The sequence below is a fragment of the Nycticebus coucang genome, chromosome 16 (assembly GCF_027406575.1).
Source record: "Nycticebus coucang isolate mNycCou1 chromosome 16, mNycCou1.pri, whole genome shotgun sequence".
NCBI lineage: Eukaryota > Metazoa > Chordata > Mammalia > Primates > Lorisidae > Nycticebus > Nycticebus coucang.
The window spans coordinates 64,805,759-64,949,937 of NC_069795.1; the positions used below are offsets into that span (position 1 = coordinate 64,805,759).

Below are 144,179 nucleotides of genomic sequence, written 5' to 3' on the forward strand. Positions count from 1 at the left end.
TTTTTGGAATAATTTCTGCAGTACAGGAATAAGCTCTTCCTTGAAGGTTTGATAGAATTCTGGAGTGAAGCCATCTGGACCAGGGCATTTTTTGGTTGGAAGATTTTTTATTATTTCTTTGATCTCAGTGCTTGAAATTGGTCTGTTCAGGAGCTCTATTTCTTCCTGGCTGAGTCTAGGGAGAGGGTGTGATTCCAAATATTTATCCATTTCCTTCACATTGTCAAATTTCTGGGCATAGAGTTTCTGGTAGTATTCAGAGATGATCTCTTGTATCTCTGTGGGATCAGTTGTTATTTCCCCTTTATCATTTCTGATTGAGGTTACTAGAGATTTTACTTTTCTATTCCTCGTTAGTCTGGCCCATGGTTTATCTATTGTATTTATTTTTTCAAAAAACCAACTTCTTGTTTCATTAATTTTCTGAATGATTCTTTTGTTTTCAAACCAAGAAATGAAACTAACATTTTACAACCACCTAATCTTCGATAAACCAAACAAGAACATACCTTGGGGGAAAGACTCCGTATTCAATAAATGGTGTTGGGAGAACTGGATGTCTACATGTAAAAGACTGAAACTGGACCCACATCTTTCTCCACTCACAAAAATGGATTCAAGATGGATAAAGGACTTAAATATAAGGCATGAAACAATAAAAATCCTCAAAGAAAGCATAGGAAAAACACTGGAAGACATTGGCCTGGGGAAAGACTTCATGAAGAAGACTGCCATGGCAATTGCAATAACAACAAAAATAAACAAACGGGACTTCATTAAACTGAAAAGCTTCTGTACAGCTAAGGAGACAATAACCAAAGCAAAGAGACAACCTACACAATGGGAAAGGATATTTGCAAATTTTCAATCAGACAAAAGCTTGATAACTAGGATCTATAGAGAACTCAAATTATTCCACATGAAAAAAGCCAACAATCCCTTATATCAATGGGCAAGAGACATGAATAGAACTTTCTCCAAAGATGACAGACGAATGGCTAACAAACACATGAAAAAATGTTCATCATCTCTATATATTAGAGAAATGCAAATCAAAACAACCCTGAGATATCATCTAACCCCAGTGAGAATGGCCCACATCACAAAATCTCAAAACTGCAGATGCTGGCATGGATGTGGAGAGAAGGGAACACTTTTACACTGCTGGTGGGACTGCAAACTAGTACAACCTTTCTGGAAGGAAGTATGGAGAAACCTCAAAGCACTCAAGCTAGACCTCCCATTTGATCCTGCAATCCCATTACTGGGCATCTACCCAGAAGGAAAGAAATCCTTTTATCATAAGGACACTTGTACTAGACTGTTTATTGCAGCTCAATTTACAATCGCCAAAATGTGGAAACAGCCTAAATGCCCACCAACCCAGGAATGGATTAACAAGCTGTGGTATATGTATACCATGGAATACTATTCAGCCATTAAAAAAAATGGAGACTTTACATCCTTCGTATTAACCTGGATGGACGTGGAAGACATTATTCTTAGTAAAGCATCACAAGAATGGAGAAGCATGAATCCTATGTACTCAATTTTGATATGAGGACAATTAATGACAATTAAGGTTATGGGGGGGGAAGCAGAAAGAGGGACGGAGGGAGGGGGGTGGGGCCTTGGTGTGTGTCACACTTTATGGGGGCAAGACATGATTGCAAGAGGGACTTTACCTAACAATTGCAATCAGTGTAACCTGGCTTATTTTACCCTCAATGAATCCCCAACAATAAAAAAAAAAAAGAAAAAAAAAATAATAAAATGTAAAAAAAAAAAAAAACCAAGCCTAGTGGGGTCATTTTGTCTACACCCTTTTTCACAGGTCTTCTTTTTCTACTAAATCACTGCATGTATACCTTTTCTGCTACACTCCCCAGGCCGTCTCCCAAATGAAACCTGGAATTGCATTATGTACAATGATGTGGTGTGCTGTAACAACACTGGTGACCCCACAGGCCACACCTCTGATATTTAGTCCTTCAACAGTCCCTACTCATACTGAGGGTGAGCTCACTAATGGTTTGGCCAATGAGATACTGGCTCAAGCAGCATTTTGATGTTGCACATTGGGCTTGTCTTTGGAATATTCACTTTTGAAAGCCAGCTGCCACATTATAACGAAGTTTGATTTTGACAACTAAATGATGAGAAGACAAGTAGAGTGAGGCCCTGAAGGACCATTGTGGACATTCCAGCACCAGTTGAGCTCCCAGCTGGGTGCAGCCTCAATTTTAACCCATGGAGTAGAAGACTGCTCAGCTGAGCCAGTCAACTCACAGAATCACAAGAAATAACAAATCATTGATGTTTTAAGCCATTGAGGTTTAGAGTAACTCTTATGTAGCAACAAATAATTAATACAATAATTGGTACGTAGAAGGTGCTACTATAACAAAAACCTCACATATGTAGGGTGCTGCCTGTGGCTCAAAGGAGTAGGGTGCCAGCCCCATATGCTAGAGGTGGCGGGTTCAAACCCAGCCCCGGCCAAAAGTGCAAAAAAAAAAAAAAAACCTCACGTAGGGTATTGAATTATTTTAAAATATACCTAGGATTTTGTTTTTATTTAAGTATGGATAAAAACACATAGATCAGGAGATGATTGCAGCTGAAAAAATATAATAATCTGTTACTTACAGTTCTCAAGGGCAGGTGGCATGCTATGCTCTGCAGGGCCACGTGAGGAAGCACTAGGGCCTGTCAAAAAGTGAAAGGGGGGGGAGGCATGGGAAAAGCCTTCATTGTGGTTTTTATGGGAGGAAATGAGAGAGGAAGGCTAACCAGGATAAGCAGGTTTATGATTGGCTAATTTGAATAATTTCAGGGACTGAACTGAGTTGGCGGGATACCAGTCCCTGGGATGATTAGGGCTATGGCTGACGGGCGAGAGCTCCCTAAGGGAGGTAGTTGGCAGGTGGGTTCTCGATTGATTGTGTTGAAGTCCACACCCACAATGTGATGGTATTTGGAGTTTGGGCCTTTGGGAGGTGATCCAACTTAGATGAGGTGAGCTCATGGGGGGGGCCCTTCACTGACATTAGTTTCCTTATAATAATAAAAGGAGACTAGAGCTCTCCCTAACTCCACCATATCAGGACATATGAGAAGAAGCCATCTGCAAGCCAGGAAGAGCACTCTCACCAAGAACCTGACCGTTCTGGTACCTTGATCTTAGACTTCCTAGTTCCCAGAAGTTTGACAAGTAATGTTTATTGTTTAAAGTCACCCAGTCTATGGTATCTTGTAGCAGACTAAGAAAGTTGGTTCACCCATGAAAACTTTGCTCCTAAGAAAATTTCTTTCTCTCTTTAGGAATTGGCTAGCTCTGGAAGGGGCAGTCTCTCCTGGGTCAGTAAGGCCTTCAAGATGACAAAGCAGCATATATACAGAATATTAAATCATTATTAATACAGGATTTGGTAATGTAGATGGTAAAAGCCTGGAAAGCAAGGAGACTATGAGCAATGTTGGAAAAACAGTAAAATTTTTATTGAAGCCTGGATAAAAAAAGACTTGTGTTATATATTAGTAGGAGAGTGAAGGCGATTTTATCCTTGGTGACTTATAAGAGGAAACATAACTGAGAAACTTCGAATTTAGCTAGAGAATTGTTCAGGCAGAATAATGAATGTTCCAACTGGTGTTTTTTGTCACCTGTGATAAGATGGTATAAGAGAAATAGAGGGAAGAGAAAAAGAGTATTGTGCCATTTTCAAGCAGAATTTAGAGAACATTTTTCCAACTCAGGTCTTTCTGGGTCAGATAATATAACTTCAGATTCTCAGTATCTGTAGCTGACACAACATATTAAAATAAGAAATATCCTCAGGAATAAAGACAACTCTAGGATGCTGTCAGTAAAATAAGGCCTAAGGGTAAATATCAAATCAAAATTTGGGCTGTTTGACTCCTTTTATAGGCCTCTGAAAGATTTATGCAAAGATTTATTGCTTCTCAGCTGGCCAAAGGTTCTTATGAGAATCTTAAGAACATTTCATTGCAACACACTGATTCTCAGCCCAAAGTAGGGAGAGAACTCTGTCAAGAGATGTGTGTGTGTGTGTGTGTGTGTGTGTGCATGTGGCGGTGGGGGTTGTCTAATGGAATGGATTTTAAATTTGATATCTAGAAATCCCATAGCATTTTTTAAGGGAATTGTATTAGCTTGGCTATAAAGGCTATAAAGTGACAAGAGGTCTCTGAGCCACCAGCTTATTATCAGCAAGAAACAGTCTGACAGTACTACTCAGCTACAAGCATGAGCTAATCTTTATGGCAAGGAAACTCATCTCACAAAGTGGACCAAAAAACAGAGAGAATCAAAGCTTTGAGGAGAAAGGATTCAGGAATCACTTTCAGGGAGCAGAGCCAACATCACTTCCCCAAGTGACATGTGCTTCATGGATTACAGAATTGCTGTGAGGCATAACTATGTATTCTCTGCTCCTCCTCCCCACTTACATTTTTGAAAAGCAAATGTCTATTGGTGCTAGCCTTTCTCTTTTTCACCATTAAAAATGGATGCAGGAGGGAAGATAACTTGTTTTAGTTCACAGCTCTTGGCACTTGAGGAACCACATCCAAGGGCCTTCCTCTATACCTAAAATTAACTAATGTGCCAAACCCGATGCTGAATAAGATAATATTTTGTGCATCCTGGACAGAAGATGCATGTATTTTGAGGGTAGAAAAGATGTGAGTCAGTAAAGGCCTGGGGGCATACTATTTTGGTCTGTTAGATTGGTGGCCCCAATGATCCATGCATCCCAGATTCACACTCCTGTGTGACCCCTCCCACATTGTCTCTGAGATTGGCCAAGGGGATTTTAGCAAAATGATGTAAGAAGAGGCTTGATAAGCACTTGTACCCTGGGGCTTGACCTCTAGCACACTCCCTCTTGGAAGTCATATCCCACAAGGTAGAAGAGCTCCGATTAGCCTATTGAATTTGTGGAAGAGGCCCTGAAGCTAACTGGGAGTCTTGCTATCTAGGAGAGATAACTGAAAGTCTGAGACTTTGAGAATGAAAGGCCTCTCAGGATCGTGAAGTTTCTTATAGGTACTTCTAGGAAGATTTCCACAGAGAGATTCTGTCCTAAGTGTTTTCTTAGATCTCCAAAGCCACTCACCCATCTGACTGCCTTGTCTAGAACTTTGTCTCTCTGACTTTGAGTATCCTTAGTAACAGCTGCCTACCCTGACCCCATCACACCTTCACCTGTGCACCATTAATCCTTATAATCAGTTCCCTGATCCAATTGGTTGGCCATGACCTCATATGACCTCAACTACCATCAATTCCTTTAGCATAACATGAGGCAATTGCACACACTATCTGTGCTCCAATTATTACAATGTGTCCCCTACTAATACCATCTCAACTATGATAATGCCCCAGAAAAAAACAGCACACACCCACATGCATGTACACACACATACTTACACACTCAAATGGTGCAATGCTCAAAAATGATCAGGTTATTGGGAAGATGCTTAATAGAAAATAGAGGTAATTCTGATACTTTTTTACTTTTTTAAAAAAGAAAGCTATATTTTAACAAAACATTGTCTTCAGTCAAGTCTTATATAGTCAATTCTGATCATTTTATTACAGAAATCAGTAAAAAAAGAAAGAAGTCTTTTTTTCCACAAATGCATGCAAAAAAACAATTATTTTTTACCAAATATTTAACTTCTGCCTGATGAAATTTATGTAGACCCACTCTAGAGAAGCTAAGGAGTACAAGGCATTGATCAAATAGTGAAATCTGACCACTGTGAAAAGATACAAAATATTGGGGCAGTGCCTGTGGCTCAAAGAGTATGGTGCTGGCCCCATAGACTGGGGGTGGCGGGTTCAAGCCTGGCCCTGGCCAAAACAAAAAACAAACAAAAACAAAAACCCGTCAATCTATTTGCAAGATATGAGTATGACACATCTAGACTAGATGGTCTAAGTCTTTGGATATGGATTACAGTTAATCCAAAAATACACAGACAGGCATGTATCTAAGCTAAGCACATTTAGGTAAATGTAGAAAAGCCAGATGCATTTATTATATCTTTGCTTAAATGTAAAATGTAATTTATACCAGTTTCTTGCTTGAGTTGATGCTTTTAAAGAGAAGGAAGGCAGATTGAAGACTCATATAAATGTAGCAGAAAAAAAAGCTGAAATACGAAGGAAAATATATTTTCTTTTCTTTTTTTTTTTTCCTAAGACAGCTCATCACCTCTGAAAATATATTTTCTAATAAGGCATAAGTAGGGAGATAAAATGAAGTATGACTAATAAAAAAGGAGCGATTGCTTTAAAAATCTGTCCTAATAAGATAAATTTTAAAGAAGTAAACAGAAGCTAATAGCAGTAAGCAAGCTTGGAGATAAAAATTTGGGGAGTTAAGTATTTCTAAGTAATTGGAAGGTGGAAATGCATCTGAACTACAAAAGGCAATGAAACTAGGAGCCAGCATATGCTTGGCAATCTTGTCTGTTTAACTTTACTGAACTGACCAAAACACTGCCAATTTGTTTTGTTTCATTTTCTGCCATCATAGTGGATAGTTACTGAGCAATTGATTGTATCATTGTGCAGCTGGTTGGATTTGGTCATTAAGATGGATGACATGATTGGACCAAGTCTTTCATGGTCTGGCGATCTTGGTCACCTTAATGACCCAATTGTACTGACTGTGGAGAAGCCTGATCGCCATGCATTCTCTCCATCTTCAATGGATATGTTCTTATAAGCCATATCTTGTCCTTATAGCTGTTTTCACACTGTCTCCATTTTTTAAGTCTCAAAGAAATGTTGCTGCTAAAGAAGGACTAAAATTAACATAAACTAACAACTAACTATATTCAGACATACAAATCTGTAAACACTTGTAGATAATGAATTCATGAACACCACTTACAACTGAGATGCTTTTTTTTTAAAAAAAAAAAAAAGGCTGCAAGATAAACTTTTCCTATGGAATTATTGAATAAAGGTTTGTAAATTCTGACATAACTTTTCCCATTCTCCACCCCAAATATAATGTTAAGTTGAACCGTAAGTGTAAAAACTGAATTCTAGCAGCTGCAGGGTTGGTGCTCTGGTCTTTTAACTGCCTTCAACAGCACTGCAAGCCGACAGGCTTAGACCTGTCTCCCATTCCAAGGCAGTGCTCACTGAGGCTGGGAGGTCTTGTAAATTTAGATCCCTAGATGTGAGGCCTGAAATTTTAGCTATGGCTTCTGGGTTTCCTTTATGCTTTACAACTATCCTTTGCTGCCATTTAGACTGAAGCACTGAAATTCTAGGGTGAGCCCTGGGTCACTTGGCCCTGGCCATGTTATCTTACTTCTGCTAACTTCTGCCTTCTCGGTATATGACTACTCACTCTAAAACAGGCATCCTCTTCCTGTGCCCAGAGCCCATCTCTGAACAGATCTGGCTAGAGCCTGGACCCCACCTGGCACCTGTCAGCTTTCCACCCCAGGAACTGGAACCTTGCCTGAACTCAGCCTTATGGAGGGGATTCTGCAACATATGGGTACATGTCCCAGAACCATGACTGCCACCTGCCTGGCTCCCAAGGGCTCAGCCACTGCTGTGCCCTGTCTGTCCACATTGGACCCAGTGTCCAAGATTGCCTGAACCATCCCTGGGCTTGCTCCATATCTTTCATCTGGGCTTTTTCCTTGCCCTTTCTGGGACTAACTCTACAGTTCTACCTCCTTGGTTTCTGCTCCCCTAGTCCAGTGTTTCTAGTATCTAACATATTCCTCATACAAAACCCACTCACACCTCAACCCAGTGGGAAAAACATTAAATTGGCTGCCAGTAAACAAGACTTTCTAGCATTGCTTTCAACACTAACTTTTGAGTTTCTTGGTCTCAGTTCTCTGAAAAATAAAATGAAAGGTGTTGGAACATGATTCCAGAAGCTCCTTTTAGTTTTGATATTATTTAAAGACCTTCTTTGAGGTTCAAGATTTGGTTTAGAGATATGAAGAAATTGTAAAATGAGCATGCATATGGTTGGTGAGAAATGTTCCCTTTAGTATGACCCAAAGGTCAATATTATACATTTTGTTATGGTTCTATTTAGTTTTAAATGCATTATCTAGATGGAAGTGACAGCACAATAGTAAAATTTTCAAATCATATTACATTTTGAGTTATTTAAGAAAAATAATGTAATTGGACTTAAAAAGATTAGAAAGAGAGTGGAAAAGTTTAGAGTTTTGGCTACCACAATGCCAAAGGATATATCAGAAGGAAAAATTATTCAGAATAGATGTTATGGAGGTGGAAAAGAGAGAAGAAGCCATGCCCAAGCTATCCAGGGATAAGTTCAGTAAAATGTTTGAATTAAGAAAGCAATGGAGTAATATAAGATAAAAACCAATACTAATTGGTAAACAGCTGTGATCAGACAGTGACACCTGGTTGATCCCCACAGACAGACAGGAGATGTTTTCCAACTTTGGTCTCCCTCAGTTTCCTTCTAAAGAAGGAAAAGCAGAGTCAAAAGCAAAAAGCTAAATATTTACTTTTCTTTGCTGTCTAGATATAATCACTCAACTCAACTCTGACCAGTGTGACACAGAACGAAAACTGCTGGGGGCATTCTGGGAAAGTCATTAAAGGGCTAGATATCAGGACTGTCCCTTCTCCTCTTACCTGTTTGTAAAGCACCTGTTAAATGGCTGCAGCCATTTACCACCAGAGACAACACCTGTGAGATGGCAGTGGGGAGATGAATAAAAAAGAAACAGTTGAAGATGGCAGAGTAGACAAGAGGAAAAAGCCTGGGTCCCTGATGATGTCATCCATGAGAAGATTGAATGAAAACAATTACCTATCACTGCACTTCTTATTATAGAATCTAGTTCAATTCTTCCCTTTTAAGTCATTGTTAATTGGGTTTAGTTACTGATACCTTGAAAGCCTTCCTAAGGCAACCTTTCTGTGCTTGGTTTTACACACACGTACATATGCTCCAAAAATTTTACCCAAGCGATGTCTTTTTTAAATGGCAGTGAACCTATAGTAGCATTTGGGAGACAGGATATTGGATTTGGGCAAATTTTATTTCTATTTTTAAAAATTAAAATGAGGAAAAAAGGTTTAGCCAAGAAATGAATGAGATTAACGTTGGTTCATTAAATCTAGAGCTGAATATTGAAATTCTGTTTTGAGAATAGATGAGAAAGTACTAATCTCAAAGAGCCAGCATTTATTTACCAAGAACAAATCATTCTTCTTTCTATATTTCTTTCTTTGATTGAGGTATAAAATATTAAATAAGGGCAAGTCATTCATTCAGTGAAGATTTACTGACCAGGGGTCCTCAAACTGTGGCCCGCGGGCCACATGAGGCAGTATGATTGTATTTGTTCCCGTTTTGTTTTTTTACTTCAAAATAAGATATGTGCAGTGTGCATAGGAATTTGTTCATAGTTTTTTTAAAACGATAGTCTAGCCCTCCAACAGTCTGAGGGACAGTGAACTGGCCCCCTGTTTAAACAGTTTGAGGATGCCTGACTAGGCTATGTGCTAAGAGCTGGAGATACAAAGTAAATAAAATTCAATTGGTTCCTTTAAGAAATGTGTTAGTTTCTTAGTTTCCATCTAGCCACAGAAGTAGGCAGATATATAGATACCGTCAATGTCATGTGATAAGTACTTGACATTGGGGTCTGTACAAGAAAGAACAGTACCAGATAAGAAATGGTGGCATGAGCAGTGGTCACGTTTCACAGAAGAGAGTCTATTTTAGCTGATCCTTGGAAAAGTGAGAATGAAATCACTAAAGAAGGGAGAAAATTAATCTGTGACTTGAGGTCAGTGTATATAAACATATGAAGGTAAGGAAGGCATAGATGTCTTTGGAAACTGCATCAAATTAGATGTTTAGCAACAGCATTGACAAGATAGGCTAGTGCAATCTGATGAAGCATTTGAAAATTTTCCTGCAGTGAACTGGGAGTCAGTGTTGGGCGTAAGTAGGAAAGGATCTGGTAGGTTGGTTTTAGAAAGATGATTCTAATTATAAGTAGAGGAAAGATTATAGAGTAAGAGACTGCATTTAAAAAAATTGACAAGAATGCTCACAAATCCTAGCACTTTGGGAGGTTGACACGAGAGAATCACTTGAGGCCAGGATTTTAACACCAGCCTGAGCAACCGTGAGACCTTCATTTCTACAAAAATAAAAATATTAGCCAGGCAGGAGTCAGTAGTCCAGCTACTTGGAAGGCTGAGGCAGGAGAATCACTTGAACAAAGGAGTTTGAGGTTGCTGGGCCTATGATAACACCACCACACTCGAGCCTGGGAGATAGAGCAAGACCTTGTCTAAAAAAGAAAAAAGAAAGCTGACAAAAACCCCACAAATTTTACGTATTCACATCTAGAGAATTTCGTGACTTATTGAGTGTGGGTGAAGAGGAAGAGGGAGGTTTCCAGGATACTTCTGAAGTGGGCAAGTGGGTGAGTGGTGGCCCTATAAACCAGAATAGGGATTGCAGAGAGAAGCACATATTTTGGTGAGAGAGTACAGGAAGAGGATTAAGATGTTCATTTTGGGAAAATGAATCATGCATATGGAGATCTGCATTTGAAGTAGAAATCCAGCAAGGTTTGGGCTGGAAATAGAGAATTCAGAGTCATACACAAAGATGTGGTGGTGGAAGCTGTGGGCATTGCTGAGAAGGCCCAGGCCAGTGGAGACTGAGAAAGAGAAACCTGACAGGGGAAAAGAGAAGGCGAGCAGAGATGAAGAAGGAAAATGAGGAGAATAAGGTGTTACTGAAACAAAGATAAAGAGAAAGTACTGAAAGAAAAAGCAAAACAAAGCCGTAGTTAGTCTGAAAGCCTCAGAGAAGCCTTATAAGGTAAGAAATGAATGTGTGTGTGTGTGTGTGTGTGTGTGCGTGCGTGCGCGCGTGCGGATTGGCAACTATGAAGTTCCTGTGACTTAAGACTAGTGAACTGAAAAGGCAATTTTCTGAGAACTGAGAGTTGAATAAGAAGTGAAGAAGGGCCAATGGTCAGCAGAGGGGTATAGTAAGAGAACTAGAAGTCAAGGGAAAGATTTTATTTATAAAGAGAAGGAAGAGGCTATACTCTTTTAAAGCCTGAAGCTATAGATTCAGTTGAGCAGAAGGTGATGATATAGGAGATAAAGCAGGACAACTGAGGTCTGTGAGGAGTTACTATGAGAAAACGGCATTCCAAATACGGAGGGGAAACTTCCACCTCCACTTGGCCAGGTTCAGTGCTGACAAGTCTGAAGGTGGCAAAGTGGCAAACGGGTGGAGTCTCTGCCTGAATGCATCTACTTTGTAACTGGGAGCAGTGTCAGTCATCTGCTGAGAAGACAGGGGAAGATGGAATAGTGAGCCCAGGGAAAGTGGAAACATTGAAATAGGTAATATTGCCAATAGGATAAAAAGCAGAGTGGAGAAACAAAGACTTCCAAGCACTCCTTTATGTTATGTTTATATACCGGAGGGTTGAGGTATAAGAGGCAAATTGAAAGGAGAGAACAAGAGAGGAATCCAGGAGAAAGTGATCAGCTCTGCCTAGGGGCGATGTAACCTTTTTCTCTGAAATGAGAAGGAAGGAAGTGAGGGTTTCTGAATTTAGTCATGTGCTTCATAAATAACCTATCCAGTTTTATGAACAAGGTAGAGAAATTTGGACTGTATACAAAGTCAATTCAGTAGACAAATACCTTGATGAATCAATGCTGATTAATGATTTAGTGTTTGTTGGAGGGAAAATTCTATTTGCATAGCCAAGGATTCTGTCCTTGGCTCTCTGTCCTGTCAGGCGTGATTTTTTTTTTAAATACAGTGCCTAAGCTAGAAAAGTATAAGTCTTGCTCATCAAATGGGTGAAAGCCAGAAGGGACGAAGATGATGGAGATCTGGGAAGACAGAATTAGGGTCTAAAGAATTATTGACAGGGTGAAATGATTGGTTGTATCCAATAAGATAAAAATAAACAAGAATGCATGTACAATATTTCACCCATATGAGAAAACCCAAAACTTAATAATAGAATTAGACAATTTCAGGGTAAATTGAAATAAATTTGTGTTATTATAGATATGGTTGTATGGGCTTTGGTGAATCAACTGTTAAGTTTTTAGGAATTTTATAAGCTTGTTGTTAAACACAGCCATTATTAAAAATTAAATTACAGAAACTCAAAATTAAGTGACCATAGTAATGACAAACATAATACATACCTGAAACACTTCACTTCCTAATTATTTCATCGTAATTTGATATTATTTACGGTCTTGAGATTATCGTCCCTTGCATCTATTTGATGGAAAAATTACATAATGTTGTTATGCTATGCTTCCAGCTCCATATTTGGTGATGCCACATTTGTGGCTTGAAATATACCATGGTGGGAGTATTTACATCATGGAAATTGGAAAATGATATAAATCATGTCTTTCCTCTTCCCCCGAGAGCCAGTTGTTAAACATTTGCCAGCACACCATTGAACAATTTCACAAGTTAATGGTATGATGATGAGAAACACATAGAACAGAGTTTTGTGGTTCTGCGTTGTATTAATTGATATTTAAAAACTAAAACTATAGCTGTGATGTATTTATTATTCCCACCTAATTCTTTCACATCTCAAATATTAATTATCAGTCATGCATACTACATTTTTAGGGATATAAATAAATGCTTGTGTGTGGAAAGGAGATAGGAGAGCAACCAGAATGAAGAGACTGAAAATCTTAATTCACGAAGCATAGTTCCAGAGGTACACAGAATACAGAAGACTCAGGAGGATGTATGATTTCTACTAAACCATTTGCTGAAGTACTATGTGAAAGAGATATTATCATTGGTGGTCCCAAGACACTGGACTAACAGGGAGAACTTAAAAGGAGACAAATATCAGTTTCTGTAGGAAAAAATATCCCAACAGTTGTCAAAAGTTTAAAATGAAAAGCTGTGGAAGGAACATGCTTTCCTTCAAGCACAAGATGTTTTAACATTTGGTAGCATCAAAAGAAGAGCTATGCCAATGATCCTATAGGTCAGTGGTTTTCAACCTTCCTAATGCTGCGAGCCTTTAATGCAGTTCCTGTGGGTCTCGACCCACTGGTTGACAACCGCTGCTATAGGTGTTGTCTCACCTGGAATCTTTGCTGTTCGGCAGCATGCAATGTAAATGACTGAAGGCCTGCAGAGACCAATTTCTGTGCAACTAATTATTTCAAGCTTATTAAGAGGGAGCCCAATATCTTCATTTTCGTTCAGACCATTAAACGCATCCATGCTGATGGAGGTCTAGAAGATGACAATTTGTTAACTTGAAGGAAAGAGATCATTAATGTATCAGATGTTAGTAAAGGGAATGACAAAATACTAATTTAATGAGAGACTCTCTCAATTTAAAAAAAAAGTAAAACTTTAGAGTGACTAGTTAGTGGCAGAAGATGGATATTTTGAGCTTTAATTTAAAAAACTATAACCTTCTAATGCTGTGTAAAGAAAGGAGTTAAAAACGGGTGGCACCTGTGGCTCAAAGGAGTAGGGCACCAGCCCCATATACTGGAGGTGGTGGGTTCAAACCCAGCCCTGGCCAAAGAAAAAAAAAAGAAAAACTGCAAAAAAAAAAACAACTAATGAAAACATATTACCTACTGGTACTCAACATTTAACGTGGATTAGGGAGACAATGGTATGAATGGAAGTACAGTTGATCTCGAATAACTTGGAGGCTGGGCTGCTAACCCCCTGTGCAATCAAAAATCTGCATATTCATTTTGACTCCTCAAAAACTTTTTTTTTGATTCCCCAATAACTTAATTACCAATAGCTTACTGTTGACCAGAAGCCTCACTAATAACACAAACAGTTGATTAGCACATATTTTGTATATTATATATATATATAGAGAGAGTGTGTGTGTATAGTGTATTCTTATGATAAAGCAAGCTAGAGAAAAGAAAATGTTCTTAAGGAAATCACACGGAAGAGAAAATATATTTCCTATTCATTAAGTGGAAGCAGCTCATCCTAAGGGTCCTCATCCTTGTCTTCTTCACATTGAGTAGACTAAGGAAGAGAAGGAGAAGATCCAATGGGAACTATTGGAAATATATATCCTAGAGCTTTGAGGACAGAGAATGGAGAAGTTTGGTCAAGTAAATTCTGTAGACAATACATTAATCAACGTAGATGTGTTTTAGAAGCCTTCATTATGAAGAATGTTTGTTTAAATGGGAATTTCAGACATAAAAAGACCAAATTTGTAAGGTCAAAGAAGCTCAGTTTCAGACTTGACAGAATCATAGTAGGGTGGGGAAAGGGAATAATGGGAAAAATAATCTAAAGGATTAAATTACAGGATGAAATTCCCTCTTGGAATGAGAGTCAAAATCAGTGCAATCCATAAGTACTTCAAGCCAAGGTAAGCAAATTAAGTAACATGAAGCTATATATTTAAAATTTCCTATGTTATATAACTGTATATTATGCAGTATATGAAACCTCCCAGAACTGCTTTAGTCTGTAATAAGTAGTGCATTTTAGAAGGAGCTATCATAAGGCATTATAGTAAAGGAGATATCATATGACCTGAGAAAAGATAAAAGCTCATGGGTTTAGGGATATAGTCTTTGAAGAACACCTCCCTGATTGCCCATGTGATGGTGGTTAGCATTTAATAGAACCCACATGGAGATTTTTCACATCTGCAGCCCACCAGAAAAGCTGCATTTTGTCATTTCTCCAAGCCATGTGCATTCCAGAAGGGAGTTTAGAGTGGGAAAAATTCAAAATATGAGTGGAAGTGGTGAGACATAAAGTCATGTCTGTTTAGAACAAAATAACAATTGCAGATTGAAACAATTGAGTATCCTGAAAATCAGTGTTTGAACTTCAGTTCAAACAACTTTTCTCCCTTCCTGTTTCCCTTATTCTCTACTTACCTTAAATGTTTCTCCATTTCTTCCTCCTGTTTTTAAATAATTGTTTATTCAATGGCTCTGTCCTTGATCCCAGAAACCAGAAGAATATTAACCAAGAAACTAAGGCAGCTTCAGAGCTCCTTACGTGGACCATGTGGCACATGATTGTGGATTTGTATAGAATTTGAAATAGAAAAATATTTTAATTGCAACCCATCAAGACTGATGTCTAGTTCTGCTCAAACTTGACCTTTGTAACACTTCCTCCCATGTCAGGTTGTGTTCACTGCTCTGAAATGTCAGGGAGGCAACTAAGATGAAGGGTCTGTATTCCTATTATAGATTGGGTTGAATGGGTTATAGTATTTTTTTCAGTCTCACTCTGTTGCCCCAGGCTAGAGTGCCATAGTGTCATAGCTCACAGCAACCTCAAACTCCTGGGCTCAAGAGATCCTCTTGCCTCAGCCTCCCAATTAGCTGGGACTACAGGTGCCTGTCACAATGCCCAGCTTGTTTTTCTATTTTTAGTAGAGACAGGGTTTTCCTATTCCTTAGGCTGGTATCAAACTCTGGAGTTCTAGTAATCCACTTGCCTTGGCCTCCTGGAGTGCTGGAATTACAGGGCTGAGTCACCATGCCTGGCCCATGGGATACAGTATTTATGGTGCTCCTAGAGACATGTATTATACAGTTAAGTTATTGCCAGCCATTGTGGTATGAGCATGGCTTTAAGAAATGCAGTGTGCCTACTCACTGAGCATCATGACCAGAAGTGCAGGATCAAAGGTTGAATTCCAGTATAAGCATATCCTGTATCACCTGGTGCCTGAATCACATGGTAAAGATGAGAAACAAGTTCTAAAATATGCAATGCCAGAAGCTAGCTGGTGCGATATTCAGTTATGACCTTTGTAAAATTTTAAGGGAGATTCAGTTCTTATGAAAGCCCAATAAAATTTACTTTTTATTTTATTTCTTAGTTTCCAAGGCTCATGTCAAAACCAAAGTTTTTTTCTATCAGGACTAAATTTGATACTGCTGCACATACCATTATAAATATATCCCATGTATCTTTCTTTTTCAGTAGCAATTGTTCAGAATGGAATTTCTCAGCATTCCTTTGTTTTTGTTTTACTGTTAGTGCCCTACAGAGCAAAGGCATCTATATGTGAAATCTCATGTTTTCAGCCCCCTAATTCTCGATAATAAAAGCAAATCCAATCAACTGTTAGAAGAAAAAGTTATTTTACAATGTCATTGTCATACAAAGAGGTGACTAAAGAGTGTGCAGCTTAAAAACTATTAAAACAACTATTACAGAAGTGTGCCAGGCAGTCATTAGAAAATACTACATTTATCCAAATGTTGATATTTGTGGTAAATATCAATTCTTTTTTTATTGTTTGGGATTCATTGAGGGTACAAAGAATTAGTTACACTGATTTTGGATGTAAAGTCAAGTCTCTCTTGTCATTGTGTCCTATCTCTAAGAGGTGTGCCATACACCTTGACCCCCTCACCCTCCCCGTCCCTCTCCTCATCCCTCATTCCCCTACCCCACCCCTTGTATTAGATCATCTAATCATTTTTTTTAAATATATAACTTGTGATTTCTTTCTTCATTGTACATAATTATTATTATTTTTTATTTGCTTTTGAGACAGGGTCTCATTCTGTTGCCCTGGGTGGAGTGCTATGGAGTCATAGCTTGCAGCAACCTCAAACTCTTAGGCTTAAGCGGTCCTCTTGCCTCAGCTTCCAGAGTAGCTGGGACTACAGGCACCCACCACAATGCCCAGCTATTTTTAGAGATGGGGGTCTCACTTTTGCTCAGACTGGTCTCAAATTCCTAAGCTCAGGCAATCCACCCATCTTGGCCTCCCAGAATACTAGGATTACAGGTGTGAGCCACCCCACCTGGCCCATTGTACATAATTATTCATTTCACACTTAACTTGTATTCTTTTTCTTAAATAAGACACCCCAAATCATATAATCTTTAGGCCCTTTAACCTATATGCATCCCTGCTGAAAATACTAAAAACAAATTTAAACTAAGTTATGGCACTTGCCATCCAGAAATATGCAACCTAGGCAGTAAACAAACTATTACAATACTGGGAGGGGTTTAGAAAAGGGGTACGTGAAAAGTTCTGTGGTTACTCCAATGACCACGTCAAATGAAGTGGTCTGATTTTAGCCTCTGATGGTATGTGGGGGAGTGGCATGATCTAATGGAATTTTTCACCTCAGCTGCTTAATGTACTCAGCAAGCCACTGAGTTAGATTTGTTCACTCGGGCAGTTGTAAACTTCCTTGTGAGCTGAGTGGCAAGTTGTGTCTTAGCTTATGGGCTACATGTCTTTCACCTTCTCTTCTTATGCCACCAGCACATGCTTCCATTCCTAAGATTTCCTCCTTCTGGGGTACTGGTTACCTAGTGATTCAGGTAGCCTCCAGAGTGTGCTTGAAGGAGGAGCTCTGGGAAGATACGAGACAAGTCTGGAAAGATGGCTGGAGGTTTAGAGGTCCTAAAAATCATCCAGGTCCTGGTCAGAAATTGTGTCTGCCCCCAGGAAGCAGGGTGAATCCTGGCAGTGAGGCCATACTGAAATGCTATCAGCCTAATTAATGTGGTGACATCATCTCATAGAGACAAGCCTCTCCCTGGAACCAGATGCAGCCATGTCTGCCTGGAAGCCTTTGGCAGGCTCTGTCTGGCAGCAACATCCCAGACCAGCAATTCAGGGCCAGTCAGAAAATATTTACTGAGTACCTGTTATGTGCCAGCCCTCCAGGCCAGGTGCTAGGGATATGAAGATGAATAAGAGAGAGCCCAGGCAAAGAAGGAATTTTCATTTGAGTAAGGACAGTAAATGATATTAGTGTGGTAAGTGCCAAGAAAATGTTATGCTCTGGGTGCTGTGGGATCAGAGGAGGCAGAGTGAGTCTTTTCTGTGGGTTCATGGAAATGAGAAACTTACCATTTATCTGGTTACTCATTTTCCAAGATTTGTGTCAAGTGGGTAAGTTTTTTTCTAAGTATATGGAACAGAATGACCTAAAGAATTAAAACAAGATGTGACATGTGTTGGACTATTTCTTCATTACATTGCAGAATGAAAAGGGGATATGGTAGAAGACACAGGAATGGTAAAAGGAGTCTGATGGATTTGACCATGGGCTTTGTTCCCCAGGCCATTCTTTCTCGAAGTATGTGTCAAAGTTATCTGAAGATGGCCATACACACTGTCCACTTAAGCGCTACCTCATGTCTACTGAATCTAACGATTGGTGAAAGGAGTCTAAAGCATCTTCATTTTAACCAGTTCCTTGGACAAATCTTATATATGCTGGAAGTTTTAGACTGACTAATTATGGAATGGGGATCCAAGACGGATTTTGAGAAAGAGAGGGATATTATTTGATTTTAATTTTATATAGATCCATCTGGGTGCAATGTGGAAGGTAGAAATAAATGGTGGTAAATACAAAAATAGCAAAACCAATTAGAATGTTATTGCAATCATCTTGGCAAGACATGCTGAAGGCCTGTGTTAGAGGAACTGAATAAGAAAGAGCAAAGAAAGATTTGAAAAAGAGTATCTCAGAGATAAAGATGGGCAGAAAATTTAGGAGATGATGAGAAGGTTGGTTGTGCAGTGGTGGTTGTGATGGAGAAGAAGTAGGCGATGTTGGCGATGAGTGATGGGGCACTTCACTAATACCAGGACTACAGGAAGAGGAACAAGCTGGTAGCCGAGCTGCCAAGCTGAGATTTAGTTCAAGATTGGGGTAGCTCTGTGCCATCTCTGTGTATTTCTAGAAATACACATTTCTAGAAATTTCTAGAAAGTAGATGAATACCTAATTCTGAAATTCTTATTTAAAGGTGATTTTACTCAACGTACTGCTCACTGTCAAGCCACAGGACAGGGCAAATGTGAAAGACCCATGTTTAGGGATGGTTTGATGGTAACCAATCTTGAGAAATGTGCCCCAAATCAAGGTCATTTGAGCCCTAAATGCTGGTAAAGGGTGTGTGTAAGTTCATAAGAGGATTAAAGATGTGCCAGCACACTCTTAGATATAATTTTGTTGCAGCTTGTTTTGTATAGAGCAAGGTTCTAATTTTTGGTTTCTGCTGCTATTTTCTCCTCACCTTGTAGACACATGCAAGGCATCCATGTGTGAATAATGCCCCACTATAGTGTGGACCAAATGCTTTATTCTACTAATGAGGAGTGGATATTTTAGTTTGGAGTTTGTTTTGTTTTGCTCCTTTTGGGAGAAGAGGATGTTAGTTTAATATTAGTGCACCTCCCTAGTGTTCGACTTTAAATCTTGGGTCTTGATATGTTATTTTCTGACTAGCCATTGTTATGATTTTTCACTTTCAATATTTCCGTTCAGGATGTTTTAAAATAATACCTTGAGATAACGAAGTGTAGAATGTTCCCTTCCTTCAAAAAGAGGTTATCATTCCATGGATATGGTTCTAGCTATGGTCCTTATAAAATCACATGTAGCTGCAGATAATTATGTAAGTTTTTAAAGAATGACAAGTCAATTGAGTTTGTAAATGAATACAAAAAAGACAAAGCAAAGAAACTTTCTCAAGCATTCTTGATCCTATCTTTAATGAATTCTGGACATTTCTTCACATTTGGTCTTCTGATTTTTATATCACACCATAGCTCAGAAAATGAATTCCCTTTGATGGCTCCAACCATCTCATAGGAAGACAATTCTGAGTCTTGTTTCTAACAATCTGATCCTGTATTGTACTTGAACATGTCAGTGCTTTCAGAAACACTTTTAAACCTGATTCATCACGTTCTTCACAAAACCAGACCTATTTCTGGACCTCCTCACATCTGATTTTTATAATTCTCTCTCTGGTCTTCTGAGGTTCAATCCCTCTATGACATTTGATTCTTCCATTTTTCCCTTTCCCCTAGATATCATCCTGTGATATAAACAAGATAAAATATGTTAAGCACAAAATATGTGATACCTGGATCATGCCAGGTACTTAACAAGTGACAGTTCACTTTTTTCCTACCATTCTTCCCAGAGATAGTATTAGAACTCCACGTTCTCCTTACTGAGCCCCAATGTATCCTTCTCACCATTCATACATTACCACAGGCATTCTCCAAATAGTCCCCATTCAAAAACCTTATACCTTACAGTGGGGTGACTTGTGTCCCCCCAAAAGCTATATTGAAGTCCTACTTCCTGGTACTTTTAAGGTGAACTTATTTGGAAAAAGGGTCTTTGCGGATATAGTTTGTAAGTATGTTAGAGATCTCAAGATGAGATCATCTTAGATTTGGAATGGGCAGTAAATTTAATGACAGGTGTCCTTATAAGAAGAGAGTAAGACACGGGAACACAGATAAGGGAAGGCCATGGGAAGATAAAGGTAGCAACTGGAGTGATGCATGATCAAAATGAACAACGCCAAGATTGACCGCAGAAGCTAGGAGGAATGTGTGGAATAGATTCTCCCGTAGGGCTTTCGGAAGTAACTAACCCTGACCATGCTTTGACTTGCGACTTCCAGCTTCCAAAAATGTGAGAAAATAACCTTCTGTTGTTTTAAGCCACCAAATTTGTGGGAATTCATTATAGTAGCCACAGGAAAATAGGCTATCTCCTTAGCCTTCAGGACATCCTTGAGGTCCTTCTTAATCTGCCTTCAACCTCGCTTTCCAAACTTGTCTCTTACGCCTACCCTTCACAGTTCCTCCTATTTTGCACACTGGCAGTCCCTTAATCACGGAATGATTATTTGTGCCTTTCGTCTTTTCTAACAAGACCTCTTTCCCTTGTCTAATACTCATTGTGTCTTCTCCATCTTTTCAACTCCTAATTATGAAATAAAAGGCCTGCCCTAATCCACTGTGATTTATTTTCCATTCCAAATTCTTAGAATACACATTTGACATTGAATCATGTTCTGCTCAAACAGCATTTGTTTTACTTTTCACATATGTGTGTATCTCCTGGAGGGCAGGATGATTTTTGCACCACAGACAATGTTGAATGAGTGAGTGAAGTCAACAAGTACTGACAGAGAATGCAGGTGTTATGAGTTGAATTATGTGCCCCTCCCTCCCACAATGGATTAAGCACCCCTTGAGCTCAGTGATCCTGAAATATTCATGATAATAAGCTGTCTGGTTGCCACCTATTAGCTAGGTTTATGTTTAGGAGGAGCTAGGAGAAATATGAGCTGTTTAATTAGGAGTGCTTGTCATCACTAATGAACAACAAGAAATAGTTTGAAAAGTTCTTTGAGATATTCATCTGAAAATGTCACCAAAATTTCAGAGAAGTGCAGCCCCCGGAGTCAAGCTACTACACAGTGAGGCTCTGTTGTGCTTTGCATGCATTATATTATTTCATCCTCACAACATGTTGGGAAAACTGACATTATTATCTCCATTTTAAAAATGAGAAAATTAGGTGCAAAGAGCTTCAGTAACATACTCAAGCTCACACAGCAATGAATAGTGAGAAATTGTGTTGCTTTCATAGGTATCTTTTCTCCTTATCACAGATGGGTTTACTTTTATTCATCTTCCCTAAATCGCAAAGTATCATTCTGGTCACCATCAATATTATATGAACATGTTCAAATGTGCTTAGCTTTTTCAGTAAAATTGGAAGAAAATATGATTTTCAAACAGGTGTATTCTATGTGTGTTAAAACAAACAAAAAATCTACCGTGTGATTTTATTTTATTTATTTTATTTTAGATATAAATGCTAATTTCTAAACATTCTGAACTCAAGTGCTCAGAATGTTTAAAATGCTTTGTGCTCAAGTGGATTTTTCCAGGATAATATTGGAGAAATATGAGATATCTTTGTGCATATTTAAGCTTATGTATATGTGTTTATTTTAGGTTATTTGTGTGGTGAGGACAGTATATATACAGCATATGATAGTTACTTGTTGTTTCATATTTTTGAGGGAACTAACCCTAACCCCATAATTACTGACTGTACAGAAAATCTAAATGGTAGATACAACTTAAACTGTATAGGTCTGATTACTCTTGCTCTATAAGGGATAGCTGTTCGTTGCTTTTATGATATTGGGAAAAGAGAAGAAGAGTTAGTAAGAAACACCAGCATTCCTCAAGCCCCTGTTCCCTAAAACATGCTCCATCCTATCTCCTGGATTGGCTGGAATATCCTTCTCTGCCCCCACCCCATCGCCCTCTCAATGCGGTGAAAAAGTCTGTGGGTAATTGGGTCCAGATTGGAGACGTTTAAATATTCATGAGGCTGGCAGGGGACTGGGAGGGGGTGACTGTCTAGAGTGGGGGTAGGGGCTAGGGGAAGTGATTAGTCATTGAAAGCTAGTGAATAATTCTGAGAAAGAGATGGAGAAAAGAGGAAAGAAAAAGGCATGCAGATAGAGATTGGGTGGGGGGACAGAAAAAGAGAGAGAAGAGAGGGAGAGCTGGGGGGGGGAGCAGGGAGAAAGGGAGCATGTGCGGAGAGCAGTAGCTGTGGACCTTACAGTTGCTGCTAACTGCCCTGGTGTGTGTGCGGGAGAGAGAGGGAGGGAGGGAGAGAGCGCGCTAGCGCGAGAGAGCGAGTGAGCAGAAAAGAGGTGGAGAGGGGGGGAATTAGCAGGAGAGGAGGAGAGGAGAGAAGGCAGGAAGAAGGCGAGGGACGAGACAACCATGCTGTGCTGTATGAGAAGAACCAAACAGGTAGAGTTAAAGATTTTTACTTCTTGCTGTTGTGAAATGAGCAGAGTGCAATACTTCCCGGTAAAGGCAAAACGTGTTTTTACTGCTTCTGCTCCGGCCCTGGAGCTCGCGTTTCCTGGGCATATGGTAACTGATGGTTGGGTCCCAGCTTTTATTCTTTCCTGACTCTCATGCTCTGGTTTTGGAATGCTGCTGGTTATTAGGGTGAGAGTAGAAATATACGTCTGTTTGGCTAGAAATAACATTTTTTTTTCCTATTATGAATGCTCAGCATTTTAGGTCACGGATCTTGAGGGTGTGGATGTAGGAAGGGGTGTGGGGAAGAAGATGTGGGCTCTATCTACAAGATGGGGAGGCAACCCTTTATATTATTTGCAAATAGCGAGGGTGAGGAAAAACTATTCAGGCTGAGAATTGCCTGTCTGTGGTACAATTTTCTCACAGGTGCTGCGGAAGATGCCTTTTTTCGTAGGTGCATGAGCTTCAAAGGGGCGCAGGTATTTATGGAAAAATGCGAAGGTTTATTTATTTATTTTTCAGTGAATGAATGAAACTGTTTTGAGAGGTTCTTTTTTTCTTTTTAAAGAGAACCTCAACTGGGTCTGGGGGAGCAATTGGCCGTGTAGAAGGGGAGAATCCTCTTCCTGAGATCGGTCCCCGATTGTGCCCCAGCTGGTCCGAGAGGGTGGACCACGCCCCTAGGAGCCTTGAGCTCCTCCGGGATGGGAGAGACGGCCGGGTGTTACCTGTTGGAAACCAGGTCTTCTCTTTTCTTCCCTGGCCCTTGCTTCCTTCCCGGGGGTGTCGGTGTCCACAGACGTGCTAGCATCCTGGATGATAAGCATGGTGCCTCGTTTTAACCAGAAAGAGGGGCACATCTAAGATGGGGAAGAACCGCACCCCCTCCCGTCCTCCCCCACTGCAGATTTTTCTTCCATTTCAAATTGCTGGCTGATGCCTTGAAAGACGTTTTAGAAACTTGACTGGGGAGAGAGTGGGGAGGAATGACGGGTACGGCATTCCGCAGCAACCCGCAGGGCCGCGACAGTCCCCCAAAGAAGCTTTCAAACATTCCTTGGAACACGTTTGAGTGCTTTTGGCGAAGGTTGAGGAGAAAAAAAAAAAATGGGTGTGGGAAATGGGTGAGTGTGTGTGTGTGTGTGCGCGCGCGCGCGCGTGTGCGCGCCCATGGCGGGGTGGGGGTACAGGAGGCAATCTTAGTCAAAGAAGCGCTTTGCAGATTGATTGCCTTAGGGGTGTGGTGCAAGAGATCGGATTTGGATATTATTTCCTGTGCAGGTACTGGAAACTAGGCAATTTGTAATACACTCCCTGAATCCGAAGGGGGTGGAGGAAGAGTGGAGACGCAGCAGCCTGCCAGCCTTGCACATTTAGCCAGCGCCCTGGAAGGAGGGGTGGGAGTGAGGATGAAGGGGAGGGAACGGGAAGGAGAGGGGAGAGAAGCAGAAGGTCAGAGCAGTGGGTGTAGAGGCACAAATAAATACATACATAAATAAATTAATTAAAAAGTAGCAGACACCCTGGTTCGTGTGGGGGTGTTTAGGGAATTAAAGTCAGATATGGAGGAGTGTGTTTGGGGGGGTGGTATTTGGAGCATTTCCCTAAAGTGCTCCCTCTGTCCAAAGATTGATGCTTCCACTGGCTCATTTTTCAAACCAGGACATTTCCTCTCTTGTATTCTTTTACTTTAATATATAAAAGTAATAAATACAGGTGTCTGGGTTAAACACACCATCAAAGAAAAGTCCTGAGGTTACCTCAATGGTGAGCTGCGGAAATAAAATTTAGGAAGGCGGAGCCCTAGGAAAGCCAGAGCTATTCATTATAAAAAGCTTTAATTTCGGAGGAAAAAATATGCTGGTTTACAACTTGTTCCCGGCTCTTTATACACATGCAAGTGCACACACATCTCCTCTGATAAAGAAAAGTATGCAAGATCTTTAGAAAGGGAGTTAGGGCTGAAGGAATCCCCTCCCCAAATGAGGACTGCTGCCTTTCTTTAGTGGGGCTCTAACTCACTGACAGCTCCAAGCGCTCACTCTGATGTGCAGTGTAAGGAAGCTGAAATGTTGTGTGTAGCCGTGAATTCACACGGAAATGTGTACAGCACCCACCTACTTCACATGCAGCACTCATGTATGCACTCTGTATGGTTTCCACATGCCCTCCTGGGCTTTAGCATCATTCATGTTCAGAAGAGAAAATGAGGGTATAGAAATTGCCCTATTTTGCTGATGCATTTTACACATGTGTACTTATGTGTTAAATGGTCATGTCTCTTATATACCACTGTTGTATGTCATTGGTCCTAGTTGGTATTTAGGATATCATTCAATCAGACTGGAGGAAATGGTGTATCAGGGCGTGGGCTCACACCACACTCACTGACTGGCATTTATACAGCGTGAGTCCTGCAGTCTCACACAGGTTTCCTTCTTGTGGGTGACATGATCCTGTATCATTCATGGCAAACTCCAATGGTGTCCATCCTTCTGGCATTTATTCATTATCGTAGTACTTAACAGGGAGTAAAACAAGGGCAAAAGCCTGCAAAGGTCTAAACTCTGCCACACCCATGAAATCCAGCAGAAACGTGGGAGGGGGCTTGCACTTCCTTCCTCTTCCACTTGAGCAGCATAAAGAAGCAGTCTCCGATTTCTAAGTTGTAATACCTTGCCAATGGGCGAGAAGAAAGCGTAAATGGTTGTGTTAGCCCTCCCATTACCCTTATAGATTACTGTAGGAGGAAGAAAAGAATGAGAGTGAGGTGAAGATGAGGCTATGGTAAATGAGGAGGCCAAGGAGAAATTAAATAAAAGAATCCCTGAGATGTTATTGGCTTAGAATATTCAAATATCTTGGGGCTTACTTTAAATAGCTTAATTGCTGCGCGTGTTGCAGATGATTAAAAACTTGCAAGGTGTGATCTGTGTCTACAAAGCAAGAAAACTATGAGGTGTTTTCTTTGTTTAAAAACAGGGATTTTAGTTTGTGACTGAGGTGTAAAGAATACTGTACAAGCAAGTAGCCCTCTACCTCTCAGATCCCCAACCCCTGCCCACATCTGCCTTTTTCCTTATACAACAAATAATTCTTACCTTTGAGAGTGTGATCTGAGGCTTAGAATTCCAACCCCCTTGCAGTCTTGGGAAGGTGTGGAAGGATGCTGCTGCCTTGCTGCTGGGTGCACGCCATTTCTAGTGATAAATTGGATACCTCCTAAGTCTCTCTGAGCCACGCCCAGTGTCATCCAGGGACATAGTGAATTAATTAAATGGAGGCATTCTACTTAATGTAATTGAAGCTTGCTCACTTTTTTTTTTTAAAGCAGGGATTTCCACCACACATTTTCAAATTTAAACAGAAAAAAATTACTTAAAAGGCATTTTGTGAGTTTTTTGACAAATTATCTGGACTTGCAGAGAACCTTGGAAAATTCATGGTGAATCTAGAAATGTGTTCATTTCTGGTGACTCTGTGATTCCTTCTCACTCATGGCAGGGTGCAGACTTAATAAACCCTGATCTCTCATGCTGAGAGTCTGTGTAACTCTATTCCCCATCCCCCTCCTCTACCAACCCATGCTGAGGCAACTGGAATAAGAAAATGCAGAGTTAATTTTCTTTCTTGCTGAGCTGGCAAAACTATGGCAACCTCCTTTGATGTTTCCTGCTAAAGGGCAGCACTCCTGTATGTGGAGAGGGAGAGTTGCTCAGGGTCGCCTTTGCCTCACTCAGAGTGCAATTGTCAGTGTTATGCCTGGGGCTGAATTAATCCACCAACTTCAGAGTCTTCCCTGGTCTCATGAGAAAGGGGGCTGGGGTACTTTCAAGCAATAACAGAACATATATATTTAGCAAATGTTACCCTTGTTCATATTGATAAAGTGAGACAAGAGTAAAGTCTTGTGCTATTAATGGTTCAAAGAATACACATAACCAGGTCATCTCAAGAGAATGTAGAGCACTGAACTATTCACTTCCCTGTTAGTTGTAATAGAGGCATTAAGGAAACCAGCATTCTGCAAACCAAAGAAGTGATCATGCACAGTCCCTTTTGAATCTCTGGAGTAGGGTCAGGGGTCAGGTTGCATCCATGCCACTGTAATGAAATCTTCGCCACATTCTCTGAAGTGTGGGGAAGAGCACTGTGCTGCAAGTCCTTAGTGGATGCCACTTACTGATTCTGAGATCTTGAATTAATCACATCAGCTGCGTCTTCACTTTCCTTCTGTAGAATGGGAACAAAATCAAAAAATATAAGCAAACCAAAAAATAAAAAGAAATAAAAAAAAATTCTGTTTCCCTTAGAACTTTTGTAGCAATTAAACATAATATGAAAACAAGGATCAATACAATTATAGAAAAAATATTTCACTCCAAGTTTTGCAATGTGAGGCCTGACTCAGAACTTCCAGTTTTTCAGGGTTGCCCAGTGACCCCCATGTCTGCCTTTTTCTGTTAGAGGCGACTTTCTTCTGGTCATAGTTGAGCCTTCCGCTTGTTCTCTTGGACCTTCCCCTGTTTTCTCTCCAGAACCTCGTCCCCACCTGCCCGGTTCTCTCTTGAGATTTTGTCTTCTTGTCCTGTATTAACTCCTTTCCCCACAGTCTGTGAATATGCTGTTTCCTTCATTTTAGAGGATCATCTCCTGACTCTATGTTCCCTGTTTAGCATGCTGTACCTCATCTTTCAGAACAAAGTTCCTGCAAGTGCTCTCTCCACACTCACTTTCTCCTCTTCCTTGCTCCCCATCACTGTTTCATCTCCTTTAATTAGGATGTCGTTTCTGAAATTCCACTGGAACGCATTCTGAAAAGGGCGCCACGTGCAGTGACCCTTCCCTCTGTCTTATTTGATATCTCTTTGGCATTTTGTATTGCTGTCCAGCCAGCTTCTGGAGCTTCCTTCTCAGTGGCCACCAGGGTCGCTCTCCTTGTTCTCCCCACTCTCAGGCAGGACCTCTTCAGTCTCCTTTGCTGGCTTCTTTCACTTCCTTCCCCCACAAACATCAACAATATCTTGGTTCACAACCCTGCCCCATTCCTCTTCTCATTCAACTTGTTAATCGTAGGTGATCTCATCCACATCCATCCAGAGCTGGAACCACCGGTGTGATTTCCAAATCTGTAGACCGGATATCTATCTTGATCTCCTGATCCACAGATATATTCAAGTATTTCAGAGATAACTAACCTGAGGTATCTTACGTGCATTTACAAAACCAAACTGTGTCTCCCATTTTGTATTATATATGTATCTTCTTCCTTAGCTACCCTTCTTGCTAGAACACCATCCATCTAGCTTCAGAGCTCTGGAAACCTGGGAGTAATCCCACATGTAATCCCTTCTTTTACTTCCTATGTCCTGCTACTAAATCCTAATTAACAAGATTTTTATTATAGCCTCTGCTTTTCAACGCTATCTGATTATATAAACAACCTAGCTCAGAATTTTTATGACCTCTCATCTGGACTAAGTCAACAGCTGCTTGCATGGACTTCCCAGCTCCATGTTGTTGTTCTTCAATTATCCTTGCAAATAACACTGGAGTTATATTTACATAATGCAAATCTGGTCATATTATTTTCCTCATTAAGATATAAACTGTTCAGCATGGATGAAATGATCTAGCTTTGCCGATATTTGCAACTACATCCTCAAATACCTGCCCTTCTCACCTATGACAACACAGCAATATTCCAGGCCTTGGTGCCTTGCTCATACTGTACTCTCTGCCCACATTACACTTCTCTCCCAGGCTGGATTATTCCCATTTTCCTTGAAAGAGTTATATCTTTAAGACTATTCTTAATTTTCCTCACTAATGTTCTTCATTCTTTGTGCCTAAGCTGTATTTTGTACTATCTCAGTTATGACTTACTGCACTATACAAGATGAATTTTTTTTTAACATACTGATGTTCTCACTATGAGGTGCTTGAAGGAAAGGATGAAAACTTAATTCTTATTTTCTATCTCTAGTGCCTACAATAATGTTTGGTACCCAAAGTTACTGGTTTTAACCATGAGAAATCTATTTGCTAAATAAATATGGAGCCAGGTTTACAGTCTTTCTATAAGTTGTAGCATATCTAAGTGGATAGAATCCTTAGCAGATTTTTGAAAAAGCTATTGGCATGAAATTTGCAAGTGGAGCTGATCATCATTGAGTCTTGTTATTGATTTATAGACATGAAAACCATCAATTTTTACTAAAAACTGACGTAAAATGAGCCCATTTGTAGACTATATTTCTCCAAACAACTGTGGCTGGGTACTGTCTGGAAATCTCCCTTCCATGTCTTTCTCCTCCACATACCAACCCCACCCTCCGAGCTTAACATAGTCTGGGACATGGCTACCACTTTCCTGGATCTTCATATGCTCTTCTTTGAGGTCCCAAGTACTTATGCTTGTTGCTTTCCTCCCCAACTATTACAATCGAACCTAATAAATCAATCTCTTTCTGTTAGTTGATTTATTTCATTGGTTACTCAAACTTAAAAAAGAAATGCATGTACTGTTATCCTGTGCTTAAAAATTAGTTTTACCTTTGTTTGGATTTCTTTTCTTCCCACTGAAGTTCCACATAATATTATTCCACAAAAAAAAATCTTATATGGAGCTAAAGAGAGGGTGAATGGTAAGTAGTCCCTCCACTGTCTGTTAAAAGAATGAGAATCAGAGCAATTGGGTCTTTCATAGGTTGAAATAGACTGAGGGACTTATTTTCTGCAGCAAGTCTGTTGTGCCCAGTGTAGGGCAAATTGCAATGATAGCTTTCTATGAAGATATTCTTGCCAAACTCTAAGTAGTTTATTTTCTCTGAATGAATTGACATGTCCTTGAGAAGAGCAGTAATACTCAATAATTTGTAAGTCAAGTGTGTCTTAACTGCTAAAGTTAAGAAGTGTTCCTTAGTCCTCATACCCTTATTCTAGATCTTGCTCAGTGCTTCCAATCTCTTTGCCATTTAGTTTTCCTATTTTTTTCTCCACCCTGCACATCTAACCAGAATTTTTCTCATTAAATAATACCAGCGCATGCTAGGATTTAGTGGGTGAAGCTAGGGCAGGAGAACTTAGAAAAAAATTGTCTCTTCCAACTTTCCAAATAAGAATTTTAGACAAACAGATATTTTAAGTTGTGTCTGGTACATAGTAGATTTTCAATACATTTTTGTTAGGGGAGTAAATGTTAAGAGACATGTTTTGATACAGAAGTTCATTTCTATGTACTTCTTCAGAGTGGACTTTTCATAAATGCACACTCAGCTCACAAGGTGGTTGTAGTTTCCACTCTTGTGTGCTTAGATTAGAATGTCCTTGTAGTCATTCGTTCTGGGTTAGTATGGGAGTGTGACCCTCCAAATTTCCTATTTTAATTATTTATAGATCTTATTTTTTTAGATGTTGTTTGTTTAATGTCCTGTTTCATGTCTTTGTAGTGAAATAAACCCTTCTTCTGGGTTCTAGACCTGGCTCTGCCAATTGCTTGACAAGTGATCTTGGGTAAGTAATTTAACCTTTCTGAGCCTCAGTTTATCCATCTGTATAGTGGGCACACACAAAGAAACCTCCAAATCCTGACTTGCCTTTTTTTTTTTTCAGTAGGTTTATTGTGAGGCTCAAATAAAGTGAAAAAAATAAAAGTGTTTTGTAAAAAATGTGTTTTTCAAATGTAAAGTATTAGTAATTAAAGAATTTCATATATCGAGCCTTAAAATATTCATGTCTCTATGCAAACTAGAAGCGTCCTTGCTCTCTGTGTAGAATATATTCACATTCTCCATCTCTATGTCCCTTTCTTATTCTCTGCTGAGCAAATGTTAACCCTGCGAATGGATGGGAGCATAATATATATTTATTGTTTTCTTTGAAAACTTGTGACAGAATTTAGATAAGCTGACATGCAAATTGTCAGAAGATCCAAGGATCACTTCAAGTGCATTAGAAATATCCACTGTTTTCCTTTTTGTCTATTTAGTCTTTTCTTCTCACATCTCTTCTCCATTTGCTAAGTCTGCTGTTTCTCCCACAACCCCACCCCCACTTCACCTCCAAATTGGGTTCTCAGCACTGAGCGTACCACGCATGCTGTGCTCACATCCATCACATGAGGGTCCAGTCAGGCGGAAGAGTGGAGAGAGGATGCTGGGCTGCTTGGGAGACTAAACGGGGAGGTGCAGCCCGGCTGGGGGAAGCACACTTCAAATTATTATCACCTGAGCACTATTTCCTTAACAGCTTCAAGATTCCTCAATGCAACAGTAACAAACCCAATCAGAGAGGTAATATATAATCCTGAACTTTCTAAACTCAATTCTAAATGCTATAATTTTCTGAGCCCTCAGGATCTCCACTGAAGACATTTCATTTTTCCTGTGTTCTGGTTGTGACTGGGATACATTACCAGTTTAATGCAACAACATTTGTCATATTCTCATTTGGACATAGAAAGTAAGAGAATTCTGCAATCCAAAGAAACTGAGTTCTTAAAATATGGATAACATTTGAAAATATTCTAAAACATAATGATCAGATCAAGTTAGTCCAAGAGATTCTGTTTTTCTGAGAAGCCAAAAGTCTAAAAAAAAATTAGTATCATACATATTTTGCAAAAATACTTTTATACAGGGGGTTCTTGTTGAGTACAATGTATGTTAACTAGGATTTTTTTTTTTTTTTTTTTGAGACAGAGTCTCACTTTGTCACTCTTTAGTAGAGTGCCGTGGCGTCACAGCTCATAGAAACCTCAAACTCTTGGGCTCGAGCGATTCTTTTGCCTAAGCCTCCCAAGTAGCTGGAACTACAGGCACCCACCACAATGCCTGGCTATTTATTTTTAGAGATGAGGTCTCACTCTGGCTCAGGCTGGTCTCAAACCTGTGAGCTTAGGCAATCTACCTGCCTCAGCCTCCCAGTGTGCTAGGATTAGAAGCGTGAGCCACTGTGCCTGACTGTTAAGTAGAAATTTTTAAATAAGCTGGTGTACAGAAGGAAGTAATAATTTATTAATTTATTTAATTAAATTTTTAGTTGGTCAATAATCAGTATCGCCTTTAATCTTTCAGTTTAGCCATATTCCTCTCTCCCTCCTTCTCTCTTTCTTTACCATAGCACATACCACTTCTATTATTTATGTGTTTTATAATTGGTCTCAAGTAACATAAGGCTCAAGTAACATAAATAAAAGGAAATGTATCGAAGAAAAAAAAACTAGAGATCATATGAAATTATGTTGAATAACCAAGCCTATTGGAATGAGGGTAGATTTGGGAATCTCAACAGCACAAATATACTTTTTTTCTGGAGCCCTGCATCTAAAAGACTGTTACTAACAATCCTAGCTTCTCTATTTCTTAATTCAAAATTCTAAATGAGAAAAAAGAGAGAGGATATGAATGAGAATGAATAAATTGTATTATTGGTCTTGTTTGGATCAGCTCATTACTGTCACTGGGTCAGTTTCTATGACTGGAAGAAGGGTGAGATCACAAAGTTTAGAAACAAGTTCTGGAAGCCTCCACCTGTAAGTCTAGTGAGAGAATAAATTGAGAAAGAGTTTCCTGCATATATACCTATATACCCACAGTAGGGTAGCTACCCAGATTAGGAGAGTTTTATGTCAAATGTAGTAGACCATTAACTTTTCCCTTTGGTAGTTTTTAATTTGGCCTCTACTATATATTCTTATTATCATTACTGATGGCTCTAAAAGAAAGCAATAACCATATAGACTACTGAACCCAGGAGCTTATATATTTGAAAAAGAAAGGTTAGAGTTCATCTCCGTGTCTGGAGATGACAGAGTTTCCACTGTCTTCCAGAGGCCTAACTCTGGCAGGTACCAGCTGTCTAAGACAGATACTAGCTACCATAGATTCTTGCTAATTTGGCATGATGTAGCTTTTCTCTAACTTTCCTTTTTTAGTTTATAGAATCAATTTCTGCAAAAAAAATAAAGAAAGAAATATTGGGCAATAATGAGTATAAAACAGCTCTGTTGGATTTATATCAGAGAAATGCTACTCCTTGACATTAGTCATCTCATTTTGAATGTTCTTGAATTAACTCCAGCAATAATCACCATATTTATCTATTTTTAGCAAATTGGCGCATTCTAAAATATTGAGCTGCTGTTTCCATATGCATCAGTTTGCTCTAAATGTAGAATATTGGTAATTAGCCTTACATCCATTATTTGTAATTTGAGTTCCAATAACTATTCAAAATGTTATTTTTAAATGAAAATTGGAGAGACCCTAATATCTTCCCACTAATAACTGGATAAAAGAGCTAGATGAGGCTAAGAAAAAAATAACTGAAACGATCTGCAGAGGTTAAGCAAACTCAGGAGCTGGCTGCTTTTTTCAAATGGCTGCAGAACCTCTTTACTCAGCATAACTAGGCTTGACTGGAAGCTATTAGGATACACATCCTCTTTTCATTCTTACTTTGCTTCCATTCAGAAACCAATTTACCTGCTTGGGATATAAGCTGAAAATTAAAAGCTCCTCTTAATGGCCAAACTAAATCAATCCTACAACAGCTGTTTCCAAAAGATGTATTCTATTCAAATTTTAATAGAAGTAGTTGACTACTTACCTACAAAAGAAAGGAAGAAAGGAATTCTCATTCTCTAAGTGATTAACTTGAAATTAGATTTGCAAGTACCTGTTTTACTAGGGGTAGTGCACTCTGGTTGTCCAGACTCTGATGGTTCAGACTCTTACCAGGGTCTCAGGGAAAAAGGAGAAATAGGCTTTGAGTTTATTTTGGGTAGACATTACATTTCAAAGTCCTTTCTCTTTAAATCAATTTTGGAAAGTAATAATTTCATTTGAGAGATGGAAAGGAATAGCAAGACTTCACAAGTGATTCATCATGAACTCTCCCATTTCATTTTCACTGAGGTACTTGGAGAATTTTTCTTCCAAATCCAAGTTTCATTGGATTAATATTTCTAAAAATTTCCAAGATTTTAAAAGGGAACGGTGAAATGATATTGTCTTATTAAAAAAATATCAACTCTTTCTTCAGTAAATTCCGAGTTGGGGGTTTGATTTATTCAATCGTCTTCCCCACCCCAACAGCACCATTTGCAGTATTTCCATAAGTCTTAAAGATTTCTTCACCTCAATGGTAGAGAAGAAAGCACTTTCTCCATCACCTGGGAAAGTTACACTTGAGAAGACAAGTTGCTATTAAGTACTCGTTTGAATATGTCCTTCATGCTAATCCTTTTAGTGTTCCCCAGAGGTTTGAATGACTTTTTGAAAGACACAGTAGATAACCTTTTGATAACTTGGCCAGATTTGTGCTTTCACACCAATGGGCAGTTAAGCTGTATAGAAAACCAAGGACAAAAGTTAATTTCTTACACATTCTTCCTTCCACCTTGAACTTTATACCTTAAACCTCTGGGATGAAACGAGTACAGCGGATGAAATTAGGGCTTCCATAATTGAAAAGGGAGGAGGAGATTAGAATTATAAAATAGAATTATACCATTTGGAATTGGGCCATAACCCTCTAGTAAAAACTGTCATGGGATCATTAATGACCACAGATGGCTCATACCTCACTTCGGAACATCATCTGGAAAACACAATAAGCCCAAGAGAAGGAGCATTCAGAAAAGAATTCAAGAAGTTTGGGTAGTAGCATTCTTAAATATACCTAACCACACTTAGAACCAAATTTAGTTTTTATCCTCAGTGAAAAGAACTATACTTGGCTAAAAAAGAGAAGTGGCAATTTTGTTGTCACAGTTATTATATCTTACGTTAGCTCATATTTTTTACTAATTGGAGATTTCTCCTTCAGGCCTCAGCCATCCTTCTATATTATTATTTCCATGTTATTGAAAACTGATTGGCTCATGTACATAGTGAAGTCTGTTTTACTAAACCTATATTACCAAAATTCTTACTTTTACTCAAATTGGACATGTAGTAAAAATCCATCTCTAAAAAAACAAACTATAAGAACCATAGGGAAATCAATAAAAAAATTCACTTCCCTGTAATCCAGTGTTTCCTAGTCTTCTCCCTGGACTAGGCCTCCTAATCCCCTTTTCTTGGCAATATCTTTTAGAGATTCCAGCACATTCCCAGTTTCCCAGCTCATTGCATGAAAGTAACTGATTATTATTCCTTCCCCATGAGGGCCATACTATTAGTTACCATATTCCATTTGCAATGTCTTTCACATCTATTTTTTCTACCATCTTCTAGCCTTTTCGAATCAGCATTTCAGAATAGAACCAAGTCCCTAAATTCCTAAGTCCCATATGTGTGATGAATTAATCCCTCTCTTGTGTCTAGATAGGTACTAGTTACATATCATACTTGGAAAAAGAAAAACAGTCACTCATTTTGTTATGTCCTGTAGTTCAGATGAGAAACGCCAGGTGATACGGCTGGAATGTCACCTAAATCCCCTGTTTTCAGCATAACCTCTACATACTGCTTGCTGGCTCATCTTACATTTAATTCCCTTTATCCTAAAATTTGGATCTCTTTGTTCACAGGGTTAATTCTAATTTATTTATATACTTTTTCAAGCTTCTTCAGAATCCATTACCAATCTCCTGTCTTGCCTTGTCTGGCTCTGGCATTGACTAGGCTTGTCAGTTTAAACAGATGTAGTCTTTCTGAGTTGTTATTGCCTTTTATGTAAAACAAAAGTATTGATGAACAAAGTCATGTCTAAGGCTTTCCAACTTGTAACAAACATGCTTTATCGCAAATTCTTTTTTACTTGGATATTTAGTCCCTCTCAGACTTGGTATGAATTTAAGTTATCATTCTTCTATACTTTAGCACATTTGTTGTGGCCACTACTTGGAAAGTTCCCTTTTTTGCCTAGCTCCTTCTCACCCAAACTTTGAGCCCTGAATCAAGAGTTGTATCATTTGCAAAGCTTTCCTGATTTACTTCAGTTCTCTGTGACTTTTGGCTTCTTAGCTCTCCTGTACCACACACTACTTGTCCCATTCTCTTACAACTCGTGAAAAAAAACTTAATCATCTACTTGTTTATGTATATCCAATTTTCCCCAATAGTTTGCAAATTCTTTGAAGGTAAAGTGTCCAGTGTGGTGCCTGGTTAAAGAAACATGTAATGATTGATATCTGCTATGGGATGGGCTCTGTATGTATTAGGGTTTAAGGGAGTGTAGAAGACAAAGTGAAGGCTCAGTAAACTCTCAGAAAGACAGTTGGAGCTATCTTGCATTACTCTGTGACAAAACATGTCTTCCCTCTTGAATCTCTTTATTTTCTTGGCTTTTGTGACACCTGTTTCTTCTGGTTTTTCCCTTCTACATCTTTGGTTGCATTTTTCCCCCTACTTGGTTCTCTTTGTCTACGAACCCCTGAAAAGTTGATGTTATGTAGGCTTTCATCCTTATTTTCTCATGTTCTTACCAACACGGGCTCTGTGAATAACCTAAGTTAATGCCCACAACTCTCACATAAACCATTTAGTGGATCTTGAACTCTGCGTTCTAGAGCTTTCCATCTAACTGTCCACTAGAAATCTTTTCCCGATGGAACCCCAATATCAATATGTTGTAAAAAAATTCATCATTTGTTGTTCCCAAAATCTCTGCTCCATCTATTGCTAGTTCAGAAATACAACCCTGATTCACTCCTCATTATCTTCCTTTTATTATTAAATGCTACTTCTTTTTGCCTTTTAATTCTGTAATTAAAAAATAAATTAAAAAGTTTCATTCCTTCTTTTCCTTTACTCCCTACCTCAAAAACATGTCTTATCTTTGTCCACTCTTTTCCATCTCCAGTCATCTCCAACCCAGCCGTCTTTTATGGAGATTAGTGTAATAGCCTTCCCCTTTAATTGCCTTCTTCTACACTCAACCCCTTACCGACTGTTCTTTTCTCGGTAGCTAAATTGGCCTCTTTAAAAGTATCTACCAGATCATGTGTCTCCCCTTCCACTTTTCATACCACTTAGAATTAAAACCAAACTCATTATTATGAAAGCAATCCTACATGACCTAGGCCTTACCTCCTTCTCCTATAACCATACATTCCCTTCTTGGTCACTAAATCTCCTGGCATGTTTTTAGTTTTTAAAACACATCAAGCATGTTCCTTCTTTGCATGTTCTGTTCCTATGCCCAGAATGTTCTTTCTCCGACTTTTTACCTGAGAGGCCTCCTTATCTGAATAGTGTGTCCAAGTTACTTTCTACTTTCAATTACACTCATTTTATTTTCTTCTTAGGGTTTCTGTCAATCTGAATTTTTAAAAAATATACTTATTCATTTTCTGGTCACTGCCTGTCTCTTGGAACTTCAAAACTTACCCCTCTTCACACCTCAGACTCTTTTGCAACTGCTGTTTCATAAAATGACCCATATTATTTCATCTTTTCTCCTTTTCCAAGAACTGTGAGAGGGTTTGCCTTAATAATGTCTCCCTTCCTCCATCTTCTACATAATACATTTCCAGTTTATTTCCACTATGTGGCTGGAGTTATTTTCTTCTTTATGGAGACTCTCTGATCCTCCAGTCTGAAATAATTAGGCTCCCCTCCATGCCATCATCATGTCTAGTTCATACCTCTCCTATAGCATTCAACAGACTTTATTATAAGTTCTCATTGGTAGGTCTCTACCTTTTGCTATACCAGGAGCTCCTTTAGGATCAGAGTCATGTTTCGTTCAATACCTATACATATATCTCTAATTCAATGCTTTGCATACTGTAGGTTCTCATTCAATAGGAGTTGAGTAAATGGAGCCTACACAGATGAAAAAAAATATCAGTGTCCAGTGAATACTTTGTGATAGCGATATTTGGTTAGGACCAAGGCAAAGGTGCCCAGCTCCCACTGATTGATCATGGAAACTGCTCCCTTCTGGCACAGTCCATAATTGGGCACCTAATAGATACCTCACACAGAGATGAGGCCACGTAGACTTGGATTTCACCCAAGTGGTGCCAGCTGGTTGCTTCAACAAATAACAGTCACCATTTTGTGCGGAGGTATTCTAAAATAATCAGAAACATAGCCATACTTGACAAACTTATAATCTGGGCTAAGAATGAGCAGTCATTTAAAAATATACAGCTATGTCTCCTTTGCCATTTATTCTGCTTCCTGAGCCGACTGCTGGACATTCAGCTCTTTCCTCCCATTGATGCTTCTATCTTCTGGTACTGCTCCCACAGGCTGGAATCCTGGTGGGGTTTCAATGTTTTCCTCTTTGTTAATGATGTGATTTGTAGTTATGTGTATGCTCTCCTTGCCTTTTACTTTCTTTAATTTATATCTTTAAAAACAGTGCACAATAATGCTTAGTTATTATTGTTTTTTTCTGGTCCCTCTCCTGTATGGAAGCATTTATCCATCTGGTAAGATTATACGTATCTCCAAACCAATAAACAAAAGAAAAGATACTGGTAGATTTTCCTACAGGAAAGAAAGAACAAGTGGCTGGGAAATCAGGATGTCTTGTGTCTTTGACACATCAGTGATGTTTTATGTCTTTGACACATAAAAATCTAATTACTGCTAGGGAGTGGTGCTGAGAAGGAATGGGCTTTCCCTGGGAATTCTGGTGAGGGAGAAATAGCTTCAGTTTAATCTGTTCTTCTCCAAGAATAGTTAAGAGAATCAGGAAGGAGAGAGAATGGTCCATGATCATTAGGTAGCTAGGTCTCAATGAACAAAATTAAATGACATAGAAATTACACATTTTATACTTTTTTTTGGTCTAAAAAGGAAACTTAAACACTCCTTAAAAGCTTATTTCTTCTGGAAATGATAGTCTATTTCAAACTGGTAACTTTAAAAACAAACTTTGGAAACATATTTATAAGTTGGAAGAGAGTGTCCACTCAAAAATCAAATTTGGAATGACCAAAGAACATAATTTTCCTGTTTAGAGTAATGGATGAACATAAGGAAAGCAAGATGAATCACATTTCAGCTGAAAAACATGTGTCATTTTTCTCAGTTGTACTTTTTCTAATTTTGGTACTTAATATGTAGGGTGGAGAAGATACATGAATAGTTTGGGTTGCTGAGAAAGCAATAGTTTGGGTTTCTCTCATCTTGTTTGGGATGAGAGAAACAAGTATTCAACATTGGAGAGATTGATTTGGTAGGCCACGGTGGACCTGGGAGCGACCCAGCAGCCAGGTGAAACCACTTGGAGAGAATTCTTTCTCCATCCCACCAATCTAGCCATGCATTGCTCTGCTTCCATTTTCACAGGCTTTTCCATTAGGCTGTTTTCTCAGCAGAACCCTATAAAGAGTGGAAAAGCATTTTTACATCAAGCCTCTGGACTCCTCGATTGATGATATACACTGCAGCATTAGACCACTATAAATTTTAGGTTTCCAGTAATCATCTGGTATTCCTGGGATAGCCAACAAATCTGTATTATTCTGATTAATCCAAATTTCAGCCAAATTCTCTGGAACTAAGAAAGGAGTTTCTCTGGACTCCAGTGGTGGGTCAACAGGTCAGGTCTCTGTTGGTATAAGATTAGAGATTACACTAGGGAATCACAAAGTTTTGTAGGCACTTTGCTTACATATGAATGAACTTTTATTACCTCCTAACATATTATTGTACCCATTTTAGGGTATGAATTTCCCTACCTGAAATGCGTCCTTTCCTCCATTCTGACAAACCATGTTCTGCCTCTAAATGTCTGTTGAAAAATCACTTTCTTTATAAAATAATTTTAGACATTTCCTCATTCCTTATCTGGTTCCATATTGCATTCGCTATAGTAATCTCTTTAGCAAATCCCTCTCCCCCATATTATTTGTGTGTTCCTATTTATTTATGTATTTATTAATTGAGAGACAGAATCTCATTCAGTCCCCCTGGGTACTGTGCCCTGGCATCTTAGCTCACAACAACCTCAAACTCTTGGGCTCAAGTGATCCTCTTGCCTCAGCCTCCCAGGTAGCTGGGACTATAGGTGCCTGTCACAACACCCAGCTATTTTTAGACATGGGGGTCTTGCTTTTGCTCAGGCTGGTCTAGAACTCCTGAACTCAAGCTATCCACTCACCTCAGCCTCCCAGAATGCTAGGATTATAGGCCATGGGCCACTACGCCCGACCCATGTGTTCCTCTTTATATATATTTATACACATGTATATATGTGTATGAGTGTGTATATATAGAAAGAGAGAGAGCATTTATGTGTTTTATACTTATTGCTTTTTTTTGTTTCCCTAGCGATTGCTTAAGGGTTCATCCCTGGGTTTTCCTCTGTTTGAGATTTTACAAGGTATGATATAATCTGCATATACTGTTTCTACAAATAAAGCTACTAACTACCTGTTTTGAGTTTTGCTAATAAGAGAACATTGACAGATCTAAAGACTTAAATCACAACTTGAAAGGGTTTATAAGGATTAAATGTATTAATATATGTACAATACTTAAAACTATACCTGGTGTGTAGTGGGCATTTGCCGTTAGTTATTGTTTATTATTATTGGTGCTATGGATGATGATGAAGTTGTATCTCTATTAAATAAATCGTATATCTGAACGTCTCTTCATAGAGATTCTTAAAGGACTAGTTTCTGGGGTTTTGGTAGTGTGCGTGTATAAGTATTCATACATGTCTGCCGTTCAATGAGCATAAAATTGGTTAACTGAGAAATGAGATATTAATGTCACTGATTTAAACTTTGCACACCCTGGGCTCTCAACACTCTATAGGGCTAATATACATTGATTCTTAGAGTATGGAAATTGGAACTATAATTAGCATATCTTACAGATGTGGTTAATTAATGAGAAATAAAAATTTAAGCCTGCCTCAGCTTATAAGCTTGTAGGGAGCCAGAACATGGAAATCTCACTACCCAGACTCGACCTCTTTGACTGTTCAAGGAATGACGCACAGCCACAATGGCAATTACAAACTCTCTTCTGTGGTAGCTGCATCCAGAGTCTGTGGCTGTGGAATCCCTGGACCCATGTTCTAATCAGTTTGTGGTCTTGTTTTTACTGTGTCTTCTAGGCCTGCCTTTCCTCAATTCCCATCTGTTTTTTGGGCCTAGTTCTCTGCCCTCCCCCCACCCCCATCATTAAGGTGAGCTGATATTATCATAATCCAGTCCAGGTTCTATTGCTTGCACCCAAGGATTTTATTGATACAAGTGTATATTCAGAAATCAGGTGAAAGCTAGTAATATTTTTCACCTGGATTATTGCAATATCCTTGGAGATTCTGTACTCACTGTTCACTCTGCCTGAAATGCTTTGTTGTGACCTACTCTCATGAGTAGCCTACTGACTTCCTCAGGCTCTACTTAAATCTTACCTGTTTATATCTTATCAAGGAGCTTTTCATTCATTACTCTATATAAAATAGTACTCCACTCTAAAACTCCCTGTTTGTCCCATTTTATTTTATTTTCATTTTTTCTCTCTAGCCCTTATATCCATCCAAGATACTTCTTACAATCTACTGACACCAGTGGCATTTAGACTCCATTACTCCTGTAGTGACTTAATGTTTCTTGGAACCTAGTATAGTACCTGGCACATAACCAAATTATAGCCCAAGAATATGGGGAAAGGGGAATGGGAGGGGAAGAGGGAGGATGGGTGGAGGGAGGGTAATTGGTGGGACCACACCTATGGTGCATCTTGTAAGGGTACATGTGAAATTTACTAAATGTAGAATATAAATGTCTTAACACAATAACTAAGAAAATGCTGTGAAGGCTATGTTAACCAGTTTGACTGTTCATAAATTGTACCCCACTGTTCATAAATTGTACCCCACGATTGTATTAATGTACACAGCTATGATTTAATAAAAAATAAATATAAAAAAGTAATTATTGAACGAATAAATAAATACATTTAAATTCTACTCAGATGTGATAATAAGAGTAAGTTAAAAATATGCTATAGCTAATTCCATTCCACCTTCCCCATGTCCTTCCTGACTTTTCTCTCTCTCGCTGGACCAGGAGGACCCAGATATTCCTTTCAGTTCAGTTGTCTAAGACTGGTGATGCAGTAGGTTTTTGTTTTGTTTTGTTTTGTTTTTTATTGTTGGGGATTCATTGAGGGTACAAAGAACCAGGTTGCATTGATTGCATTTGTTAGGTGAAGTCCCTCTTACACTTGTGTCCCACCCCCAAAAGGTGTGTCACACACCAAAAGGTGTGTCACACACCCCCAAGCAGTGGATTTCTTAAGACTCATGGAAGAGGAATTTGGTCCTGCCTCCCACTACAAAATGCTTATTTATTTCTCTTTTTACACTTTAATAGTTTAAATATTTGGGGAGGTTTTCCTGCTGTGATAAATTTATACTCATTAAGTTGTCAAATGTGACTGCATTATTTATTTATTTGTTTGTGGCAGGCAATACAGGGGAAATGCTTGCTTTTGCCGCTGGCACCATCTGGCTTTGACTGATTGTTGTATTTTACCTGATAGTCTTTAGACAGGAGTATCAGGGTGATGAATGGGTGAGAGTGGGAGGAGTTCAAACACTGGTTGAAGAAGGATAACAAACCTGTAGCAATAAGTCAGTCACCAGGAGGCATTTTAAGCACTAAAAAAGATAGAACATCCATTCTATGTCCTATTTGCATTCTAGGTTAATCTTCAAAGAGTCAACATGGCAAAAACATTTCAAGATAAAAATAGCAAGATCTTCTAGAAAAGATTTAAGTTTCAAGGCAAAAAGAAAAATTCTTTATGATTACTAAGTATGCTATGAATCTGCATGGTTGTGGTTGCAGCTAGAATACATTATATTTTCTCAATGTCACTGACTTATAAATGGAGATTAAAAAAATGAATCTTTCAAGACATTCTAAGCCATTCTAAGTGAAAATTTGATTTGTAGGAAATGAAGGGTAAAATGGATAGTGGCAAATGGCACAATGTCAGACACTGGGTTCTGTGGTCATAACCTAATCTCAAATCAAAACTCAATCCCCCTGGCATTCGAAAGCCCAATCTTCATGAGAGGCTTTATTCCAGATAATAGTATAAGGTTTCTTTGGCCTGTCTGAATCTACCAGTCTTACGGAGCCAGGGAACCTAAAGAAATTATTCAATCTTTTATCTTTCCCCAGATAGAGACAACTAAAAAGTGTATGTATTGTTGACCCCTACATCACTTTGGTTTATCAATAGATCATATATTGCTTTTATAGTATCTCAAAGTTAGAAAGGAATTTTAAAAGTCATCTTATCAACAAGCTTTTCACTTATTAATTAGGAACTATTTAAGTGCACTCAAAATTAAAGGATATAGACTAAAACTATGAATCAGATATGGCTGTTTCCTCTACAGGATGCATTATTTCTTCCTTATGATATGTTTGTTAGACTGTAGCTGATACTTTGGTGCAGTTTTGTCAACATTTTGTGTATTGTTGCTATTTATTTACTGCAACATTCCTCAAATGATAGAAAGAAAATTAGCTTTCACTAAAAAGCATAGTGAGGCCCAAATTTTGCTTACCCTTCATTATTCAAAATGTCAGGTGCAGAGATCAAAGTCAAATCAGAGTAGAAGAACCGAGCTATTAATTTAGTGACATCTTTCACTTTATCTTCTTGTTTGGGCCTCTGCCAAACTTTACTGTACCCGGCCATTCTCTATGCTCATCCAGACATGGGTGCTAAATACTAAAGTTTGATATTGCAACTCAAAAAGTACAATTTCTTGTTGAAAAAAAAATCCTAACATCACTTAATGTACTTTAGAATATTCTTCCTTCTTATTGAATGAAACTCAACCTAATTTAGTTGTGTTTCCATAGAAAAATTGAGCTTTAGAATAAACCTTAAAAGTGTTCAATTGAAATTTCTACATTTGTAAAATGGTTAGAAATATCCCAAGAAAAATATTTCTTGAGGCTTTTCAGCATTGATCTGGGCATGTCGAAGGCATTACGAAGTCTCAAAAAATAAAAAAATAAGATGGCATGCAAACACATATACACCCCAAACTCAAATGAGGAAATTTTAGGAATTTTTGAGATTTGTTATTTGGATCTCAGGTAATGGTCAATTATCATTTATCAAAACTTTGATTTAGTAATAATTTTAAAATATTAAATGCCAGGTAACTTTCAAAATTTAAAATATGCTACTAAAACCAAAGCATATTGGATTATGCCTCTTGATAAGATTATTCTCAAACCATGATCTAAGTCTCCTATTATTCTGTCGCTGTCAGGATCCAGAAACTCAGTGCCAAGGGTAGTGAGCCTTAGATAAACAGATTGTATGGCCTAGGCCACCAATCTGTCCAGCATTTGTGACCTATAAAGATTTTTTTGTCCCTGTAAGCAGCTCTGCTTATGACAACTGTTTATATACACAGTGGAATCTTCCAAAGCTGTCATTTCCCAGGTTTGCTTTGCTTATACAACTGATTTCTACTGTGCTAAGAAATTCCGCTCCTCCTCCTTTTCTTTCTCTCTCTCCTGTTTCTCCTCCTCCTCTTCTTCCTCCATCTTTGCTATTTGTTGGATCCAAGAAAGGCCCAACTAACCAGTACATTTTGGTCAAGAATAGAAGAACTCACATTTACAGCATTTAAGTTTTACACAGTGTGCTTTAGTGATGTATCAAAGACTCAGGAATGGTTGTCTTAGGTGAGGATTCAGAGAGTTCAGAAAGGTTTAATGAAAAATAAAGAGAAGGAGAAAAAGAGAACTTCACATCATCCTGAAGAAATGAAAGAAAGTAGAAACAATGTGAGAAAAAGAAAGGTAAGCCCTATAGGTATCCTGCATTACACATAAATCCTCAGAAATATTTGCAGTGCCCTATGTCAGTAATTTGTCATTTCTTATAGATAAAACATTTAGAATAGACCCAATCATAAGAGACCTCTTCATTAGAGACTCATTTGCAATTTGGGACCATATTATGTGTTAGAAACCCTCTTCTCAACATGTTTTATATATTAAATCTCTCTTTCCAAGAAACTAAACAATCAATTTATATTTCCTGAACCCCTAAAGATGGACCTAAATCTATTAGGTACTATGAGGGAAAAGGAATACACACACCACCACCAAGGTGGGTGCTAAGGTCTGAATGTTTGTTCCCCTCAAATTTTATCTGTTGAAATCCTAATCCTCAGTATGATGGTTTTAGGAGATGGGACTTTTGGGAGGTGATTAGGTCAAGAGAATGAAGTCCTCATGAATAAGTTTAGAGTCCTTATAAAAAGACCCCACAGAAATGCCTTCCCCCTTCTGCCATGTGAGATCACAATGGGAAGACTTGGACTATGAAGCAGAATACAGGCTGTCACCAGACACTGAATCTACTGACACTTTGATCTTGGACTTCCCAGCCTCCAGAACTGTGAGAAATAAGTTTCTCTGTCTGTAAGCTGTCCAGTTTATGGTATTTTTAATAGAAGCCAAAACTAAGACAAAGGGGAAAGGAGGCTGTTACTTAAGAAATATGTATAAACTTACATTTATAATGCTCACAAAAATAGCAAAACAAGGCAGTCTGTAATTAGAGAATGAATGTGCTATAAGAGCTCAGGGAGGACTCATTGGAAGAGGCAGAAGAAACTGGGAGCTTTGAAAATGGGAACATGAGGAGAGTGGTCAGTATGAGAGGAGAACAGAAAGCACTCCAGCAAAGTGGGATGACACAGAGCAAGTCGATACAGCCCGTAGGGGACCATCCTAAAAAAGTAAAGAGTGTTTGATGGTAAGAATTAGGGGGTGGAGATGAGTATATAAGATGAACTCAAGCCACAACAATGTGGCCTGATGTGGTAAGAAAATTGTGCCCCTGGCTAAAGGAGTGACATGATGAAAGAGGCACAGTATGTTTGATACCTATGCACTCAGGATTACATAGGAGATAGAGACAGGAAAGCAAGTTAAAATATTATACTTTTTAACAAAGAATATGGATGAGAAACTTAAACCTTGGACTAGAGTACTCACAATTATAATTTAAATACAAAATGAATTACAGAACTTTTGAAGAAAAATGGGCTACTGTCAGTACCTATGGTCCATGAAGAAAAGTCTTTGCTAATACATATGGTCTATGACCCTTTAAATTTGACCGACCAGTTGACTTGTGGTATAGGCAGCATGAGAATGTGATAAGACCAGTCATGGAAGTGGTTTTGTTTTAAGCAATTACTCTGGGCCTTTCTGCAAATCTACTTGTTTTCCATTTTTATTTTCCTAATTCTTAGGTTGCTAGATCTATGCCCCAACCTTGTTTTTTTTTTTTTTGCTTCTGACTCCTTTAGGTGGGCCCTATCATATATTCAATCTTGGCTTCTGAGATTGGAGATCTCCTGCCCACTGGGTTTTCTCCTGCTCTGTTCTCTAGCCTTGGACACTATGTCTAGCATTGAACTCCATTATCCCATTTCAAACCCAAAGAACCCTATAGCCAGGTCAATCTTTCTAACTTTCCCCATGATGGATAGAGAAATAAACATGATTTTAGTATTTCTAGCTTATATTTAGTAGAATGGAATTACTGTTGGTTGAATCGATAAATTTGAAGGAAAGAGTTAATTTAGCAAGGTAGAAAAATGGTTTTGATTTCCAACATGATCAGTGTGAAAAAAGCATACAAAAAGAAATGATTCATTGAAGGTTCAGAAGTGGAGGTGGGGGGACAGTGTGCAAGTGACTCAAAAGGTGACTGAGAGCTTATGTATAACCATGGCTTTAGTTGAGGAAGAGTTGGAAAGAGAAGCCCTGACAGAAGGGCTTACTCTTCCTTCAATGGCAGAAGATACTTCAATAAAAGAAAAAAGAAAGAAGCCAGGTATGGTGACTTATGCCTATAATCCTAGCACGCTGGGAGGCTGAGGCAGGAGGATTGCCTGAGCTCAGGAGTTTGAGACCAGCCTGAGTAAGCACAGACTCCATCACTACTAACAATAGATAAATTAGCCAGATGTCATGGAACTCACCTGTAGTCCCAGCTACTTGGAGGCTGAAGCAAGATCCCTTGATCCTAAGAGTTAAGGTTGCTGTGAGCTATGATGATACCACTGCATTCTACCCAGGGTGACAGAATGAGACTCTGTCTTGAAAAAATAAAAAGAAAGAAACAGAAAAAGCAGTTGGTAAAAGAAGTAGCATATGAAATCAGAGAAGCCAGTGCAGAGAAAGCTTCAAAATATCAAATCAAAGTGATGAAGAAGAATGAGAATGAAAAATAGACCATTGAATATAGGAATAAGGAGACCACTGATAAACTCCAAGTGAGCAATTTAGTACAGTGTTAAGGAGAAAACCAGATTGTAGGGGTTTTGAAATGGCATAAATACAGACATCAACACAGACCACACATCTACAAATTTCATATTTATGTCAGTCAATTCCTGTTCTATGAAAAAATGATAGATTAGGCAATTTATAAGAAATGGAAATTTATGTCATACAATTCTGGAGGCTGGGAAGTCCAAGATCAAAGTGTGGGCAGGTTTAATGTCTGGAAGAGCCTGGTTTCTACTTCCAAGAGGGCACTTTGTTGCCATACTCTCACATGCCAGAACAGCAAAAGAGACACAGTCACTCCCCCATGCTTTTTTATGAAGACTCTAATCCTATTTATCAGGGATGAGCCCTCAGGTATGACCTAATTAACTCCCAAAGGCATTATCTCCTAACACTATTGCATTGGAGATCAAATATCAACCTGAATTGTGAAAAGACACAAACATGCAAACCATAGTGTTGGATGGAGAAAGAAAAAATGAGATGGTAGGTAGTTAAAGGGTTCTTAAAAAAAAAAAAAAAGGGACTGTGTTAAGCAGAGAGAAGAATACAGAAGGGAAGATGGAAGGACTGGGAGACGAGACCAATGTGACATCAGAGAAGGAAAAGGTTCAAATTCTTAGATTTCAACAGGGTGACTTGTGGAAGAATTATGTAACTGAAATAGAAAGGGAATAAGGAAAAAAGAGGATGAGAAATGTGGTGAATTGGGATATGGTATATTCAAGGGATCTTGTCAAAACTCTGAAGTTTCCCCTTCTTTTTTCTCAGTGAAGAACTTTGGTCAACTGTTCAGAGTAAAAAATGGGAAACAAATGTCTTCAGTGGGGTTTACTAAGTGACAAAGGTGACTTCAGCAGCATTTTCTCAAGAGTCTTATGGATTGCTTGATGTAGCATCACTAGAAAAGCTTTTAAAAACAATTTCTGGTGGGGAGACTACACTGACAAACCCCTCAGATGATTTTTTATGCTTGCAAATGTCCAGAAGTCAGTGCCTTGTTGGAAGTGAAGCTGTCTGGAAAACACTAACCCATTTAGGAACCTAACAGGAAGCTCCCTTGTCTCTCATGCTGTGGTTATTTTAATCTTCCCAGCCCTCCCAGACCTCCCTTCTAGTAGATATATTTACATGGTAAAGAAGGCAGTTCATCCCAGCATACACTGCCATGAGTTCTTAGTTGCATAATATCTGGGAGAGCATCAGAATATATGTATAAGCAAAAATAAAATCCAAATACTGGTCCTGTACACACAAGAAGTTTAGAGGATGATATAAACTACATATATTTTTTCTATTGAGTTATCTGTTAGTCCATTAAGGGTTTATTTCAGGTAGATGTCTGGGACCCCCTTCTCTCTCTCTCAGCTCTCTTTTTCCTCCTCCCTGTCTCCAGTTCCATCCTAGACTTGAGGGGGGACATTAGATCTTTCTGATTCTGTGTATTGTCATATGCTCTACCCTAAAGAGTCAGCACTGGAGCCATCAGACATTTGGTTCCTAGTGCTTTCAGATCTGTGCATGGATACTTGCTTTAACCTAACCATCTCTCATAGTATAACTTTGATATATTATTATGATTTTTAGAAGTCACTTTTCAAATCTAGTCTTACTCATAAAGAGTAAAGGAAAAGGAAAATGTATGTGTAAGAAAGTAAAATCCCATTCTGTCACACTGGAACATCTTTTATTATTAGGAACCCATATGCCAAGAGCTCCTCTGCAAAGAAAGAACAGACATTAGAATGGGGATTCTGTGAACTGCAGCATTAAGAGTTCCCTGCTAAGTGAAATTTCTCTCATATGCACACACGCGCGCACTGTTATATTTTTTTTGTTTGTTTGAAAAGTATCTCATTAGTTTTTAGTTTGTTTGGCCTGTCTTTTGTTTTTTTTTTTGCAAGAAAAATTTTACTACCAATTCCCCAGGGTGAGAGGGAGTCTAATTTGAACACCAGAATGTTGGGCTGGATTGTGGCATTCAGAGTAAATAAATATATTCCAAAGTCATTTAATGTGCACATTTCTATATATTTTTTTTCTCTTTCTGCATTCCATTTTATTGACTAACACAGAAATGGGAGGTTTCTGTTTCTCTATTTCTTTTTCCTGATAAACTTCTCAAAAGAGTATAGTCATTTCCTCCATTTTTATCTGGCCCATGCTTTTCTTAAACACAGGTAATCTGTCCTTCCTGCGTCACTCACTGTTCTAAAATTGTTTTCTCTGAGGTCTTTAGTGGATGTTTCCTTTCCATTTCCAAAAACCTTTCCCAATCACCTTCACTTAACATTTTTCACTTTATTTATTAAGCTGGACACATTTTCTCTTTTGTCAGCTCCTATTCTAGATGTTTTCAATTCTTACTGTCCTCCACAAGGCTAGCTTTCCCCAGATCAACTTTCTCCTTCTGTCTTCTAAATATAGAAATTACCCAGAACAAGATCTTAGTTTTTCTGACCTTTTATCTCTAATTCTCTTCATTAGAAATTTCATCCATCTTCACAGCTTCAACTGTCACCTTTTTATAAAGACCCTCTCTCTCTCTCTCTTTTTTTTTTTTTTTTTTTTTGGCATGCCTGGATAGTTACAAACCAATTTATAAAAGACTCTCAAGTGTATATTTCCTGCCCTAAGATACTTATAATAGGTTATTAGATGTTTAGTTATAGACATCTTATGGAATTTCTAGTCCCTTCCAAACCTTTGTCATCAAGTCCCTCACCCTTTTCCAAAATTGATCTTTCCCTCTGAATTCTCCCATTTCTGTCAACTGTTCATCCAGTCTCAGTGATGATTTTCTCATCTAAATTTCTAAAGCACATTTTATCTGTACCATCCACTTAATACCAAGTATATGCTGTTTTATTTATTCATTCTTTCCTTTCACTTACTGTTACCATACCTAAATGGTAAATATTTTGAGGGAAAGAATTGCATTTTCTACATCTTTGTATTTTAGATTCCTATCCAGTGTCCAAAAAGTGATTTTTATTAGAATATTTCAATTAAGTTGCTGATATTTTGCATCTCTCTCTCTCACTGTGGTAATGTTTGAAAAGCTTGACAGATTTTGATGAATATGAATAGATATAAAAATTTATTTGTAGTTTGGACCACCATCTTGAGACAAAATGGCAGCTAATAAATTTACTGGTAGGTAAGTTCCTGTAACTTATTATTAACATAGGATTCTGTACAATTTTATACACCTTTCCAACCAAATGTATTCTGCTATTTAGATCCTCTGAAAGAAAAAGCTATCGGACGAAAATTTTATGAGGCAAGTTGAGGGATCTAGAGTTAGGTTAGTGTAAGCAGACACCCAAAGGAAAGGTGTAAAGTGGAGCTAAAAATGAGACTGATTTCTGCATCTCATTTGGGAGAATACTGGCATCAGTGGGCGTATATTTTATCCTTTCCTTAACTATAACTTTCCTTAACATGGGGTAGTTTTTCCAGTGTCAAAAGAGGCTAGAAAAGGGTATGAAGAATAGTTTCTCTTCCCACTTTGCGTTTTATACTATTAGTTCACTCAGGGTAACCCCTCACTCCTAAACTACTTTTTCTCCAGGACTAGGGTTACAGATTTCTAGAGTTAATGAGTTGAAAAAGACTTGAGCATCTAGTTCAAATCTCTTGTTTAGAGATACCTGCATTCTAATCTTGGTTGTATGTTAGGTTTTCTGACCTTGCCTCTGGGTTTTCTTTCTGAAGCCCCCATTCTACGGTAGCACTAGAGTAATTCCAAATGTAAATATTGTTGCAGCATTAAAAATAACCATTTTCCTTGTTCATATTTAAGGAATTTTCCAATAAAAAATAGATTCTCTTCTCACTTTTCAAATATCTCAGATTTGAAATTTAAAAAACAAATAACCTAAAAAATATTTTCTAAATTTTGTAGACTAACAGTAGGGAGGAACTATCTGTCTCCATCTCTCCACTGTCCACACCCACTACACCAAATCAACTAAATATGGGCATGTAGGCATTAATTCTGTGATAGGAAATTCTGCCTTGATGTCTAGAAAGCTCAGCTCAATTGAATCCCACAGGTTTGAAGTTCTTTTCTCTGCTGTAAAGTAGTTCATATCTCAAGTGTTTCCTCGTTTTCAGTTTAATTTATCAGTTGCCTACTATATGTATAAAATAGAATTGATTAGTGTTCAGAGTGAAGTACCAAGCCATTCAAACACTGACTGTTATATTTGTTTTTAGTATGAACTTAAGCAAGTCATGTGCTTGTCCAGGTATCCTTTCACAGTAGACAAAAAAGCCAAGTACAAGAGTCTATCTGAAAAGTTACTCTTTGGAGAAAAACACTTAGGAAATACAAATTATTCTTACTGAAGATCCCAGCCTGGCCCAGAAAGATCTGAGGAAAGGATGAGAGACCCAATACAGCTTCAGCACACCTCTTTTGCAGTCCTTTTTTAAAAAGCCCCATTTCACTTGAACACTGTGTTCCTGAGTCAAAAGAGTGCTTCAGAAAAAGCTACTTTCCTGGGGGCACAAGCAATTTCACACAGCCACACTTTCAGAAAGGCAGATACTGCTCACCATTGGCAGAACAAAAGAGGGTTTTTTTTCCCTCCAGTAAAAATTGCTCAAATTGCTTGAGAAAGAGACACAATATAATGTTTATTCCTGTTTACAGATGTTTAACCAATGCCCCTTCTGAGGGTCATGGGCCTACAAACAACATCATGGTAATTACATCCATTGCTGCAAAGAACGGATGTGTAAATTGGTGGTTTCTCAGAGAGAAGTCATACCAAGTCCACTTTCCAGAAGTGTACACAGTGTGGTGCAGCTGTAACATTCTATATAGAGGTCTCCTAGTGACTATAACTGAATGTGGTTATATTTTTTTAAAAGAATATGAAAATGGCTTGGGTGCCCTTAGCAGGGAAGTCAGATTTCTAGTGATACTGGACAAATCTCCACTTCCCAAAAAGTGGTAACAAATTTTTGATTCTAAAGTTTTCCCAGCAAGAAATATGTATTAAGTAGAGGGTATAATTAGGAATATAAACTAGACTTAAGTGAGGCCAGATTGAATCAAGGTGGCTATATTATTTACCGGTAAACACCAGAATATTCCTCAATTCACTGTTGAATGATCTGGCAAGGATCAGGGTTCCTGAAAACTAGAGTTCAATGGTTTCTTATTTTAAAAAGCCAATGTTACCTTGGACACAAGAAGAATTAGATGTAATCCTTTCTAATAATTTTTTGTGTTGTAGATATTGGCTTTTCCCTAGGATGTACATTCACGGCACTACATGGCAATTAGTATTATCCCTGAAAATGAAATTACCACCAATCTAACAAGGTCAGTTTATTGTAGGGGTATCCCAAAAGCTGGCATACGTAGGAAATTGGAAACTAGCTGAATGTACCTTTGTTTACAAAATATTCATTACAAAATTTTACAAAGATGTGGCCAATGTATTCATAATATTTTGTAAAATTTTGTGATGAATACCTGTATCTAGTAAAATAAAGGTACTTTTAGCTACAATTTCCCCTTTTCTTGGCTTTAGGGATAACTTTTGGGACACCCTGTATTAGAACAGCTCATTGAACAGATCTGTTACTACAGATCTGCATATTACTATACACTTCACTATCTTCTCTCTGTATCGTGTTTTCTTTTGCTGTAGAACTCTGTCAAATAGTGTGTGCAAAATATCATACACTGATGTCCATGTGCCTAAAGGGTGGGATTTCTCTTGGACCAGGGCAATCCTACTTCACACTTATCAAAACTTTGCAGGAGACCAATATGTATTCTATAGTTCAGTAAATGTGATAAAAATCCTGAAAGTTAATTTGCATTTACGTGGTGTATGATAAGATTTAATGACTTTATGCAAACTGGGGAATTTCGCTTCTGGGGAAGAAAAGCGTAATCTCATTTTTTTATGCTATGCTCCTCCACTTTTGCAATTCCACACAAATGATCCAGCAGCTCCGAATAATGTCAGGATGACTGCAATGTAACAGGAACATGCTAGTCTGCTAATCTGGATCTTTCAGCCCACAATGGAAGAATAATAAATTGAGACTTGCCAAATGCCTAAGGCCAAAGCATACCTTATGACACTAATGATCTAATTTAGTTGTCTACCTTGTCCCAGATTCAGCCTTCTCTTCTCTATGGCACTCAAACAAAATCAAAGGAGGTGATGTGGGTGAACTTCGTCACTGAGTAACTCTCTAGGCCTTAGTGTCCATGGCTGTGAAGTGACATAGTGTGATGGTCACGTGTAGGCCTCATGCCTTATGTTCAGGGGTCTATACATGCTGGATTTGGAATAGGGATTCTTGGTCATTTGTGTGGGATAACTGCCACTGGGAATCTGATCGACTCTACAGTAAGGAGTCAATGTGGTAGGAATAGAAAATTCTGACTTGGTTGGTATGAATCAAGGAAGCTATTTTCAAACAAGACTGTGGCTCAGATTACAGCCCTCAATGTGGTTTAAGGCAGGATTACTTAGAGCAGGCGTTCTCAAACTTTTTAAACAGGGGGCCAATTCACTATCCCTCAGACCGCTGGAGGGCCGGACTATAGTTAAAAAAAAAAAAACAACTATGAACAAATTCCTGTGCACACTGCACATATCTTATTTTGAAGTAAAAAACAAAATGGAACAAATACAATTCACACCGCTTCATGTGGCCCACGGGCCGCAGTTTGAGGATGCCTGACTTATAGCATTTATTAAAATACAGTGTGGGCCCTAAATACCGGGTTCCCTCAATTGGCATTTCTGAAGTAAAGCCCATGAATCTGATTTAAACAAGCATCTCTGATGGTAAATATGTATACTGAGGGTTGTAAACTCCTGATCTGGGTGAAAGAGTACATTTTCTGCTAATCTGAAATTTGGTTGGAAGAAAATAATTCAATCTACCTAAACCTCTATTTTACAATGATAGAAATAGTATCTGTCTTTCTGCATTTCCTGGAAAGTAAAAGTTTTAGGATCTTAGTGGAATAGCTTCTTAGAACAGCTTCTTAGAAGAATCGCCTAAGCCCAGGAGTTGGAGGTTGCTGTGAGCTGTGTGACGCCACGGCACTCTACCGAGGGCAATAAAGTGAAACTCTGTTTCTACAAAAAAAAAAAAACAAAACAGAAAAGCAAGCAATTTCCTAGTTACATACGGATTGTATTTCAAAAATAAATTGTTAAGCTTGAAACTTAAAACACTTTCCCCATAGAAATAACATAGAATGGTTGTAAGATTTTCAGACAGGTCTATAAAGCTCAGGTTGATCCAAAATGTAGCTAAAATTCTGTATACTTACATCAGAAACATAGAAGAAAAACATATTCCTGGGGTTTGGATAGTAACAGAACCATTTCTCTATATCTAATTCCATTTGAAAAATATATATATATACAAAAAATATAAATGCATATAAATACACATATAATTTCCCATTTCTGCTATATAGGTGTTATGCTAGTCCCTCTCAAGAGTAGCAAGAAAGAAAATTATACCAAAACTTTTGTTTATTTGTTACCTTTGTGCTATAATAAGTTTCTCAAGAGAGTTAGAAAGAAGGATGAACAGGAAGGAAATTTCCCATGATGATTGGACAAAAGTTAGACAAAACACCATGGGGGGGGGTGGCAAAGGAAAACAGAAAGAAAATAAAAGAGGAAATGAGTGGTTTATGTGAACAGGTGATGAGCTGAAATGGAAGTTCAGGAGAGGTGAGCTGCTTAGATTTAAAGCAGCGGTTCTCAAACCGTGGGGTGTGACCCCTTTGTAACAATGAAAATACTTTGCGGCATTAGGAAGGTTGAGAACCACTGGTTTAAGGAGAAAGACTGCTTAGGTGTTTTCTCACTCCCAGGCAGGAAAAAAAGGAACAATCAGGGACAGATTTATCTATTACTCATAACCACCAGATGGCAAAATTGATTCAGTACCTCTTGGATACTTACTGGTTTTATGAGGAGGTGGGGAGAATATGTGCATCATTTGATAATTTATTCATTACTTCCGTAAGTGGTGCCCACTAAGTCCCACGAACTATGCTAAAATCTGATGTTAAAATGATTAACAAAAGTCCCTGCCCTTACACTTTTGAGTGAGAAGCTACCAGGTACAAGAGTGGTTCTAGAAACAAATCAAAGTCTTTTTTAGTTAAAGTTCTCTTTATGTAGAGATGATCATAATTTCTCCTTCAGTGACTTGCCTGAGGGTCAGCTCTAGGCAAAATCAAAAGATAAGCGCAGAATTCTTTTTCTTTACTTCACTGCCCACATCTTCAGGGCATTACTTTGGCATGATCCAGGCTTCTGTCTTCTCTCAAATAAAACCTACTTGCCCGTGCCTGAACATTAATTGAAAAAGACTTTGATTTGTTTCTAGGACCACTCTTGTACCTGGTAGCTTCTCACTCAATGGAAAAGAACCATAATTTAATGAGGTTTATTCTGAGCCAAATATGAGCAACCATGGCCTGGAGCGCCACACCCAAGAAGCCTTGAGCAAGTGGTCTCACCATGCTTGGGTTTTGTTTGGTTTTGTACATTTTAGGAGACAGGAATTACACACAAAGTCATAAATCAATACATGGAAGGTGTACATTTATTTGGCCCAGAAAGGCAGGACATCTTGAAGCAGAGGATTACAGGTTATACATGGATTTAAAGATTCTTTGATTCATAATTTTTGAAAGAAATGAACTTTTGCCTTAAGGTTGGAATGTTTTAAATTAAGGAAATCAGAGACAAGCTGCTGGACATATACAGGACATATATATACTCAGACTCCAAAGATCACTTAAGTAAACTGATGACCTTTTCTTACATGATCTTAGGTTTCTTAATGATTTTGTATTTTATAATAAGAAAAAATAACTTTGAAAAAGAGCTAACTAGGCATGCCTGACTTCCCTTCTCCTCATGACTGGCAGTTTTTCTTTAAGACTTTTGGAGGGGGAGGTCTCCTTGCCCATGAGGGGGTCCATTCAGTGGACTGGGGGGAATTAATATTAGTTCATAGGGACTCTTGCCTTCAAAATGTTTATCTTGATCTTAGCGAGATGACTGGTGTTAATCTGATTAACCAAGAGACAAGGTATTACTCAATTCCTCACCATGGTAACCTTTGCATTTTAGGTGGTTTTGTGTGAGCACGGGCCTCTGTGTGTGTGTTTCCTTTTCCGTAATGCTGGAGCCTAGTTAACATTTAACCTTTCTAAAATAATGGATACCTCCCAACAAAACAGAACTATACCATTTAAAGAACTCGCACAAATTGTGGGAGTTTAGGGGAATCACATGATGGGGCACAGAGGATAAGGTTAAAGCAGACTTTTTTTTTTTTTTTTTTGCCTAAGTAGAGTTGGTTCTGATAAGTTTTACTGCCGCTCATCCAGCTTTATCTGCCCACTGACCAGCAGGGTTTATGGCACAGAAAGTCTATTCTGCAAAGCGCTAAGTGGGTAGACGGGAGAGATTTCTCAAATCTGCCTCCCCAAGAATTGGGGACACAAGGTTTTAAAAACAGTTTGGTGGGCAGAGGATTAAGCATCCAGGATCTGTTAATTGGCTGTTTTCTGGGCTGAGTCAGTAGTCCTTTGGTAGGGCTGCTATCTGGCTGTCTGTGTGGGTCAGCCAATCCACTGGAATGCATTTCCTTGGCTGGAGGTACGGGATGTCCAAGAATAGTTGAGTTGAGTCGGTTCCTTGGCCTGGGTGGGTCAGTCAATCCACTGGAAGGACCTGGAAAGTATCTTGAAAACCATCGCTAGGTTCCAAACAGGTTACTTTATTTATGAAGAAAAGTTAAAAATCTTCACCGCTACTACCTGTGCCCCTAAAGTAACGATTACAGAGAAGTAAATAAGGGACAGTGACTATTGTCAAGCCAGGCAGGGAAGGAAGAGACAGTGGCTGAGCATTATTATTTAGCTAGGGCTGTTCCTTCACTGGGTTTGGGGGGCCCTTGCTCTACTTCCTGTCTTGCACCCCTTCATCAACGTGTAAGGGCCGTTTCCGTCTCTCTGTCCCACTTGGTGTCTCCCTGTTGCTCTTACAAACTGATTTTTTGGTTTGCTTCTTGAAGCCAGGGCTCAGTTTCTCAGCCCTGGTCTTCCTGCCCCTGCATTTTGACTCTAGTTTCCCTCCACCAGCCCCCTTCGGGTCACCTTCCTGCCTTCTTTGGGCGTTTCCTCTGGCCTCCTCTTCAGGGTGATCTCATCCCTTTGTTTCTCCTCGGTGGCCTGCAGTCAGCCCCACCTCGGAGCCCTGCTGCTGGCCGCCACCGCTGGGACCACAGGGAACACGGGGTGGAGCGGGGGCGGGACCTCCTCTGCCCGCGCGGGGGCGGGGACCCCGTGGGGGCGGTGCCTGAAGCCCCTCCTACCTCTCTCTCGGAACAAGTTTCCTCCAGGAGTTCGATTTTATTTTGACAAATCTCTACAAACTGCAGTTTGGGAGATCACCGCCTTTTTCGGGGACGCAAGCACAAAAGCATCAGCCCCTGCCCGGGCCTTTCCGCGGGAGGAGAGCGGCGAGGGCGCCGCGATGCGCTCGGGCGGAGCGCGCCTTTCCTTAGCCTGCTCCCGGGACTGCGCCCTGTGTGCGGCACGGTTACACGGTGGGGAAGGAAGGGGACGGAAAGCTGGGTCGCTTGGAAGTGGCTTTCTTGTCACACCCAGCTTTCCCTTGCCTGGAGCTGCAAAGATAAAGAGCAGGTTAGCGTTCCCTGAACTGTTTGCTTTGGCTTCTGTAGCTGGGCTGGAAAAGTCGCAGAGCAGCCAGCAGAGGGTTTCTTTACGTCAGCAGGAGCAGAGCTTTGGAAATTTAACAGGAAGACCAGCTACGAGACTCAAGGATAGAGACTCCATTTGGAAAGCAAAGCTCCTCCTTTCTCCCCTCCCCAGGCTTCTTCATTTGAGCTTTGCGTTTCCCACCATGAATTGCAAGTGCTCTCGGCAATTGCAAATAAGTTTCTTTTTTGAGGGGAGGAGGGTAAATGAAGCAGGTGGGAAGAAGTGAGATGAGATGTGGCCAAATTTAGACTTGGTGTGCAGTCTCCTGTCGGCTTGCAAACACATGGCACCGGCATGCACTTGTTCATTCATTCAGTAACACATACGTGTGAATGAACATGGAGCACTTAGGATGGGACTGGCTTCCTCACAGGCTTAAGTGACGTCAGTCCAAATGAAGGGGCAGCCAAAGGAAGAAAAGAGAGGCAATGTGTCAGGCAGCAAGCTTCTTAGGACCCAGATGGGTTGCCAGCCCCAGAGGCTGGTGACTGGGAAGAGACTTGGGAATGTGGAGAAAACCAGTCCTGCATTTGCCAGTGATGAATGCAGGAAGCTGTTTTCTGACCTCTTTTTCTTGTGCAAATAGGTTGTGACTGTCACAGAGGATAACTATGATTTGCATATCTGATTTATTTGGAGCACTCTCCCCCCAGCTGGAATGGTAGCTTTAATTCAGATTTTCCACACAAACAACTTGACTATAAAAATTGTCAAGTAAGGTTTCCCTTGGAATCTTCACCATAGAGGCTTTGGGGAAGGTGCAGCTTTTGGCTGAGTTGTGGATAAAGTGTTCCTGCATTCTGAGAGGGTTGGAATTAGGGGCCTGCAGGATGGTGGTATCTGTTTTCCTAATAAAGTGGTTCATATACCAATTTGTAGAAGCATGTAACTAAACTCGTCCTGAACTCCATGTGGGAGGCTGGCTAAGGGACAAGTTCTGGGCTCTGTTTGGGAATCCCCCTTTGGGAACTGGCACATTTGTGAAAGATCTTAGTCTCATGATGTAATGTGTATTTAGAAGCTCAGTGACAGAAGAGACCAAAGCAGAAGAGACCTTGTGCATTCCAGATAGGAGGAAAAGATCACAGACAATTTCTTGGATGTTACTTTTGTAGGCAAATAGGAAAACAAGACATAGATACACTGTACATGATTAGAACTTCCACCCTTTGAATGTTTGATTCTTAAATCTTCTGGTCAACTCCTTTAATGCACAAAGAAACCGAGGCCCAGAGAAACGATGTACTTCTATAAGATTTTGCTACTTACCTGCTGCTGCTTATTTCTCGGAATTATATAATAGAGGCACCTCTGAAATTATCCTTTCAGTGAAAGAAATATTAAAGTAGAGCTATGGATTTCCCAGAAAAGGTATGTTTAGTCTGAGTGTAGAGGGCTAGTACATTTCATGCTTTTGTGCAAAAGATTTTTTAAAATGCAGAGCCCAAGTCAGTAGGCTTGGGTCTGAGTGAGAGTCTGATGCAGAGCCCATCAGATCTGCACTGTGGTACAGGTGCTGCTAGTCCTGTATTGAGCAATGGAGCAAAGAGGCTATACACAGTCCCTTTCCTCCCCTCCTTTCCCTTCTCACTGACGGAATAGCCCTGGGGATTCAAGAATCCCTTTTTGTTCCTGTTGCCAGGTCACTGTGCTTCCTTAGCTAATCTGGACACCTTTCACTGCTTTGTCCTTGTCTGGACTGAGATTGTTAGAAAGAGTCCCTAGAGACAGTTTTCTCCCGCAGGAGAGTATGATCTTTTGTCCAGAGACTTAGCACCGTTAAACTTGGTTCCACTAAACCTGTCCTGCGTACAAGCAATTTACTCAACTCTGGTGGTGAAAAAAAGCCTTTTTCTCTCCTACGAGTGTCCTCCCAGCTGTAGCTCACTGTGCTCCCATGCAGCTGGGAGTGCAGCTGGCAGGCTGCTAGCTCACAGGCCTTGCCCTTCCACTGGGGTTCAGCAAGTATTTTGGTGTGTTTTCCTCTTTCTCTCTTCTGTTCTGCACTTCTGCGTGTTTCTCTTAGATTCAAGTCTGGGTGCCTTTGTGAACCATCAGAGTTGAGCAAGCAGCTAAGCAGTCCCGCGGCGGAGGTTCTTCTAAGGCAGGAACTCTTAGTGCTCTGAAGCTTGCCCACCTTGGAAGTGCCTCTGCCATGACTCTTTAAGTTGCCCTGTGAGTTCATTTTCACTCTTTCTTATTGTGACCTAGTCTCAAGAAAAAGCAGAATTTAGTTCAAACTGCAGTATAAATTCACCAGGCCTATGTTAAGACCCTAATATCTGAGACAGTGATAGAAAGGCAATGTGATAGAGTGGTAGAAAGCTTGGACTGTGGAATCAGTCCATTCCTAACTCTACCATTTATTAAATGTAGAAACACCCCAAGTATTCGTTTCTTCATCTACCAAAAAAAAAAAAAAAAAAAAACCCTACCTCATGCATTATAATTGTACTCATTTGTTATGAGATTTTCCACACAAATCAGTTTAATACCTAGCACAGAGTGCTCAATAAGTATTAGCCTCTATGACTATTATGAATACTATTATCTTATTAATAAGACAATATTCCTGACTTCAAAGAGTTTATAGAATACTGGAGGGTTTGGAGAGTAAGTATACCAATAATTATAATTTAAAAAGAAATACAACTAAAGGCAGAGTGGGAATTTAGCATAAAGGTATACGCTGTCTAGAGGTTGGCTAACTGTGGCCTACAGGCTAAGAATGGCTTTTACTGGTTTAAATAATTGGATGAGAATCAAAATAATAATCATATTATGTGACACCTTTAAATTATATGAAATTCAAATTTCAATGTTCATGAATAAAGTTTTATTAGTGATAGTCTTGCTTATTCATTTACATCTCATGCATAGGTTATTTCATTACATAGTTGAGTACTTGCAATAGAGACCAGATGGCCCAGAAAACCAGAATTATTTATTATATGGCCCTTTGCAGAAAAATGGTTGTTGAACCAGTCCATGGACTCTCCAATTGAAGAAATCCAAGAAAACTCTCCAATCAAGGAGATGGGGATTGGGATGAGTTGTGGGTTTCCACAAACACCATAAGACAACAAAATATTTTAGAAAGCTCACATTGTAAATGAGGGTGCAGAACTGGGAAGTGTGAGTTCTGTGAATAGTGTGTGATTTTACTTGGCTAAATTTCAGCATAAGCTCATAAGAAAAGTGGGAAGGATGGATTGGGTCCATTCCATGAATTTCTTGCATTCCAAAACAATACATATCTTCTTAGCTGGATAAGCAATGGGAATAGGTAAAAAATAAATAAATAAATAAATAAATTTTTGGTAGGGGGAAATGGAAGAGCATGTTACAATAAAACCATAACTCTATTTTAGCTTAAACAGACCAAGTAAGAGAGCTTCTCACATTGAGTGTTATAGTGTTAGTTAGCTTTTAGTGTCAATTTTAAACCTTAAGCTATGAGAATAGTGCTCCAAGGTAGAATCTCATATATTTGATGGAAGGAGCATTTTTGTCTGGGTCCTCCCTAGAGACCCCCTCCGGTATTGCCACCAGCTTCCCTCTTCACTGCCTTGATTCTTCACAGTGATTTAAACCTTTGGTGGTATGTTTCTGGGGTGCTTCTGTATCATGGCACTGTCAGACAGATGTGCACTCATTTGCCAGAGGCTATGGAGGTGGTAGGCAGCTTTGGTTTGTTAAGCTCACTGGGATTTCACGTGACTTTTAATTGTTTTGACTTGGGGAGAAACTTGAGTAGTATTCTAGCTAGGAGCTGTCCAATTGCTTCGAACACAGGAAGTGTTGGTTATTGGATTCCCCTGGGAATCTTGGGAATCTTTCATTCCTTGTGTTAGATCTAGCTCCATGACTCCCTATATTCTTGAGCTGACACAGGGATATCGGGAACCTTTGGTTTTCAATAAGTAAATCAGAATTCTGGGAAGAGTGGTGGCATCGGCCTAGCTTCCTGGGGCTTTTGCGCTCAGGAGGATTTCCAGGGCTTTTCATGTTGGAACCTATCTGTAAAGCTCCCTGTCATTTGGAGTTTTACTGACTTGATGCATTTCCCTTTAGATCATGTAACATCACTTATAAGAGGGTTTTGGTATATCTCATAGTTATCTTCACATCAAGTGGAAAGGAAAGTGATTTTCATTGATGTCAGAACTTGGAATTAGACAGTATCTCTCTATTTTACCCTGTTTATCAAATTGTTCTACTGGAGAGGTTGGGAAAGGAAGTTCATATGGTTAATTCAAATATTATAAAATTCATAAACCTAGTTTTAAAAATAGATGAGAGGGATTTTTCTCTCTGGGATGGTTCCGAAGGGTGCAGTGTTTCACCATGTCAAATTACAAAATGGGAGGTTTGCTGGCATCATTACGCATATAGAATGTTCCTTCCACAAGTTATGAGGCATAAATAGTATGATATCTTTTGAATATCATTATATTCAAAGCAACTGGTATGGCATCCATGAAACACGCATGGAGTTCTAGACAGATTTCCCTATATACCTTCCTACAATTGTGCAAAAGGAATAGTTAGCAAAAAGGCAATGTTTAATTCAGAAACTTGGACTGAATTAAAATCTTCAGACTCAGAATTAAATCCCACAACCTCCCCTTTACCACCTGCTCAACCCCATCCTTCTGATAGGAATTTGTAAAGGTGACTCTAGTTCATCCATTTGCTTCCCTCATTTAATTAAAAAGCTATAATTCTTGACCTGAGGCCTTTTCTCTCCCTCTTTTCCCAGTATTGTTTTTTCTGTTCTCTGATATTTTCTTTCTCCTGCTTTCAGAATTAATAGGAAACCTGGTCTCCAGGCTGTTCTTAACATCTCAAGTGTGAATTTTTCCTGTCAAAATCTTCACAAGGAAAATGAGTCACAGCATCACCTGGGTGATGAGTTCATAACACCACAGCCCCTGCTTTGGAAAACGTATTTCTGCTTTGCTATTGTAAAGAGATATCAACAGGGGAAGATAAAATTGGAGTGACAGCTCTGCAGCCCGGTCCCGCAGGTAGTCTGAACAACTCCAGCACTGGCAGACATTGGCAATGACGAGTCCCCGGACCGGCCTTGTACTACCTTGCGCTGCACCTTTCACCTTGCCTAGGAGTCTTCAGGGAAGACCTTCAGAGATTATAGACCATCCCAGGCCTTAGTCATGTGTCTTCTTGACTTTCTGGTTTTCTCGGGTCATTTTGCCACAAGGGTAACCCATTCAAATTTTGGCCCTATCACTTACTAGCTGTGTAATTTTTTTTTTTTTTTTTGAAACAGAGTCTCCTTGGTAGAGTTCTATGGCATCATAGCTTACAGCAACCTCAAACTCTTAGGCTTGAGCAATCCTCTTGTCTCAGCCTCCTGAGTACCTGGGACTATAGGCGACCACCACTAAACCTAGCTAGTTTTTCTGTTTTTAGTAGAGATAGGGTCTCACTCTTGCTCGGGCTGGTCTTGAACTCCAGAGCTCAAGCCATCCACCCACCTCAGCCTCCTAAAATGCTAGGATTATAGGCATGAGCCACCATGCCTAGCCAAGCTGTGTGATTTTTGAGAAAAGTATTCATTGCCCCTGTGCTTAGTCTTTTCCTCTAAAAAATCATAGTACCACCATAGAAAGAGGTAGAAATAATAAAAAAAATCCTAGAGCCTGTTGCATAGTGTTGTTGTGAGGACTAAATTAGTTAATACTATTTTCTATATTTTATTATGCATATATATTTATATGTATACATTATATATCTAAAGCAGCAATCAACACAGTGCTACATAATTTTTCACTTTGTTTTAGTATTCCTTTCTCCAAGTATAAGAGGATATATTATATCATTACTTTTAAAGGTTTTTTTTGTGTGTATATTTGAAGGGAGGCATTTATTATTTTGTTAAGTATGCATAATCCTGAAACATCTCTGTGTGGAGGGATGTTTACAGTATAAATCACTCATTCCCTGCTCTCCAGAAAGTAGCAATTTTCACTTCATTTGTATTGTCATGTTCGGGGAGCTTTACAAATACTATTCTCTTTTATCTTTAAGAAAAATTCTTCATAACAGGTATTTGTATCCTAATACACATACAGGATGAAAAAATTGAATAAAGAAATAAGTAAGCAGTGGCTGTGCCAGAATTCAAACTCAAATCTTTTGGCTTCAAAGCTGTGCCAGGGATCATGTAATTAGTGAGTGTCAATGACAGATGACTGGGAGAGAACTGGGTGCCAAAAATGAAGGAGATGGCCACCAAGGAAGGGCAGTCAGGACAATGGCAGCATGAGCAACAACAGCAAACTTAAGAGTCATGATTAACAGTTTTTCTAGAGTTTTGTATATTTGCCCATAAATTGTCCAAAAGCTTGGGGATAGAAATCTAGTTAAAGAAGTCTGGTCATATGCAGACTATAGGCCTCATATCTCACGCCACCCGCGTTTACTCCTGCCCTACAACAAAAATATTCATTGTTTTTTCCACACATGGGGAATACAATGTATCTTCTAGATGCAGAGAGAAACAAACGTTTCTCAAGTACTATTCTCTAAGGACGATCATTTAACGTAAGCTATGGGCGGCGCCTGTGGCTCAGTTGGTAAGGCGCAGGCCCCATATACCGAGGCGGCTGAACTGCAACCAAAAAAAAAAAATAGCTGGGCATTGTGGCGAGCGCCTGTAGTCCCAGCTACTTGGGAGGCTGAGGCAAAAGAATCGCTTAAGCCCAGGAGTTGGAGGTTGCTGTGAGCTGTGTGATGCCACAGCACTCTACCGAGGGCCATAAAGTGAGACTGTGTCTCTACAAAAAAAAAAAAAAAAAACACGTTAAGCTATGTGCAAATTACTGCTGATAGATAGCGGTGCCCTGCAAAATCAGCTCATCAGCCACCTCAAGTAAATAGGCATACTTTAAAAAGCAGTATGCTTGCTGTGAAAGTGCAGTTTCAAGGAACAGCTTCCAACTCTCTCTTCCTAACATATTCTTGCCCCTAGTCTCTTTGATACCATAATTCTAGAACCACCCCTTTCATAAGATCTGAAATATAGACAATTCTGTTAATTTAAAAGTACTTCAAGTAGTCCTAGAGCTGATATTAGGATCATTATTTATTCCATGAAATCTTTCTTTCTTTCTTTTTTTTGTTTTTAGAGATAAGGTCTCCCTCTGTCACCCAGGTTCACAGAGACATAATCAGAGCTCATAGCAACCTCCAACTCCCTGGCTCAAGCAATCCTCTTGCCTCAGGCTCCTGAGTAGCTGGGACTATAAAAACTCTACCCCTCCTAGCTAATTTTTTTACTTTCCTTTCTATAGAGGTAGGCTCTTCCTATGTTGTCCAGGCTGGCCTTGAACTCCTAGTTTCCCAAAGTGCTGGATTTCAGGCATGGGCCACTGCACCCTCCCAACTTTTTGAGTGTTTAGTGTTGAATTTTTAAATTGAATTCTCTGTTAGTTTCCTTAAAATTTAAGGGATTGTAACTTTCATCTGTTAGAGTTTAGTTAAATTTTTCTGTCAGCTTGTGTGCTGGTAAATGACCAGCATAAACATGTGCCTCATACCCACCGTGGGCTCTTCTGAATCCCATTTAAGGAAGGGAGATCCCTTCCTTGAATAACTAAAGGAATAGTCATTTTCAGTCATTTTCAGTCTCTTTTCCCTAGAGAGCAATATGCAGATTAAATACAAATACAGGGGAAAGGAGATTCTCCAACAATCCCTTGCAAGTATTTTTCACCAGTTTTTTTTTATTTTTATTGTTAAATCATAGCTGTGTACATTAAGATGCACCATAGATGTTCACCAGTTTTTCTAATGAAGCAGAGATTCATATTGGAAAAATAATTTTATTGAGATGCCTCTAGCTAATCCATAGATAATATACATATTATTACATATATATATATTCTATGGAATAGTTATCTAAGATATTAGTTATCTTTATCTTATATTTATTCTTATTCCTAAGTGCTTGGTTTATTGTTATTGGATTTCTATAGTTTTGTTGTTATATCTCTCCTTGTTAAACCCCTGTCCATTCATTTATTTCTATAATTGGGGAATTCTACATGTGTCTTAGGTGATCTTGAAGTCAATCACTGGGAAGTGAAGGATTTTAACAAAAGTTGAGAGAATAAAATCCAGACTTCTTCACCTATCATCTTTATACTATGGCAGTAATTTAGATATTCAGAGTTTGTGCAAATTTTAATTGAGCATCTGCTGTGTACCAGGCACCATTCTAGGAACCAGGGAGTCAGCTGTGAGCAAAATTGACAAGGTTTTTTTCATATGCTGACCTTTGTGTGTTTGAGGATGTCAATTGCAATATATTTTTTGCCTCTTCTCCATCTGTTTTTGTGGGACAAACAGGATTATACATATAAAAAATAAAAGATAACTTTTTTGGATGAAAATTAAATTTTCCAGTAATGCTATATACTGCGTTGATTATTTTGGAAGCAGGTGGGCTGTGCATGTTAAATAAATAATGTATGAAAGTGAACTGAAGATCCTTCTTTTGATCACCAGCTATTCTCTGAAAAGTTAACATCACTACTGTAGATTCCAATACGAAGTATTTGGTTTTCTTATATAGTTAGTTGGTGGATGTTTCCTGCCCTCTTATGACTCTGCAGCTGCCGCAATATGCTGCATCTTCATTTGAAGGAGAGGAGAGAGTTCATTCCCTCATGACCACTCTGCCAGGATTTCTAAGATCACTCTTCATTTCTCCCATTCCCGTGGAGAATCGCTTAGTTATCACAGTATCTGTGCTCCCACCTGCCAAACAACTAAGACAGAATGTTACGGTTTCATTGTATCTACATGCATCCTGCCTCTTGTTTGATCTTGGACCCGCTGTTAGATCTTTTTTTTTTTTTTTTTTTGTAGAGACAGAGTCTCACTTTATGGCCCTCAGTAGAGTGCCGTGGCCTCACACAGCTCACAGCAACCTCCAGCTCCTGGGCTTAAGCGATTCTCTTGCCTCAGCCTCCCGAGCAGCTGGGACTACAGGCGCCCGCCACAACGCCCGGCTATTTTTTTTGTTGTTGCAGTTCGGCCGGGGCCGGGTTTGAACCCACCACCCTCGGCATATGGGGCCGGCGCCTTACCGACTGAGCCACAGGCGCCGCCCCCGCTGTTAGATCTTTAAACCAAGCCAAGTGTCAGGGAGCCCTGTGTGTCCTGTCTGTACCTGTTCACTTATTCAAATGATTTCTTCTTCCCTACATCTTCACAGAAACCTGCAGGGACAGTCCATGTACAGAACTGGGGGAGGCTGGTCCCATCCTCCTTTTTCTCCTCCATAAGAGGCATTTAATTGTATTCATAATCTTTGCCTGGGTTTAAATGAAGTACACAAACTTCACTGTGAACTACTTTAACTCTTGGACATTTTCCCTAAAGCATATTGTCATAGTATCAATGATGTTTAAAACTAAAGTGAAATTGTATGTGAGTTTCCAAAAATAGAGTGATCTATAAGTAGGTGTTCGCAAGATTTCATATATATTTTTCAACACTTTATTCTGGTTCTTTTACAGGCCACACTAGATTCTGATAGGTGTGAAAATTGTAGTGTGTTAAAGAAAGTATTGCTTATGATATCTCTTGCCCTTCAGTTTTTCTTCTCAAAAATATCTTTTGCTTGGTTAAATTGACAATATCCTGGTTTACTAAATATGCTCTCAGAAAGAAGAATTTGTAGATACCACTGATTTCTAAAGCATTTAAGATTCAATCCAATTTAAGAGAAAATTTGAATTGTAATAGTCCTATTTATAGTGGGCAGAAATAGATACAGAGCCAAGTTTTTTCCTTTGCTTGGAAGGTTGAGATATTCCTATGATAATCAGGAAAGGTTAAATGCTTTGCGATGTCCCAGAAGATGATATTATTTTTAGTTTCAAAAGTTAGGCATCCATGAATTTTGGCTAGTGCTCTTTTGAAACATAATGAATTGGGCATTTTAGAAATAATCTTAATAATCTTGTCCAGTCCCCCTTCCCTCCCAAAAAGGAAACTATTAACTGGAGTACCAATGTTGGATACTCAAGTAATTACTTCTTATTTCTTATTTTCTTATTGATGATCTTAAAAATCAATAAAAATTAGTGTCCTTTCATCCAATGAATTTAGAAATTTGATGAGGTCACAATAAGTTATTAATAGTATAGCAGTACTTTTCTTCACCCCAATATTCAGCTAAGATTTTAATTTGTTGTAAAAGCAAAGCTTTCATGTTTCACTTTTTTCTTTTAAGAAGTAATAAGTTACAAGGCTCCTATATAAATCAATCAGAAAAAAATATATTAAAGCATAACAATAAAGATTTCCAAAAAAAAGGTAACTCAATGATATCTTTCCTGAATATAATGCACTGTATTAAAATGCCCTCTTTTGTTAATTCACAGGATAGCAACAATTCTATGCAAAAAGGAAAGAATTTTGAAATTTCCTCAGAAAACATTAGAGTAAGACCAAGTTCATAAAAAGATCTATCTTTAATGAAACTTTATAGGCTGACTCTTTAGCCATTCAATACCAGGGTACCTTTTCTAGACCTCTTCCATCTATAATTTATAATTTTAGACTTTACAAAATAAGTGTAAAATCAAATATCTACTGTAAATTCCTGGGAAGTTATTGATTGTTAAAACTACCATGAGGTGATTTAAGTGTATTTAAAGAAGAATCCTGTGTGGGTAGATACAATATCCATCTATTCACTAGCATGTGTATAGTGCTTAACATAGGCACTCAGTATTATTAAATAAACACATGAATGACATTATGCTTTGTGGGTTGTTTGTTACAGAAAGTCCAAGCTATTCTGGGTCAGGGATGTAATATAACTGGACTTGGTGGTAGGAGGGAGGGTAGAGGACCTGAGTTCAAATACAAGCTGGGCCACTGACTCCTTCACTCACTCTGTGAAGTAAGACAAGTTACTAAACTTTTCACGGCCATGGCTTTCTCTTTTAGAAACTGAAATCATTGGGCTGAAGGCACCAGAGATCTCTGGTTTCTCTCAGCTCAAATGTCCTTCCCCCTAAGAAAGCTGATCTAATTAGAAAAAGCTGTAAGTGGTCTGACATCTTGGGGCTACCTTTGCAGCCAGACTTGGGATGTTCCTTTTCCCCCTTCTCAATAAAGTGCAGTCCTAGTCCAGCTCCCTTTAGAACCGTACCAGAAAATAAAGACATGCTTTAAGACATGCTAATAGAGACGGTTACAAATACAAAAATAAGACAAACACATATAATCCAGTTTTTACTTAAAAGATTTTTCCTTCTAGATGTCTCTGTTCCATTGCTTACGTCTAGCTGCCTCTCAGGCTGGTTTCTTCCCTCCCATGCCTTCCCCTCTGTTCTTTTCCCCGTTTAATCCCTTTCTATCTCTGTTTCCCCCTAACTATCTGACAAATTTGTATTAATTACTTTCTCCCAAACAATCTCTAAACTTTAGTTTCCCTAAATCTCTAAAGATGTTAAGAGGTCTGGCAGTTCCTCCAGGATAAACTGTATGCCTGTGGGGTGCTTTGAGCACCTATGTGGATACCCGGCACTGGTGGAACTGGCTTTACCTCTCTCTCCTAACTCTTGGTTTTATAGTTCTCCCTCCTCCTGCCCACCCCATCTTCTTTTGCATCCCTTAGACTCCTAGTTTGTTCAGGTGAGGATGGTAAATCCTGGCAGCCAAGTCTAGTCTGAGTCTTTCGAAATAGTCACTTTAACACAGATGGTATGCTTAAATTCTAATCATTTGGAAAATAAAAGTTGCAGGTGCTCTGAGAAACAGAACAGTGAAGCGCTCTTCCTCCATCCAGGTAGTTTCATTCTTTATATCATACAGACTCAGCTTCCTTCTTTTTATGTTTTTTAGCATTTTTAGGAATTTCATCCTAAAAATGCTAAAATGCTTTGGATTCTTAAAGAAAAAAACAGGGCTATAAAGTTTTAGCTTTGTTGAGTCCCTGGAGGGTCTTTCCTGCACATGTGCCCATTCTGAAATAATTGATTTGCCTGTTTTCACAGGAGTAGGTTTGGCGTCCATGTCCAAGTGCAGGTGTCCTCTCCCATAAGATGGTGCTTCATTCAGAAAACTCAAGATAGAGCAAAATAAATTACCAACATCTTGGCTCCATGCTCCATTTACAACTGTTAATTTTACAGGGTTATGCTTCCATCTCTGAGCAGAGAGCTCCTGCCAGGGACAGCTGCTCCTGTGCCCCAGATTGTGCTGTGTTTGTCCCAGTAGGAGTCATCGAAAGCAGCAGGGCAGCGGGAAGGTGGTAGTGCATCAGAGAACTGATCCATACTGTAGCAGGGCACTGGGAGGAGGGAGCGGCACGGGCCTCTCCGAAGTGCTTTTACTTCTTCCTTCAATCACCTGTGCATGCACACATGCATGACTAACTGGGGAGGAAGAAAAAGTTGTCTTGAATTTTACTGAGAAAGTAAAAATAGTTGTCAATACTACTTTACTCTTACATGCAGCTTGTTTTCAAAATACCTTTGTGTTTCCACTAGCAAGGTGATGAACCTAACCAGCAACAGGCCTGTAGGCTGGTCCAAAGCGTGTCAGACACGCCTACATCCTGACTAGTGGGATCTGGGTCACTGGGGCAGAGCTGTAGTGACAGGTGAAAAGCATGCCTACCTCCTAAACTGGAGCAAAGCCAAGGCTAAGATTGTGACCAAGCACAGGTAAACACTCTTTCCCTGATGGTCTTTTGAAGGAAATTTGCTGCATGGTTCAATGCTATATTTCCCCAGTGCTTAGAACAGTGTTCACAAAAGTTAACAAAAATTAAATGCTTAAAAGTTAAAGGAAAGGGAAAAATGGAGACTACTAGAAGCCAATTTGAGGCACCAGGCTGAGCAATCGAGCTGTATAGAATTTTGTGTACTGCTGTATTTCTTTCCACGGCTATGCCTTCTGTTTCTGTCCCCTGATTTAATTTCCATTTGGAAAAAAAAGTCATTTGTGGCATATATTATGCTGTAAATGTCAACATCAAAAAGTAAAGAAAATCGAAGTTTCTGTCTTCAGTATTAGGATGGTTGTACTGATGAAAATATAAAGCAAATTTTAGATTTGAATTGCTTTGGGAATTCTGACTCAGTGAACATATGCCCCATTTTCAAAAGTGGAATAATGTTTCTCATTCTTTTTTTTCTTAACTCAAGAATAATTTTCTGTATTCAAATTCTGAAGATTTGGTATGTTTATGAGGGACATTGGACCACTCACAAAAGAAAGTTAGACATTTAGAGCAGCATTCTGGGTTACCTTCTGAACAAATCCCTCAAAGACCTGGAATTCATTTATATTTTGCATAAAATTCTAATGGGATTTATTGTCTAAACCTTTATCATACTCTCTGCCTTTCATTTATTTATTTTTTTTTTTTTTGTAGAGACAGAGTCTCACTTTATGGCCCTCGGTAGAGTGCCGTGGCCTCACACAGCTCACAGCAACCTCCAACTCCGGGACTTAAGCGATTCTCTTGCCTCAGCCTCCCAAGTAGCTGGGACTACAGGCGCCCGCCACAACGCCCGGCTATTTTTTGGTTGCAGTTTGACCGGGGCCGGGCCTGAACCCGCCACCCTCGGTATATGGGGCCGGCGCCTTACCGACCTAGCCACAGGCGCCACCCTCTGCCTTTCATTTATTAATTTCCCGATCAGCCTTGAAATTTGGGGGCTAAAAAATAGATTGGCATACTATTTTTTTCAAACTATTACATTGCATACAGGGTCCCTCTCAGAAACCTTGAAAACCCAGTGCCTTTCAGAACTCTTTGGTTAAAACCTAGAGTGATTGTGATTTGAATTGTCCAAGTACATCTTAAAAAAGGCTGGTATAAGTTTGCCAGGGGAACGACCCTGAACTGGGGGAAAGCAATACGTATAAAATGATGCAGGTGGGGTCGGCACCTGTGGCTCAAAGGGGCAGAGGGCCGGCCTCATATACCAGATGGTGGTGCGTTCAAACACAGCCCCTGCCAAAAAAATAAAATAAAATGATGCAGGTGATTTTGTAAGACCCAAAGGACATTACTTTTCCCATAAAGTCCTGTGGGAGAGACACGAGGCTTGATTTGAACATACAAGATACTATGGATTCCTTAACTCCAAAAACAGTGCCTGGCACAGAATCTATCACTCAGTAGGTATTTGTTGAGTGCTGTGATTTGAAGGGAAAGAACATCACGTGAGTTCTCCTTTTTCCCCCTCTTTTCTCCATGAAGGTTGAAAAGAATGATGAGGACCAAAAGATCGAACAAGATGGTATCAAACCAGAAGACAAAGCTCATAAGGCCGCGACCAAAATCCAGGCTAGCTTCCGTGGACACATAACAAGGAAAAAGCTCAAAGGAGAGAAGAAGGGCGAGGCCCAAGCCGCCGAGGCCGACGCGAAGGAGAAGAAGGACGGAGCCCCGGTCGCCGACGGGGTGGACAAGAAGAAAGGAGAAGGCTCCGGGGACGCGGCCGGCCCCCAGCCCGAGGAGAGCGGCCAGGCCGGAGAGACCCCCGAGGAGAAGAAGGGCGAGGGCGCCCCCGAGGCCGCCGCCCAGCCCTCGGAGGACAAGGCCGGCTCCGCGGAGACAGAAAGTGCCACGAAAGCTTCCACCGACAACTCGCCGTCCTCCAAGGCCGAAGACGCCCCAGCCCAGGAGGAGCCTAAACAAGCCGACGTGCCTGCTGCTGTCACTGCTGCTGCTGCTGCCACCGCCCCTGCTGCCGAGGACGCTGCTGCCAAGGCGACAGCCCAGCCTCCCACGGAGACCGCAGAGGGCAGCCAAGCCAAGGAGAAGATAGGTGAGCGCGCAAGGCGGAGGCAGCGGGGCCTGGGCCAGGGGGGAAGGGGGAGGGTCTATTCACAAGGCCATCCAGGGAGACAGGACACAAGTTAGAAGGTGTTCTCTGGAAATCAAGGGAAGCCGCGCTTAAGTCCCCAGTGTGGGAGGACTCCAAACAAGTTTACATTGCCAAATATCTCCAGGTCAGACAGAGAACGCAGGCAGGTCTATGTCACAGACAGTGTTAGAGACATCTGGCAATTATCTTACCTAGATGGATGTATGCAGTCCAATTAGATGAACTTGGTTAAAAATATTCTGTGTGCTGATAGACTTAGTTTAATAAGTACTTATTACGGCTTCATGTATTTTATGGATGGGAATTAGCTAATGTGATTATTTGGCTCCAGGAAATATTTGATATAAATACAGCCAACTTTTTACTGATCCAGATTATCTAGCGTGTGAATTGCTGGCAGCAAAAACATAATCTGTACCACCTTTCCCTGTCCCACAATATGTTTCTGGGCATTCTCCCCATCATCAATTGGTGAGTTGTATGTGTGTGTGTTTGTGCGCACGTGTGCGCTCAGAGAATGTTAATTGTAACATTAATTGGGGTCAAACATAATTAGGAAAATAAATCTGTTGATGTTTCCAAAAACAAAAGAAAAATCCCAAATCAGAACATGTGGTGGAGTCAAACATAAATTATCATTTTATTATGGCAGGCATTACATTCTATCACATGCATAAGTAATTGAGAGTTGAGCATGATTATAAAAAAGGTACTGGATTCTATTCAGTGAGGAGCTGTAACTTGAAAGTTGTTTTCCTTACTATTTCCCAAACAGCCTATACAGAATTAGAATAAACCACTCCCAGGGCAAGATAAATTTAATAGTCTGTCACTCCTAGAGGCTAGATCCACCCTTGACCCCCATAGAACTACAGTGGTAAAGGAAGCCCACAATCTCCACGATCTTTTTCTAATCTTACACTATCCATGAACACCTTCCAATGCCAAAGATCCTTGACGATAAAGTTGCTTTTGTACCAGTTTAAAAAGTTGTGTTTACTCCTTTAAAACTCCTTGCATTTAACTGATGATGTGTCCAAATATGGACTGGACCGCAGTGTGCTTCTTGGGAGAAGATCTACTCCATGAGAATGATCAGAGACATGTTTTGCCATCTGACCATCAGATTATGAAAATAATTATTGGATATTTTCCTTGATACACAGATTTCTTGAAAATTAGATTCTATAGTGTGGCAGATAACTATTTTGGATATTTTTAGATCTATTGTTTATCTAGAATTTATTCCTAAAATTCTGTGAGTAAGATGACAGATTATTTAAACTATCTTTGTTGTTAGTGTATTCTAGCTCCAAAATAATCACATATTTCTTTCTATAAGTGATGCATTTTAAGCCTTTATTCTAACTACATACCTGTCCCGGGGTCAGTGAGAACTTGAGGTTAAGAAGATGGGAATTTTTCCCTGGAAAAGGTAAGGTGTATGATAAAAAATGGGATGTGGGTTTTAATATATTCAGTAAAGCAAACTCTGTTAACTATTTTTCTTCATATTTAAGATTTGAGCCTCAGATATGATGTCTGAAAATCACTTTGCGTATCTAAAGATTACCTGTTGTGTCATTATCATAAATCTTAGGAATGAATATCTGACATTGCTCAGATCATAGTTATCAAATTGGCATTTCTAAAGTTATGACTAGATACAAAGACATGATGTGATTTTAGGTTTACACTCATTATTTGTATTAATAGAAAGAAGGACTTCTTGAATCAGTGAAAAGGCTAATATATTTTTAAAGAAATTGTTTTATTATTTTTCCAAGTTATGATCATTCTAAATGGATTAATAAAATATTTCATGTAGGTAAGTGCTTAATCCATTTCAAATAGTGTATGAAAATTGGTGACATTTAAATTATCAATAATAATTTTTTCTCTCATTCATATATTCCTCCTTAACTTTGCTTGCTCTGATTTATTTGATTAAAAATGTGTCTGGTCAGTGAGAGCATATAGAGATGGTACTCTGCTGTAAAGTTAATGAATTCTGATTGAAAAATGTCTCAGCCAGATTTTACAGTGTGTATTGAAAGGTGATTGAAAGCGTAGGTATAGTTAAACCTGAAGATAATCACGAGGGGTGATTTATTTTACATTGTTTCTTAGAGTCGTGCAGGTATTGTCCTCTGCTGAGCTTCTGAGATGCTGCCTGTAGTTTCTTTCTGCACAGAGGTATCTATTAGCCTTGCCTGCTGTATGTGACAAGCACAAATGACCCAGCTGTGATGAATCTCACGGAATCACAGAAACTGAAAGTGACAAGGAGATCTATCATATTATATCAGGATCAAATTCCCAGGGGCCCTGTACTGCAGTTCCTCTGTCTTGCTTTGGATTTCATTCTAATCTGGGTTACAACAGCAGTGCCAATTTTACTCCATTCAGCGTAATATTAGCTGTGGGTTTTTGTAGATGGCTTCGATCAGATTAAGAAATGTGCCACCTATGTCTAAATGCCTACCAACCCAGGAATGGATTAACAAGCTTTGGTACGTACCATATATATGCCATGGAATACATATACTAATTCAGCTATTAAAAAAGACAGAGACTTTACATATTTTACATTAACCTGGATGGAGGTGGAACACATTCTTTTTAGTAAAGTATCACAAGAATGGAGAAGCAAGAATCCAATGTATTCAGTTCTAATATGAAGATGGTAGATGATCTAATACAAGGTGGGGGGTAGGTAAGGGAATGAACAAGTAAGGAAAGGGGAGGAGGGTGGGGGATGGGGAGTCACAGTGTATGGCACACCTCTGGGAGTGGAACACAATTATAAGAGGGACTTTATCTAACAAATGCAATCTGTGTAACCTAATTCTTTGTACCCTCAATGAATCCCAAGCATTAAAAAAAATTATAAAAAGATTAATTAATTAAAAAAATAGAGTTTTCGGGTAGCATCTGTGGCTCAAAGGGATAGGGCGCAGGTCCCATATGCCGGAGGTGGTGGGTTCAAACCAGCCCTGGCCAAAAACTGCAAACCAACAACAACAAAAAAAAAAATAGTGTTTTCAACTGGCCTGTACCATTAGGAAATGGATGACTACCATGGCTTACTTTAGAATTCCATGGCTGTGTGGAAAAAGACACAGAAAGACAATCTAACAGGGCACAATTGGGGTGGAGAACAAAATTAGTCAAAAAAGAGAATCTAAGAAAATAATCTGTCAGTAAAAGAGTCAGGCTGGGCACAGTGGTTCACACCTGTAATCCTAGCACTTTGGGAGGCAGAGGCTGGAGGATCTCTTGAGGCCAGGAGTTCAAGACCAGCTTAAGCAAGAGCAAGACCCCATCTCTACAAAAAAAAAAAAAAAAAAGGAGAAAGAAAAAAATTAGAAAAGAAAGAAACAAAGAAAGAAAAGTTATTGGGTATAGTGATGCATGCCCCAAGTCCCAGCAACTCCCTAGGCTGAGGTGAGAGGATCACATGAGCCCAAGAGTTTGAGGTTGCTGTGAGCTATGATGATGCCACTGCATTCTAGCCTGAGACAGAGCAATACCCTGTCTCAGGGAGAAAAAAAAGAGAGTCAACAATTTTATTACAAATATGATCATTGTTTTAATACAATGTTTTGTACATTATAAATATGTATATATATTTTTTACTGTTTTTGGATTTCTTACAGGTGGTTGACATTTGCATTAGGGCTTTTGAAGTTGATTTTTTTTATTTGTAAATCATCTAACTATAACTCCCTCTCTTTGTTTAGCCACTTTGCCTACCCAGCTTTTTATGTGCCTATGACCAAAACATTTCCGTGTGCTTCTAATCATAGCTCTTTCATGGGAAGAGGTGTACTTAAAACATCTTTAGCACACTGCTCCCTTTCGCCATGATGAGAGAAATTCCAAGCCCCCTTTAATGACTGGGATCTCCCACAGAGAATGTCACTGTGCTCATTGATCCTCAGTGAAGAAATTCTGTTTTACCTCCTGGTAGCATATGGACTTGCCCCAATAGAGGACTCCAGAGTTTCTGCTCTGGCCATATTCTTTGATGTGGATGTACCAAGTTAACCCATCTAGGTGGCTATCAATAAGGGATATTGATTGGGTGTCTGCTGCAGGGCATGTGACTGCTGCTAGTAGGGAATGTTACTCCGAGTCACTCTAAGATGTTACGTTTGTTGATCCTGTCTGCATTTTGTTTTCGTGGTCTCGTTATGTCTTTCAAATTGGGATCATCAATAATGATCTGGAAAAGAGAGGGGTTTCCTTTTGCCATTCTCTGTTTGAATAGAAAAATTAACTTGGTGTCTCCCTACCTCTTTCCCACCTCTCCCTTTTCGTCTTCCTGCCTTCCTCTCTCCCTCTCTTCTTCTATTCCCCTCTCCCTTTCTTACATTCTTCTATTTTTCTGTCCTTTCCCCTTTCCCTTTGTATTAACTTTCTGCTGTGCTAGGTGTTAGGGTCACAAAGATGATTAAGATATGATCCTCAAGGAGTTATTTAGTATTGAAGGTGGGATGGACTTCACAGAGTATTGTTGACAGCAATCACATCAATAACTCAAGTACCTTCTGTACATAGATATGGAGTACTTCTACATGCCAACATGGGACAACATATGGATGAAATAGCGCTTCAGGGGCCAAGATACAGTTTGATGCATGTTATGAAAAGTTTTATATAATGTGTGTCTTGATAGTCAAATTATTAACCAAAAATATCAGTGCAAAATTTATAACTTCTAGAGTGATGATCACGTGTAAGAAAATGAATACCCGGTCCATAATTCTGGATTTGGGAAGATTCTTTGTTTCCCAGAACAATATTTTCCATAAGGCCCAAGGTAACCATCCAGTTTTTAGTTTTCTAAAAAATAGAGTCAATTCTATCAAGCTGTGTATTGGACGTGAGATTTCCCAAAGATATTTACACTTCTTTGGCAGGGTGTCTCATAAGCGGTTTTGATTTGAGATGTGGTTTCAACCACTTCCCAAATTTATACACAACTCATAAACAGTGAAAATCTTGGTTGTGAAGGTCCATAAATGATATTTATAAACATGGACACCCTGTCAGCTTCTCAGTGGTATGCCTCTTAAGTACTGTTGATTATTAAGCTTTTATGGAGCTCTTTTATATTGCAGGAGTAATCATTTTTATTGGCTTTTTTTGACCAAGAATAAGTGGCATTTGATAATATTTCTCTATTTTTACATTCCAAGGATAGGGGCAAAGTAAATGGTTATTCAGAGTCAGTCAGTGAGAACACAGAAGTTGAACTAGTCCATCTCTAAATCTTCACCTCTGCTTTAGCCCTGTGATTTTTTTTACCTCTCTTTTAAGAGACTATGATTTATCTCCATTTCTGCATTTTCTCTTTCTATATCTTAGCAGTTGTGACACTCTGATTTTATTAGGAAATAACTACCAGGACATTCCCAGTGCATTCTCTGTCCTTCATGCCCTGTAAGATAATACAGGTGAAAGAACGTTGAACTCAACCGAAGAAAACAGGGTTCTATTCTTAATACTAAAAGCTGTGAGATCTTAGACCAAAGAGCTGTAGGATATTAGATAAGCTACTGCTTCTCTTGGCCTGTTGTTTCATCCTTAAGAGGAAGGCCTGGGATAGTTGATTTGGGGCTTTTCTCTCAAGGGTTAAAATATAATAGGTAGCATTTAATAGGCATTTATTAAATGCCAAGTCCCGTGCTACATGCTATGTGGGGATTATCACACTTGATCATCATAACTGCTCCATGTAGTAATGTAGTTGGTAATTTCCCTTACCCTTTTATGGATGAGAAAGCTGAGGTTTAGGGAGGTTATAGCATTAGTCATTGTCAACAGTTAAAATGCAGGACTGAAAGGTGAGCCTTGGCAGTATGAGAGGTCGCATGCTGAGTCCTGACACCCATACAAATACTATTCTGGAAGAAACAAAGAGAAGAGAGATGTCTGCAGATCCCAACATCGTGTTCTAATCTATTTGTATAATTGGATGCCCCAGACTCTTGTCTGGGAATTATTAGTGACAGCATTTACAGATGAATATCCAGCAACTGCCATAATTCCTGATCAAAATTCCCTCGCAGCTATGTCACCCCAGAATTATTGGGAATATTAAACTAGTTTGAGACTTAGGTCCTTATTCCAAAAATGCTTCAAGTACTGTTTTATTAGACCTAAGAGAGCTGTAAAGATCAGTTGAAATTGATTGTCTTAACAGGAATTACTAGCTCCATCAAATATGCCAGGAGGAATTGAAAATTAGAAATTGGCATTTTCGTTTCTCAATCAGATGAAAATTATTTTATTTATTGTAAGTGATTCCCACCCTAAGTTTAGCTTTTCAGAATTGGTATCCATTTTACTTCCTTGATTATATCCACTCCCCTTTGAAGTGCATTTCCAAGAGTCCTGGCACCTTTATAACTTAATAGAAGAGACAATTAGAGAGTAATCACTAGCTCTTTAGTTCTTAGGAAAGTAAGCAGACAAAAGATAAGATGAAATGTATTCTAGCACCAAAAACTCATATTTTTAAGGCCTTTATCCCTTCTCTTATAACTCATATTAAGTTATTACTATGACCCTAAATAAAGTAGACTAATAAATAGAAAGCCTAGTTTTTCCTTCAATTTCAAAGTTGCAAAACTACATTTGAAACTAAAAACAATATTTCTTAAAACAGAATATTTTAAAGATATTAATACATATTCATCCAATATCTTCTCTTTTCCCTCTATGCACACATTCACTTGTGCACAAAATCCCAGAAGTATTAAAAAGAGAAAGAGGAAGAAGCTAAAACAGTAAGGGTCACACAATGAATCTCTGGAGTGGTCATCACTCTTATTTTGTTCTCACAACCATAGCTGCACTACATGAAGAATTTAGCTTCCTCTAAACAGACCTAAAAGGAAGGGAAGAAGGAAGCTAATGGGGCTATTTAAGCCTCCGAGGACTGCGCCCTTGGCAGTCTCTCAGGATTGTGTAGTTTATAGCAAGGATAAAGTGGTCAGGAAGGTTTGAAAGAATATGTAAGTTTGGTATCCTTCTTAGCAATGTTTGAATTTTGTGTTGAAGGAAAATGACTAAATCAGGTGCTAAACCTCAGACCAATTCAGAAAATCAAGACAGTTTGAAACATTGCCTTCAAAAAAGCTTTAGCCAGTTATTGACCTTCCTGCAATCAAGCTTGGCTCTCAAAGCAAGTAATTCATTGGGGGATTTGTTTGAAAGAATTGTCATCTTATATTTGGGGATGGTAAATATAATGCTTGTAATAGATCCAATACCTGTAGTGCCAGAGCAGTATATTTTCACCATAATAGACTGAAAACCACCTAAAATAAACAAATACTGCTTTCCACACTTAGTTCTGACATCTGTAAATGTGTTTTTTACCTTTCAGCTTTCACAAAACAAGTTTATAGTGGTAGACCACGGAGACAACTTTATAATGTGGGCATGTGATCACTTACTCAACCACTCTCTCTTTCCTACTCCCTTATTTTCTTAAGTATTAGATAGTGGGTTCGTGGAATGGAGCTTTTAATAGAGAATTTAAAAGTCAGAGTTTAGGAGCAAAGAATTTGGTAAGATTCATTTCTAAGAACATTTATGATTATACTAGGGGCCAAGCAGACAGCAAGAAAACCTCAGTGGAGTTTTCTAACCCCACCTTATATTTGAAATTGAAAATAAAGAGTTAAAAAAAAAAAAGAAAAGAAAGAGTTGAAAATAATGTTTTTTTGGCGTAGTTAGACTACTGACTCCTAGTCTTTCCTACAATGTCTCTGAGATAGACAACTACAACTATGGTGGCTATCATTTGCTGTCAATAGTTTTACTTCTGTCTTAGACAATTCATTATTGATTTATTATTATGTCCAACTTATTAAAGTAATTAAAATACCTTCAAGAATTTATGAAGTCTTGAATTCTTGTGTAGATCAATGGATACACCTGACAGCATCTGATAAGCTTCTCAAAATTTTGTCAATGGACTATCATTATTATAAATATTACATGAATAAGCTAATCCAGCTTTCCTCTAATTCTTTTTTAAAGTCTACATTTACAATACTGGATCTATGACCATTAGTGAAATTAACTAATAGGCCTAAGTGTTTGGACTTTCAAACATCCCAAGAAAAGATGGTATACATAATAGAGAAGTCAGGTATGATTATCCAACAATTCTCACACTTATTTTTAATCTTCAGGTCACAATTAGGGGATTGTGGAAGATAAAATATATTGATTTGATTACAGCATATCATGCTACTTGGAAGGGAAACTGCAGTTCTTCGTTTTGGGGGGAAATACTAGTCTAGAAAACTATGTCTTCCCTTATAAATTACACTCAATATTCATTCCTATTATTTCCTGGTGGATTATAGTGAAGTAACTTTGAAGATTAGTTTTTATGTTTCTGTTTTTTTGTTTTTTTTCCCCCAGTATGTTGGAATAGAAATTAGAAGCGATTTACCTAAAAAGATCCCTTCCTACTGACATATGATGAATGTGTATATATCTCTCAGAAACATTTTTTATAGCTCTGAAAAAACTTTTCTCCTTGTCATGGGGTATGGAAAGGCAAAGAATATAATTTAGATATGTTTAAGCACTGTATTCAACCCTTCTGCTAGTTTATAGACACATATGTGCACGCACACGCACACACACACACAGACACATTCTTAATATGGAGGGGAAGGCCCAAGAGTTTAGGCTGTTGAAGACAATTCAGAAAAAGAATAATCATTGAAGCCAGCAAGAAGTGAGAGTCGGGGGCGGCGCCTGTGGCTCAAAGGAGTAGGGTGTTGGCCCCATATGCCAGAGGTGGTGGGTTCAAACCCACCCTGGCCAAAAAAAACCAAAAACTACAAAAAAAAAAAAAAGAAAAGAAAAGAAGTGGGAACGGGGAACAGCTCCTTGAACATCACTCTGTCTCTCTGAGGGTGGGTGGGGACTAATAATTCTTTCTCTGCGGGCCACGTAACTAGGATGGTGTCTGTGAATCTATACAACTGCACAGGGCCAGGGCCAGGGCCAGAGTTAGGATTGGGGACTAAAATTATGTATGACAAAATTTGTAGTGTCTAAAAATTAAAACTCTGATTAGGCTAGTTAGGGGAGGATTATCCAGGAAGATTTCTTGATGTAGAAGTTTCCTCAGCTGAGTCTTGAAGGACAAAATGTATCTAATAAAAAGGGACAGCGTTTATTTAAAAACTAGAGAAACCACCATTCATTCAGATTAACATGAAAATACAAATAAATTTAATTCAATTCATAATTCTACAGCAGCTCTTTAAGATTAATCCTTAGTGGACATAGCATTTCCGTGTTCTGTTTTGTCTATTGTTGAACTTCTGCACCTGTAACAGTGATTTGCATGAATGATATTATGCAGTTGGGAAAATCCTGCACAGACCTAGGAGAATGAATGCAGAGACTCTCTGGAAAATTCTGTTGTTGCTCAGAGCCATACGTCATGCTTGAGATTGCCAGAATTCAAGCCATTTAGGGCTTCAGACACCAGTGTGAGCGTTTTGCATTATGTTGAGAAACATATTGAGAACTAGAGGAAATCAAGGCTGTTCCCTTCTGAAAGCAGGTGATGAATTTCATTCCAGCCACACCAGTGACCTGTGGATGGCTCTTGCCAGTGTGTGACAAGCACACCCGGGGAAGAAATGATCTGCCAGGTTCCTTGGCTCCTTTTCCTCATCTGACGCATTTAAGTAATCTTTGCAAGATGTGTAAGCATTTCCTAAACCTGCTGTTGCCCCACTGCGGGGGGAATTGTTAATGTGTTCCCAAACCAACAGTGTTAGGGTAGAGATTAATAAATAGGCTTTCTTATTCCTGTTGCCCCTTCTCCTTTCCCACAGTAGTATAATATTAATTCTTGTGCAGCCCATGAGCTCTGCAGACTACAGACCATAGGGGACATTGAAGTGGGAGGTTGAATAGATTCTTTCTTACACATAAGCTGTAAAGTAACTTTAGTCTATTTGGTAGAAAGACAGCTCTCCAGGTTGTGAAACTCTCTATTCCTATATAAAGGGCTAAGTCCACAGCTGAGTAATGTGGCTTCAGCATTTTCCCTGCTGGTACAGTCAAATCCTTTCAGAAGGAAAAGCAGCAGTGGAAGGTTTTTGTTTCTCTCGTTCCTTCTCCTTTAGTACTGATGGTTTAACTACGATAGGTTTATAGCAGGACAAGAACCTGGCTTCTATTTGAATATACAAGTTAGTTTCCCCCCCGTTTTTTGTGGTTTTTTTTTTTTTGCCATTTTTTACAAAAGGAAAAACAGAGGATAAAAAATGAAGCAGAACCTTGCCACTTTCCGATTAGCTCTTCATTTCTGCTTTTCATCCCAGTAAAAAGTAGACATTGAAGGTGCACCACTATATTTGTGGTAAATTGATAGTTGGTACAGTTGTCAAATTACATATTGCTTTGGAAAGACCTGAGGTGAGAACCTTGTCTATTTTCCTAACCTTCTGATAAAGTAGATTTTTCAATATGAGTACCATATAATAAATGAAGAAATTGTTTTTCATGTTGAAGGTGAAACTGGGACTCTGGTTATGTGTGTATTACGTCAAAAGTCTCCACTCTAAGGTTAATTTGAAATCTGATTAGAATGAGCATTAGCACATTTTCAGATATTGTGGGGTATTTAAGATTAATAATTATTTAATTTATTAATTTAAGATTAATACATTAAGATTAATGCTTCTCCCTACTCTTGCCTTGTATTCGTTTTAGTCATTGGTCATTTTCCCTGAGGTGGCTGATGACTGCCCGTGGATATATAAGTAAAATAAACCAAAGCATAAAGCATTGATTATAATTTTACTTAATATCTTCCATGGCATTCTGGTAAACTGGCTCTCCAAACAAAACAAAACAAAACTCAAAAAGCCCTTATTTGTAGTTTTTGCCTATTTCCATGGAGTGAATACTTCCATCATGACTAATTTCAGGCTCCCAATGTGTTGTCACTAAACAAACATTTGGGAAGAGATGCTAACGCCTTGCTCTCAATAGTCAACACGGGCTGCTTGCTCCAGCATGCCCTATGTTGATATATTTTAACAGTTTAATAATTTTTACTTTTGGTTACCCTACAATGCTAGAACAGTATCAACTCCCAAATAATGTCTCAGTATGGAGCACATAAATATCTACTTGTAAAAGGATTTTGGTAATGTGATGCTATGAGATGCTTTCAACTTTAACATTTGCAGTCTTTTCTCCTGAGCGTAATATCCTTATCAAAGGTTAAGGAAAAAGGTAAAGTTTAGAATTGTACCTGAATTTAACTAGAAAAATATTTGCTACTAAAGGAACGGATACATTGATCTCAAAAGTGTGATCAAAGCTGTATCTTTTTAATAAACTGAAAGACTTTTTATCCTTTCATAGTTTTAGAAAGTATATATGAGTTTATAATAAAATGGATACTTAGGAATTTTAAAAATGTGTTAGGAGTAATAATCGTATATTAAATTCTCAAATCTTGGAACCTAAAATATTTAACTTTAGAATTTTCTTCAAACCTCTTCCTCATGATTAGTATAGTTCTAAAAAATTAGGTGTTTCAAAGGAAAAAAATGGGAATTAACAAAACAGGTATGTTAGCCAGGTGTGTGGCAGGTGCCTGTCCTCCCAGCTACTCATGGATGAGGCTGAGGCAGGAGGGTGACTTGAACCCAGGAGTTGAGTCTGTAGTAGACTATGATTGCACTTGTGAATAGCCAGTGCACTCCAACCTGGGCAGTATAGCAAGACGCTGACACTGTTGAAAAGAGGAAGGGAGGGACGGAAAGAAAAAGGGAGGAAAGGAAAGAAAGGGAAGGGAGCCATGTTGATGAAGGCCATGACCTTTTCTCAGCTGGCTTTTCAGAAATGAATTCATGATTCAGATTGCATTGTAATTATTGCTGAATTTTGTATCCTTGAACACAGTGGAAGAGTTGGCTCTTTCCTTTCCTCATGGTAATTTTTAGTGCGAATGATGCTTTTAGTGCTAGAAGGAATATTGTAAAACAATGTATGGAGGAAGAATAGGGTCAGGTTAGTGAGTAATTATTGAAGGCAGAACTTCCAAAATCATTGGCATGGACACCATTTGTTCAATTAAGTTTAAAATGTATGTACTGAACCCTGCAGCAGAGCTGCTCTGAGGTAGGGAGAAGTGGGGATAGCTGAAGATACCTGGAGCTTCCTGTCCTCTGCTTCTATTCCTCCCTTGTAGCTAGATTTTCTTCTGAGCCCCAAAGTACAGTTTGAACAGAAATTTAAGGAATTCCTCTGCTACTGACTGTCTATGTGTAGACGGCACAATGGTCAATGCCGGTCAATCCTGTTTACTGTAAGGTGGTCTTCACAATGAGTATGGGTAACTGATTATATAGTAGATTAGTGTAAGGTCACAGATTAAAGCTTCATATTGTAGGTCTATTATTTAGTCACAGACAGGATTAGTCTGAGTAACCTCTAAACATGGTATTAGGTAATTAGACAATGTTCTGTTTTATTTTAGGTCCAATAGTATTAAGGATATGCAAAGGTTATTTTCTAAATGTTATACAGATAATAAACCCAAAGAAAATTTACTCTCTAAAACCTTATTTTGAAACCCTCCATCAGTGAATTTTGGGTGTTGCTGGAGCCCTGGAATTCCATGGAGCTGCACCATAGAAGCGGCTCCTGGGAATCCGGTTGTTTGGCAGAGGCCTATTGGCAAGGATTTGGGTCCTCCACTGTCCCACACTCCTCTATGCCCAACCAAGCTGTGCGGAATCTTGGTAAAACTTTGACATTTTAGAAGATAATCATTAAAAATTACTGTTCTAAACTTAGGCCAATTTCAGAAGATCTTGAATTTTGACATGAATAAAACTCAACTGAACTCTTCTTTTCAGACAGGATTACTTAGCTTAAATTTTTTATTTTACAAACAGATGACCTTCCCAGATATATTAAAAAAATTACTCAAATTCTAAATGTTGGCTTATAGTGCATGTTACAAACAAATGATATTTAGAGAAATTTAGGTGACTCATCTAGGTTATTAAATAAGGCTATGTAAACTTAGTATATCCATGGCTTCTAGGTGTTTAAGAAAAAGGAACAGACTAATAATGCAATAATGTTTTTTAGCCTTACTCTAATTTGCAACATTATTGTATAAACAAAGCATTCCTTTGGGTGGGATACTACTTACAGTATTCTATGCAATTTTGAAATAGTCACAAAAATAAGATTTCTAGAAGGTTGAAGCCCAAATCTGTCTAAAAAAATTCTATCATCTTCCTTTCTCTCTCTCTTCAGCCTCAGTGGAGAGTAGCTGTTTGTGCCTGTGTCTAAACAGATGCCCAAAAGGGAATCACCTGCAGGCAATGGGGCCAATTCTTGCCCAGGGTAGACCTCCGAAAGGTCATTTCAGTGATTAACATACAACCTGACACAACCCAATAATCTCATCATCATTTTAATCTTAGAGTCTGCAGGGCCTTGGCTGCTTATGATTTGTAACAGAGTGCTCTAGAAATGACTCATACAAAGCTACACACTTACACCTGTTCATATCAATACCATGCATAAAATCTTCCAATGCTTACCTTTTGCAACCCGAATAAAATCTAAATAATGAACATAGCCCATGGGGCCTCATATGATCTGACTTCTTACTTCTCTGATCTTATGTTTTTGCAGACTGTCTTTCTTCCCTTTTCTCCAACTTTCTTAATGTCTCTTGAAAACATTCGATCTGTTTCTGCCCCAGGGCCTTAGCACTTGCTTTACCCTTGATCTTCCCATGGTCCCCTCTTAGCACTTGGGACTCCATATGAATGTCTCTTGGTCAGAGAAGACTTCCCCACCACTTGCTCAGAACAGCCCCACCACTGCCAGCCCCACCATTTTTCCATAGTCATCTCAGTGCCTAAAATGACTGTGGTTACCCATCTCTGATGTGTTTATTGCCTCTCTCTCTCACTACACTTTCCATCCCTTGAAACCAGCCCTCAGAATAGAGTCCAGCACATGGACAGCCCTCAATGGACATCCACTGATTGACTAATAATGTGTATTTCACCTATGGAGATTTCTCTTGATACACAGCTTGAAAGAGAAAGAATCATTGCATTTTCCTAATTTGAAGCCCTGCAAAGAAAGCTAAGCATTTGTCAGGCAAATGCCTGTATTTATTGCTTCTATTCCAACTCTTTGAAACTTTATATATCAGCACCTTCTTTTGCGTGACCTATTTCTGAATATCTTCCAGACACCCAGACACTCTTGATCTGGAGGAGGGCATTTGACTCAGAAGAAAAGTTGGTCACAATGTGAAAAAGGAGTGTGGGGTCCTAAGAAGATCCAGGTGGGATTATAGGTAGATATTCTCCACTTAATTACGAAAAAGACAAGGGAAGAAGAATGGGGTAGAACTCAGAAGTAAAAAGAGGGAGAAGAAAAGTAGAAAAGGACCTGAAATGGAGGGATCAGGGGAGGCAGAAAGCATAAGAGAGAGAGAGAGAGAGAGATGGGTAAAAAAGAAAGGCTAGAAAAGAGAAGGAGGTTCACTCGGGGAGAAGGCAGGAGGCCCGGGAAAGCTGGAGCAGTGAAGAGAAGGTAAGGACAGGGACTGAGCTGGCTATGCCAAGAGGTGGGTGTCGTTCCCCAGAGCCCTGCTGCTAATAGGCCACGGCCACAGGCCAGGCAAATTTACTTTCCTTGCTGGTTAAAGGAGATGGTTTTAAGGTATCTTCATCTCTGGGGCTGGATGGGTTTCAGGAGGATCCTTTAATCTCCTGAAATTATTTTCCACATGTTACACTGTGTGTGCACATGGGTGATACTCTTGGTACAGTGTCCTTGTCTTTCATCAGATACTCTACTGAGACCATTACAAAAAAAGATGATGATCCACTATACTTGAACAGTCTCCAGGAGAAGTTATATATGTGTGGTTCTTAAAAAGACAGGGGCTGAGCTGGGTATACCAAGAAGTGGGCATGGTTCCCCAGCTCCCTGCTGCCACAGGCCAGGCAAATTTACCTTCCTTGCCTAGATTAAAGGAGACGGTTTTAAGGTATCTCAGCTTCACAAATAGCAGGCCTTAAAGAGTTCCTTGGCAAATGGATTTTCTGTCTTTGCACAGATCTAAGTGGCAGATGCGGCCTGGACTCCCCAAGGAGAAACCCCCCTCACCCCCTGCCCTCTATTGTCTAAGCCCTTCTGCAACACCAGTCTCCAGCCAGCTCTGCCTCCACAAACCAAAGGACACTGTCTCTGCTTACTTTCAGGCATGAAAAGAAAAGAGGAGTTGAGTTTCATCATTCCACAGTTTTAAGTATAGGTCTTTTGCTACACTGATTCAGTTATAGACTCTAAAGTGTGTTTTAGAAACATTTTTTTTCCTCGAGTGTCTATTGGATAAACAGCCTTGGAATTGGACAGTCTTGGGTTTAAATTTCACTTTATGCTACAACGATTTAACCTCCAATGTCCTTTATTTATAAGATGATGATAAAAACATTATCCTTAAACAGTTATTGTAAGGATTTTTTTTAATGTTCTGCTTTGTTTCCTTTGTTATTATTATTACTTTAAAAATTTTTAATCTCATTTATTTATTTATTTATTTTATTGTTAAATCATAGCTGTGTACATTATTGCAATCAAGGGGTACAATATGCTGGTTTCATATACGATCTGAAATATTGTCATCAAACTGTTCAACGTAGCCTTCATGGCATTTTCTTAGTCATTGTATGTAGACATTTGTATTCTGCCTTTAGTAAGTTTTGTCTGTACCCATTTTAAGATGCACCTTAGGTGTGACCCCACCCATTATCCTCCCTCCACCCTAACCTCCCCCCTCCCTTCCCCTTCCTTGGCCCTTTCCTCATAGCTTTGTGGGGTATATAGTCGTGTATATATAGTTGGGTTATAGCCTTCATGTGAAAGCTATAATTTAGCTTCATAGTAGGGCCGAGTACATTGGTATATAGTCGTGTGCTATAGTTGGGTTATAGCCTTCATGTGAAAGCTATAATTTAGCTTCATAGTAGGGCTGAGTACATTGGATACTTTTTCTTCCATTCCTGAGATACTTTGCTAAGAAGAATATGTTCCAGCTCCATCCATGTAAACATGAAAGCGGTAAAGTCTCCATCTTTCTTTAAGGCTGCATAATATTCCATGGTGTATGTGTACCACAATTTGCTAATGCTGTAACATATTTAAAGAACCACATACAAAGTAGGTCCTCAATATCATTTTGCCTTACCTTTCTTCTGATAATCTGGAATGATTGCTTCTCTTATCATACTCTCCTCTCCCTATATGACAATCCTCTTGGCAAATATTAAAATTGGAGATGGTAAAAACAAGGATCATGTGTCATCTTCCTGTAGGTAACATATTTAGTAGAAGAGATTTGTTCATCTGATAAATAAAAAACATTTTTTTATGATCAAAATGAAATATTTCAAAAGAAAAAATGTATTACTCAGTGGATCCTGCAACAGTAGACAAAGAATCGCAACATCTATGAATTCAGCCAAATCTTTACCTCAGACGCCTGTAGTACAGGAAAAGATCACAGGTCTTAGGACCAGACTTATCTATGCTTGAATCAAAGGCCTGGTCTCTAACCGGCCCTGTGTCGCTAGCTCAACATCAATTTTGTCATTATGAAATAATATCCTCATTGCTTATTCTGATGGTTGTTAGTATTAAATGGATTTTGTGTAAAGTGCCTATTATGGTATTTTATTGAACACATACTAAGTGCCTAATAGGAGGTCCAGTTGTTTCTGTTCCTTTCAATTGAAGTTGTTGGGAAATCATTTTCTCTTTGCTACTACACCTGATTTTATGGAGAAAATTAATGTGGAAATAGAACTTGATTTGTGGCCATCAAGAGAGACATATAATGATTTGCAGTCCCTTCTGGGAGTCACACACTATTCTATTTGGCCAACCTGGTAGCTCAGCAACGTTACCGACTTTCTACATTATCAGTAATGATTGAGCCTGGAAGTCAGCCAAGGGCACCAGGTAGTGATGTTAGGATTAATTTAGGCTTCATGTAATTGGTCCCTCAGAAACTGCAATCTGGGGATTCAGCAGAAAATATTGAGATCCCTTAAGGGAAATGCCTCATACACTCTTTCTAGGTCGATAGCAGCTATATACTGTCACATTTTGGATTTTAATCCTATAGTCTGAGACCTAAAAGGAAACCTAGAAATTGTCTAGGCCTGGGGCTGGATGGATTTCAGGAATTTAGGCCTGGGGCCGGATGGGTTTCAGGAGGATCCTTTAATCTCCTGAAATTATTTTCCACATGTTACACTGTGTGTGCACATGGATGATACTCTTGGTACAGTGTCCTTGTCTTTCATCAGATACTCTACTGGGACCATTACACAAAAAGATTATGATCCACTATACGTGAACAGTCTCTGGGAGAAGTTATATATGTGTGGTTTTTAAAAAGATGAGGCACGTTCCAGAATTTAGGTTGTATGATCTGTCCATGGTCACACGGTGAATTAGCATCAGAGTAGAGGAGATAAACCCAGATGTCCCAAGGACTATATCTATCACTCAGTTAATTTGTATTTATTAATATGTATACTTTCCATTCTGTACTAGGCATTGTGAGGAATGTTGTGATCTGACCAGAGAAGAAAGTAAGTCCCTTGAAAGAAAAATAAATAAAGGACCAGTAAACAAGATAAGTACGGGCCTGTTTATAAGCTGAAGGCTGTAATTGTGGAGAAGGAAATCAGAGGCCAGGATACTGGGTAGAGTCTGAAGAGAAGAAATGAGTATCATTATGGAGTGTTGGTGAGGACACTGGCCTCTTGTGTCAGTAAAGGGAAGGTGGGATGTACTGGACGTTGAAATAATCAGAGAATTTCATATTATTTTTGCCTCCACAATGACTCCAATGTCTCTATAATAAGGGCTATACAATGCATAATCCACACTTAATAATCCAGTTCAAAAACAAATACTTTTAGTTTATTCATTAAGGTAACTTTCATGAACTATTTCCACACTCAGTTTTTAGTCATTTCCAAAAGATTGAAAAATAAACATTAATATAAAGATAGCCTAAAAGTAGGACTCATCACAATAGGTTGTTCCTACCCTATTGCATTGCTGAATCATTTGCCTGGAATCATTTTTGCTTTTGCTAGGAAGAATGATTTTCTGACATTTCTGCCTTCCACCTAGGCTCCACAGCTGGAAATGGAATTACACTGGTGCCCTCTGCTGGGAGGAAATAGGAAGTTCAGCAGGAAACAATGGTGTTCTGGTCTTTTCAACATAGGGACTGAGTTGGTGATTCCCGGCTCACGGCAGCCTCCAGGCTGTATTCATTTAGTGCTATCTGTAGGCCTCCCAGTCAGGTATGCTCTGGCATCATGGCTGAATTCATTAACCGAAAGGAGTAATTGGATTTCTATTGTAAGAAGGTTGTCAGCTAATTTTTTAAAAGTAGCCCAAGAAAATGATCCCCCTTTCCCTCTGACAGTCTGAAAGCGGGACACTCCTTTCACTGAACACAGTACCATGACTCATCGTGGGTGGTGGCCATCTCCCTACAGAACAATACATCCTCAGAGGCCAATGGGAAACTCTGAGGCCGTTTTTTAATCCCGTTCAATTATTGTTCTTTTTTTTTAATAGTGAAGAAAGCACATTGATATTCATTGCTGATTTTCTTGGTTCAAATAAACAGCATTAATGCCATCGGGTTAAATTAGATTTAGAGTGTCTGGTGTTCCTTTAGTATCCTGCTCAGCTGATTTTTCTGCTAGAAGTGAAAAAACATTCAGTTGTAATTAAGGAAGGGGTGGGGGAGTGCTGAGAAGGGAACCAAAAGAGAGTTGTGAATTCTCAGATGAGCAAATGGCTGAGGGACTTCTAAAATAAAATGGTGGGGCGAGGGACAGGATGGATTGAAGTCATCCTTTTCAATTCTCTGTTTTTATTTTATTATATTTTTTAGGATCAATAATATGGACATGGAGGTCTGCCTCTGGTTTCCATAACAACCTGGCTTATTGAAAGACTACAGACTCCACGAATTCCCCATTATCAGCCTTCCAGGGCTTATTAATGGAGCTGAGGACCCCAGTGAGGCAGGCAGCTCATTGTTGGCACGTGTCCGGTGGGCTGGCGGAGGGTGGAGGAGATGGGAAAGGGAGATGTGTGGTGAGACAGCAGCCGTTTGCCCCCCTGTCACTTAGGCAGGGGGTGCTGTCATTCAGGAGACTGTGAGAGTGTCTCTTGAAGCTCTGAGTGGCTGTGGCTGCTTTTGCTGGCAGCCCAGAAATCAAAGTGAAGATTGCTTCTCCAACCTCACCTCCAAAAGCCATTCATCTGGAATAAATCCGTATGAATATACCACATACCCCATGTGTTTATTGAGCTCCCATAATAAACTGGAGCTTCCTCACAAAGACAATAGTGACTCTATATTTCTAATATTAACTCAAGCCTTAATTAAAATGTGAAGCCAGCCCAATTCATGTTTGATAGTTTTGAATTGCTCAATCTTTGGTCTGGTGTTCACTTATTAGGTCCTCACTATAGAATACTTACAATAGCAACATTCATACTGATAATGATGATAAAAACACAGATAGCATTTACTTGTCTTGTGCCAGGCTTTCTGTGAAATGCTACACGTGGAGTTTCTGGCATAAGCTCCACTGCGACCCTATGTCATCATCCCCTTTTTCACAAATGAGGAAAATGGAAGCAAGAGAACTTAAATAATTTTTCTTAGGCCACATAGCTAGAGAGTACAAATACATCCAGGTCTTGTCCCTGCTCCCTCTATAGAATTATTTGTATCCTTTTCTTATTATTCAGCTTGGGTGTTCTCAAGACAGAGAAGGAACGATGCATTTACAGTAATTTCTGTGCTATCCAATGTGACTGGGGAATGGAACATTCTCCTTCATCAAATGTTTTGGTTAATAATTGCCATCCATATTGTTATTGGGTTTCCAACGGGGAAAGATCTGGGATATAATAAAAACATACACAACATTAGAAGGATAGTAATCAGAGCTACAAAAAGCTTCAGGACCATTATACACATGTCACTTTTAATTGTAAATGCAGTTGATAAAGACTTCTGTCTGACAGAATGCCAGATGAATTGTTTTTATAGCATGGAAATATCAGTGCTTTAACACCTTGAATATTATATATTTCATAGTGCTTTGTATAAACTAACACCGAAGTTAAATGTGACCAGGAAAAAAATATTGGCATTTTTCAACATTAAAGAATATCAGTGCTCAGAAAACCTTAAATTTAATAAATACCGTGGACTATGTTTTTTAAAACTAGAATCTTGTTCTATGTGGAAAATGAAATAAGACACTCCTCCGAGGTGGTTCCATCCAAATCTCTCACACAGCACTGAGAGAATATGCCAGCATTAGCAGAATTTTCATCATAGTTGTTCAAACAACATTTTTTATGATTTTTGTTTCCAGTAATAGAATTTGTCTGCAAAGACTCCATCTTTTTAAGAATTAAGAAAATTGGCAATGAGGATTATTTTAGTAAATACTTACTGAGCGTATCATCCAAACATTTTAGAAGTATCACACAGCAACTCTATGAGGGAGGTATTATATCCCTAATTTATAAATGTAGATGTCAAGGTACAAATACAAGTTAACAGAACATGCCTGGGGTTTCACATTTAAGAAGTGGAAGTTTCCAGATTCAAACTCAGGCAGTCTGGCCCCTGAGTCTGTGTTCTGGGTCAGAGCTATCTATCTCTCTCCAATTTCTTTCTTTTTATTCTTTCTTGAGTCCACACCAGTCACATCTGCTCTCCTGCCTTCCACTCAGACAACTTCAGCTGAAGACACAAATGACCTCCACGTTGCTAAAATCCAGTGATTGATTCTAAGGCCTCCTACTTTTTGACCTGTTAACAGGATTAGGCAGGTGGTCACTTTCTACGCTTTGAAATACTCTTAGTACTGCTCTTCCAGGACATTGCCTATTCCTGACTTTTTTCTGGACTAACTCATTGGCTAATGCTTTTCACTTTCCTTTGCCCTTCCTTCTTTATTTCACCAATTTCTAAATGTTGAAGTACCCCAAGCTCAGTTCTCAGATCTCCTCTTTTCTCCTCTCTTTTTGTTGGCAATCTCTCCTGGCCCAGGGCTTTACATACTGTCTTCACAGTGTGGTAAATCCCAATGCCTCATCTGTAGCCAGATCTCTCAGCCCACTCCAGACAGCTGCTTACTCTGTATCTCAGATTGCATTGTCTAACAGACCCCTCAAACTAAACCTTTTGTAAACCAAACTCCTGTATTTTCTCCCTGAATCCGTTTCTTCTCTGGTCTTCTTCCTCTCAGTAAGTGACAAGCCCATCATTTCCTGATGCTTAGGGCATATAGCTCAGAATTATCCCTAGCTCTTTTTTTTTTTTCTTTGACAACCTTACTCTCTGGCTCCACCTTCAGCTGACAACTAGAGTCTCAGCACATCTCACTTTCTCTAGCGCTCCTCTCACCGCAAAGAAGGCCAAGTGTTTAAAATGGCCTCAAAGTTCTACATATCGGCTTTCACATCAGGTCACTATTTGGATTTCCTCTGCTTTCCTCTCCCTTTCTTGATCGATTTTGGCCAGAGTAATTTCCTGGCTGCTCCCTCAATAACCAGGTGTGCTCACATATCTAGAGTATTTGCACTTACTGTTGTCACTGCCTCAAAACTTCCCTCCTCTGGATGTTTATATAGTTTACACCCACCTTCGACTGTTCAGATGTCATGTTCTCCGGTAAACTTTCTCTCTGCTTGATATTATCAATCCCCCCAACCCCAGAAATCCCTTGTCTCCATGCCAATTTTATTTGATTTTTTTCATAGCTCTTACCATCTAGCATACTGTGCTCTTTGTTTGTTTATAGTATAAAATAAGCTCCATGAAGATTGGGTATTTTTGTTTGTGTTGTTGTGTTTTATACACTGTAACTAGAACAGGTTCGTACACTGGTAGAAAGAAGATGTCTTGGTGTCTACGTAATGTAATAAGGCGGCTCTGTTGGTTGTCATGAGTCAGACAGAATAGCACAGCCAATCCTAAAAGGTGACCCCAAATCACTCTCACATTCACTTGGTTTACTCTTTGTCACACTGAAGAAATTTTCTCTCTGCCACCTGGTCAGATGTTCCCTTATCTTCCTTTGTCCCTGCAAGTTCTTTGGTGATTCATATAGTTCTCACTCGTCATCCCAGCCCTCCTAATAACCAGGACATGTTGGCAGCTAGACAGAGACTGTAACGGGGCTGAGTCTGTGGCACCAGGAAACCACATTCTTGGCTTAGCTTCACTGCTTCACAGTCATTTCCCCCCATGGAGTACAGGCCACAGGGAGGAAATTGTTTCATCTCCCAATCAAAGGATATGCCTTTAAAAGCAGAGAACCATTTTAGCACATTCAAAACCACTGAGAATTCTGTCCTAACTAGAAATAGATAACAAAAACACACCTTTGCTTCAAATGAGCTTCCTTTCTTTCATGTTGAATCATCAAATCAAGTCATGGAAACTTTAATGCCTAATAAAGAGTCTCTGGTGGATTAAAATTTTCTGCTTATCATAAATTACACTTAACTCAGCATTTACTTATCAGTAACCCTTTTTTAGTATATTGAATTTGATTATAAGTTGATTATATCTGAGCATGATTAGAACTTTTTTTTTCATAGAGGAGCATTTCTTCAAAGGAATCACTGCGTAAAAAATCCACAGAGAGGACAATTGTCAGTCGTGTTTGTTTGCAGTGGAAATGTTTGGTTTACTGAGGAAGTACTTTGGCACTGGCAGGAGGCTGATGGGAATATAATCGTTCTAGTTCAGCTATTTATCTTTAGCAACCTTTGTCCTGACACCTGCTGGGTATGACAGATTTGTACCTTGTCATCACATGTATAACATGCATTGAGAGAAACAGTAACAGGGTTAACACCATTCTTTCACGAAGAGACTTTTGTTTTCACTTGTCTCTTCCATGTTACTGTAACACCCTCTGTGCCATTGCTCCCAACCTTCCTTCCTCTTCTCCCCACCACAGTGCTCCCACCCAGATCTCCTGGGAGCAGTTACTACTCAGCCCATCAGCCAAAGTTAGTGGGTTTCCATGGTAACCAGGCAGCTGGTGTCTAGACACTCTGAGAGATGCCTTGCAATTGAGCTGCAAGTCTAACTCCTCTCACACACACCCCCTTTCCTCCTCCTCTTTCCTCCCATTTCCTTTTTATTTACAGCAGGGATTAATGTCAACACTGATGGAGTTTCCTTGTGACAGGCCATTAAAGGAAGGAGGGGAAGAGACAGGGTGAAAGCCCCAACTTACTTACTGTCTTGTCATATAAGTGCAGTGAGGAGACAACTGAGGTGACAGACTCTTATCCAGCTTGCTATTTCTTTCTCACAAAAGATTTTATTTAATTAAAATATTTCAAATTAGAAAACAGTGTTGCTAGTCCATTGGGAATGATAAGCCTCTTTAAGAGCTAGTAAAAGCATTTTCAGGATAGGGCTTGAGCTGTGGCATTGGATTGAAGTAGAATTTTTTCACCGTCTCTGGGCAATCGATGTAATTTCTCTTTCTATGAAGCTCCAAGGAATGACATGCCTGTAGTACCAGCAGAAAACTAGAAAGTGGGATATAAGAAAATACAAATACGGGCCTCTAGTGACAACTCAGATCTGGAAAAGTTGAGTTTAAATCTTCCCTACGTCTCCCAAGGAAAAGAAAAGCAGCCCTTGACAGCCAGGAACTGGCTTGGCACTCGCAGGTCGGTCTCTGCGTTCTCCTAACATAGACAATTTTACAGAAGGCTAGTATCACAGGAGGGCACGTTGTGTCGTGGATCGTGACATAATACGATCAGCACAGTCACATCTCAGTATGACTAAATATGAACATTGTCCAACCCACAAAATGACCAACTATTTCCTCAGCCTGGCTAATTCTTCCTTTTATCTAGATACTGTTTAATGAGAGACCCAGGCATAATATTATCCCTATTTTGTGACAACATTCCAATCCAGAGAAAAGTTCTGTTTCCTTACGTCTACCCTCAAATCATTTAACACAAGCCCAAATAAGTCCTTTCTCATCCCTTCTTACCAAGTTGCCTCATGATTCTTCATGATGTAGAGTCTTCCCAGCTACAATACACCAATAAACCACAAGTGTTCAAATACATGTGGGTTCCTTGTAATCTTGGTCAGAAAGCATTGCTGTGCCATAGAATTTCTTTCTAAATTATTTTGTATACTCAGATTAACTTCCATAAAGAATCTTTTTTCTCATTTTTTTCCCTCATCAGAATATTTTCTGTATTATCTTTACTCCCAGATTTATTGCTATACTTCACTGAGTTCACTTATTTTCTTTCTAAGATCTTGTAAAAACCTAACTTAGAAAATACAATTAGCTCATTTTGTGTTTTATTTTCTTATCTCTAGTATTTTCCCATTTTTGGTCTTGATAATTAGACAAGATGGCTCAGGGCACTGGATAAGTTTTAAATCCTCCTTACCATCCTTTGGGATGTTTATGACTTGAGTTGGCAGTGATGACAAGGACATGTGGATCAGACAAGTAACAGACATCACACCTGTCTAAGCAAAATTATAGTGAGACTATGACCCAACTTACTTTTTTAATTTAATATACACATGGACAATGATGTGCTCTGTTTCACACTCGGTGTGTCAGAGAATTTGTTGAGGCAGCAACTATGTCTTCTTTAAGTTATCATCTGCCAGTTTAAAAAAAACAACAAAACTGTTTTAACTACCACTATCCATCACAGAGAAGAACTTTTGAAGAGGGACACCTTAGGAATAGAATGAAAGTTAAGATGGTTCAGATGGCACTTTCTTCACCGTCACCTCCCGAAATGCCAGGTTGGTGAACTGTCAGAGATTGCTCTGACACTCACCGATGAGGTCCTTCACCATCTTTCTTTCAGGTTGAGCTCTACATTTGGCTTTGGAGTCAGTAACATTCCCATGTCTTAGCATAGAGTAACTGAAAGAGCCCCTATGCACAACTTGCTCAGCACCAAGTCAACCTGTGCCACAAGTTCACTTGTGCCCCCCAATAACTGGTTTCTTCCTTGGGAATAATTCCACTGACTAGACTCCTGCTCAGTTTGCGTTGCCTAAGTTCCTATTTTGTTCACCTGATTTTTTTTTTTTTTTTTTTTTAAGACTAAGACCTAGCCTTATTCTCATCCCCATTAGAGATGGGAATCCCATTCTTGGGCCCATGATTAGGAGGAGACCTTATTGCTGACTGGCAGATTTCCCCAAATGTCCCCATTGTCTACCAGCCTCTTCATGGTGGCTGTGTCTTACTAGCCCCCAATGTTTGCCGACTTCCCTGCTGCTGATCTCCTTTTTGAGCACTGCTCTTACTCAGATACTTCAGATATTACCCCCACCCAGCTGCACTTCCTTCCACTACATATTACTGGCTACATGTCCAAACTGTAATAGTATGGCGAGTTTCTATTCCCTTTGAGTCTAGTATTTTATTTTTAATTATATCAATGCAGCTCTTATGTTTCCTTTTTTTTTTTTTTCTATTTCATGGCCTCAATTAGCCATATCTCTGATAAAAAGGAATCAACATATATCTGTACATTTGTAGACAGAGGACATTAAACTTGGGTCACTACGAGAATAAGGTCAATCTGCTTACATTTGTAGTGATAGTGGACAAGTGATGTCTAGTGCTACAGGATTAGAGCCAGAAGTGAGGTGAAGGATGTAGAAAATTATTTGACAGTAGAATTTGGAATTTGATGGATATGAGACAGAGCCCTTGAAGTTTTTTGATAAAGTACATGCTTACAATAGTGTTTAAGCATTAATAATATGACAGTGATAATATTCGTTTGGTGGTTACCTGGATGGAGGTGAGGGTTAAAATCATTAGAGAGGATGGGTTTTCTGATGTGAACTCTACAAAAACAATGAAGAATTAAATCTTAGATTGTGGTTCTGCTAGAGGATAGGGAGAGAAAACTTAGATCCAGAATGACAAAAGAAAAGCTTGAAAATAGCAGAAATAAATTCGGAACATAGTCTTCATAGAAATTGAAAAAGGATAGTATTTTAAGAAGGTGTAAAATCAAAACACACCAACAATTAAGGAGATGATTTTACTCAGTTTGTTGTAGGAGAGACCACAGGTCTCCAAATTGTAGTATCTTAGCAGGGTAACTTTTCAATGGACTTTTATAGGAAGGAGGAAACAGAGTTACAGGTGAGGTAATTTACAACTGGGATTGTTTGCAATCACAGGATGTACAGTCAATTGAATAGGATTTGTTTACCTGTGCATCTAGTTCCTTTCAAGGCCAAACAATTCTAATCTTGGCTAAACTTTCATGACACAAAGAATGGGAAGGTGGAATCTGTGTCTGGTTTTGTCAGCAGGTTCAGGAAAAAAGAGGAATGGTCTATGTGTGGCCTTGTTATGGGTAAACAAGGGGATCATCCCTGATTCTTAGAGGAATCTGAGAAAGAGTGAATGGCAAATCGTATGGAGAAACATATTCTTTGTTGTTAACCACTTCCTGGAGTTCAAAAGGATGAGAAAATTTTATTTTATATTATTTTATTTTATTTATTTATTTGACACAGAGTCTCAAGCTGTTGCCCTGGGTAGAGTGCGGTGGCATCACAGCTCACAGCAACCTCCAGCTCCTGGGCTCAAGTGATTCTCCTGCCTCCGCCTCCCAAGTAGCTGGGATTACAGGCGCCTGCCACAACACACTGCTAATTTTTTGGTTGCAGCCATCATTGTTGTTTGGCAGGTCCGGGCTGGATTCGAACCTGCCAGCTCAGGTATATGTGGCTGATGCCTTAGCCGCTTGAGCCACAGATGCCAAGCCAGGATGAGGAAATTTTAGAAAGCAAAAGATTAAGAGAATTTCCTAACTGTTGCTATTTTCTGGAACATAGAGTTCAGATAAAGGTTAATACTGAAAAAGTAGTCAAAGAAAGATCAAGAACAAAAGAACAATGGTAAATTAGAAAGGGCCTTAGGGTTTAAGATACATACATATAGTGAGTTCAAGAGACCATTGTATAGTGAGGTTAAAATCACCTTAGGAAGGAACAAAGGAGGTGAAGTGGGATAAAGGTGGCATAATTACAGTTTATTCTTTCATAATACTGTTGACTGAAAAGGAAAAGTATAGGTTTGTAAACTTTACGAGAAAAGAGGCTGCCATTGCCGTTTAGAAGGGCTCTGTATCACAAGAGAGAATACATTAAAGATAGATTTGTTCTGTGTCATTCTCAAATACAGAAGTCCACAAAAGCTTAGAGGCAGTAGATTCAGCTGAATATCAGGAATAATGTGAGTTAGAGCTAGAATGGGCTGTTGAAGCAGAGACTGTCCATCTGTCTGGTGTGTAGTAGGTGATTCCTCCATTAGCTGGGAGATTGCTAAAGAGTTTCCAAGGCCTCTTTCTACTGTAAGGTTTCTGTTTTGGATTCTAATTACTTTTAAATAAATGAAATTTTTTAAAAAGGAAGATAATAGAGGTAGTTTCTACATATAAAGTGTGGCTTGGAAAATGGCTTTACTGTAGGGAAAAAACCACTGGGTTAGGAAGAGAGGAGGGATAATTTTTCCAATTGGAGTATTATATGATGGGCAGAACATGGATTACTCTATAGTTCTATCCCACAAAAGAATACAAACTCACCATGAATCTTTGTTCCTTAACTGCTTATTGCTCCAATGTTCTTAAATAGCCAAATCTATAAAATCCTTTGCCACTAAATATAAGAACTTAGAGCTCTTTGACTAAAAAAATGAAAAATCATACAAATACTAATATTACTTTTTCAATATGGTCCTGGTTGTGTTCCAGCGAGTGTTATTGATTCTGAAAGCAATTTCTTACTCAAAGGCAGCATGACAATTTGGCAGGCCCCAGGAAGTCAGAGCACACAATGAGTGTGAAATGAATCGTCCCAGTAGGATGTATGGGTTGCATTTATTTACCCATGTGCAAGCACATAATACAAACACCTTTTCTTGTTACAATAATATTTTAAAAATTAACTTCAAAAGTGAGTTAAACCTCCAGCATTGGCTTTTAGCCCTGGAAAGTGAAAGGGCGGGGGATAGAAGAAGGAAATGATACATACTTTCATTTCCTTTTCCTTGGGACACAGAAATGATCTCTTAGATATATATATATCTTATATATTAGATATAATGGCATTTGGGGTAATTTTAGCTACTGTTGGACATTCATTACCCAAAACTTTTCAGTCATTTAGTTTATGAAGACCACTACAATTGATAGTAACTGTTTAGCCTAAGTTGCTAATTTTAGAGATTCTCATTTTTTTCCCTGTCCGCACAGAATATACACGTCACCTCCCACAATCTGGAAATAATATGTTGAAATCTGATGAGAACAATAATCCTCAGCCCTGGTTCTGCAAACCTCCAGATTATCTAAAATTACTTTGGGTAGCTCTTAAAGCAAAATTATATTGAATTACTTTGTATTTCATAAAGGAAATAGGAATGGAAGGAGGGAAGGAAGAAGAGAGGGAGGGTTAGAGTTACATAGTGTATTTAGGACTACTGGGGAGAGATGCAAGTTAAAATCAAACAGTAGAATCCACTCACCCCCCAAAACTGTGAAAATCTAAATGATCTTATAGAAGGATTGCTAAATTCTATTTAGTTGTGTTTGGACACTTGTTTTGGACAAGTCGCAGAAACCCTCTACCTTCAGTTTTTCTCAGGGAATGAGGGCGGTCCTGAGATTAGATCATCTCTAAGATCTCTCAGCTTCCACTACTCCATAATTCTATGAACAATTATAAATTAAATCTGTGACAATATACAAGGGCTGACTGGAAAATATCCAGCCACGTAATGTGAAAAATAGAGACCTAAATGGCTGAATACTTTTGTGTATACAGATTTTGTGTTTTTGTCCTGAATTATGTGATTTAGCCGTTTGTATTGATAAAATTATCAAGACGACTGCTAAGTCTCTAGTTTTCTTTGTGCTATGTAGACACAGCCATAAGGAAAAATTAAACAACAAAGATAAATAATTGTCTGGCTAATCTCAAGTACTACCCAAACACATCATGGCAAGTCATGGCAAGGCACAAGCTGAGTATGACTCATAAATGCAGTGCTTTCATTTAAAAAACTCAAATGTCACCCAACAGATACTTGTAAGTAGAAAATATTTTTAGGCAGCTGTAGTCACTATTGCTGTGACTATTACAGAGTAAGAATTATGTCTAGCTTTGGTTTCTGTATTATAACCCTGGAGTCGGAGAATTAAATCACTTAATTGAGTATCAGATCATGACATATAGCCAACCTAGATTTTATTTTTATTATTTATTGATTTATTTGATACATAGTCTTTCTCTGTTTTCTGGGCTAGTGTGCTGTGGCATCAGCCTAGATCACAGCAACCTCAGACCCCTGGGCTCAAGTGATCCTCTTGCCTCAGGCTCTGGAGTAGCTGGGACTATAGGCGCCCACCCCAATACCCAGCTAGTACCAGATCTCACTTTGCTGAGGCCAGTCTCAAACTCTTGAGCTCAAGCTATCCTCCCACCTTGACCTCCCAGTGTGCTAGGATTACCTGTGTGAGCCACTGTGCCTGGCCTACTTTTGCTTTTCAAGATAAATATTGCAAATATCAACATTATAATAAGGCATATTAAATTAAAGCTTTATAAGTGATTAATTAAATTTCTAGATGGAAATCAGAACTTCTGGAACTTCTGGAAAATTCATTAGCTTTCTCAGAATCTGACAGACACAAACTACTATAATACCACTTTTGTAACTGATCACTAAATAAGGTCTATGGTGACTGTTGAAAAATATGGGCATAATATAAATACCTAAAACTTCTGAAAAAATTTATACAATGTCTAAATAACCTATTAATAGTTAAATAAATCCAAAAACCTATGAGAAAGAAAAACCAAGAAAGCAGTTTCAATAAAAAATTTCCAACAAACATGATTATTTGGTTTAACTTTTCCTCATTTCTTTTTTTTTTTTTTTGTAGAGACAGAGTCTCACTTTATGGCCCTCGGTAGAGTGCCGTGGCCTCACACAGCTCACAGCAACCTCCAACTCCTGGGCTTAAGCAATTCTCTTGCCTCAGCCTCCCGAGTAGCTGGGACTACAGGTGCCCGCCACAACGCCCGGCTAACTTTTCCTCATTTCTTACGTATGGACCTAAATAATTAACATTGAATATATGAAGTATTATTTTCGAAAATCATTAATTTTCTCTAAAGTATAGCACAAGAAATTATAGACCATCTTTTGTGAAAGGGGACTGAACTTCTAACTTTAATCGTGTTTGAAGAAGATTCCAAAAGAAGTATGGCATTTCTTTGCCTAGAAATCTTTAAAGAGGGCAGCCACTTCCCGCCCAAGCTGACTGGTTATTCTTCCAAGTCTGCTGGGATTCCCTACTTGAGAAGGCCCAGAAATTAGGGAGTATACTGCATACGTAGAAAAAAGAGCCCCATCAGAGCACTGTCCCCCAGAGATTTCTTTCTTAACATATGCTTTGTCCCCAAGTGACGGCAAGGCTTCCTGGAAATGAAAAGATCTTTCTTATAATAAAACTGAAAAATCGCACTGTTGCTGATTGCTTTCCTTCAACTTAAGGGACCAATTATTTTTTTTTTTTTTTTTTTTTTTTTTATTGTTGGGGATTCATTGAGGGTACAATAAGCCAGTTACATTGATTGCAATTGTTAGGTAAAGTCTCTCTTGCAATCATGTCTTGCCCCCATAAAGTGTGACACACACTAAGGCCCCACCCTCCTCCCTCCATCCCTCTTTCTGCTTCCCCCCCATAACCTTAATTGTCATTAATTGTCCTCATATCAAGAAAGGGACCAATTATTAACAGAAATTCTTAGGTCTCTTTCAAATATAAGAGTCTGTCATTGTGATTGAATAAGGGAATTTTTTAAAAAATCGGTTATGATGTTTTAAGCCTGGGGTATTTCTATCCCCTCTGTAACTTGCCTGCTGGATGCATGATTTACTGCACATTTTGGGGGTAGGTAGTGACTTGACTTTTTACTCATTCAGGGTGGTAAACATACTTTTTTCCTGCAGACTAACCCAGAGACAAGGTTAGTTCATTTTAAATAGAGAAGTTGTTCTGTCTTGAAGTAGAAATCAGTAGCAGAGCAGTCTTTGTCCTTTAAAGCATGACTGTTAAGCAGCCTGGATTCTTACATCACAGAATCATGACTTTTCTTCTTTGCTGCCCTTCAAGTTTGGCCACTGGTGACCTTTGCCTTTGTAATCATTTCTGGACTTTGGTCCTTGACTTCAAAGTCTTTTTCAAAGAACTGTTTTGTTTTGTTTTTTTCATGCTGCAAGCAAAAACTTCATAACTCACAGACTTTTCTCTCCCTTTCTTAGTATATTTGAAAAAAGTGTTTCTCTTTGGCCGTGGGCTCAGATTGGATAAGCATAAATTAGTGAAGAAAAAGGGAAATGATAACTCTTATTTATTAGGCATCTATGTGAACAACGAACGGCACTTGTTCTGTTCAGAGATTTTATTCTCATTTAATGTTCATCACAAATTCATGATATATGTAGTATTACTCCTACCTTGTGAATAAATGGAAAAAAAGAGAAAATGCATATTGAATACCTATAGTGCAACCTCTTAGCACAATGCGTGGTACATAGTAAATAGTAAACCAACGCTAGTTCCCTTTCATAATTATAAGAACCAACACTTAGGAGTAGTTACATAAACATGCCATTCATTGTTAAGTACTTTAAATATATTTAAAACATAGTTAATTCTCAGAACAACCCCATGAGGTAGGTACCAATATTATTACCAATTACACATAAAGAAAATTGGGCAATAAGAGGTTAAGTAACTTACCCAAAGTCATAGTAAGTGTCAGACATAGAATTTAAATGCAAACATTTCTGGCTCTAGAATCAGCTTTCTTAACCACTACTCTATACCACCTAAAAATAGTTATGCTTACAGTATGATCAATTCTTTACTTTGTTTCTTATATCTGCATAACTTGTTATTAAATTAGAAGATAAATATAAAATTAAGATTGACAATAGAGGATGAGGGGATAATGTTTATCATAGCTATTAGAATAATATTGAGGTTCCTTTTTAATAATCCAATATTTTGCTATTTCCTTTGATTATGGTCCACACTTTTTTTTTGCCTGAGGTAATTGAGGTTTTATCTACATGTCACAAAACATTCTTAAGATTTTCCCATTTTTACAATACTTTCTTTCCTCTTATAAATATTCAATGCCTGTATTATGATAAACATGATACTAGGAGTTGGGGGTAATATAGATCCTTTGGTTCATTAAAAAATTTACGTATATTAGGTCAGTGCCATGGCTCATGTCTTTTATCCTAGCACTCTGAAAGGGCAAGGTGGGTGGTCTGAGCTCACAGGTTGTACACCAGCCTGAGCCAGAGCAAGACCCTGTCTCTAAAAATAGCCTGGTGTTGTGGTGGGTGCTGTAGTCCCAGCTACTTGGGAGGCTGAGGCAAAAGAATAGCTTGAACCCAAGAGTTTGAGGGTGTTATGAGCTGTGACACCACAGCACTCTGTCAAGGGTGACAAAGTGAAACTCTGTCTCAAAAAAAAAAAAATTATGTGTATTTGTCAGGGATGTTTCTAAGTTCTTTGTATTCACCAGTGAGAGCAATAACAAAATCTGTTTTATGGAGTTTAAATTCTAACAAATGGCTGTCTACTTTTCTTCTGAGAACTTAGTTCACAATCAACTGAAGAAGACTAGAAAGGATACTTCAAAGTAGCATATCATGCAAACGATATAATTTCCATATAAAGGGACGAAGTGATTAATTCTGCCTTGGGGTTGGAAACATCATGTGAAATGAGTCATTAGGGTTCATAGGCACTAACTAACTCCAAATGATTTGACCTTGAAAATATACCTACATATAATATGTACTACAGTAATCGCCTGGTCTGCCCAACTTCAATTTTAAATTTTGGGTAAAGGGCTATCTTTGGTCCACATCTCTAGAATAAGAGCCTCAAAAGGAAATATTTGTGCAGCTAATTTCTAGTGGAAAGCTATAAGAAGTGAAGAAAGTTGATAGGGCAAAGGAATAACCCAGGCAAAGATGTGAGTTTGGGAGAAGTACAGTCTCATCCTGATGCCACAGAAAGCTCTGAAGCACAAATTGCAACACGAAGATTTTTTAATCCAAAATCAAGGAGTCCTGGTGAGCAGAAAGGACACCTCAGGCACCCCAAATTGAAGTGGGGTTCAATATGAATTGGCTACCACCCATTGGCAGGTAAGGGCTATTGACAGCCAACAGCAGCTAAGGAATAGGGACCTGGGCCTATTAAAAGGTCTGAGAGGGTCACCAATAGCATCTGATGCAAGGAACCAATATGAATTGGCCACCACATCTTGGGCAGGTGAGGGCTGTTGACAGCCAACAAGCAGCTAAGGGATGGGGACCTGGGCCTATTAAAGAAGGTCTGAGAGGGTCACCAATAGCATCTGCTGCAAGGAACACAGAACATCTAGAAAGAATGTAGGAGTGTGGAAAATACTTGAATGGCAAGTAAGGCAACAGATAATATTGAGATTTTTTTTTTTTTGCTATCTCTTTTTTGCAAAAAGAGATAGTTTGTTTATAAAACCTGAATATGAGTGAGTTATTTTTTACTGTATTCATGGAAAAATCTCAAATGTGGGTATTATAAATTTAGCAAAATAGAAAAGGCTGCACTATAATATAGGACCCCAAAATTGTAGTTAATTATTTTTTTATTATTAAATCATAGTTGCGTACATTAATACAATCGTGGAGACAATGTGCTGGTTTTATATACAATTTGAAATATTTTCATCTAACTGATTAACAAAGCCTTCATGATATTTTCTTAGTTATTGTATTAAGACATTTATATTCTACATTTAGTAAATTTCACATGTACCCTTGTAAGATGCATCGTAGGTAATTGGGCCCACCAATGACCCTCCCTCAACCCATCCAATATTTGCTACTTTTTATTTTGGTGAAAGGGAACCTCTTCCATTTTGAAGTCAGAGTCTCCAAATGTATCTTACTAGTACAATTTAGGTGTCTCACTCCAGATCTCCTGTCTCCTTTTATTTTCGTAGTGAGAGTTTTAAAAATTGTTTTGATACCTTTAAGCAAAGCCTACACTCTCCAATACCCCATATACCTCACCACCAGTTTTACCCATGGCCAGATTTTCACATTAATGTTACCTGCCTCTCCTCTCAGGCAAGGGAGTTTGTAAAGGGGACATTCAGCTAAGATTTTCTCCTCGCTAGGAATCTCCTTGCCTGGAATCCTACAAAGTGAAAAAGAGTTGAAATTGCTGAAACGTGTATGCAGACTTGTTTTCTGAGTATTAAGCACATTTAATTATACAACCGACATTGACCTCCTAGAATCAAATGGTGGCAAATTGATTGTGTTCTAAAACAACAACATATATTTACCTATTTTACCCTAAGGCCTACAGTGAAAGAATGTATGCTAATGAATTAAATCATAAAGCACTTTTTTCATGTTCAAGGTGATATACAGACATTAACTAATTATCTTTTCATAATGCTAGTATTAAAAGGTGTTATTGGATAATCAGCTATATCTAAACTGTCATGTATACCAAACTAAAATCCCAAACAGAATGCTCAATTTTTCTGTATTTTGCTAGTATAGGTCATATATATTTTAGCAACTGATTTATATATTGATTTTATTTTATTTTTTTTGGTTTTTTTATTGTTAAATCATAGCTGTGTACCTTAGTGCAATCGCCTGTACCCATTCTAAGATGCACCATAGAATTTTCCAAACTTTCTCAGTTTATGGATCAGCATTTTTTTTATGGCATGCCTAGGCCAAAAGACATACTTAACCATTTGCTTAGTAGGTAGTTAAGGTAAAAAAAGATTAATCATAGTAAATTGCAAAGTATGCAGCAGACATTGTTTCCCTCAACTCTGTAAGTTCACTGTGGCATCCAAGGATATATTGGTGTGTGGCTTAGGAACCACAATTTAAAATGCTAATTTGGTATAATGTGCCACGCAATGTAGATAACTTAGTATTCCCATATAAAATTCAGATATTCACCTACTCTTTTTTTTCTTATAGATATTATGGCCTAGACCCTGATATAATTTTTACTATGAAAATCAAGAAGCTCAAACTGAGGGGAAATATACGTTCCATTCCAGTTCTGTATAGCAGTTCTCAACCTGTGGGTTGTGACCCACAGGAACTGTATTTAAGGGTCGCAGCATTAGGAAGGTTGAGAACCACTGAGTTAGAAGATAATTTAGATTTTTTTTTTTTTGCAGTTTTTGGCTGGGGCTGGGTTTGAACCCGCCACCTCCAGTATATGGGGCCAGTGCCCTACTCCTTTGAGCCACAGGCGCTGCCCAATTTAGATATTCTTAGTCACATATTTCAAACACATTTGTTGGCTTTAAGCCTGATTAAAACTGATTTGTGAAGCATTTACAGAGAGAAAATAACAACAAAATATTTTTCTGATTCATTAATCAGTATAAAAAAATACTCTTAGAGTTGACTGTCAGTCACATAGTTCCACTCATTGTGGTCTTTGTTCTACAATTTGGTTTAGTTGAAATTCATTAAAAATTATTTTGAATGAAATAATTCTTTCTGCTGAAGTCATCAGGCTCTGCAACCTGTTGTTTTTGTTCCTGGTTACAGTTCATAGCAGAGAATTTTTATTATAAGTGGTCCTTCATAATGAAAACTAGTTAACAAAAAATAGTTAATAATGAAATCTCTCAGAAATGAATCCTCCCAAAATGAATCCAAAGTTTTATGATTTCTGTTCATACAAATGATTTAAGAACACAGCCCATGTGTTGTTTTCTTTTTCTTCTTTTCTATTTTTATGTTTTGGTAACATAGTAAAATCAAACTATCAGCTTCACTGTCCCAGACATCCAGACCGTCAAGGTGTAAAGATAAAGCACATTTTGGGGTTTTGAATCTCATTGCCTGTGTCTCCTAGAATGATATCATAATAAGACAGAGGGAGAGCACTGGGCTAGGAGTCAGGAGTCCTGGGTTTCAGTGCTGCTTTTCCAATTTTGTGACCATAGATAACTTACCTAATCTCTTATACCCTCAATTTTGTGATTAAGAAATTTGGGGTTAGTTAAAATATCCCTTACATCCTTTCAAGCTCTAGGATTCTACCACATCTCAAAGTTCTCAAAGAAAACTATAAATTCCTTCACGACAGTTGGTGTGTGTTTGCACACATGCACATCCGTAAGTAGGCATCCAAGGATAAGTAAGTAGGCACAGGTATGTTTAGAATTCCCCTAGGAAATCAGTACATTCTTTTAAAAAAATTTTTTGAAATTATTTGAAGGCAAAGTGCTATGAGCCAACATTGCAGCTACAGTAATGACTACTGCCAATTAACTTATGTCAACCTCATAAGAATTTGAAAATGGTGAAAGAACATGTCTCCTGGAACATAAGTCCTTAGAATTCCCTGGTGAAGTTTGGGTGCACATGGGATTTTGGACTTAAAAAAAAGAAAAAAAAAATATATATATACATATATATATATGTATGTATCTATACACACACACACACACATATATATGTATCTATATGCCAGGTATAGTGGCTCCTGCCTGTAATCCTATCACTCTGGTAGGCCGAGGTGGGTGGTGGGTGGAGTGCTTGAGCTTAGGAGTTCAAGACCAGCCTGAGCAACAGTGAGAAGTTGTTTCTATTAAAAAAATAAAGAAAGAAAGAAAAAATAGTTGGGTGTTGTGGCAGGTTACCTATAGTCCCAGCTACTCGGGAGGCTGAGGCAAGGAGATTGCTTGAGCCCAAGAGCCTGAGGTTACTGTGAGCTATGATGCCATGGCACTCTACCCAGGGCAGAGATTGAGACTCTGTCTAGTAAGAAAATGTAGATATATTATTTTTTAAATACATGTATTTTCTTCTTTCTAATATATATATACACACATAAATATATATGTAATTCTACAAAAAAGAAGAAAACAAAAATTCCTATTTCTGATTATCACTATTAGCAGCACTCAATGTCAAATTACCTTTCTATCCCTCCCATGGCATTTCTCACAATTGTCGAGTGTCACGACATTGACCAGCCTTGTTTATTTCTATGCTGATCATTGGTGGGAACCATCATTGTTTGTCTCTATGCTGAGCCTGCATTTTTCCTTCCCTCCCACTTACTGACAGAAGCAGCGCCTCAACCAACCTGCATGCTCTGCATGTAACTGAGCTGTGAGAAGAGATGAGGGTGTAAGTCTACTTGACTGTTAGGCTAGAATGAGAATACCCCCCATTGTTTGTTTTGACTCAACTTTTAGAAGTTGATTTATTCATTGTAATAATGGTAAGAAATAAAATTAACATCATTTAATTTATATATTAGTCTAAAAATGATTAAAAACAACTATTGAAGTCTTATTAATTATACTTATTGATGCTTCTGCATGTTTCTAATGGGGGAAGAAGACAGAACACTAATTTTTGATGATTTGGTAGACACTCTGTGTAAATAATGTTTAAGACGTTTTCAAGGCTAGTCATCTATATTTCTTTGGCTTTAGTTTTAATTATTTTCATGTATCTCTAGGTCTCTTCTCTTTTCAGATAAAAAATATTAACTTTTGTTCTATAGACTAGAAATCTCATATTCTATCCCAGCTATTCTTTAAGAATAGCTCTATTTAATTAATTAGTCACTCACATCCTATTCTCTCCTCAGAGCCAGAGACTTTATAGGAATATTCTGAAGGAAAAGGTCTCTTAATCATTTTTCTGGGAAAAAGGATTTTTTTCTCCTTTGGGAAATTATTTTCATCCTCCTAGGATGAGAACATTAAACTTGATGGTTGGAATTTGGTTGAGTGGATTTCCCAAATCCATAGGCTGGATGAAAATGTAACAAATTCAAAATCCCATAAAATCTCGATATACTACATTTCACAGTTAAAAAATTTTAAAGTGCTTTAAAATACTTTCCTTCATACTTCAAACAACCTACAATAAGGTACAGCAGACATTATATTCTGTATTATTTATTTAGGAAACCAAGGCAAAGTAATATGACCAGTTAGTGGTAAAGTTAAAGCTAGAATATAAATCAGCTTAGTCCTAGGCCTAAACTTTTAGGGAAAGCAGTAGAAATGTATATGGCATGTTTCAAATATCAATGGTGCCACCAAATATCATGGTGCCACCATGCTGCCTCTGAGTTTTCTTCTTGGTTAAATTCTTATTTGCTAGTATTTAAAGTCATTAAGTAAATACTGTTATTATCTCTCTCAGAAAGTATAGGTGTTATTATTTGTGCCATTCTTCAGACATCAAAATGGTGCGTGCTGGCTAAGTATTTTGTTTTGTTGTTGTTGTTTGTTTTTTAGACAGAGTCTCACTATGTCGCCCTTGGTAGAGAGCTGTGGCGTCACAACTCACAGCAACCTCAAACTCTTAGGCTTCAGCAGTTCTCTTGCCTCAGCCTCCCCAGTAGCGGGGGCTACAGGCACCCCCCACAATTTCCAGCTAGTTTTAGAGACGAGTTCTTGCTCTGGCTCAGGCTGGTCTCGAACTCGTGAGCTCAGACAATCCACCCACCCAGGCCTCCCAGTGGCTAAGTGTTTTGAAAGCAATTTGAAATGTGAAGCATTGTGATGAAAAAAATATAATATACATCCCAGTGACCACCAAAAGCCACCATCCAGTCTCCAGATTGACATCTGGTACACAGCTAAAGAGAAAGACCATGTAAAGTAACACAAGGGCCATATGTAAGTTAGATGCCAATTTTTTTTATTACATTCCTTCCAGCCTTTGAGGTGATGATGTTTAATATTCAAAGAAGATGAAAATAAAATGAGAAAGGAAGTGAAGACCCAGCACAGTTGTGATTGTAGAGTAATTGTGGGCATGGCCCCAGGATGATAGCAGCTTCTACTTAATCAATGTTGACAAGGCTGGGGAGAGCTGGGCAGATCCCAAGAGGTAATGTTTTACTCGGAAATCCACTCAACCTAATTTCAGTAATGTAGGGCTGTGGAGGGGCCTGGACCAGAGCCAAAAAGCAGGACCATTAGAGTCAGCATAGGCGATGGCAGCTGGGAACACCACAACCCTTCCAAACAGCATTGCAACCAGGCTGCCTGCAGATCATGCAGGCAGCCTCAGCTGCATATGCTCCTGGTATTTGCTCACCAACAGAATGCGCAGACAACACTATTCTCACCCTTTCGAGGAAATGAATGGAATTCGCAAAGGCAAGAGCTGCTTCCAGAATCTATTTTAGCAAGAATCAGAGAGCCAGTTTGGCAAATATGTTTCAGGGACCCCTGTGAAATTGTCCACAAATCCCCTTAGTCTTTTAAGACTACCATTTTACTGTTTGAAAATGCATAACTTAAATCTTTATTGCTTGGTGTCTTAATGTGGTTTTGATCTTTCTTAGGAATGATAGTTGTGAATCAAGAATGTGTAAATGGGGTGGCACCTGTGGCTCAAAGGAGTATATGGCGCCAGCCCCATATACCAGAGGTGGCCGGTTCAAACCCAGCCCTGGCCAAAAACTGCAAAAAAAAAAAAAAAAAAAAAAGAATGTGTAAATGATCAGACTGTTAACACCTTTCAAAACTTCTGAGACTTAATAAAGTTATTCAACTTTGCAATTCAAGAGAAGTGACTCAGGAGAAAGTATGCCCCTTTGGAGCATCTTCTTGCCTAGCTGCTTCTTTCCTTTACTGTCCTTTCAACACATCCTTGCAGGATTCTGCTAGTGTATGAATTCTAAGAAGGTGGAGATGCTGGCTTCGTGTTTTCCTTGTTATATCACTGCTGCAATACCGGCAGTTTGCAGAAAGCATGTGCCACGTGGTGAGGCTCAGCTCCTCTCACTGGACGAGTGAGTGAATGAATACATTTTTCCTTCACTTTTAAAGGATCTTCAACTAAGTATGTTGAGAATGCATGGTTTTACTGTGCCTGATGGTAATTTTCTCTTTTTAAGTTAATGTAGAAATGATTAAATTCATGGTGGCTGCCAGTGAGCATGGTAGTATCTAAGTGGTCATTGGGCTTGGAAAAGCATTGTTTTTGTCCAAATGTTTTGTCATCTGTCCAAACTGAATATAATTTTTGAGACCAAATGGCATGCACACAATTTAAATTGTAACACATCAAGTGGGTAGATTATACAAGTTGCTGAGCACTCTCCTGATCTTAAGCCTCTCATGAATAAAGCTGTTTACTCCTGAAAATATGACCATGTTCCATTGGAAAAATATATTTTCTAAAATATTCATACCTTAAAAAAAAACAATGTCTAATATAAGTAAAAGTACTACTATTTAGACCCAAACTGAAAAACAACAGTTTAACCCAAACTAAAGTACATCATCAATTTTGGTTTGTTCATTTTTCTTTTTTTATTTGTTTGGGATGCACGGACACATTTTTATCTAATGATTGAACTGAATTTGAGGGGGTTGATGCCTGATGAAGACTGACTAGAGAGAAGACATCCCTGGGTAGTTAATAGTAATGACCTTTGGTAAGGACAAGCGTTGTTCGCTATATATGTGGTGTGTATACAACACACACATATTTTATATTTATATATATATACACACATATACATATATATATATACATGAAAATATATATATATGTATATATATCCTGTGTGTCTTGGCCTGGCTGCTATGATAAAATACTATAAAGTACATTGTGTGTAAATATCAGAGATTTATTTCCCATAGTTCTAGAAGCTGGAGAGTACAAGATCAAGGTGCTAGCAGATTCGGTGTATGGTGAGGGACTGATTTCTCATGGTCTTGTGGTGGCTTCTTGCTATATCCTTACATGGTGGAAGGGACTTGACAGTTCTGTATGGTCTCTGACAAAGATAGTCAAGAGCACTCTGCTCTTATGATCTAACCACCTCCTGTTCATCTTGGGAGTTAGGATTTCAACATACAAACTTGGAGAGAACAGAAATATTCCGTTCATAGCACTATGATTCATTTAATTTTGCTTTTCCTGGAATGTCTCAACAAAAATATTAGTGTCAATGTTACATGTTAATGTTTAATATAAATAAAAGTACTGTTCAGAGCCAAACTGAAAAACAACAAGCATTCCTGCTCCCTGCCTTGCTGGGTTGCAGCCATCATGCAGCAACTCCCAGTTCCATTTGCCAGCTCCAGGCCCTGTTGCTCACTTCCACTCACTGTTTCTATGTCACTTGGCACGGAATATGTGACTTTGGTCTTTTAGCTTGAGCCTCTTCTTAAGTAATAACTGTCTCAGAAGGAGGTTGATACTCTAGAGGAGTGTGGTTATTTACTCTAATTGGATCATAGTAATTGAAGTGACCAGCTGGCATCAGCCATTCATCTGTCTTTGACACTCTCCATGATCATCAAAGTTTTTGCACAAAATGCTAAAGATTACATATTAACTCATCACAAATTGTGTAATTAGTGCTGGAAAGTGCCAAGACCAGATTTCATATTATGGAAGACTAATCAGGGTTCTTTCATTCATTATGATCTGCTTTTAACAACACAGTGTTTAGACTTTGTGGGCACTAACTCCAGGCCTAAATACCTGTGGACTGCCTGCTTTAGTTCCTGCTCTGAGCCCGCTCATTCTTTTGGGTAAAACTAAAGGCAGGGAAAGCAATCTAAAGGCGAAGCTTCCTACGTGACTCTGTCCAAGGTTATAACTTGCTGCTGTTTACTAAGAGGGTGGCCTTAGGTAAATTATTTACTCTTCCCATGCCTCAGCTTCCCCAGATGTAAAATGGGATAATTAAGGTAGCTGTGAGGATTAAATGAAATAATACAAGTACACTTAGAACTGTCCTGAGAAGATAATAAGAGCTCAAAAATGTTAGCTATAGTTAAATACCAAAGAGCCAGGAAAGTCATAATCCATACTTCTTTCCAAGTAGTTCTTTCCAGACCAGTGAATAGAACAGGTAAGAAAATGTAGGTATATGCTCAACATGATTAAATAACTACAATGACTTAACTTCACTTGGGTTGGCATCCATGGGAAAAAGAACAAGTTAGCAAACTTAAGAACTTCTCTACAACACTTGGGCTCCAATGGACTCATTTATACAAAACTTGGATTTTCTTCACAAATTCCCCCTTGTAGGAGGTTAAAATCTTTCCCAAACTCATGTAGTCTCACATCAAAGTAGAGCTAGGTAGAGCAGGCCCATTATGACTATAGTTTTCTTCATTTGCACATAAGGATTTTTTAGCTTACCCCACTTTTGTCATTATAAAAGGTTGTTACTTTATATTACTTCTTCCCTCCATATTTTGTTTCTCCCCATAATCTCTTGGTGGCCTGTAAAAAATTAATTGTATTTACCAACTTGATTTATTTTATTTCTGCTAACAAGTCATCCCTTAATCTCAAAGATGATTCTTTTGCTCAATATTTAATAATATCAAGATAACTGTCATCTCAGACAAATTAACATGTATATATAACATAATTATGTTATATAATTATACATTATATGTTATATAATTAACTGAACTGAGTTCCAGTTGCATGACTAATGTTTCCTTTGGTAGTCATCTAAGTGAACTTCATCAATTTTAATTTTACATTTTGAAGTCATCGTTTTTTTTCATCTCAGAAGTTTTTGTAGGTTACCAAAACCTTGTGAACACTAGCTACTTTGTTTCTGGTGCTGAGTTGATAAAATGGTCAATTAATACATTGACCTCTGCTGCTCGAGTTTGGCTACCTGATAAAATAGGAAAAATTAGAAAAGTAGAAGAACTGACCTGGGTTAAGTCCTGGCTTCATCATGAGAAAACCACATGCTTTAGGGAAAGTTTCTTTATATACCTAGAATTCACCATCCTCATCTGTATGGTGAAGATGTCCGTTCATTCTTTCACTCAACAAACACTTACAGAAGCCTTCCTTGTGTTAGAGCCCGTGCTGGGCACCGAGTATTCAAAGTAGGGCAGAAGTAGGTACTGCTGTTACTCTAGAAGGGCATATGGTTTAGGGACTGGATGATCTGAAAGGTCCCCCTTATTGCTAATATTCTGATTATGAAGTTTATTGTTTGTTAAAGGTATATTATGAAAGGTTTTAAAAAGGCAATAATATTTGCTGGATTTTTTTTTTACTACTTCTCCTCAATACATATATAAGTGTTCAATAACAACTTATTGAGCAAATAAATAAATAATTGTATGTAAAATACTTAGAGGCATTTGAAAAGAAAATATATATATTGAAGGTCTCCTAATAAGGAATAGACAGCAATACTTTTTTGTCCTAATAAAGCTAAGTTAAATAAATCTGGAACCTTTCTTCTGGTAGAAAATCAAATGATTTATTAGCATATCAAAGTTCTGTAATCCCTGGGAAATAACAGCTGATACAGATATTATGATGATCAGAACTGAGTTCGTTTCATCCAAAACCTTGGATTGGTTCACTGGTTCTACAAGAATTGATAGGTACCCTGGAAAGCTACAGCCTTAAAAAATCTTAATGAGTAGTAGTAAGTAGTATAACATGAGTAACTACATTTTAGACATATATTACAGTGAGTTACGAACTCTATAAAATAAATTAGACTTAAAAATTTTGGTCATTGTAAGGTAAAGTTACCCATAGTAACTGTTTACTTTATTTATCAGACCAGCCTGTTATGATTCTAAAAAGCATATCTATTTTCAAGAAAATAAGCATTTTTTGCTCCTTAAAAGGTTTAAGAGAATGCTATTACATAGGTGGTCCAAAGAAGGAATTCCAAAGATGTGTTTAACAGTGGTGATCTTATTTGGATATAAGTGTTCAGTTTCATAATAAATGTTTTAGCTAACTGATTTGAAAGAGACATATTTTTATGAACTCTTCTAATGGTCTTTTAAATGGCCCCCATTTCTCTAATCTCAGCATCTCCCAATAGCAAATCAATTTTATCCAATATTGCCAGTTTAATCTCCTAAGCATAGCTAAGTTACATTCCTTGCTCAAGTGCTTTTAAAGCCCATGAATTACCTTCAAATTAAATACAAACTTGTTAGCCTAAGAAGATTTCACTGACTCCAGCTTGCCTTTTCAAGAAAAATAGGCAGCTGGTAGTTAATAAGGAGAGGAAAAGCAAAACAACAGTTTCAGTGTAAATGACAGGACTTTTCAACAACAGAACATGGAAAAAAAAAAAAGAGAGAGAGAGAGACTTAACATCACAAGCCTGGGACTACCATCCTTGGGCTTATTTATAAAGTTGACCATTGGCTAGCATCTGGGAACTTGGATTTTGAGAGGGTTCTCACCATTCCCTAATGGATGAGAGTGGTACCCTGTAATCTTTGTGAAAGCAAGGTGCTTTATGCTGATCACCTGTTTTCCTTCTGGGAGTGTGGATTTGGTACATGCTAGGCAGAAGGTGCCATGTCACCAACGCCCAGTACAAACTCTGGGCTTGTAGGCTCAGGTGAGCTTCCCCAGTAAATGGCGTTTCACATGTGTCATCATGAATCATTGTTGGAAGAATTGTGTACATCCTGTGTGACTTCATAGGGGATTAGACTTTTGGAAGCTTGATTCTTGGTTTCCTCCGAACTTTGACCCATGCAACTTTTCTCTTTGTTTATTTTGCCTTTTGTCCTTTCACTGCAATTAATTATGGCGATGAATCCAACAGTGTTCTGAGCCCTCTGAGTCCCACTGGCAAATCACTCAACTGAGGGGTGGTTTAGGGGACTCTTCCCACAAAGAGTTTATTGTTTGGCAACACAGGTGACTTTAGGGTAAACGAGTTCTCTGTCTATAAGTTGGCATATTAGTTAACTATCTTGTATCCTAAACTGAATCCTATAGAGAAACCAGGGGGAAAAAAAATCATCCTTCAAAACAACACAAAGTCCTTCTTGTTAAGCAAAACAATACTTGCTCTATGAATATATGCATTCAGTTGTAAAGTGCTTGACTGCAAGAAAATGAAAACTACTACAACACTTTAAAGAGGTTAGTGATTTGTCTGTCACAAGCTGAAGGAAAGGTGTCTGGGAGTGATACAGTCACTCAATTTTGTTTGTTTGTTTGTGCTCCACCATCCTGAGTGGATGTTGTTTTTGTCTTCATGGTCATAAGAGAGCTGCTACACACCAGCTATCGTCTGATGTTCCCATCATCAGGAATAGGAGAAAACCAAATGCAAAACCCAACTCTGCCCTCTTCAAGGAATTCTCTAACTGCCCAGCATTGTGTCATACAGCCACCCATAGCTGACCTAGGAGCTGGAAACTCAACTATTTCACTTTCTAGTCTTTTTGGTCCTAGAAATGAAGAATTAGGGAGTTAAGATGGATGCTCTGTGATCTGCATAAAGTATGTGTCACAATCCTGGCAATAATAGAACAGAAATGCAAGATTGGTATTGATTACCTAAGAGAAGATCAGAGCTATGGATACCATGATTATAATAAGGCTCAGAGGTTAAAGGCCACCTTCATATTTTGGTGTGAGGGACTCCTTATCCCTAACATTCCATTGTTCATGAGAAGTTCCATATGTGCCATTGAATAGGTTCCTGAAGGTAATCTCTTCTGAACATGGAAATTATATTAACTGGGATAACAATAATCTTTTTTCCTTAAAGCTCTCATATAGTAGCCATATAAAGAATCGCACCATCATATGAACAGATGAGACCACCTACTAACTCTCTTTCCTACCTCCCCCATCTTGTTTTCTTCCTTAGAAGCTGTAGATGAAACCAAACCTAAGGAAAGTGCCCGACAGGATGAGGGTAAAGAAGAAGAACGTGAGGCTGACCAAGAACATGCCTGAACTTGAAGAAATGGCTTTCCACATCCCTGCCCTCCCCTCGCCTGAGCCCTGTCTCCCCCCACCCTCTTCTCAGCTCCACTCTGAAGTTTCCCTTCCTGTCCTGCTCACGTCCGTGAGTCTGTCCTCTCCCACCCACTAGCCCTCTTTCTCTCTGTGTGGCAAACATTTAAAAAAAAAAAAAAGCAGGAAAGATCCCAAGTCAAACAGTGTGGCTTAAACATTTTTTGTTTCTTGGTGTTGTTATGGCGAGTTTTTGGTAATGATGATCCAATCATTTTGGGAAATTCTTGCACTGTAACCAAGTTTTTTGATCTGGTGCGTGTGGCCCTGTGGGAGTCCACTTTCCTCTCTCTCTCTCTCTCTCTGTTCCAAGTGTGTGTGCAATGTTCCGTTCATCTGAGGAGTCCAAAATATCGAGTGAATTCAAAACCATATTTGTTTTCCTCCTTTTCAATGTGATGGAATGAACAAAAAGGAAAAAAAAAATTCAAAAACCCAGTTTGTTTTAAAAATAAACAAATAAAGCAAATGTGCCAATTAGCGTAACTTGCGGCTGTAAGGCTCCTTTTTCAATCTGAATATTAATAAATCATGAGAGTAATCAAAGACCAGTGGCTCTGTGTTTCTGTTCCACCTTTTCCTTAGTTCGCTGGACATATCTGGGTCTCTTTTGCAATGTCTCAGGACACCAACAGCCCTGATAAGGAAAACACAGAAGAAGCCTGAGGTTCCGGTCAGGACTGATGTCCTTGATGGAATGGTTGGGCTCTGTGCTAGTTTACTAGGTCTGCTGTAATGAAGGACCATGGACTGATGACGCGAACAACAGAAATTTGTTATTTCACAGCAATGGAGACTGAAAGTCTGGAAGGTGTTGGCAGAGTTGGCTCCTCCTAAGGGCCCGGAGGGAAAGACACATCCCTGGCCCCTTGCCTTGCCTTGGAGACAGCGGTCTATTCTCTGTGCCTCTTCACATCTTCTCTCTATGCCTATGTTTATGTCCAAATGTCCCCTTTAATCAGGATACTAGTTATAATGAATTAGATCCCACCCTAATGACCTCACTTTAACCAAATTATATCTCTGTGTAAGGTCGTGTTCTGAGATGCTGGGGTTAGGACTTAAAGAGTTGGGGGGCAGGGCACAACTCAGCCTGTAACAGGCACTAGGACTTGCCTTCACTAAAATAACCTAAGTGCATTTTCATTACTCAGAGGAATTTAGTTTACTCAATGAAAGGTTATTTTACATTTTTCTAAGTTAAATATTATAGAGAGGAGCCAGACATGCACCTATCGTCCCAGCTGCTTATGAAGTTAAGGTGGGAAGGTAGCTTAAGCCAAGAATTAGTTTGAGTCCAGCCTTGGCAACATAGATATATATAATATATAATCTGAAAATATATATGTATATAAAATAGAGATGTGCACAACTTTAAGAAACATCCCTAGGCTTTGTTTAGTTGATTTATTTTAACCTAAGTATTGAGCCAATCCATTCTGCCTCTTTCAGTTTATCAAATTCCATTGGGTTTATATAGCCCACACAAGGCAGCTGTCAGATTCTTGATTAGTTATATTTATTGTACCTTCTGATAGTGACAGTATATAATGAAAAGGTGTACATTTGTCACATCTATTGTTAGTCCTTTTCCTTCCAGTTCCAGTTTTTAAAAAATGCCTTCTGTTAGAAAGTAAACAGTTCCCAGGAGAAACAAAAACCATGTCCCTCAATCCCGAAGTATTTATGCTCTTTATTCCTCCCTAAATTTTATAAATCAATTCTAGTGCAGATTTCTAATAGGTCATGTTCTTCCCTAGCCCTTAGTCTTTTCCCATTAGCCAGAGGATTCCCTTTAGCTTCCTCTGCTCATCTGCATATGGAATTTCCTAAGTGGGAAGAGAAAATAGGGTCAAAGAGAAAGTTCTAATGTTGATGAAGATCATGGAAACAATTCATCTTAGGAAATATGACCTATATCTTGATAAATATGCTCAGGTCTATATAGAGCTGGTGCTTAATTAATGCTTCAAAGAAAGCTGCTGTCACTTGAAGGATGAGTCCTGCTTGGATCAAAGGGGTCTTTCCTTGGTCACTGACACTAAGTGGAATTTTTCATTGGAAGAAACAACTAAAAAAAATCAGAAATTATAAATAACATATATATTAAAGCATTTTAAGAGTTTGACTTCATCCGGAGTTGGTATGATCTCAGTTGAAGACTTTGAAACAAGTACGTGGGACTCAACATGATCTGACTGGGGTCTCATCAGATAAGGTGTTGGGAAAATCTTCCCTGGGTTGAAGTCAGATCACATAGGATGTCTGGCAATGTATTATTTTAGAAACTCTATTTTACCGGAAAGATTTTTGGTTTTGGGGGGGGGGGTGGATGTGTAGAATAAATGCTGTAGTTTCTCTTGCAAATGTCTTTCAATAATTTGGAGCAATTCAATGTCTTCAAAGCACAGTTCTAAACTCTTCTATTAAATTCATATTTATACTGAAAGTAATAGTATATGAGTTTTTAAGCTTATGTTAATATATACTGTTTAGTGATCTTACTACTTATGTTAGAGTTGGGATTTTTTTCCAAATTTTATTTAGGGGCATCTTTTTATACTAGTTACAGAGTATTGGTTCTTTAATAGAATTTTAAAGATGGGGAAGACATATTAGACAGTCTCATAATGACCCTAAAAGGCATACCAGGGCTAACTCCACCCCCATGCTGATGCAAAGCAGTGTGACTACAACTTATACACAATACACACAAAGTCAAGGTGGCATTGGAAAGCACAGACTGTTCAAGATACAGCAACACAGATTCTAAATTCTGTTCAGAAAGCAAGGTAAGTTATTGATTCTAAAACACCTACATCTGGATTACTTTGAAAGATAAAAACTAGGTTGAGGACAAGTAAAAAAGGCCTCAACATTGGCAGGTGATGCTTTCAAATGGAAATAAGGCCATATTCTGGGCATTAGACCCAATATTCCATTGATAGCAAAACCATGACCTTATCTTTATGAAATAAGGTCTTTTGACTGAGCTGCATTATTTGGGTCTAAAATGTTGTCATGAGGTAATACAATTTGAGTCTCTTTGAAGATAAAGGGATTTCTAAAATAAAATCCTTTATTCCCTTTATCCTATCCACATTTTGCTGATCGGCCAATCTTTTTCATCATTTACCCAGTGGCATAGGTCAGAAATCTAGAAAGCATCCTGATTCCTTTTTTCTTCATATAATATTTAGTTCATGAATAACCTGCTGCTGTGAATTTATGAGGAGAATAAGGATAAAGCTGCTTATGCCCACTGCCCTAACCAATCCTGCACTGTTGCGCTATCCTTGGTCAGTTTGAAGTGTTCTATGCCTTTCTTTCTTTCTTTTTCTTTCTTTTCTCTTTCCCTCCCTCCCTCCCTCCCTCCCTTCCTTCCTTCCTTCATTTCTTTCTTTCTCCGCCCCCCCTTTCTCTCTCTCCCCTTCCTTCCTTCCTTTTTTTTTTTTCTTCTTAACAGTGGTTGCTTCCCCTATGTAACTCATAAAAGAAATCTGGAAGTGATTGCCAAATTCTTTATCTCAATATCCTGGATTAAAGGCACTTCTAAGTGTCAAAAATGCATTACTCCCAGAATGGGCCAGCTCCAGGAAAACCAGTTCTGCAGTCAGCATGGAAGCCCAGACAATGGGAAAACCGATTAATAAATGATGTTATAGAGCATTATTAGGATCACCACAAGTTCCATTAACTTTTTTTTTAAACCTTCCCATACATTGTCTGTTGTCATGGAAACACAGCTACTGTTAAGCTGCCTATAAAAATAACTTAATGACTGCTGACCCTTCTAGATAAATGTCAGCTAGTAAACATTATAAGTGTGAGTTTCTTTAATTTCAAATAGAACTCTTGCCTAATTGTTTTCCTAGGGGGATTAAAACCCATGTCTGCCTATCATGCAGACAAGGCCTGCATCCACTTTCAGTCAGATATTCACTCCTGCATAAATGCACTTTTGTCATTTCTCCCTAGAAAATTATTCACGGTTATCAGAAATGAGGACAAGAATGGAGCTAAGAGAGTGATGAGTCATTAAATGCTCTTAAAAAACATTATGAAATGGGCAAGGAAATTTTGAATGTACATTTTCCTGATTTGTTTTCTTACAGGTATGCGCCATTGTTGGTAATTACAGCATGTTTAATGTCACAGATGGCACCTTACTAAATACACACTCAGTGGAGCGAGATGCCTTCATTCAGGAGAAACGTTCTGTCAGTTTATTCGCATCACTTAAGATCTGGCTACAGAAGCTCAGGAGATTGTCATAAGAATTTTAAGCTAATTTTATGGTTTAATTACCCAAATGATACTATTTCATTGTAGAAAAGTAGAAAATATAAATAATAGAAAAGACAAAAATAATCCATACTTTCCAACCTAGAATTAAACAATAACATTTACAGATTTCACCTTATACTATCTATAGTCTGCCTATTTATTGGCCTCCTCCTGTCCCATATCATCCACTTATTTATTTAAAACAAAAATGGGCTCATACTGTGTATAGTATTTTGTAAACTGCTTTAGACAGTCAACAACAAATTGTGTTTTTATAATGTGTTTTTAATAGAACTTAACTAGATCCATAAAAATGAAAAAATTAGACCAAAGGATTGAGTACTTTACATACTTCTTATATAGATTTCCATATTTCCAGAAACAGAGGACTTTAAAACTTGTGGTTTCCATCACTGCTTCCCAGCACCACACCAAGCCTCATAGAAGCCTGAGACAAAAGGAAAAACGTGCAACCCAATTCAAATATTCTTCACCTTATTACAGGCTTATGTGTTGATAAACCCATCATAAAGTCCAAAAAATGTTAAGTCAAGCCATTGTAAGCTGGAAACCATCTTTATCTACTTATCAAAGTATTGCCCCATGTTTTGAGAAAAGTTAGCAAAAGATTTACAATCAAATATATGACTATGTTTTTTCAATCCATTGATATGCCATTGTCAACCCTCATAAATCTGTTTGCTGGTGGACAAGGGCTGCTTTGCTTTGCCAGGCCAGGGAACTGACAGCTAATAAGAAAGGACTAATCCTAGTGGACAATAATGAAAAGTCATAAAACAGACATAGCCTATCTTTATGTAAAATGTTCATTTTTTTTCATAGATTCTTTTGATTTAATTTGAAAATATTATATTTAATTACTACTTTGATTACTACCTTTTTCATTGTAACCTTAAATTTTTCACTTAGGAAAGTAGCCTCACTTGCCTTACCCTAATTCTGGCCCTGCAGCTTCCGAAGAGAATGCTAGAATCATTGCCTCCCAAATAATTTTCTGACAAATATTAAGCAGCTGTGAGTAAAGTAGAGTGATATTGGGGGATTAAAAGGCTTGAGAGTCAGAGAGGTCATGAGATAGTGGGAATTAAATGTCTAATATTCTTAACCCCAGTGAGAATGACCCACATCACAAGGTCCCAGGGCAACAGATGCTGCTGTGAGGTGGAGAGAAGGGAACACTCCTGCACTGTTGGTGGGACTGCAAACTGGTAAAGCCTCTATGGAAAGAAGTATGGAGAATCCTCAAAGAACTAAAAGTTGACTTTCCATCTGATCTTGCAATCAAAAGAGCAAAAGTAATTTTAACATAAGGACATTCGAACTCAAGTATTTATAGCAGCCCAATTTATAATCTTGATGTGGGAACAACCCAAGTGTACTTCCACACATGAATGGATTTATAAACTGTGGTATATGTATACCAGGGAATACTATTCAGCCATAAAAAGATGGAGGCTTTATAGCTTTATAGCAACTTGGATATACTTGGAGAACATCCTCCTTAATAGAGTATCACAGGAATGGAAAGACAGCCATCACATACACAGTACAAAACTTAAACTAGTAAATAAAAAACCATGTGCTCACTTGAGAGAAAAATTTAATTAAATTCAAGAAGATGGGAGGGGAGAAGATGGTCCAGCAAGTTCCCTCCCAAAGGGAGCAATGCACAGGGATTATAGGGCACACTTCCTGGGTGAAGAAAGCCAGTACAATTTGGACTTAACTTACAAATTCAAACAATGAAACCTAATTGTATGGATCCTTATATTAATCTGAAATTTAAAAAAAATGTCTAATACTTCTTCAAAGTTAATAGGATCACTTTAAAAAGTTTCCCTGCTTTCTAGAGGAGGCATTTTATGGAGGGAACGTGCCCCCTCAAAATTCATAAGTGGAAGCATAATCTTCAGTGTGATGGTATTTAGGTGGAGATGGGGCATTTGGGAGATAGTAAGACCATGAAGGTAGAGCCCCCATGAAGGGATTAGTGCCCTTATTAGAAGAAGTGGATACTTGGGATCGGTCTCTCTCTCTGCCAGGTGAGAATACAGTAAGAAGATGGATTTCTGCAACTTAAAAGAGGGCCTTCACCTTACCATGCTGGCACCCTTATCTCAGACTGATAGCTTCCAAATAAAATGCTGTTGCTAATAAGCCACTCAGTCTGTGGTACTTGTCCTAGCACAGGCTGAACTGACTATGATATTACAGACTATAAAATATCTGAATATAGACATCATGGAGTGGATAGACACTGGTTTAGGCTGTGAGGAAGTAAAAAAGTCATAGTCTATCTAAACATTTTAAAAATAAATTAAAAATTACAATAACACTTGGTCTACCAAACCAAACCACTAGTTTTTGATACCTACTAGTCATTAATCACTTCTTAGGGTTGTATTTTGTAAGAGTATGGTTATGAAACTAGACTTGGTCACTTGGAAAATCATATTCCCACTGAAGCTGATTAAGTAAGGCATTTTATAAAGAAACTATTACTAAGTGTTGTGGGAAATTAGTGTTGGAAGGTGGCATGCTTCCAAGTATTGGTTAATTTCCTTCAGGTTTTCATACTTCTGAGAATAAAGTGTCTTGTAATATTCATTAATGATTTTTTGAATTTCTCAGGCGTCTGTTGCTATTTCATCATTACCATTTCTGATTGATGAAATTAGAGATTTTACTCTTTTTTTTCCTGGTTAGCTTAGCCAAAGTTTTATCTATTTTATTGACCTTTTCAAAAAACCAACTTTTTGATTTGTTGATCTCTTGTATAATTCTTTTGTTTTCAATTTCATTTAATTCTGCTCTAATTTTGGTTATTTCTTTTCTTCTGCTGAAAAGAGAACCAAGAGATGAACCCAGCTACTTACCATTATTTGATCTTTGACAAGCCAATTAAAAACATTCAGAGGGGAAAAGATTCCCTATTTAACAAATGGTGCTGGGTGAACTGGCTGGCGACCTGTAGAAGACTGAAACTGGACCCACACCTTTCACCATTAACTAAGATAGACTCTCACTGGATTAAAGATTTAAACTTAAGACATGAAACTATAAAAATGCTAGAAGAGAGTGCAGGGAAAACTCTTGAAGAAATCGGCCTGGGCGAATATTGTATGAGGAGGACCCTCAGGCAATTGAAGCAGTATCAAAAATACACTACTGGGAACTGATCAAACTAAAAAGCTTCTGCACAGCCAAGAACACAGTAAGTAAAGTAAGCAGACAGCCCTCAGAATGGGGGAAGATATTTGCAGGTTATGTCTTCAACAAGGTTTAATAACCAGAATCCACAGAGAACTCAAACCTATTAGCAAGAAAAGAACATGTGATCCCATCTCAGGGTGGGCAAGGGACTTGAAGAGAAACTTCTCTGAAGAAGACAAGTGCACAGCCTACAAACACATGAAAAAATGATCATTATCCTTAATCACCAGAGAAATGCAAATCAAAACTACTTTGAAATATCATCTAACTCCAGTAAGAGTAGCCCACATCACAAAATCCCAAAACCAGAAATGTTGGCGTGGATGTGGAGAAAAGGAAACACTTCTACATTTCTGGTGGGAATGCAAACTAATATGTTCATTTTGGAAAGATGTTTGGAGAACAATTAGACATCTAAAAATAGACCTCCATTCAATCCTACAATTCCTCTACTAGGTATATATCCAGAAGACCAAAAATCACTTTATAACAAGATATATGTATCAGAATGTTTATTGCAGCCCAATTCATAATTGCTAAGTCATGAAAGATGCCCAAGTGCCCATTGACCCATGAATGGATCAATAAATTGTGGTATATGTACACCATGGAATATTATGCAGCCTTAAAGAAAGATGGAGACTTTACCTCTTACATGTTTACATGGATGGAGTTAGAATATATTCTTCTTAGCAAAGTATCTCAAGAATGGAAGAAAAAGTATCCAAGGGAGGGGAGGATAGGTGGAGGGAGAGTAATTGGTGGGACCACATCTATGGTGCATCTTAAAAGGGTACATGTGAAATTTACTTGGTGTAGAATATAAATGTCTTAACACAATAACTAAGAAAATGCTATGAAGGCTTTGTTAACCAGTTTGATGAAAACATTTCAAATTGTATATAAAACCAAGACATTGTACCCCATGATTGCATTATGCACACAGCTATGATTTAATAAAAAAGAAAAAGAAAGAAAGAAAGAAATCTGACTTTGAATTTTAAAAATACCTGGTAGGAAGAATTATGCTTTTGAAAAGTGTTTCTTCTACCTTTGGCCCAGCTTCAACAACAACCTTCAGTGAAGGCTATAACCTCACAGCTACCTGGGAGCCTTTGCCTTAGCAACAGAGGTCATCAATGGTATTCTGCAGGGCCACTTTTTAACACTTTCTGACTTCCTACCTCTGGACCTCTCTGCCAGCCTATACCTGCAAATCCTGCCCTCCCTTTCTGCTTAGATGACTCTCTCTAGAATATAATCTCCATAGGAATGGTATTTTTGTACTATTTAGCTCTGTAGTTTAGTTACACTTGAGAGTATTTGAAAATAGCATGCAAAAATCCTAGATAAATGTATGGATGAATGATTAAATGGACTTATAATTCTTTTTCTTCAACTTCTACCTCCTTTTCCATTCTTTTGTCTTTCCCTTAAATGTACCAAGATGCAACTCAGGTGCTTTGTTCAAGAAGTCCCCTTGTCCAAGAGGGAGAATTATTTCCTTTGGAACTCAGCACTCTCACATATCATAGCTGATGATGAACTTGGGTCAATAACTGCCACATGAATTGGATAAGTTTTATTCATTCATGAAAAGGCAGCTGAGGGATCCAGCCCCTGTCACCTACTCTCTGTCCTTGCTTACTCCACTTCTGACTTTGCATAATTGGGCCTCAATAACTTCATTCCTGCCTTTGTACTTGCTATTTCCTTTTCCTGGAATGCTCTTAGCCCAGATATCCACACAGCACCTTCAGATCATTCCTAAAATACTATCTTCTCATTGACAATTTTAATGACCAACTCATTTAATGTAGTCTACCATGCTATCCTGTGAAAATTTCCCAAATAGAGATAAACCTTACCTCCATTTAAAAGTTTCTCAAATAGAGATAAGCCTTACCTCCATTTATCCTTGACTCAGTTATGGTATTTTACCTGCCTTCTATCACTAGAATACAAGCTTCATGAAAGCAAGAACTTTCCCTGTTTTGTTTTCATCTTAGCTCCTAAGATAACTGCTTGACATCCGGTAGGATCCCATTAATTGCCCATAAATACATTTTTCTCAAAATTCCAAACACAAATTTTAAATCCTTTGTTTGATCATTGAATTTGGCACACACTTTTTTTACCTTTTATTTTTTTTAAATTGGTTCTTCCTAACTATAGCATTTGTCCATGGATCACTGTCTTCTAACATTCCTCAGTAGAAGACATCTGTTATTCTGACCCATGTAGCCCCATTTCCCATTTTTCTTGTAATAAACTACAATTTTTCTAATTCTGTTTAGCTTCAGTGAATTAATGAACCATGATTCCTCTTCTCTCATCCTCAACATAGACGAGATACTAGAACAAGGCCTGGCCAATCAGGATACCAGCTCTCTTGGCTGTGACGATTGGTTTAAGTACAGGCCTATAAAATCAGGATACCAGCTCTCTTGGCTGTGACGATTGGTTTAAGTACAGGCCTATAACTTAAGCCACGTGCTCCCCTGAAGTTTTCTGCCAAAGCTAGGAGGAAAAGACTTTCATCTTGGGAGGATTTGTAAACTAGGGAATTTGAGTCTTCTGTAGATCGTGGCTATTTGCTAACCATATAGAGAGAGCCTCCTCACCAAAGGAAGGAGACCAAGTTCTGGTAACATTTGGTCCTCTGGATGCAGCAATGCCTGAAGCAAATATTATTCTTGGACTCTTAGTTATGTGTGTTAATACCCTTTTTTTGCTTAAACTTCCTTGAGTTATACTTTTGTCAGGTACAACTTAAAGGATTTTTGACATTGTAGCTTCCCCATGCTTGCCCCAGCCTCAGGAACCCTTGACACAGAAGTCACCCTCTGGGTGATGTTTCCACTGGGATTCTTGGATCCTGGACATTTTCACAACATCTGTGGCATAAGCATAATGATTTGTTGTCTAATGCGTATAGTGTGTCCTTGTTTTCTCCTCCACAGATTGGTATTTTCAAAATTTTGCCTACTATCTGAAAATGCTGAGGGACAACACTATTTTGTCTACAGAGGAGAGAACACGTGATAATAGATAGCAAAGGTTGGAACTGAGTAAGATTGAGTGTTACCAATGATACTTCCCCCCAAAACTTTGAGTGAAAGTCATAAAGCACATTTTTAATGCTTAGAAGAACATGATGTTAGATATGATCTAGTCTTGAAATCCCAGGTATCTCTTTCAAAAATCTAACCTCATTTTACATCAGAACAGCATATGGTATGAAAGTAATTACACATTTCAATAGACATAGACCTTTCCTATTAGCAAACTATGTGGAACAAATATTTTTAAATGTTTACTCTGGATATATTACTATCATAGTACAGTAGAGTGCGTGTTTAATGAAACAAACATTAGTATAATTTTATTTCTACAGTAGAAAACATTATATGATCTGTGTACATATGTACACACGTATATATACATACATGTACATACATACAGAAATTTGATAAGCTATAAGCAAATGGGGTGAAAAACATAAAATTAAAAATAAAAGTAAACCAATAACATTGAAACTTCTCTTTCATAGCTATAACACAGAATCTGGTGTCACTCGTACTTACTTCCGATCTTTTCCAAAGAAATTCAGAGACCAGAAATTCTCATTTTACCAGGGTGTTTCTTACAAAAGGGATCAAGGCTTGCTCTGGAAAGGAGTTTCATTGCATTCCTGAACAGGCAACCTCATGTAGTTTGTTCTTTCCTTTTATCCAAATAGTCTTTGTGAACCCTAAACCAGAGTTAGTGCATCAAGCTATATGTTATGAAGTTCGAGTCCCCATCTGTTGCTTTAAAGCCATTACCAGACCAACTTGGATGAATTCACTTCTCCTATTTATTATACATGCTCAGTTTCCTTTTCTGGCTACTCTGTAGGAGACTAGAAACTACTATGCATTTAAGACATCATCAACTGATTCCACAGAAATATATTAAACACTTCCCTAGGCAATGCAAATAACAAAAAAATTAAGACATGGTCATATAATTTAGGGGTGTGGAAATGGCAAGAAGTCATCTGTATGTCCTGAGATTAGAGTAGAAGGGGATGCATTACTTTGTATACAGAAAAGGCTGGGGAAAAAGCACTGGGAATATCTGTAAAGAGTTTAGAAAACAAAGGAGTTCGGACTGGTGTACAGACAGTGCTATTTAGAGATTTAATTAATAGGATCCTTGTGGGGTAAATTCAAATGTTTTTTAAACTTGAATGGAAAAGAAAACAGTTCTTTATTTTTATTGACTGTTATCTAAAATTTAGCATTTTCATCACTTATGAAAATAGCTAACAAGCCATCACGGTACCTGCGGAACCTGTGACTTTGTTACCAAAAGAAACCCAGGTATTTTCATTTTATATTAGAATTGTTGCTTTTCATATCTCAAAATGATATTTATGTTACTCACTTCTTTAAAATGTCAGTAAGTTATAAAATGTGCTGTCACATCTCATTACTTAATGAGTTAATATAAAAGCATATTGATAAGTATATTTTATTTTTTTATTTTTTTCCATCTTCCTTTTTTTTATTGTTAAATCATAGCTGTGTACATTAGTGCAATCGCCTGTACCCATTCTAAGATGCGCCATAGATGTGGCCCCACCCACTACCCTCCCTCCACTAAAACCTCCCCCCTCTCTTCCCCTTCCTTGGCCCTTTCCCCATAGTCTTGTGCTATAGTTGGGTTAAAGTCTTCATGTGAAAGCTATAATTTAGCTTCATAGTAGGGCTGAGTACATTGGATACTTTTTCTTCCATTCCTGAGATACTTTGCTAAGAAGAATATGTTCCAGCTCCATCCATGTAAACATGAAAGAGGTAAAGTCTCATCTTTCTTTAAGGCTGCATACTATTCCATGGTATACATGTACCACAATTTGCTAGTACATTCGTGGGTCGATGGGCACTTGGGCTTCTTCCATGACTTAGCAATTATGAATTGGGCTGCAATAAACATTCTGGTACAGACGTCTTTGTTATATTGTGACTTTTGGTCTTCTGGGTATAAACCTAGTAAAGGAGTTATAGGATCGAATGGCAGGTCTATTTTTAGGTCTCTAAGTATTCTCCAAACATCCTTCCAGAAGGAACGTATTAGTGGGTATTCCCACCAGCAGTGTAGAAGTGTGCCCTTTCCTCCACATCCATGCCAACATTTCTGGTTTTGGGATTTTGTTATGTGGGCTACTCTTACTGGGGTTAGGTGATATCTCAGAGTAGTTTTGATTTGCATTTCTCTGATGATTAAGGATGATGAGGTTTTTTTCATGTGTTTGTAGATTTTGCATCGGTCTTCTTTAGAGAAGTTTCTCTTCAAGTCCCTTGGCCACCCTGAGATGGGGTCACGTGTTCTTTTCTTGTTAATACATTTGAGTTCTCTGTGGATTCTGGTTATTAGACCTTTATCGGAGGTATAACCTGCAAATATTTTCTCCCATTCTGAGGACTGTCTGCTTGCTTTACTCACTATGTTCTTGGCTGTGCAGAAGCTTTTTAGTTTGATCAGGTCCCAGTAGTGTATTTTTGATACTGCTTCAATTGCCTGGGGAGTCCTCCTCATAAAATATTCACCCAGGCCGATTCCTTCAAGAGTTTTCCCTGCACTTTCTTCAAGTATTTTTATAGTTTCATGTCTTAAGTTTAAATCTTTTATCCAGTGAGAGTCTATCTTAGTTAATGGTAAAAGGTGTGGGTCCAGTTTTAGTCTTCTACAGGTTGCCAGCCAGTTTACCTAGCACCATTTGTTAAATAGGGAATCTTTTCCCCCACTGAATATTTTTAATTGGCTTGTCAACGATCAAATAATGGTAAGTAGCTGGATCCATCTCTTTGTTCTCTATTCTGTTCCAGACATCTACTTCTCTGCTTTCGTGCCAGTACCATGCTGTTTTGATCACTATGGATTTATAGTACAGTCTCAGGTCTGGTAGCATGATTCCTCCTGCTTTGTTTTTATTGCTCAGTAATGTTTTGGCTATTCGAGGTTTTTTCTGATTCCATATAAAACGAAGTATTATTTTTTCAAGATCTTTAAAGTATGACAATGGAGCTTTAATAAGAATTGCATTAAAGACATATATTGCTTTGGGCAGTATGGACATTTTAACAATGTTGATTCTTCCCAGCCATGAGCAATTGATGCAGAAAAAGCTTTTGATAATATCCAGCATCCCTTCATGGTCAGAGCACTTAAGAAAATTGGTATAGAAGGGACATTTCTTAAACTAATAGAGGCCATCTACAGCAAACTCACAGCCAATATCATATTGAATGGCGTTAAATTGAGATCATTTCCACTTAGATCAGGAACCAGGCAAGGTTGCCCATTGTCTCCATTGCTCTTTAACATTGTAATGGAAGTTTTAGCCATTGCAATTAGGGAAGAAAAGGCAATCAAGGGTATCAACATAGGGTCAGAAGAGATCAAACTTTCACTCTTCGCAGATGATATGATCGTGTATCTGGAAAACACTAGGGATTCTATGATAAAACTTTTAGAAGTGATCAAGGAATATAGCAATGTCTCAAGCTACAAAATCAACACCCAGAAATCTGTAGCCTTTATATATACCAACAATAACCAAGCCGAACAAACAGTCAAGGACTCTATTCCTTTCACAGTAGTGCCAAAGAAGATGAAATATTTGGGAGTATACCTAACAAAGAACGTGAAAGATCTCTACAAAGAGAACTATGAAACTCTAAGAAAAGAAATAGCCAAAGATGTTAACAGATGATAAGTATATTTTAATACAGTAACTACTTTATAATAACTTATTTCTGCCATAATTATAGGCATATTAATTTATGATTTTCAAAGACTATTCTGAGAAAGATATAGATGCTTATTCATCTGCCGAAGAATCTATGGGAAAAAAATGTTTAAAAAAACCTTGTATTAGAGATATTTTAGAGACTACATTTGTGGTGTAAGAAGAAAACTAGTAATACTGCAGAGTACAGAGGAGTTGTGAAGGTGAAGACTCTAGCTAGGAGGTTAAAATTATCATGCAGAAGTAGAAGAAAGCTGAGGGAAGGAGCTGGGAAGAGAAGATGAGGCAGTGGGCACAGCAGATGCAAAGCCCTAAAGTGCACAAGAGCTGGCTGAGTTCTGGGAAACAAAAGCAGGAAGTGTGGCTAAAAGGTAGTGAGTCAAGGAAAGAGTTTTCACACCTTTTGCCAGGCCAGCTGTGAACCTATGAAATTAAACAAGTTGTGTGCTTCTTGATACTGCAGTGGGACAGGTAGAGGATAGATGTTCTTACTCCAAAAGAGAAAAACAGAAAAAAGAAAGGAGTCACTGGCTTCAATCAAATCCAAACCCAACAGGGCGAATGGCATTCAATCTTAAGATACCAGAATAATCTTATTTGACTCAATGTTCCCTGTCCCAGACACACTGGGGCCGGGGTTTGGCCCCCAAGGCTCCAGGTGGCCCAGACCCCATGGCTTTGCTGGGTGCAGGCCACGCCACAGCTCTCACAGGCAGGGGTCATGCATCTGCGGTTTGCTTACTGGCAGCTCTGACATTCTGGGGTCGGTCTCAACGGCAAACCTGCTCACCCAATTTCTCTAGGCATTGCCCTAGTTGGGGCTTGTTGCAGTAGTTCTGGCCCTATGATGATAATCTTCCTGGGCCCAAAGCTTTCAAAGATATCCTTTGTAATCTAGGCACAGAAGACCGATTCCCTCACAGAACTGTCATGCACTACCAGAATGTCAGGAATGGAGCCTTGAGGCAGCACTGGGTAGAAAGCGCTAAGAACCCTGGGGTGCCACAGACTTTTACTTTGGGTCTGTGATGTGAGCAACAGCCTCAGTGATCTATGATATGCCTTTTGGATCATTCTTCCATTGTCCTTATAAACAGCACCTGACTCCCACTGAATCATACTAATCTCCTTCTTAACCAGTTGTTTGGCCATACCACAGGTATATTCTCCAAGCATAATTTTTCCCTTTTTATAGCATGGCCATGCTGAGAAAATTTCAAATCTTTAAGTTTTGCTTCCTTTCTGTTTATAAATTCTATCTTTAAATCGTTTCTCCTCACATTTTATTATAATCAGTCAAGAGAAGCCATGCCACTCCCTCAATACTTTGCTTAGATATTTCTTCTGCCAAATATCCATTTTATCTCACACACACACTCTACCTTCCACAAAACACTAGGACATAAACACAATTTAGCCAAGCTCTTTGTTGCTTTATAACAAGGACCATCTTTTCTCCAGTTTCTAATGACATGTTTCTATTTCTGACTGAGACCTCATGAGAATGAACTTTGCTGTCCATATTTCTAAAAACATCCTGCTGATAATCACTTAGGAGGCAATCCCTACGAAGACTGAAACTTTCTCTACAACTCTCCTCTTCTCTGAGCCCTTACCAGAATCACCCTTGATGGCTCATTCCTGACAATATAAACTTTTCTAGCATATGTTTCGAAACTCTTTCAAAACTTTTTTGATAAAAGTCAAAACTACAATGAGATAACATCTCACCCCTGTAAAAGTTTTTTTTTTTTTTTTATCAAAAAGAAGGCAAAATAACAAATGCTGGTAAGGATGTGGAGAAAGGAGAATCCTTGAATATGGTTGATGGGCAAGTAAATTAGTGCAACTGCTATGGAGAACAGTATGGACCTTTTTCAAAAAAATAAAAATAGAACTACCTAAGACTCATCAATCCCATTGCTGAGTATTTATTCTCTCATGCTTATTACAGCACTATTCACAATAGCTAAGATTTGGAATTTATGAATGGGTAAAGAAAATGTGGTACGTATACACAATGGCACATTATTCAGCCATCAGAAAGAATGAAGTCCTGTCATTTGTAGCAATGTAGATGGACCTGGAGACCATTCTGCTAAGGAAAATAAGCCAAACACAGAAAAACAAATTTCACATGTTCTCACTTAAATGTGGGAGCTAAATATTGAAATAACTGATCTTATGGATAGCGTAAAGAGTAGAATGATGATTACCAGAGGTTGGGAAGGGTATAAAGAGGGGGAGGTACAAAGTGGGGATGGTTAGCAGATGTAAAAATATAGTTAGATAGTTAGATAATTTGAATAATATTTGATAGCATAACAAAGTGACTATAGTCAACAAGAAGTTATGTTATACTTTCAAATAACTAAAAGAGTGAAATCAAAAGTTTCCTACAACAAATGATAAATACTGAGGTCATGGATATCCCAATTACCCTGAATTGTTTATTACACATTATATGCCTATATCTAAATATCACAGGTACTCTATAAATATATATGACCATTACGTACCCATAAAAATAAAAACGTTTAAAATTTAATACTGAGAAGAAGAAAATAGGTAAAAGAACTAGAAAACTTTCTCCAGCCCCTAGTTCTGGAAGACAGCTCTCTTGCCATAGTACTGGCTTCCTCTGTGTATAACTGGCAGTGAGCCTATTGGCTTGCTTGGCATTATGGTTAATAATACATTTATAAATAATAGCTTCTTTTAGAAGAAAAAGATCCAAAGAGAGCATTATTACATGAGGGAAATAAATTTTTTGAAGAGGATTTCCAATTTGGAAATATTAACATATGGATAATCCACATTTTAGGAACCCAGGAAATGAGTACTGTATAATATAGGTTGCGTCAACATACATGTTCTATATTACGTATAGATGTACACAATTGTATAATGTCGATGGGCAGGGATCCTTTCTCTCCTGTTCTCCAAATCTTCTTAGCCTTATCACGCAGGATGTCCCTGATCCTCAGTTCCTCCACAAATCTTTCTCAGCTGTGTTAGAGAGGCCTTGTCTTTTCTCAGTATCTATGTGGATTCAGAATTGACTCAGTTCTCTGCATTGGTCCAGACTTCCAAAAATCTCTCCTTGGAGAATGCTTCAAACATTGTCAACTTAGTGTAGTGGTCATGTGCCTGGTTTATACTGTAACCATCTACATACAGTTCAAATACAATTGCTTAGAACACTTGGGTAAATATAATGCCACCTACAGAATGTCACTGCTCTCCATCTTGTACTCTGTCTGCTAATTTTTCCTTAATGTCAGCCATTAACTGACAACATGCCCAAGCAAAGCAAAGTAATAGAAAGCTGAATCATATATCATTGACAACATTTCCAGATCCTTTCTAATTGCATGCTCTTTGTTTCAGACTTCACTGCAAGTAAAAGAATGAATAGGTGAATTTTCCACTGATGGATGGAAATGTTTAACTTTGACAACTGGAGAAAATAAAAGAATACCTCTTGATTGGTCTGACCAAGCTGAAACGTTAAGAGTAAGCAGAGCATAAATTGAGTCCCCAAAATAAATATTAAATTTTGTATTTGTTCATTTTCATTTCTTTTTATAAGTTGAATTGGCTCATTGAGCAAATGGAAATGGAAATTTCTTGAAAAGGACAAAAATCTTTTCTCACATTTCTATAAGGAGCTAAAAGAAGAAAACATCCTTGGGGAAGTGCTGAAGCACCGTTGTTATTAATATAAGCAAGGCTTCTTTTACTATTACTCGGGCTTCAGCCTTACACCGTCAGAAACAATCACACTGCATTCATCCTTTTTCCTTTGCCAGCACCAGTCAGAGCTTAAGCTGCCAGTTGCTCAATTTGTGTGAGAAAAATATTGTTTGCCCTGTTCCTTGTTATCGACTTCAGCTCTGATGAGGATGGGAAACTTAAGCAGATAGAAGACCCATCATTACACCAGGCAATGTCCCTGTCTTCCAAATAGCCACCCTCTTTGAGATTTGGTCATGGAATGGACTTCTGAGAAATAATGCAGTAAGGAACTTGTCAGAATTTGATGATAGACTGGCAGTGGGATGCGAAGGGGAAAGAAAGGGGAATTGAGGGTAGCTGTAGGGTTGTGAGTCTGAGACTTTCAAAGGATAGTGGTGGCAAGGAAGATGGGTGGAAACGTGTGACTGCAAGGATATTTGACATTAGATAAACAATGTGGCTGTTTGCCTCTTTAAGCCCCATTTATTACTACTTAGACGGAATTGATTTCTGCATGGCAAATATTGACTTATCTTTCAAAAGCCCCAGCTAAAATGTCACCTCCGTGGAGAAGCCTTTCAGATACTCCCCAGGCATTTAGTTGCCTCTCGGGGGCCCACAGAGTACACAGTGCATACACTGTTCATGCTGCTAGGATAATATTTCCCATGCTGTAATTTGCTGCTTATGTATTTTCTCTGACAAATGGATCAGCTCAGCATGGTAGAAAGAGCATTGCTTTTGGAATTAGACAGACATGGGTCCACTTCCAGCTCTGTCACCATAACCTTGTGACCTGAGAAATGACTAGGTTACATGTAACTTGGGGACTACAATATCATTTTGCAGGATTGCAGTAGGGATTAAATTGGAAACATATCTCAGAGTTTGGCACATAGGTGGCACTCAATTCACACTCTTATTATCTCATTATTTATTTCGTCAAAATCATGTGCTCCGCAAGGGCAGGATTAGGTTCTTGGAATTCCTGGATGCTGGCACTATGTAGGTACTCAATAAATATGTTTTGAATGAATGAATTAGTCCAGCACCTATGTCCCTTAGTTGCATGAAGCCAGCTCTTATCATAGTCATTGTGTGGTCTTATCTGTTCATCTCCTTCAGTAGGCTATGAGCTGCTCAAAGGCAGTGGACCATTGATATACTATACCACCAATACATTCTTAGAGTTTCCCTCATCTTTATGGCTCTCTGCCTTCTGGACACATGATGGGATTGTCCTTCTTATTCTCCTTGTGCCTGTGTGGAATTATGTGAATTATTTTAGCCATTTTAGTTGCAAGTAGCAGTGACCTTCCAGCATGAGCAAATAGGCACACATGCGAGACCCTCAAATTCTTTGCTATCTGTCACTGTGATGGGCAATGCTCAAGATGATAGTTGGCCAATAGGTTGTGTTTCTGAGTGACTTCAATGAGCAGAGCTCCCATTCTCTTTCCACGATCTATAATGGAAAAGTTATATAATCAAGAATAAACTTTAGTTGGCTTTAGTCAATGACATTTGAGGGATGTTCATTATCTCAGACTACTCTCACCTATCTTGACTGCCAAAGGCAGCAGTGAGCCAAATGTCTGGCATTATATTCAGTAAAAGGCAATTATCAGAAGCCCATTCAATAAACAAACTTTACAGCTGAGAAATATTTTCAAAAATATAATATTAACATAACACAATCCCAAGTGATATTTGGAAGAGAAATATGCTCTCCATTTAACAAATGAGGTAACTAAAATAAAGTTCTCCAGGAGAACTTCAGTATATCATGCAGATATTTTCAAAGTTAGTATTGTTTCTGCCTTCCAAACAGGCAACCTTTTGACAAAATCACAGAGGAAGCATTGAATATTTGAAGTTCACATTTACAAAACCTGTACTCTTGGGAAGCCTACAATTTATTTGATATTAAAAAAAAAACTTAAAATGGATATGAAACTTAAAATGAATATGAAACCACACTCCTGCAAAATGATATTGTATTCCCAAGGTTACATATAAACTAGTTATTTCTCAGGTCACAAGATTTGGTTTTGTATAGATTCTAAATTATATATGTAAATGAATAAGCTATAGGGGTTCAAAACAAGTGAGATTAGTTTCCAATAGACAAATAGAAGTCTTCATAAAAGATGAGATTCAGGAGAAAATATACAGCCTTATGTATAATATTGGAAAGAATCTGTTCTGATGGAAGTAGAAATTGGGCTTTATGTAAACCCCTCCCCCCCAAAAAAAGATTAACTCTTAGCCATACTTCAGGACTTGGTTCCGATGCCATTGCTTGTGAAAGGCGTTTCCTGACTTCTCCATCTGCTTTAGGGCTACATTCATTTTGCCCTGATATTTAGCTGCTATAATAGCACTCTACTGTATTCGCCTATTTATTTTTCTACCTCCTCTCTTAGAAATTAAGACATTAAGGATGGGGGTCATGACTTCCTTGCCAAGCCAGCGGCTATCACTGGGGTTGACAAGGAGGTATGGGATAATATTTGAGGGTAGAAATTGTGATATTTTTCTATGACTCAGAGAAAATTCTGTAATCTGAAGAATATAGATTAACTGATTATAAAACATCTTGGTGAGCAGTTTTTTGATCTCTGCCCTCAAAAATTTAATACAGACTTCATCAAAGGAAAGTATTTCTCACTTTTCCTGCTCCACCAATGCCGGAGTACATAAGAAAAACCCAATTGCACTCTGAGGTAATAATAAAAAACATGGATGTCTGAAACTCAAAAATGATTTTTATATGTCGTGAAGGTAGCTAAAGAAAGGGAAAGAAAAGAGGCATATTTTTCTGCCAGGACCAAAAGCAGAAACTGCCTGTTACACACAACTGACTTAACTGGTCCAGACAGGGCACGGGCCATTAATAAAGGCTTTCTAGCCTGTCTCATGCATGTTCAGACTTAAAAACCTTATTCCCCCAGGGCCGTTAGAAAGAGGGCTGGGCCTGCTACCACATAAGTGTCTATTGGGCAGACTTTGGCTGATTAACACTGGAAATACCAAGGCTGGCCACCAAGCTGAACAGTGGATAGAGGCGTTGCACAGCTGAAGTTTGCAAAGAAGTTGGGAGAGAAAGACAACTTCTATGAAAGTAGGAAGAAAACACGAGAGAGGAATAAATAATAATAAGAGGAAACATTTAAAAGGTGATTAGTCTATGCGCTGAGATGTATGTGCTTTGCCATATGGAATTTTCATGTAAACTGAGTGGTAATTCACAATCTCCCTGATCACTTTCTTATCTTGACACTGAGATAATAGAATCTTCCAAGGTCATGCCGACAATCGAGCCAGCTTCAGCCAGGACTCTTGAACTAGAAAGTTGCCATCTTTAACCACGGTGCTGGCACGTCCCCCACACCTTTTTTGTGGTGATAGATGCAAGGAGTTACAGATCTGAAAAGAAATGGCTAGGAGAGGAAATTCCATATTTCATCGTTGTGAGAAGCATTTGATTTTATATCTGCCTGTTTTGCTCTGAAATTGCCTCAGTGCCGCTGAGTATTTCATTATTCAGCCTTTTTCTCCATTTATAGAAGAGTGTACAAGATTTAATGGAGTCCCTTGGCTTTTCCCTTTGAAATATTCATGGGCCTTTAGCAGTTTCTTTCATGCTCACCTTCTCCTCCATTAAGGGATAAACCTTGGAGGAGTTAAAGGAGAGGAAACTGGTGCAGGAGATAGATACGTGTGGGTGGGGGTGACAGGAGTCGGGGGCAGCTGCCTACTGCCAGCTCTGGGAGGGAAAAGAAAGCACTCGTCCCCCAAGGAACATGTCTGCTTTCCCTAGATCCAGAAGAAAGGGGATGTAGAAATGGCACATTCTAGGAAAAGGGATTTGACAGCTGCTCTGCTGGTGTCTGCCTTCCTCATTACATAAGAGCCTGTCGAGGCTGAAAAGAATGACAAACTGCCTTCGTGGAAGGCTTGGTGAAAGATCAGCAAACAAGAAGAGAGTATTATTTGACCCTAATAACACCTTCTGTGCCTCCTTAGTTTCCTGCTCCACCTTCAGACCACACACCCGGCTCCTTTCCCTCATTGCATCCAGCTATCTTCTCTCAATCGTGGTGGAAACAGTAATCACACGGTAACATAGCAGGGCCTCTCAGTGAGTTTAATCATGGTTTACCACTACAATGAAAACATAAATAGATACACACACAATATATGTTTTCACCGAACAGCTACTGCTGACTTACCCAACATAAATCCTCCTGTAGGGCAGTCCGCTCCTTCTAACAGCTATCCTTACTGAGTACCTACTATGTGCCATAAGCCAGAACAATCGCTTCAAGAAAATGTAATTGATCATCTCTGGGAGATAAGAAAACTGAAGCTCAGAGAAGTCAAATGACTTTAAGCCTCTATTAGAAGACCTCTGATCTGAACCCACTCAAATTTCAAGTTCCCTTCACTTTTCTGCTGCACTTTCTAAAGGAAGTTTGAGAGATTCAACCCATAATAAAAACTTAACAAACAAAATAAATGTTTTGTAAGCAGAATGGAGTTAAAGTTTTTCTTATTTTCTAATTGCTATTGTTTCTTCAGGCCCTAAAAATTGTCCTTCCTTATCCTGGGTATTCTTTCATTTATCATAATCTATAGTCAGATTAAATGATATTAATACAGCATCTCTTTCTATTCATTTAATATGTATTTATGGAGCATGATAGCTAACACATTATTTATGTTCTAGGCACTGATCTAAGTATGTGTTTTTACACTTAATCTTCTGAATGATATGAAATACATAATATTTTTACTTCAATTTATAGATAAGTGCCCAAAGGCACAGAGAAGTTATGTAACTTGCCCAAGGTTGCTCAGTAACAAAACCAAACTCAAGAAGTGTATTTCCAGATACGAGTCTGTAATCCACCCTCCTATTCTTCTTCTCAACTAAGGGTTATGGTCTGAACTAGGCCACAAGATGGCAAAGATACACACAGCACTCACGAGGATCACACAGTCTCATAGGAAATGAAGCCTTTGGGAGCAGACCTCCCCCCATTACCTCTAAACCAGGCCCCCACATATCCAGCATTACATTGATATCTCATGAAGGCGCCTGTGGCTCAAAGGGTAGGGCGCCGGCCCGATATGCCAGAGGTTGCGGGTTCAAATCCAGCCCTGGCCAAAAACTACAAAAAAAAAAAAGAAAGGCCCTAGAAACCCAGAAAAAAATAAGTTCTTTCCCCCACAAGGAGCTAATGTTGAATTACTACACAATTATTTGGGTGAAAGATGTCAAGTATAAAAGATTATTGAAGCGTTTTACACCATTATTCTACAATACACCCCCTAAGAGAAAAGTAGAAAAATCAGTATTAGGTCTAAAAATAAGCTCTAACTTTATCTGAAAAACCATTTGGCTCACTTGCCCTGATATACTGAAAAGGCATTTCTTCCTGGCCACATAAAAATAGAGCTCTTCTCCCTCAGTTCTATATGGAGGGGGTAGTGTCCTGTTTTAACTACTGAGATGAGAGAAGCAAAGATGAGAAATGGCACAGCAGATTAAATGGACTGGTGTCTTGCATTGCTATGTATTTTGTTCCCTCTTGTAAAAGTCAACTTTTCTTGCAGAGGTTTTAAAACCCAAAATGATATTACAAAATCAACCTAGCTGGGACAGGGGTTTGATAGGTTTCCTTGCAAACTCAAATTAACTACATCTCCAGGCATTTTCTTCCAAGAGATAAAATAAATATATTAAATAATTTTTCAGTTTCCCCTCTCTAAGGCTGGAGGTGGAGCTGAACAGAAGCCTTGGATACCAACTCCCCATGTCCTTCTGTGGCAGAAGCCAATCATTTAGGGTCCAAGAGAACGCTGTGAGATCCAAGTGAACTTGAGTATTGAATACCACCTCTTCTTTCATAAAATACCTTCATGTCATGACATCAGTATATTTGCACTTATAATACAACCTCACTGACAAATTGGAAAGGACTTCATCTTCTGCTGCTCACTTAAGTTAGAATATCTGAATATCTTCAACTGTGTTGCCATCCCCTGGGATCCCTACAGTCCTTTGTTTCCAGTAAAATGTAGCTAAAACTACCTACTTCCTCAGATTACTGTGGCAATTGCTTGAAATAATTCATTGAAAATTATTAAAGAAATAGATGTGATAAATGTGTTGCAAAAATGGTTACCGTTCCTGAACTCTTTCTGTATCCAAGTCCTTTGGAATATGACTTTGGCGCGCCTCCCCTTACAAGGCGAAGTCTATTTCCCAGTCTGAGAATTTGCTTTGACCAATAGAAGGTGACAAAGAGATGATGTGTCTTGTAATCTTTTTCTCTCTCTCTTACTCTCCTGCCTTTTCCATGAATAAACCCAGGCTAGCCTGTTAGACAGATATAAAAGAAATGGAAAAGAACCAAGATTATCCTACGACAGGCAACAGGCAATAGCCACTGAGCCTTCAACATGTGAGAGAATCCAGCCAACTCGAGCAAAGCCAATAACTAGCTGTTCACAGATGCATGAGTTAAGCCAATCAAGAACGGAAGACCCACAACAGAGACTTCCGAACAATAATAAATGGTTGCTGCTTGGAATGATTCACTAAGCAGGAAGAGCTTATGGATATATTAAACTTACTTTGATGCTCTTAATCAGAAGACCCAGGGGTAGAACCTAGGCTCCTACAACTTTGTAATATTCCAACCCCAAATCTGGGATGTTTGTTAAAAATGTATATTTCCAGTATTTATCCAAGGCCTAAATCAGAAATTTGAAGTGAAGGCATCTGGAATTTGCATATTTAATAAGCTCTTCAGATGATTCTTAAATGTAGATAAGGACCAAGGCTGTTATCCTGCCCTTCTCAAACTTTAAAGTCCACATCACACTTTGTATGAATTCAGCTTCATGTAGTTAGGGTCATAGAACTTTATAACTTAAAACTAAAAAAATATAATCATTTATTACTGAGTTATGAAGCTAAAACTCTACAATAGTTTACAAGCACATCCCTTTACATATTAAAATTCATGAATAAAATGTTGGCAAGATTGAGTGGCAGGATCCTAAGGCCTTGGTCTGAAAGCTTGACTACATATTGGAATCACCCAGGGAGCCTTAAAAAATACTGGGCTGGAGTCCAAACCCCAGAATTGCTAATTTAATTGGCATGTGGTATGGCCTGGGCATTGGGAGTTTTTTAAAGCTCTCGATGATTCTAATGTGAGAACCACAACTATATAATTTTACTGTGTTGCTCTATTTCCAGTGAAGATGAGAAAAAATT

General features: G+C 38.5%; 1 protein-coding gene across 1 annotated transcript; it reads left to right on the top strand.

The window, feature by feature from the left end:
- The first annotated feature begins 22,434 nt into the window (after positions 1 to 22,434).
- Positions 22,435 to 119,373, top strand: GAP43 (growth associated protein 43). The gene is made up of 3 exons (XM_053565629.1): positions 22,435 to 22,692; positions 72,061 to 72,631; positions 118,679 to 119,373. The coding sequence occupies exons 1-3, from the start codon at positions 22,663 to 22,665 to the stop codon at positions 118,765 to 118,767; spliced, it is 690 nt and encodes a 229-aa protein (XP_053421604.1). The 5' UTR covers positions 22,435 to 22,662; the 3' UTR covers positions 118,768 to 119,373.
- The last annotated feature ends 24,806 nt before the right edge of the window (positions 119,374 to 144,179 follow it).

Excerpts from the sequence above, each read along its gene's own strand:
- GAP43 (XM_053565629.1), top strand. The coding sequence starts at position 22,663 with ATGCTGTGCTGTATGAGAAGAACCAAACAG. Across the intron at positions 22,693-72,060 it reads GTATGAGAAGAACCAAACAG|GTTGAAAAGAATGATGAGGA; the intron begins GTAGAGTTAAAG and ends TTCTCCATGAAG. Across the intron at positions 72,632-118,678 it reads CCAAGCCAAGGAGAAGATAG|AAGCTGTAGATGAAACCAAA; the intron begins GTGAGCGCGCAA and ends TTTCTTCCTTAG.